The following is a 144,179-nucleotide window of genomic DNA, read 5'->3' as shown; positions in this document are numbered from 1 at the left end:
CATATCTTTTCTGATATGCCTCAATATTAATTGTTTGTAATCTGCCATGTGTGAACAATTTGCCTCGCTGTTGGTTTCAAATTTGAGATGTGATTCCACTCTTACCATAAGTATCAAATTTATAGTAAAAATTATTTATTAATTGTGAAATCTATCTCTGAATACAGGTTTCCTTTATTGTGAGACGCACTCTATAATATACAAATAATGCACGCAGCCGAGTGCGTTAGTGGAAATGCAGAGCACGCGAGGTTTCTTTAGATAGGTGCCGCACTGTGCACGAGCCGCTGGCAGCGAGTGCCCAGTGTGCATCATCTGAAGAAACCGAGCTTTCTCTGCATTTACTTTTACTCACGACAGAGCAAGTGCATTATTTGTTTTAATAAAATAGCAACACAGAAACAAATTCTTAAAATGTAACAGTAGGGGAAGGCGGGGTAAGTTGAGCCACCACCCCCAGGCTAATAATGAATGAGTCAGACATTGTGATGGTGTCATTTATTGATGACCCATTGCATAACCCTCAACCCCACCACATTGTTTTCAACTTTGAAACAAAAAGTACTTTGTTAGAGGGAAAAATACAAATTTCCGCCAAAAAAGTAAAAAAGGGTTTGAAATAGATAAGTGCTTTTTACCCACACACGTCTTTGAATATATTATAGAAATAAGAACAATATTGTTAGTCCAGGTATTGATTCTCACTCTTGTCATAGTCTTTTACATGATGGATGCATAAGAAATGTATGGATGTGAAAATATCGCAAAAAGTTCGGACGGGGCTAATTTCGGCCAACCAACATGGGGCAAGTTGAGCCATGGTAACTCTTATGGTAATATATAATGAAAAATTAAAAAAACATATTAAGCCATTGATATGCAGGCAGAGAGGAGCAAATTCACATGACAGTTCTTTTACTGTTAAAAGATGTTAGTATTTATAGAGAATTAGCAAGTGAAAAGACTTTAAATGAAAAATTGACATCTTGGTTCTCCCGCATACATTTTGTACATAGTTTTTGTGGCTCAACTTACCCCAGACGGTGGCACAACTTACCCCACAGATGGGGCAAGTTGAGCCATTTGACATCAGTTTTTTCAAAGGTCACAACGATTTTCAATATGGGGGTAGAAAGATATATAAAGGTGAAAAATATTTCCCAAGAATCAAATTTAAAGGCAAGGTACTTATTTCTACAATATTACTATTCATATCAATTCTAACATGCAAAATGCAAAAAGTGTCACAACTTACCCCACCTTCCCCTACAGTTTTGTTGGACTTCTCTCGGGACTTCTACCGCACTGGTCTGCTTGAGCGTGCAATGTCAATTTTCGTTGCGCACCTTTTGCACTGCCATGCATGCACAAAAGAAGTTGGATGTCATGTGACGCATAGTGGCCAATCCACGATGCTTGAAATAATACACGTATTTTATAAAATCCGTTAATATGAAGCGTTTGTGAGTGATCTCATGGCCATCAATGCATTGGAATATAAGTCTGATATACAACCTAGTGATGAGATCATTGTGACAAACCCACACATTTTCATATGTTCTGACCAAGAGAAAATATTTAAAAAGCCTTGAGGCACTCTTTATCCCACTGCAAAGAAATCTTTGGAGCAATAAATTCCTAAAGAATGGTATATAATTGTATACTTACAGATAAACATATTCTTCTTGTATGCATTGAATTTGCTTATATCCATACTGATTTTTATAATGTTCCTGAATTGAAACTTTGTTAAAAGGTGTTTCACATTTAAGTTTAATAGATTACTTAAAGAAATCAATATTTTCACTAGATTTTAAGTAAGAAACTCAGACTTACAATCATAACAGTTATGCCCTTGGGCAAGACATTTCACTCAAACTTTCGGAGAAGTCTTAAAGCTGTCTGTCCTGATTGGTCCTCTGTAAGGGAGAGCTGCACCATTTGCAAGTTAAAGGACAAGTCCACCCCAACAAAAAGTTGATTTGAATAAAAAGAGAAAAATCCAACAAGTATAACGCTGAAAATTTCATCAAAATCGGATGTAAAATAAGAAAGTTATGACATTTTAAAGTTTTGCTTAATTTCACAAAACAGTTATATGCACATCCTGGTCGGTATGCAAATGAGGAGACTGATGACGTCATCCACTCACTATTTCTTTTGTATTTTATTATATGAAATATTCTATTTTTCTTTTCATTGTCTAGTGAAACGATTAATTCCTCCCTGAACATGTGGAATGAGCATTGTTAAATACCTTATGATTCAGTCAAGTTGGTCCTTATTGTCAAATCTATGAAAAATGAAATATATTGTATAATTCAAACAATTAAAAACAAAAGAAATAGTGAGGGACATCATCGACTGTCTCATTTGAGTTGTGCATATCACTGTTTTGTGAAAAATAAGCCAAACCTTAAAATGTCATAACTTTCTTATTATATATCCCATATTGATGAAATTTTCATCGTTTTGCTAGTTTGATTTTTCTCCATTTATTCAAATAAACATTTTACTGGGGTGGACTTGACCTTTAAAGAACCTTTTCCTGGTAAAGTGGTTGATATTTTTCATTTGCTTTGTAATTCAATCCATATGAATAACATTGTGCAAACAAACCCTACCATTTAACATAACTGTACAGATTGATATTCAGATGCTTACAGACTCATTATTCAGACTCATTGTGTTGGTTGATTGTGTTGTCTTCCCTATCCAGCGCTGTGCAGTTTCAAAATAGCCCGGGCTATACAGGGTTAAACCTCAATCAATCCTAAAGGAAGATGATGTAGAATATACTTTGTGAAGTTGGACTCTGTTGATGTAAAACAAGCACTTGATTAATTCTGTTATCATTTATTTTAGATCGGATGATCAGGAACAGGGCGTGTGAGCTGAAGGACATGGCATATGCCATCATCGATGCTGAGATGGATTCAGACTTTGAAAAGGAATGTGAAGAGATTGAGGAGTCAAGATCTAGGAGACAGGAGAATCCCACTATGACGGCAGCAATGGCACCAAGCTTCTACAAGACCTTCCATCAACTTACCTTGGCACAGGCACAGGAGCAGGCCAGGGATCTAGCCAACCAGAAAATAACACCACATCAACTGGATTCAAGGGAAGAAGGAGGAAGATCAAGCAGGCCAAAGAAGGCCAAGAAGAAGGTTTCAAAGCGACGAAGTGCCTGGTCTAGAGGATTCTTGTCGAAGAAGAAGATGAAGAAGAAAGAAGCCATTGCTGACGAAGAAAGTGAAGAGGAGAATGATGAGGAAGAGGCCATGGAGGATGATGAGGTTGAGATCTTACATAATGGACCTCTGACAAACGGCGATATCTTTAATCACCAAGAAACCAGTAATCAATCTGCTGATACGTCCATCGCTCCCAGTACTCTCTCTCAGATCACAGATGATGCTCCCATGTCGCCTCGTCTTAGTGGCAACCTTGATCATCACAATAGTGATGACGAGAGTGTAAAGAGTGGCCCACGTACCCCGCAAACCGAACCAACCATGGGACGTCGGTCGCTACGTAGGAGCACTGATCACGTGGCCCCGTCCCATCAGCTCCAGAATGGCATCAATAGTGAAGAATCATCAGAGGTTGAACCTCCTACTCTTGAGAAGGTTGAGCCATTACAAAGAGTCAGAGAAGACAGGTCAAAGGGCAAAGAGATTGAGAGCAGAGAAGAGGAGAGAAGAAATGATGATGGAGACACACCTACCTCAGCTGATTCTACCAAACCAAAGGATACTGATGGAATTGGTATGATTAATCTCTTTCTTCTCTTTCTGATATACACCCATAATGACCCTCTGTCCCTATTTTGGTGAAAAACTGTCCATAGGGTTGTGTAGAAGATTTCGAATGTCCTTATTTTCTATTTTTTGTTCGATCCTTTGTCCCTGTTTGTGGACTAGCAGGGTTTGCAGACATGCTGTTATCATGATAAAGAAAGAACTGTAAATCATAATGAGAGTCAGTAGGAATGTGAAATGAGGTCCCTTCCACCAGCCAACCAAAGAGAAAGATTTTATATAATTCTGTATAATGATGTCTTAGTGGGTTGAGATCTCACTTATTACCCATTATGCCTCCATTTGCATGTTGGGCAGCAGCGAATGTCCTTCACTTCTGTTGGTCCTGGGCCAAGATCTGTATAGTTCCTTATGTGTGCCTTAGGTTTTGTAGTTCTCCCTCTACTGTTCTGTGCCATGCGGTCTTGGGCCACCCCCTCTTTTATCTCCCTTCAGGAGTCCAGTGGAGAGCTACACAAGAGATCTCATAATCTCTATTAAATTGTCTTGTGTTTTTAGCTGCCCTAAGACGATCTAGCCGTCGACTGACCATAAGTCTTCAGGATGATCCTGTGCCAAGGAATATCTTGGATGCACCTGAACCTGAACTTATTGTTGATCATGACAGACTTAAGGTTAGTGATCTCTTTCGTAACGGTTTTTGTCTCACCTGCATAGCAGAGTGAGACTATAGGCGCCGCTTTTCCGACGGCGGCGGCGACGGCGACGGCGGCGTCAACACCAAATCTTAACCTGAGGTTAAGTTTTTGAAATGACAGCATAACTTAGAAAGTATATGGACCTAGTTCATGAAACTTGGCCATAAGGTTAATCAAGTATTACTGAACATCCTGCCTGAGTTTCATGTCACATGACCAAGGTCAAAGGTCATTTAGGGTCAATGAACTTAGACCATGTTGGGGGAATCAACATCAAAATCTTAACCTAAGGTTAAGTTTTTGAAATGTCATCATAACTTAGAAAATATATGGACCTAGTTCATGAAACTTATACATAAGGTTAATCAAGTATCAATGAACATCATGCTTGAGTTTCACATCACATGACCAAGGTCAAAGGTCATTTAGGGTCAATGAACTTTGGCCGAATTGGGGGTATCTGTTGAATTACCATCATAACTTTGAAAGTTTATGGATCTGATTCATGAAACTTGGACATAATAGTAATCAAGTATTACTGAACATCCTGTGCAAGTTTCAGGTCACATGATCAAGGTCAAAGGTCATTTAGGGTCAATGAACTTTGGCCAAATTGGGGTATTTGTTGAATTACAGCCATAAATTTGAAAGTGTGTTGGTCTAGTTCATAAAACTTGGACATAATAGTAATCAAGTATCACTGAACATCCTGTGCAAGTTTCAGGTCACATGATCAAGGTCAAAGGTCATGTTAAGGTCAAAGAACTTTGGCCACGTTGGGGGTATTTGTTGAATTGCCATCATATCTCTATAAGTGTATTGGTCTAGTTCATAAAACGTGGAAATAAGAGTAACCAAGTATCACTGAACATCTTGTGCGAGTTATAGTAGTTTTCAAAATCAGCACTGCTGCTATATTGAATCGCGTGATGCAGGTGAGACGGCCAGAGGCATTCCACTTGTTGTAAATATTGAATAGAGATGATGACCTTCTTCAAGAAAAAGAAGAGTATATTTTAATATTTCATTCATCTTACAATCACCAAACATAATGTTCACAACAGACATGTTATGTGGTGAGAGAGATCTATGTGTCTGGTCATTGTGAGGGATTGTGCAAGCCCCAAACTGAGCATGACACTGCTTTCCCAGGCCGTTTCATAAAGCTGTTCGTAAGTTAAGGGTGACTTTAAGAACAACTGGTGATTCTTTCTCGTGGTAAATGGTATGCACCAAAGCGTTCATTGGCGAGGGTTTTGTGTGTAAAGAAGGAGCACCAGTCGTTCTTAAAGTCACTCTTAACTTAGGAACAGCTTTATGAAACACCCACCAGGCATAATATGTATATAACTATGGCACATACTTCCAACCAGATAGTTCAATAAGCATAACAAATTCTAGAAAAGTAAATTGTGTTATAGCTTTTTTTTTTCATTGTTTGTTGGTATTCTTTCCTAATCAGCGGCTGTTAGAGAGCGTGACCCTCGCGACTACAAACTTCAACATTGAGAAGTTAGAGCGATTGTATAGCATCATGAGTCACCATATCTATCAACACAGGATGGATTATGATAAGACAAACCTCATTCAGGTGAGTTCTCTGCTATTTCAATGCCTTATACTGATCAGGGCTTTGATGAAGGCTTCTCATTTTCAGGTTGGCTTGCATTCTCCTGAATACACAATTGATTATTTTTATCACTTCATTTCGAGAACAACTAAATGAAGACACATAATAATAATAATAATGGTGGCTACTTATATAGCGCACAGGTCCACCTTTCGGTGCTCATGGCGCTTTTGAAAAAGGCACTGCTTTTATTAAAATCAGATAATAGTGAGATGATACTTCTTATAGGTTTATGTACACTACTGGGAAAAAACAGGACATACGATCATATGTTGATCTTGGTGCTAGTTCCCACTTTGCTTTTGCCAAATTAAAGAAAATTAAATTGTATATTTCAAGATACGTACAAAGACTTACAGTTTTAAAAAAGTTTTTTATGACTCTGAGATTAATAATGTGAGAAGATTAGCTTAACGGTTTTCACAGTATTAGAATCAAGAAATGCATTGTAGTTCAGACCTGGTGATGACGGAGGTATACATTTTGACTGCTGTCTTGAATCCATCTACATTCATTTACACCTTAAGGGACACTGAAATAGCAAAAATATTCAAATCATTTAGATGAAATGATGAAGTATTTAATATATTTTATTACTTTTTTCCCTTAGGCAATGGAGCAGGAGGTTATGAAAATAACAGTTCAACCAGTGGTCTAGAAGAAACGAGGTGGTGTGTAGGACTTGAAGTTTGATATCCATTGGAATCACGGCAGATATGTCACGTTGCAGTTCATGTTTGTTTTTTGAATGATGTTGATTGGCACCAAGCAGCGTTTGTGAGAGTTTGATGTACTATGGGATGTGTCAAATGAACTCCACTAATGAATAATTGCTAAAACGGTATATAGATTTAAGAATCACCCAAGTCTTTGATAGTCGATTTTGAGTAAATCGAGAAAAATGAGCCAATATTTGGATTAGTCCAATGAGGATTGCGGTTAATATTTCATTACTGTGGGGCACTTTTGGGTGGGATTATAGGATATTAAAAACACATCAATAGGGTTGGTCTATAAGCAACAACTTCTCACATTTAAGTCAATTTATCTTTGTCGTTGGTTTTTTTTTTCCTCTTAAAATTCTGTGAGTTCTGGACAGTGTTTTACTTGGAATTATGTGATTTATTCTGTTTTGAGTATCATAGAGAACTTTGGACCTGAGAATTGCCTCTTCATTTTCAGAAAGGACTAACATTAGTTCACAACCTATTATTTCCTTTCAATTAATATTTGCAAATGTAAAAGTATTTACTATTCAACCCATTTGTATTTGCATTTTCATTTTTGATATAAGTTGTCAAGAACTCCAGTTCAGTTTAATTTTGTGATATGCAAAATCGATAGTTTCTTTCATATAACTTCAAACCTCATGGCATAATGATATGAACCTTTTCTAGATGAAATATGTAAATCTATGTGTTATGATAATAATAGTCACTCGACCAACATCAATGAAGGCCAATTGACAAAGAAATACATTAACTGCCATTACTTCAGACAATATTATCCAAGAAATACTTTTTACCTCTGAATTATAATTAGGGATAATCAAGATAAAGTACATTTGTGACCTGCCATTTCAAAACCAACAATAATTTGCCTGGGAAGGTTCTCTTTAAAGTAAGTAAAATGATAATTTTTTCCTCAGAAAGTAAACAAAAGGAAATTAGCTTATCTGAAAGAGTAAATCTTCTCCTTCTTACTGTCACAATATTAAGTTCTAAAGTGATATAAAAGAGATATTTTATGGACTGCTTGGAAGTTTCACTGAGATCACACAGTGTGCACATCTCATTCTTGAGAGCACCCCAAACTTCAAACCTTGTTTTCTCCTTATGTTTTCAAGCTCTCATTGAATTTCTTTTACATTCGAACAAGTACTTTTGTGGATTATTGTTGATCACTTTTTTCAATTTATATATCATTTTGAAGCTTAGGATGTTCTTTTTTCTTTCTTGCTCAATAAAAATCTCAAAAATAATTTTGGGTGATTTATAGTTGGTTTCCATGTGGCAGGTTACATGTATTTTGTGCAGCCAATTGAATTGACTAAAGGTGCAACCTCCAAATACAGTGTGTGTTATATTATTTATGTGCAGTTAAAGTATGCATGTAAATTCCAATGCAAATTTTGAATGAATGTTGTGTATGATATGTTCACACCCTTTTGTTTGTGTCTGAAACACTTGATTACCCAATTGCTGATTGAAGGGGGTTCCCCAACATGGTGCTTGGGCAATGGGGGATTTCCCTAACATTATTCTGGGGAATCCCCATTTGGCCGTAGTGTTGTACAGGGTATCGTGAGGTGTTGCATTTATGTTCTTATTTGTATTTTAGTTTGTTTTTCCTCTTTGTCACAAGTGCAACAAATAATTGTTTGTTTGATATTTATTGTATTCAATAATTTCAACAATATTCTCCTTTTATTGTACTGTTTGGTATTTGTCTGAATAAGAACCATTGGGTTTTTGCATTAAATGAATTAATTGATCCTTGTTTGAAGAATAGGAACCTTTGCATTTGAGCTGAGGATGACTCGCAGTCATGTGTTCTGCGTAAACTTTTGCTCTAATATGGTGAAAGTATATTGTGTTTTCAAGGTCTCGGCATAATAATATTCTAGATTTTTTCACTCTGTTCAAATCATATATTTCTCCCAGAAATATTATTAATGGTATTGCGTTCAGTAACATTGTGTTGGATATCCATTCAAGTCTCATGCAATATAGGCTTGTGTGTAGTGTTTGTGTACATGTTCAGTAATATGGAAGGACACATGATCTGGCTTGGGCATTTTTCATATGTAACAATATATTCTACACCATGCACACAGAGTAATTGTTGATACATATTCTCAATAGCCAACCACACATCTCTGCAACATACTGACAAAACATTTTTTGTGTGTATATCAAATCACATTCTACTTCTGATACAAGAAATCAAGGATATAAATCTACCTCAATATTGCTGCATTATCTCCTCATATCGCCTGATTTCTACAAGGGTTGTTCATTATGGGTCACTGTCACAGTGTACATATTAAATTGATAATGTGTCTTTAAACTCTTGGTCCGTATTCCACAGTCCGGTTTAACTTAGACCGTGGTCTTACTCTGTGCTGAAATTATGGAAAGCCAAAAATGTCAATTTTTTTTAATTTACATTGTATATTTATTATGATTATTGTGCTCTTACTCCTCATGGTGAAGAAAGCTATCTTATTCATCCTTCCAGAACAGTTAAGAATGATTTGAGAGAAAAATGAGCTGATATATTGAAATCATACTGTTTTAGATTTTTCTATTGGCTATCCATACTTAAACCACAACTTTAAACCCGAGTTTAAAGTAAACCCAACTTGAGAATATGGACCATGGTCCGTATTCTAAAGTCCGGTTTAACCCTAAATCTCCCAGGGTATATTGATTCTTGTCATTCCGGGGGGGGGGGGGGGGGGGGGGCATTATGCCCCCCTCCCCCTTAAGATCTCAGCCGCGGATTGCGCGATCACAACAAAAATTTGCATGATGGTAGAGAATGACGTAATCTACGCAGTTGCATTGGTAAATTTCACTGAATTCATATATTTTATATGAATTATTTATGCTATTTATTCATGAAATCATACTTTTTTCTCTGAATCACTAAATAAAGCTCCTAGAATGCTATTTTTGATTGAAAATATTCTTTATAGCATTCCTAACAATTGTGAATGAAAAAATTATGTTACCAAGACCGATTTCTTATGTATTTTATTGTTTTTTTAATTTCTTATGTATTTCTTTGTTTTTTTACTTTTTGTTTTTTTATTGTTTTTTCGATGGAAATCATTCCAGACTTAATTCTGATCATAAACAAGGCAAATTAAGTTTAATCAGTAAAAGTAGAAATAATGATACATTTATGAATTTTGGCTAAATACAAAATTTGCATTGGATTTGTATATGAAATCACGTTTATGAGCAATTTTGGGTCTGACATGCACTTACATAATGTTGCGTAATGTCGTAACCGCGTACCCGGGCGTCACAAATTTGGTCTCAAAATTTGCGTGAGACTTGAAAGTAAAAAAGTCAGTGAGCGGCGAGGTCAAAAAAATTTTGCGCAGCAGATATATTGCGAAAATTGTCGAGGGGGGCATTATGCCCCCCCCCCCCCCCCCCCCGGGAGAATTAGGGTTAACTTAGACCATGGTCTAACTCTTTGCTTAAACTATAGGAATCCAGAAGTGTCAAAATTTTGTTTACACTGAAGAAAACTAATTCAGTTATTATTCTCAGACAGATAGGAATGATTTGAGTGACAGATGAGCTGATACTAAGAACTTGTACTGTTCAATATTTGTGTCACAATTGGCTATCCATAGTTAAACCACAAGTTTAGACCAGAGTTTAAATTCAATCTTGAGTTTAGAATACGGGAAGTTCTCTCTTTGCTGCAGTGATAGGACATTCAGTTATGAGGCTGTCTGGCTTAGAATATGGTAAAGTTAGGGAGGAAGTGATGTTAACAGAAGTTAGTTTGTACAATCAAATAATACTTGATACAAACCTCTCAAATTTTCTGAATTTTGAGGAATGAATATCAATTTGTTACCAATCTGAGCTCTGAGTTTCCATACAAGTTTCCTATTTCATTGTATAATCCTATAGGAAATACTGTTTTGTTTTCCTTTTTTTAATAGCAAAATCATAGATACATGTATTGTACAGTTACATGGGATTGGATGTCTAGTGTGTGTTAGCTGTTTGTGAGTTAGGAATGAGTGGTGAGCCATTCTTGTAGTAAATGATAAAAGGATCACCAGTCATTCATAAAGTTGCTTTCAACTTGTAGCTTTATGAAACATTGACCTGGGCCCTGCTTTACAAAGAGTTATGATAGATCCAATCAACCTCAACTGTATGGAAATCCATCCATACCATATTTTTTTCTACAGGAAATTTGCACAATCTCCTTAGAAAACAAAGAGAATCACACTGAATCTTCAAGGAAATGATGAACGTATGATTTGTACATCATATCTAGAAAATATTTTGAACAAATTTGCATTTTAGATGCTGACGTTGCTGGCTGTCCATAGTTGTGATTGATCTGATCAATCGTAACTCATTGCAAGACGGGGGGCCTGGATGTCAATCAGGTTCAAACCCATGGTTACAGAGCCTACTGATGTAAATGATTAACCCATGTGCTTTTCGTTCATTCATTGATCAAACAATTTTGATTTTCAACAACAGTAAGTCACTCGAACAGTTTTTTATATACAAGTATAAAGGCCATAATAGTCTTGCAATTTAATTTACTGGTTAAAAAAAGGAATAAAAACTGTTTCCTAGTCCAAGGGCAGATGGAGAATAGTAGATATTTGATGAAGAAATGCATAGATACAGGATTGGTGTTTTAATTCAATTTAGGTTTAGAACACAGCTTGTTTTGTTTGATAATAGGTCCTATATTGAAGTTAAGTTTAATCAGTGAAAGAAGAAATAATGATACATTTATGAATTTTGGCTAAATGCTCAATTTGCATTGGATTTGTACATGAATTCATGTTTTGGGTCTTACATGCACTTACATAATGTTTCATAATTTCGTATCCGCGTACCCGAACATCGCAAATTTGGTCTCATAAGTTGTGAGATTTTAAAGTAAAAAGTCAGCGAGCGGCGCGATTGAAAAAAGTTCACGCAGCAGATTCATCATGAAAAATGTAGAGGAAATCTTTAGGGTTAAGAGCAAAAGAATGAAACTCGAGGGTCACTGGTTTGAATCCAAGTCATGTCTTGTTTTCCTTCAGCAAGGAATATCCCCACATTGTTCTGTACTCGACCCAGATTGGATGAATGGTAAACCGGCAGGATATCTTGAATGCACTCAGCGCTGGAGACTGTAGCTCAAGCTAAAGTTGAGATAATAATAGTAGTTTTCCTCGGAATAAATAATTTCTAGATTTATAAATGCCTATTAATTGGATAACTGATCTCAGTAGTTAATTAAGGTTTTCATGGTAGTTACAATAAGGCATTAAAAAGGAACCCCACCGACCCTTGTCAAATCTTCTGTTTTTTTTATTTGTTTCAAATTTGTTCCTCCTCCTCCCCCAAAAAGTGCTGACTGATCCTTATATTTATTGTTTTGCCTACTTTTTTACTGTCAAATGGCATGGTAGAACATCATTCATTACACGGGAAGGAAATAAAAACAAGCAACTGACACCCCCCTTTTTTTTAACCTCTGTTGCGACAAACATTTTTTTTTGGCCTAAGGGTGAATTACCATAAATGTAAGTTTTGGGACTCCAGGTGTTTTTCAATTGTTTATTTCAGAGTAGTTGAATTTATGAACATACATTCCATGTCCTAATCCTGATTGTGTAATGGTTACAGAATATTGATGTGGTGAATTTTATTTTTTATCAGAATTATTATCCCATCTCTTCATGTTTTACGCCCAAATCAAGTATTAGTTACATGTGTTCCTACTTTTGTGAATTTTCATACATTAATGAAGAAGTTGTTGATTGTTACAAATTCAAAGTTTAACTTCCATTTGTTCATTTTCAGGATTTTACAAGTAAATTTGTCATGATAAAGCAAATTTTATCAAATCTTTCATTTTTTGAGGAAAAAAATTGATTGAACAGTTGACTTCTAGTTTGATGAATTGATAGATTGACTAATCTGTTGATGAATTGACTAATCTGTGTTAGTTGATGAATCGTAGTGATGAATTTAGTGTTGTTTGAAATGTTACTTGTAAAATTTATGATTAGATTGACAAGTATTTTATATATCCAAACAAACTTTTCACATGACTTAATTTTTGTAAACTTTATTTTGGTAAAAATGGATATTTAATGCTATACGTCTAGTTGTCTAACATTATACTAACTTATATGATAGTAATATAAATGGAGCATAATTTATTGAGTACATGGGTACATTTTCCTTTTTTTTTAAATTGAATGTTTTGGTGATAGGAATGTAAGATAACTCTATGCCATGTGTTGATAGAGAATCAATGATTACCAGTTTGGAAAACAAATTTCACTTTACATTTTACATGGTTGTAATTTTACAAATGATTTGTATAGTGTGTTTTTTGTTTCACACATCTAAAACTGTTTAATTTAAGTTATTTTGTTTTCACTTGACCTTAAATTCATCAAATTGTTAAATACAGGGGTGTGAGAGTTCAGATTTTATTTGTTTTGATTTTCAGCTTAATTTCAGCTTATTTTTGGCCTTCCTCTGTACAAAAAGTATGGGAGCTCTTTCTATTTCAGACTTTTTCAACACTTCATCTTTTTTCAGATCTTTTTATTTGTGACCACTCACCCCCCTGTAAATAGTGCAAGAAAGTATTAAGTTGAATTGTTTTAATAAGGTCTTGGCTCTGTAACACAACAAGATAAATCAATATTTACAATAGAGATTATTTACAATCATAGAATGAATTGTTTTGATATATGTGACATCGTCATTATGTGACATAGAGATATATAGGGCTCATCCTTCGTCAAGAATGTAGAGGATTGAAACCAGATCTTTACTATGGAAAGCAAACAAGGACTTAATACATCATCTAGAACATGTGTTCACACATGACACTCTGTGTGTTCCTTTGTGTTTATAAATTTATCAAATAGGTTCTGTGTTAAAATGCACCCTAGGAAGACTGACCATCAAGCTGCATGCATGCTTGGTATAGGTTGCTCCGTCCAGATTGCATTTATAAATTCTCCCCCAGGGAGTGGAGATTGTGCATTCTATGTGTGGAACGCAAAGTGATTGGTCCAATTATCAGGGTAATAATAATTGTATGTTAAGCCCTTAAAAACCCAAATGGTTCATTGGATTTCACAACATCAAATAGTAGGTTTGATTGATGCAAGAATAGTACTACTATCTCATACCAAAGACGGTAGTGTATAGGCCTTGTAGATAATGAATTATGGTGTTCCTGGCTTTCCATAGTTCATTCATCCTCCCAGCTATACAGACACACTCAAATTAATCATCAACATACCTTCCATAATATAATGATCCAGTAATAATGGGTCAATTCATGCTGCAAACTTATGCAATTTTTAGTATTCATCACTTTTTCTCATGATTTAATGCAATGAGAAATGTTGTATTGTTTGAGTATTGATTTCATAAAAGACCCTGGCCCTGTTGTATAAAGGTTACCATTATGGTAACTTTGCCATCCAATGGTAACTTTCATGGAATCCTTGATTTTGATTGGCTGTTGATCAGTGTTACCATGTTAGTTACAATAAGCCAGTTCACGGTTAGCTCATGATCAACTTTTCTCAAATGACCTTTGTGATTTTTCATTAGGATAAGCACTATCATTTTCAAATGTAGATGTTCCGTAAGAACAAAAGGCATTGTATAGACCAGGTGACTAGAATAGTACATCAGGGATAAAGTTTGGAAATCTGTTTTATTGTCTGCCTTTGGCACATTTGACTATTGTTTAGGCTCCTGTCAAATACCAGTGATTATGAAGGCTCTATTTATTACTCTTCAGCTTGGATGTGATAAATATTTTGAAAGGAATACATGAATAATCATCAAATGCCTATGTCATTGAATTTGAAAGCCACCTTCATGGTTGTCTCTAATGACCTTTTTCTGCTCGTGCGCAGTTTACAACCGTGAACAGGCTTATTGGATGGCATGCATGCTATCTATTAGGAAGAGCACCATCATACCTGTAACAGTTAGTTCTTACTGCTGTGGCAAGTCAATACATCATTCTGTATTAAGATGAAATGAAACCAATGATCTGACTTTCAGTTTGTGGAGGAACATTACAAAATATCCATGTTGTCTATAATGTATAAATGATAGAACAAGTACTAGAAAAGAAAAAGACACATTTTCATCATGTAGGATTGGCTGGTAAAATACCATTGATGTAAGAATAAAGCAGTACCCTCTTCCAAACTTAAGTGATAAACCATATTTAATTTCAGCAATAATTGTTGAATGCATTATTTCTGTTGATGGGGGGGGGGGGGTCACTCCTCTGTCCTTTCAATGACATCCATTTAAGAATTTATTTTTTTTTAATGTAGTTTTCAGTCAAATAGAATTGATTGGTATTTAAGGTATTTCATGGAGGGGGGGGGAGTCCCTGATCCTTCAAAATTTGTGACCAGTCACCCAAAACCAGCAATAAGTCACCAGGGAATATTCTCTGAGGCTTAAAACAATCATTTGGTCTTTAAAAAGCAAAATATTAGATATGCGTATCTGATCAGTTAATTCTTCTTTATGTCGGCATTTGATGTATAAAGTGAAATAGAATATGAGATACACAAGAGTTTCTTTGACGACCTTTTTTCCGGTACAAGTTGAAAATTTGATTGAGATGGTACAGCGTAAACATCTATGCTTGAGTGAACTCCAAGCCTTGTCTTCTCCTTTGTTCTATGGAGCTCTCAGTTCATTTCTTGTACATTCAATCAAGTGCTTGGTGGATTGGCATTGTTGATCAGTTTTACAAGTACTTTAGGTTAGGATGTACCTTGTCAAGATCACTAGTAAGAAAAATCTCAGAATTCATTTTTGCGAGTTTTTGTTGGTTTGCGGTCGGCAGATCATCTTTGTACTGTAGAAAGAAGTAATCTAATTCCAAGGGTTTTCCCCTTTTTGTTTCATTGAAGTGACTACTGTGCATTAAGATTTCTTGATCAAATAGTGGATGTGAATCACTGTCTTTTGTATTATATGATTTTCATTTTAGTTTGTGTTATGTGAAAATTGATAACAAAGAATTTCTGTACATTGTGGGAACACAGTGATGTTGAGAAAAATACTGATATTTGAATTAATAAAAAGGTTTTTGCCTTGATATGAAATGTGCTTTATCTTGTTTTTCTTTGCATGTGTCTGTATGCCAGACAAAACACAAAATAAGTATGCCAAAATAAATTTTGAGTGTGAATAGGTCCTAAGCTGTTGACGGTCCAGACAACCACAACAAAACGTTGAATATAAATTAAAATCAGAACAAGAAAATGTCTAAATAAGAAACTTCTGCCACTTTAAAATTTTAATTTCACAAATCATGGTCTCTGTGCATTGTGTGTTCGCCGAGTCTTACCAGACATGTACCAAACAGATTAATGTAGCAGAATCAAGATCAATGTAAGTCACCTTCCAAAAGACATGACCAAGGCTTTAACCTCAAAACTCTGCATCAGTTTGTAACTTCCCCAATTTAACTTGGATTACAGGTGCATGCCACAAAGCCCAGTTGTAAAAAAAGACATTTTTTCTTCTGCAAAGCAGAGAAAGATGATACATATAGGTGCTGCTTCTCCTATGTCGTCGGCATTGAAATCTTAACCAAGGCTCAGTTTTAGAAATTTCATTATTTAAAAAGTATATGGACCTAGTTCATCATGAAACTTGGACACATGGGTCATCAAGTATCACTGATCGGTTTGCATGAGTTTCAGATTACATGACCAAGGTCAAAGGTCATTAAGGGTAAGTGAACTATGACCATGTTTTCGGTATCAACATCGAAATCTTAACCAAGGTTTTATTTTAACATTTTTGAAATGTCAAAACCGCTCAAGTCACAGGACCTAGTTGATGAAAATTGGAAATAAGGGTAATCAAGTATCACTGAATGTCTAAATTGTGTTGAAAATCACATGATTAAGGTCAAATGTCACGAGGGTTAATGAACTTATTAACACTGGAATGCTTATCAGGATTAAGTTTTTGAAATTTTTTAAAGTAAATGAATCTATTGCATGAAACTTGGACATAAGGGTAATCAAGTATCACTGATCATTTGCATGAGTTTCAGGTCACATGATAGAGATCAAAGATCATTTAGGGTCGATTAACTTCACATTTTATTGTATAATTTTTTTTTTTAAGCAATTCATGTAAGTTGTTTTTGAAGTGATCAGCACTTCTGCTATCGCGTAATGCAGGCGAGACTGCCAGTGGCATTCACTTACTTGTTTATATCAAGATCTTGCTTATATTGGGATTTGAACCCACAACCTTGCCACTGTACGCACAGGATCATCCCACTGGGTCATACCAGTTAAGACGAGTCAAACAATTCCCAATAAGACTTGTGCTTATAAGCACATTTATCATGCAGGTCTTAACAGTAATCATAGCAGTAAATAATCCATAAATAGGCCCACTACTTTTATTAAAATTATTCAGTGTAGGACATCGCATAGGAATTTAAAAGAAATTTATATTTCATTTGAAGTTAAATTTTTAGGTGCACAGACATGCCCCCCCCCCCCCTCATACAGATGAACCTGCTCAAGTGACTAAAGACCAGAAGTCAAATTTATTTGAACCATAGAAACCTGTTCAAGTCAGAAGAGGTATGAAACATATTGCTTGCGTAATCTGGTCCAGAAAAATTGGCTTTGACTTCAGGGAATAGGCGATTCAAATAAAAAATAGGCCGGGGGTCAATTCGTGCGACATTTTTGGTGTCCAATTTTGTATTTTGAGCTACTGCAGTCATAAAATATAACAATGAAAGAACATGTAGTTAGATTTCAGATGACTATCATAATAGTATGCCAAACATGTTCATTCAATGTATCTAAGGTGAGAATTGACAATAGTTTGGATGGAATATATAATAATTGATGTAAATGGGACACCCAAACTATCACAAACAAGCCCCCTGCTTCACATATTTATGGACATTAAAGGAGAATGAAACCCTTGAAACCAGCTGAATCCATATCAAAGAGAAAAATCAAAGAAACATATTGTTGAAAGTTTGAGGAAGATTGAATGAATAATAAGAAAGTTATAAGCATTTGAATATTGAAATCACTAATGCCATGTAGATCCTCCCATTGGCAATGCGACCAAGATCTGTGATGTCACACACGTACAACTCCCTCATTACTTTAGTACTTATTTCACTTATATTCTCACTTTTATCGAGTCTATCACAAGGTGAGATGTTCTTTTTATGAGAGGACAAGTACAGAGTTTTCACAACATTATATCATTGATGAATCGTTTGTCATATGATTAGAATGAGCAAAGAGAGATGTTTTGGGGTATATTTTCAGTGTCCAAAAGGGGAGAGTTGTTCATCTGTGACATCATAGATCTTGGTCGCATTGCCAATTGGAGGATCTCCATAGCATTAGTGATCTCGACATTCAAATGCTCATAACTCTTCTATTGCTAGTCCTCTTTTACTCAAACTTTTGTTGATCTTATTCTTTGATTTTTCTGCTTTTACAAAAGCTAACTTGCTCCAAGAGTTTAATTCTCCTTTAACCTGTAATGTGGATTCCTGTGACTAGTTTTCCCTATCTTAACATGTATTATTGTAACCTGTCTGTCTTATAAAGACCACTTCTTATATCATCCTTGGGTAGTCTTTATAAACAGTTTTGAAGAGACTGAACAGACGACAAACACTCCATGACAATTAACATACCAAGATGCTATTTGGTTTTTATTAGCCACAAAAAAGAACAACAAAACAAAGAGGGGTATCGATACAAAAATGGGACGTATAAATGATTTAACAACTGTTTTTAGAGTAACAAACAAATTAAGGGGAAACTTAAGACACATTTATAAGCTTAACATAATCTTGACACCTTTTTTTATTTCATAAACACACCAGGAAATTAAAACGGGTTGGTTTATGACAATGTAAACATCATGTAAAAAGGGTAGGCAATGTTTTACCAAGAATATTAGTAGACTTTAATTTTATTCCTTATTACAAGGAAAACCATTACCATCTGTTATAAAATACGTTCTATGACATTATCACTTTATAATCTTAAGAAAATCACACAAGTGAATTTTTGTTACTATATCTTTTAGTTTAAAACTTAAGCATGTTATTGTACTTTTCTTTGTTTTAAACAATGAAAACATTGAGATAAGGGATGCCAAAGATTTGAGCTGTTATATAGGACTTTGAGAGGGGTGTGTATGCTGTGTACGGTATCTTGTCAAAACTTCTAGCTTTATTTCCAAGCATACCTGCCAACCATGAGAGCCAAGCAATAGGCACAAATTACCAACCAATTTTCAAAAATAGAGCATTCTTAAGTAACCCGTTCATTACTCCAGAAGAGTGTTCACAGATATGGGAACACATGGTTAAAGTGGCAAGTTTCTTTTCCCCAAAATACAAATATTCTTTTATTTTAAGCAACAAAAGGTAGATGTGTTAAACATTCAAGAATACCTGTTGGCCTATAAAAGGACTTGACCACACCACTGATCTGTACCTCTTCATCCTAATCATAAGATTCTTCTTTCTTTCATGAAATTACATAAAATTATATCTAGAATGTTTACCCTTATTTCATTAGCAGGACCAGTCACTATGTAATGTGCTCTCATCTAATCTTGTCTTAATTATGATCCACTTTACTGATAATGATTTATATAACCTGCTACAAAACAATTCCTTGCCATTTCACTTCCAATTTGATTTTCTACCCACCAACATATCAGCAGCCCAATGTAACTCATAGAATGTAGTACTACTTGGCAGAAACTGCGGTGGGGGTGTATCATTATGGCCTTAATTCACAAAGGCTGTTTTGATTTGTGGTTTCAAACCACGGCTGATGCTGATTTCATCCTCCATTACGCTTCACTCAGCATGTGTATTTACAAAGTGTCCAATACTGATTGCATGCTTTTGCGAAAGGGAGCTAAATTGACGCTTGTTACTAAGGTAACTGAATTAATGAGTCCGCTATTAATGTAAATTACTCAAAAACAAACGGTGAACTCATTAATTATGTAACCTTAGTTACCAGAGTACATTTAGCGCATAGTGATAAAAGCATGCATTCATAACTGGACGTTGAATTAAGCCTAATCAATTCAAACAATCTACATAAACCTTGATTTGAAACCACGGTATCAAAATCACCTTTATGATCTCGGTCCTATGCTTCTCAAATATATATTAAGTCACATGCAATCTATTCAATGAACCACACTTCTTTTTTCTTTTTAAAATTAAATTCAAATCGATTGATAATAAGCACAATTTTTTAAAATTTCTACATGTATATAAAGCATAAGAAAACAAGATTTCTTAACAATTATTTCAGAACCAAAGTTCTTTGTCTATAAAGCGCTTGTAAAGATAAGATTAATTGATATAAGATGCAAGATTATTTACTAAGCAATCCAACACACTTGTTTAATGATTATTAAATGAAATTACTCTACAGTGCTATAAAACAATGGTCATCGTTGATCCTTTACCAAACATATATAATCTTCCACAAAACACATCAAACTATTGATCTTTAGAGATACACGCGATACTTCATTATGATATCTGATTTTTTTTTTTTGCAATAAACATAAAACCACACTTTACATTTTTATATTAACATTATTCTTACTTACTACATCTGATTACTTACTGATTAGCATATTTTCTTGCTACGAGTTGCGTGCATGCAAAAATTTGTTTAAATGCTTTCAATGAAGATTAGTATGGTAGGCATGAAGGTGATTTATAAACAAACATTAAATTGTTGTAAGAAAACTACATGAAATAGACACATTAAACACTTATCCCGTTACTTTATATCATGTGATTAATAAGCAGGTGATTTACACGGAAGCATATGAGTAGCCATCTACGTTTAATAAACAAACATTTCTTATATATATATTTTTTTGTTTTAAATGATCTTATGCAATTATATAATAAAGAATATATATCTACTGCTTTAGCTTAATCATTATGTCATCATCATGCATGATCAATATATCAGTTCAGCCTACTGCTTTGTCAAATATTATGTTAGTTTCTATTACATTTTTACATGTTTAAACAACAGTGCCACAAACAATATTGGATTTTTTACTACCATCAGCAATTACACACATTCCTATTTTATTCATAAGAAGCCAAGTTGTATTTAGAATAAAATTAACATCATGTCAAAACTCAGATCACTCTGTAGACCCAAAAGTATAAACTGTTCATTATCAATAGCAGGACTTATTATCAAGAAGATTGAAGAATTAAATTTTACATGGAAGAAAGTCATTTTGCAGAAATCTCCAAGCTTACCTGCATATTTGTTTTTCACAGAATATCACGTAGGAAAACCCTTTTTTTATTTCTCATTCTTCTCTGATTTTATTTTTAATATTAATCAATGCCGAAACATGTTACAGCTGGAAGTAAACCTGAAACACTTCTCTCATTTCTAAAGTACTGAGCAAACAAATTCTTATCCTACAAAGGCATTTCATCTCACTTTGATTCTTAACTTTGATTGCAACCCTTGTTAATTAAATGAAGAAAACCCTTTGAAGGCAAAGAAAAGAAACTGGGGAGAAAACATGTTGCCTTTAAGGCTAAGAACAAGTGGCAGTGACTATGCTCATATTGAGAATATTTTTGGTTTTGATTTCTGTACAAAAATAAACATGGAAAATGCTCTTTCACATCAATGAACAACACATTTAGACACAAGACTGCCCAACAAGATTGGGGGCAACATTCAACAAAAAGTAGAAAAATAGACTCTTTCTTCGCGATAGTTATGGCATTTTCTTTCTACTAACCTTTCATAAAATCTGTGAAGTACAAGTACAATAGCAAGTTTTTGTAATGGTGATGATTCTCCAACATAGTAAATCTATTGAAAATGCCTGTCAAATCACAAGCCTTTAATTGGTGGATCGGGACAGCTAATCGGTCTAAGATTCTCAGATGAAGAAAACTTGAAAATATGTCGTTGGTCCAGAGTCCAGGATGAAACTGCAGTTTTTTTTTTTTTAACAAATACTGCTTTGTCATTAAGGGCTATTGACAATAGATTTTCTATGTTGTAGAATCTGTCTCCGTCGCAATTGCAAAAGCTCCCGAATGATAACCAACAACAGTTCTCTCTAAGGGAACTCGGGTCAGAACTTCCATGGCTTTGAAGACAAAGAGGGTCTTTGTTTGATGTTCATCCAACTCTAATCCCATTTCATAAAATCTTGCACATTCATAAAGTGAATAATACAAATTATGAATATTTGTATTGTAAAATTATGAAATTGCATATTTCTACTTGTTTAATGTTTGTGTAAATAATTCATGCATCCAGTCTATTGACATTCATATAAATAGAAAAGTCAAGTCTCAGTGTAGCCTTGTTCCAAGGAACCATTAATCACTTTTTTGTATACAGAAAGGAGAAACCAGTCCTGTCACCCAAAGAATCAAGACAGATCCAATAGGTTGCAACCAAGGAATGAATAGTTGTGACAACTCAGCCCAAATATATCAAGGTAGTTTTGAATTCATGGTTAAAGATATATGCCACTTGTGGTTAACGATAAATGAGTTTGTAGAGAATCTGATGAAATAATCACCCAAGTGTCTATGTATGAATGAAATATATGTGTCAAAGGATTCTGCAAGAAACTGTCCAATTGCTGAGAAATTACTGTCGCAAAATAAGAACGACGTTCCCGCCATTTGTCTTTTTCCAAGCAATTAAAACACACCGTCCCACATGTGGTAATCTGTGTTGGAAACCTTCAGGGTGATTCAGAGTTAGGTTTATGTAAGGTACCAGATCTAAATCTACAATGACATGACCATTAAAATTGATTTTTACATATTTTTCATGAAACCTTAGTTTACTGCAAATATTATGCATTTTTCATGCATTAATTCTGCTTAATTCAGCACATATACTGAGAAAATTGATGTCTGCTAAATTCAGCACATATACTGAGAAAGTTGATGTCTGCTTAATTCAGCACATATACTGAGAAAGTTGATTTGTTACTGCATGAATGAGCCAAATGCTTATATAGAAATTTGTTAACACGCAGCTCTTGACTCGGTATAACTTAAAAAAAAAAGGGCCTAGTATTAAGCATCTTTTCACGTGATGTGAAAAAGCGTACATTCACTATTATTATTTGTTTTCCGTAACCTGTGCCTGGGAGGCGAAAAGCAAACTGAATCACTGTGACCTGCAGGTCTCTCCTCCCGATATAACTGATTTGGTGGAGTGCCGGTGGACCACTACACCGGGGTTTCCCCCTACTCTTATACGAATAGTGCAGTGGGTTCTTAACGTGCAAAGGTGGCGACTCTCCTCTAGACGAAGCCTCCATTTAACGTCCTATCCGAGGGATGCTTTCTTAATAAATAGATGTACACTGAGTTAAGCATAATCGATGTATGAAATATGCATAAACCATGGTTTCAAAACTACCTTGTAAATTTGTGCCAATTTGTTGGTTACTGATCAACAATGTTGACTGATAGCGCATTCCATCGCGAGTGGTGACATCATCTACATGTAAATCTAAATTCAACATTAATTGACAATTGCTTTCCATACAACTGCTTTCCATATTTGATATTGGTTAGATGAATTTTGTCTCTTTAAAAACAGGGCTCTAATTATTACATTTATTTCCATGTTACTTTTCAAGATGCAGGTAACATTAAACACTGAATAATATTGTATGTAACATATTGGATTTCTTAATAAAACTGACCCATATGAGATGAGTGCAACAGGCACGACATCGAACACAAACATAGACTTTCTAAATCACAGAAAAGCCCACTTATAATTGGCATAGTATATCTGGTTGAAGAAAACATGGAATGGCTTACAGGACAGATATTTTTAAAAACATTTTTTTGACAAGACTTCCTTCCCCTGATTTGTATTTCACGTATCTTAACATTCTAGTGGATTTTTCAAAGCCTCAGTGAAACCAACCCCTCACATACAAAGATACCATATAGCTATATCTGTGGGGTCAGTTTCACTGCCAAATGACTGGTGCGTGAATTCTGCAACATGTAAGTTTAGGAGGGGATGAAAATATAAAACACAATTTTTTTTTCTCGGGTCCCTTTGATAAAATTGTTCGTTTGTCGACACAACATTTGCTCCTGCGACAATTGCTCCGGGCTTAATTTTGTCCAAGATGTAGGGTTAGGGTTGCAATTGGGATTTATGTATAGGTTTAGGGTAGGGTATAGTGTTAAACCCAGGGTTGAAGTTGGTCATTTGATTACTGTGTGGAATTTAGAGCAGAGCAATTGTCGCCGGAGCAAGTATCATGGAACCCATTATTCACCCAAACTGATGGTAAAGTGAGGCGAAGAAGACGACAACAAGCAAAAATACAAATGGATACAAAACACATAAAAATAAAAAAAGGATTTAGAAAAAGATATCTAGAAAAGGGGTATAAGGAGATATAGTGACAGAGGGAGGGAGAGAGAAAGAGAGCAACAGGAGAAAGAATGAGAGAAGGGGGTTGTCTCTTATAAGCCTAGCTCACACCTTAGTGTTTTAAGCTGCGTATTGTTGCATTAGCCGGAAAGAGCAATACACAGCCAACGCAGCATACTACACAGCAAAATATTCAGTTGCAATCACATTTCTGCTTACAAGCTCGTTGGAGCTTTTACAAAATTGCACGTGGTAAAGTGACGTGATGCGAGCTAAAGCGAGGTAATTCGAGGTAAATCAAGCACTAAATTTGCGTTTAGGCCTACCTCCGTGGCTGTTGCTCGCTCTTGCTTATCCTCACTCCCATTTGCTCATTTTCACTTGTCTTTGCTCATATGAAATTTGGTTGCTTTCAGCTACACACGTTTGTAAAATTGTTTTAACCAACGAGCTACAGGTAGAACACATCTGCATTAGTTGTGTATTGACCTTGTTTGACTGTGATTTGTCTGCATTCAGGCCATCCATAGGAGAACGCAAGCCCATTAAACACAAATGAGTGAGCCAGGCTTTATCATACATGTTCATATCACAAATTTCCACCATGCTGGAGAATGTAGCAACCTATACTGTAGACAAACCCAATAAACACTTTTCTGATGGAAGAATAAGATGTGTTGGAAGAAAACTGTCAATAAAAAAAAAATAGTATCCTAAATTTCAACGTAGAATATCGCCATCTCTCTCTCATCATCTTTCTTTCTATTTCTCTTTCACCGTTCTCTCTCTCTCTCTCATTTTCACTTTTTCTTTCACTCCCTCTCTTTCTCTCTCTCTCACAACCCCCCCCCCCCCCCCCTCTTCACATTCTTTGTTAAAGAATTGGGACTACAAATCATTTGTGCTCTTTTCAAGACAGACACTAGACATGAACACTACATTCTAGGAGGAAAACGAAAGGAGGGGACAAAATAAATAGACAAACACGGGAGATGGGAGCTGAAATTAACAATGTGAAATGGGAACATGCATTCCATTGTGGCAAGTGTAATACATCTGGTAAGAGCTCCATAAAATACTGTTATTTCTCACGCATCTAATCCCCCAAACCTGGCGTTGGCTTTGGTATCCTATAAAGTGTTTTGACCAAAGGACTTTCATGATGCACACCATACGTTCAGGAACCATACGTTTTCTTTCAAACAAAATCCCGCAATCTTCGGGGGTTGACACGAGTTGCATACGTTTCCGGTTGTTGGAGAGAGAAAACATGAAGTTAGTACCGGTTGTATGGGTGTGTGCGTATTGTCTCTTTTTGGTGCATAGCTGATGGGTACTTGAGTCGCATTTGTGTGCCCTCGCTTGACCACGTTGACTCAGTCTCTGAAGCCCCTCCTGAAAGGAAAGAAAGCAAGGGAAAAAAGGCGATTCTTCAAGAGATTATCAAACATTCTATATTAAAATTTCTCAATTTTTTCAATTTATCAGCAAATACACTTTTTCCTTTTCAATAAACTCAAGTTTTATTAACAATATAATTCAGAACAAACCCCTAACCTAAGCATGAAAACAATTTAACGAATGAAAATGACAGAGAATATAAAAATCACAACCCTGTTCCCACTTGAGTTCTCCTGATACAAGAATGCATCTGATATCAAAATTAATTTTAATCTTACATTTGCATCCTACATGTCAAATAATCACAGAACTTGGGGTTATAATTAACACATTCTCTCTGGTACCGTTCGTTGTAATTCACTATCACAACATGGAAAAAAACAACTAGATTGAGAAAAATAAAATGAAAATAAATTATAATTAAACAAATGTTCCACAAATATGAAAATTGAGGAAAATAAATAAAATAGGTCATATTGCTTCATCATCTAAGATCAAACATAGAATTGCTAAAAAATGAATTGGAACGTTACTACTGTACTGTGTATGCCACTGAGATGAGACTTTACAAAACATGATAGGGAATCTTCCTGTATGCAGACCAACGAACAATATATGAATCAGCCCAGTCACATACATGTAACCCTTGAGCACATGTGGGAATGCTACTGTACTCTGAATGCTTTTCATGATATTCTCACAAAATAGCGTTGTTACAGGACAAGGCAATGTAATACATATACAATCCATAGTGGATTCCATTGTTACAAGACTTGCTGTCTGGAAGAGAAAGATTCCTGTGCTGTTTTGTAAATTCCCTGACTGTGTCCTCTGAGTTGCGTTGGTCAACCAAGGCTGTTTAATAAGTTGACTCTCAAGGTTCTACATCAGCTGATGAATAGATGCAGCCAAGAATAGTTTCAGGCAGCAGAGGGGTTAAACGAGCCTTCTCTACAAGACCAACACTGAATACAAACATGACATTACATGGAGTCGCACACGGTTAAGAGACAGCAAGAAAAGATAATATTTGGAGAGACTGGGGAATATCTCATTCCAAATAAATCAGAGAAAGGAGAGAAAGAGAAAGAAATAAAGAAACAAGAACTTCTTTTAAGCTAGCTTGCATTTATAGAATTTAGTTATGAATTGTGTTTAGATTTAATTTAATACTTAGCATATTTTTATATAAATTAGATTTTTTTCCTTCAATGAATAACCTATTCAGTTTTAGTTTTCTATTTTCTTAAAGACTAAGCAGTTTTATGGGTTTTTATTAGGGAAGGAAATTCCTTGATGATGCAGATTTTCATGTTATTTATATTATATATTATCAGTCTTATTTCTATTGAAAGCCAGCATTGGTCAAAGTCACAGATTTCATCATAAAAAGTTGAGACTTTCTTGGACTTCCTGAAAACTTTCTTTATGATGAAATGAAAGCATTTCAGTTGTGTTCTTCATGAGATATCTCAAGTTCAAGCAAGAATTGAACCACTAGTACACATAAGAGGGTTTGTTTCACCTTGGAGCACATTTATAAAAAAAAAAAAAAAAAAAAAGTAGTCTTGTCAAAATGATTACTTTGACCAATGCAGGCTTCCTCAGAATATCAAAATAAAATGATTAACCCTATATGTTACATTTATTTACGATTTTTATTTTCAACTATTTACATATCAGTATTTTATCTTTTAAACATAATCTGATGATAATAAAGTTTATATATTTTCATTCCTAGGTTTAAATGAATTTAAAACTTAATATTAAAATTGTTAGAACCATTTTGAAGGATTGTTAATATGTATGCAAGGTATGACAGGTAGCAGAGGTATAACCCATTGAGGTACAGTGTTAGGAAACACTTTAGCTTACTTTAATTCGTCTCCTGATTGCTCTAAATTTCATATGGAGTATCAATATGAGTAAAATTGAAATTCTTCTCATTTCACTTTAAATAAATATACTTTTACCTTATGACGTATGTAATAACCAATTAGGAACATCATGAAAACAATGAATCCACTGTTTAAAATGCAAATTGGCAATGTTTTCTCCATTTTGAATTGTGTAAAATCCAAATTTGATTTTTTTTTCTTTTCAAACTATATAGCCAGGTGAATTGCCAATTTGAAGAGTGAAATCATTAAAACTTTTGTAAAGCTATGTACCTCTATGGGTTATTAAACAAATGACAAATGAACAAAGCTGAGAACACATTGCTTTATGGGAGTGAACGTGTTAGAAAACAAAACAATACAATGAATCAGAGAGGATGTTTAGGGTTAGGTTAGAGGGGCGGGGTATCGCTGTATGGGTCCAGTTCTGGAGTGACATACCATAGCTTTGTTCTGAATACCCTTCGCCTGTAGCGCTGAATTCTTGAACACTTGTAGCTCCACCGCTGTGTATATAGGGAGAAGTAGAGGAGAGGGCAACTAAGGACAAAATTTAATCCTAATCTTTAGATTTTATCCTAATATTTAGATTTAACTTTATTTACCATTCTAAGATTTTAGTAGTAGTATTCTTCTAATTTCATATTAAAGGATTTTATAAAGGGAATATTATTTTACATATAGATAAAATTATGTTTATACATGTATTCTTTATAACTATTATTTACAGATCAATATCAGATTTACATGTATACTAGTAGCTAGATTTCTATCAATTTTTAAGTTTTGTGATCATAATCATTTATATTCATATTTAAGTTCATCTTTATATTTTACATTTATTTATATCATAAGCATGTTATTCAAAATAAATCAAACACATATAAATCCAATATATTTATTATTACATAATATATTTTAGGTTAAATAGTTTAGAAAACATGAATTATAAGAAATTAATTGATCAATAATTTCATATGTTTACATGTATATCATCAAACTTACCATTTTATGATAAATTGATTTACCTCACTTCATATTAACAGAAGAAAAAATCAAATTAGTTAAAAGCTTTAAATCATTTTTGTAAAACCATAAACAACATCTACGATATGTTTCGCTTACATTTTTATGAAATAATAATAATATAGTTTAGATTTACATAATTTATCTTAAATAGTAAATTAATAGAATTAGTTAGTTGTAGAATAATATAATCAGACATCTTCAACACAAAAAAAGATTGGACTTTTTCACTTTACATGTGCAGATGAAGTGAGCTCATAAAGGTGTAACTATAAAAAAAAAAAGAACAGAAATGTTTTTCAAATTCAAACTTAAATGAAGCCACAAAAGACTCCAAGAGAGAGAAAAAATCTATTCTCAAGTAACCTGAGTTTATCAATGGAACATGATCTTCATAAGAATGATTAATAACATGAAACAATTCATTACATTTAATCAATTTATATAAGTATACTTTCTGATGTCACTTTCCTACTGTTTACATGTAATTACTGTCAATTTGAAACATTATCATTTACTGTTAACTTTTTTTTCAAATAAATGAAGCGATTACAATTTCAAGGGCTGACATGTGTTAATGATGTGTGGAGGTTTCCAGTCAATAATTCTGTGAAATATTTGATATTATTTTATAGTTAGTGTGTTAGTTATCTTCTCAAACCAACAGGAAAACTTACTGGAATCATTAAGATATTAGTTTTAATCCCAAATATATATAAATTGTTTTAAAAAAATTGATAAGGCAGGCAAATAAAAACAAGATTATTTCATCATGTAATTTATGTGATATGTTAAGATTAGATACAATTAGTAAAACTTGATATTCAACTGAAGGCTTCTGTTAAGAACTTGCTTTATGTTTAGCCATTGATACATGTTTTATGGAAGTGAAATCATATGCAATGTAATAAGGCTTGGATTATAGTATGTTTATTACCCATTTCAATATTTGTTTTCATGGTCATAATGAATAATTTAATACTTTAAACATCATACTTAAACCATTTGTTGAGAAGAAAATAAATTATGGTGTTTACAATTTATGGCTTTAAAAAGAAGAAAGTTGATTTTCAATTTAAATTCAAAGAGTGCTGTATTTTAAAGAAAGAAAGATCAGGCATCACTGCAAAACGAGAGATAATTGAAATAGGAGAAATAAAGGAAGATGCAGTAGAAAAGAGATGTGTCCCATTGGTGTCAAACGTGACCTAAATGAATGCAAAACAATGCTTTGGAATCTAGGAAAAATAAACATTTCAAAAAATTGAAACAAAAATATTATTTTTCTACATCATCTCTGTAAGGTAACTGACACACAATATGAATACACCTTTAGATTCAAGTAGTCTGCATGAAACAGATCCTTCAAGACCAACAATGGCAGCATATGATGAACAAAGATTCTCTTCTTTATCAGTCTTGCCACATGAGGGATGTTTGAGACCAATTAGAGCCTCTTCTCATGACAGATTCTTAACCCTGGACTGTCCTTAACCCAATACTAAATTTTGTCCTGTTCGCACAGACAAAATTCTAGTCTATCCCGGGTAAGGAAGTACTTGTTATTTTCACATAAAGTCTCGGACTAGGGGTAGCTATTCATGAGTGCTTATCTCTGATTCAACAAGAGCACTTATGTGGATATATTGCCCCTAGGGCATACTTGGAGCACATCCTTGGCTTTATAGCCACGCTTCTGTTTTCTGCATTTGCCAGGCTAACCCATTTCGCAGAGACCGGTAGTCTCGTACTCTAGGTGCGGTTAGCCGACTTTGCAAAAACGTTCTGAAAAAAGAAAGTGAACTAAACTACCCCAGGGCTATCTTGCCATTAAGCCCCACTTACGGCACAGGGTTAAAGAAAATTTTGCCCATGAGAAAAGTGTATTTGTGGACTGCTATATAGTGATGTAATTCCAAGGTTCTGAGCACGTCTGAGGTTTTGCCCTTCACCTTCACCATCCAAATCAATAAAAACATAAACCATGATTCTCATTTCATACTACATCTACCATGGCATGCTTATATATGACTCATCTAAAGCTAATATCCTGTGGCGTCGAGAGCAATCTAAAATACCCACAGCCATCGGATGAGCTTGACCACATTCATTGACACATACATGTATGTAACCAGGAGAATGTTCTCGCCGTGTCAGACAAAGGAATTTCTTTTATTGGCCCTCTATAAAATATGATTATCATACAGACAATGAGAGAGCACCAATAGCACAAGAATACTACCAGAAAGGTCTTTACCTAAAATGTAATTCAATTACCAGAACAATTAATGATTATTCAAAGCAAATGCTTTTCAGATTTTATCTTCCAAGAGTTGGGATTGACAAATTTATTTTTGACCAGTAACCTGTATCCAAATGGAACACACAACTCGATCGATTGACTCTTGCCGGAATCCTCTGGAAAAAAATCTTGAAGAAACCCTTCAGTCCTTCTAATACATACAGTACATGATAGAAAACAAAGAGTATAGAGCCCTTTTCAAATCCAAGATAAAAGTGAAGTAGGATTAATGACAATCCTTTTCAGGACTTTACAAGATATTAATTCAAAATCAATTGATAATAATAATAATAGTCAGTTCTTGTATAGCACATAACACATTATGAATAACGTCTCTATGCGCTTCCAAAGGACTTGAATATTATTAACCCCGCTGTAGCTCAAGCAGCTAGCTTCCAGCGCTCGGCATTTCAAGGAATAAATTCCTGCCGGGTACCCACTCACCTCACCTGGGTTGAGTGCAGCACAATGTGGGTAATTTCTTGCTGAAGAAAACTACGCCATGGCTGGGATTTGAACCCACGACCCTCTGTTTCAATTTCCAGAGACTAATCCACTGGGCCACAACGCTCCACATGTTGATGATAATAGGTTTTGATGATATGGAGTCACGTTCGCCGGCGTGACTGTACACAGCATGAGGACACTACATTATTGAGACTTCGATCTATATTTCCCATGCTTGGAACACAAAGATGAAAGGTTGAATGCAGGAATACCATATTTATCAAAGTCAGTGAACAATCTTAGAATGCCAGGATCACATAATCAGACGGACATCAAATCAATTCCAATCCAATATACTTCAATCCAATCCAATTCAGTCCAGTTATACAACAGTGTCAATAGATTGAAACACTTCTATAAACAATCAAATCTGGAGATTAGATAACACAGTTCCCATTGAGTAAATGTTCATTGACTATGTGTACGAATAGCCTGACAAGACAGACAGGAGATAATGAGAACTATATGATAATCAACATAATCTGCTTCTTACATGATCCAACTCAATACAAAAAATATATATACCATGCAAACAATACACAGTATACACATCACTCAATAACCATCTCATCTTGCACAAATCCTTTCATCATACTACTCTCTGTAAAAAAAAATATGATAAAAAAAATTGTTAATATTAAATCACCCGGAAATAAAATAAAGATCATCAAATGTTCCTGAAGCTGACACACACTATCACAATGCAATAAAGTGGCTCGTGGTGAAATAGAATATATGTGATAAAGCATACCCATGCCTTAAATCACTTCAGAAGGGGAGGATTGTTGCGTTAACATAATGATAACTTACGTATTTGTGTCCTCATAGCCTTGAGCGTATGATTGGTCATAGCTTCTATCATACTGCAAAAAAAAATACAATGAATTGAGCTTTTAAATAATAAAATGTATATTAGTAATAGCTTCTATCTTACTGCAAAAAAAATAACAAAACATAATGAATTTGGGTTGTTAAATGAAACAGATGAATGATTTTTGTGTCTAATGATTTGACATAGAATTGAGAATCCTTCTTAAAATTTGACTACTAAAAACATAAATAACTGCACCCCATAACAATATAGATTACAAACAAGTGGAGCGCCTCTGGCAGTCTCACCTGCATTACGCAATTCAATATAGCAGCAGTGCTGATATTGAAAAGATTTAAAGATTTCAATGTTTACAACATCGGCGCCGTTGCTGTCGGAAAAAAGCGACGCCTGCATAGCAGAGCGAGACTTTAGGCGCCGCTTTTCCGACGGCGACCTTGAAGGTATATGTTCCTGGGATGCAAGAGGGCCCTGTTGGACATACCTACGCGCTGCGGACTGCGCTAGCTGCCCAATGACACCAACGTTTGACGCTTAATATGCAGACGCCATGTTGTGAATGCCTGAATTTTGACGATTCTCCGTTCGCATATGCTTCGATTGCTGTTCGTAGATCTTAGCACGTTGACTACATCTTCTTCTGCTTTGTAACATGTCAGCAGCTGTTTGGACCAGTGCCAATGTAGCAAAAAGCAGCGCAGCATGTGTTCTGTGCTTGTGTGCATGTGCTGCACAACTAGCTGATAATTGACGGCTGCACGCACATAATGTTGATGATCTTTGCAATGAAGATGGAGGCAAGTATATGAGAACCATCTAGCAGCATCTTCTTAAAGGAGAAATATATTGATTATGAATATGGCCTTATTATATATCAGTGGAGAGGTAATGATGTGAGGATTACCATTAGGTCATTCAAAAATAACGAAAATAATACATAAGGTGGAAATCGCGAATTAAAAAGCGCTAAAATGCCTCTCCGAAATATGCCTCGCATCGGTCTCTGAATTGGCTCGAATTTGATGACGTCACTGTCTGTACGAGAGGCGTGATTGGCTCTCCCACGTCAAGCTCCACTTGCATGCAAAACCTGATGCGAGGGTACGTTTTCTCCACACTGACACTGAATACTTCGATCATGAAATGAAAGAAAACCCAGAAGTTTATCTAGATTTGGATTTTCAAATTGATGATTATGCAGATGAAGAGAATGATGATAAAGTTTCTAACTCTAGAAAAACAAAGTGACGTGGATGGTGGTAAATTAAGGGAATTACGCTGGTGATGATGAGTAGGACAATTCAACTTGCAAGCCGATTCGCTACCAACGCATGCAGCTGCTAGCTGCACCGCGGGTCAAATCCATGAAAATGAATTCCATGCAGCATGACCACATCCAGACAGAGTCTCTTTCCTCTATCAACAACATAATGAGAAGGAAAATAATAAAATAACTGTACTTACAAATAAGTGAATATATCCGAACCTAGGCTGAAGGTAAATCAACTCAAGGAATAGCAGCAGACGATATGCACCGACGATGAATTTCACGTGGCTGGAATAGATTGTCACTCGTTCTGTTTATAGATAAAATGTATATCTCATTATTTTGACTAAATTACGAAACTCGGAGAATTAGTATTCTACATAAAAATTAAGTAACACCTGGTACTATTTTTTGAATTACGATAAAATATTTTTGAAGCAAAGAAATTGAGGTAAATTAAAATAAGATATAAAGGATCATCCACTTAGCCGCATGCGATTGTAAACAAACAATCAAAAGCACATGGCCAGCTTGCTCCACTGAACTGAAAATACGTATTTTCAGTTCAGTGGCTTGCTCGCCCATAGAGTTGGATAAAGCGTAGCTTTATCCAACTCTATGTGCTCGCCTTGCTGATTGTTTACAATCGAATGCGAGCTAGGCGGATGATCTTTTATATCTAATTTTAATTCACCTCATTTTCTTTGCTTCAAAAAGGTTTCATCGTAATTCAAAAAAATATAGTACCAGGTGTTACTTAATTTTTATGTAGAATACTAATTCTCCGAGTTTCGTAATTTAGTCAAAATAATGAGATAGAAATTTTATCTAACAGAACGAGTGACAATCTCCAAGCCACGTGAAATTCATCGTCGGTGCATATCGTCTGCTGTTATTCCTTGAGTTGATTTACCTTCAGCCTAGGTTCGGATATATTCACTTGTTTGTAAGTACAGTTATATCATTATTGTCATTCTCATTATGTTGTTGATAGAAGAAAGAGACTCTGTCTGGATGTGGTCGTGATGGAATTCATTTTCATGGATTTGACCCACGGTGCAGCTATCAGCTGCATGTGTTGGTAGCGAATCGGCATGCAAGTTGAATTGTCCGACTCATAATCACCGGCGTAATCCCCCTAATGTATACCTCTATCCACGTCACTTTGTTTTTCTAGAGCTAGAAATTTCATCATCATTCTCTTCATCTTCATAATTATCCATTTGAAAATCCAAATCTAGATAAAATTCTGGGTTTTCTTTCATTTCGGGATCGAAGTATTCAGTGACAATGTAAAGAAAACGTACCCTCGCAACAGGCTTTGCATGCAAGTGGAGCTTCACGTTGGAGAGCCAATCACGCCTCTCGTACAGAAAGTGACGTCATAAAAAATCCCCAATTTCGCGGACGTAATTCTGCGTGTTTGAAGCATTCAGAGAGAGAACTTTAAACTATCAATTAACTGAGTTCCATCGGTCTCCATGATAAATGATTTACACCATCGTGTTCTCCTTATTTTCTCCTTTAATTTGATATATGATTCTCCATTTTTACGATTTTCAATATAGTTCTACTTTAAATCCCAAGAGCCTTTAACATAAATATATATTTTGCAAAAAAAGGACCTATTTTACAACTAATAGGGCGGCATGTGACATGGCTAGAAGTACAGCGCCCCCCCCCCCCCAAAGAAAAAAAAATACCGACCCTCTGATATACTGCTGAATTAATTCAAAATTAAATATTCTGAATTAAATGTGCAAAGCTGGGAAGCTCATTCCATGTTCTAACTTCTAATAGAATTTAATTGGTCAGACTTCAGCGTTCAACATGAACTGCCAGAAGTACGTCGTATTTTCTGAGGTCACTCCCAACACCAGCCTGGGGAGCGTTTCATCAACAGTTTTGTAGGACAGTTTTCCTTGATTCTGATTGGCCGAGGAGCACAGTTACTATGGTTACTGTCGGATAAAACATCTGACAAGTCCTTTCATGAAATGCTCCCCTGATATCAATTACGGTATTGTGGCTGGTGTTGTCACAACACCAACACCAGATTTCATCACCATACTTGAAATCACCCAATGAATAATAATAATATTTCGCATTTATATAGCGCTTAATACATCGGAACGACGTCTCTAAGCGCTTTACAGACATATTATGAACAGCCATACCATGTACATACGAAATGCAGCGTGTAATAGCTGCTTGTTATTGAATTGCAAATAATTTGCTTGAAGACTAAAAAAATTACTTGATACAACTATTGTTATCTTGTCTGACAGTTAACATATAACCTGATGAAAACCCCTAGTAGATGAGAGTAAGATGAATACTCACATAGTTATCACCTCCTTCAACCGGCGATGATCCGTACTGAGGCACACTCATTCTATGTCCACTAGCTCCTCCTCTAAATCCCCCTCTTGCTAATCCTCTTGAGTTACCTCTTGTTGGTGCCCCCCTGGGGGTCATGCCTCCACCTCTAGGCATACCTCTGCCTGGTGGGCTACCCATTCTGACAAAACAAAACATGAAAATTGGAATATATTAATAATATACCAATAATGATGACGAAGATGATGATTATGATGATAATAATTACAACAAAAATAATACAGTCCATCCTCTCTTATCCAGCCTCACCTTACCCAGATCTTTCTATTATCCGGACATACACTTTCCAAGATTTTTTTTTAATCAATCTAGTACGTTGGAAATGAGATTTCAATATAAACTCAAAATTCTTACGCAAACTCACTTTGATAACATAATTTCCAAAAGTCTACTTACAACCATATTACTTTTTATGAAAATATCTTACCTGATTTACCAAAAGAAATTAGACAGGATAATTTTACAGGAAATCAGGGCAAAGTGCAATTTTTTAAATATTTTTTTAATTTTTTTTGGGGGGAAGCAGCAACACAGGTCTCGCTAAGGCCTCGTCTTGCATTACGAACAGCGCCATCTATCATGTTTGAGCCTACAGTCAGTATAACAATGGCTGACTTTGCGAAGCTGCAATGATCCAATTTTCAAATTTAGTTTCATCGAGTCATTCTCTTTCTTTTAAAGTATGCTTGATGTATTCTTCAATCATTTCAGCAGGTAAATTATCCCAGAGTTTTTGCAACCAATCGATTTCATTTCCATAAAACATCCGCCTATAATTTGCATTAACAGCACTGTGTACGCCCACTACAATAGATTATCTGTAGCTACCATTTGGGAGGCAGCTGCGTGTATTTAGTATTGGATCTACCAGATCCGGATTGGTGCTGGTCCCAATGTATCTAGATAAGAGAGGTCGGACTGTAATAATTATAACAAAAATGATAATAATAAGACAGTTTTTATATAGCACATCTCTGTATGCTCTTCAGAATATAAAGAAAAGAAAGATATGTGTTACTGAGTGCCAAACAAAATATCATTTTTTTTTTTCAGGGGCTATTTTTCACAATCCGATTGCCTAAATCTGAAAAATTAGATAGGCCTTAACAGTGGAGCTAATGGGGGATTTCAGGGGCTCTTTTAGGCATTTTGGGGGTGTCACCCGCAACCCACCTGTAATATTTCCCTGCCCAGTGCTCTTTGTTGAATTGAGATACATGTACATTTTAAATTAGAGCCTCTGGTCTGTATTCTGAATTCTAGTTTTAAGTCAGCTAGAAATATAGAAACCTGAAAATTTCAAAATTTGTTTACTCTGTATAGTCAATGCTGCATAAAGTCAACCTTTTATATTTCAAATAATCCCAAAGATAAAGCAATTTCGGAGACCATCGTCGTGTCGGTGCAGTAACGCCCTTAGCACCATACTACTGCTCACCCCATCGGTGCAGAAATGCCCTCACACAATGCCCTAATGCGCGCTACCATGGGCGTTACTGCGCACATGTAATGCCCGTAAATGTGGTGCTAAGGGCATTTCTTCACCTACACGATGATATGTATTATATATCTTCTGCAAGTTGAATTGAAAGTCAAACACATTTATGTGGTATCAAGAGATTCATCAGTGATTATCCCCCGACATTTGTTAATGAATTGAGCATCAAATGTGCTTTAAATGGAACCTCTATTGTTTGAGATCGGCATACATGTACTTGATACTTAATACTTGATGGAGTAATCCCTTTGGCAGCTCATACAGAAGCTAAACTGGGATGATGAATAAAGTGAGCCACTGGAAGGAGTGTCATGAAGTGCAGAAATGGTGATGGGTCGACATAGCAATTTGTCTTTTTAAGACAGATTTTTCCACAATTCAATATAATAATTAGATTGCCTTTTTATCTTAAAGCAAAAGTGTTTTATGTGGTCCCACACACTAATTATTATGTATTCACCTGGCTGGACTGTGCATGGGTCCAACATGTGGATGAGGTCCTCTCATTGGTGGAGGGCAACCACCCCAACCTGGTCCTGGTCCTCTTGGTCTAACTCTAGAGCCAGGTGCATTGGGAGGAGGACCTGTGAATGATCCACTGATCACGGCAAGTTCTCTCAGCTGCTCTTGACGAATGGTGTCATTGGGATCCTTCCATCAAACAGATATTATAATAATGATTATTTTAATAATAATAAAAATGAACGTATCCATAATAATCATCGTCATCATCATTAATATCATGAAGGGTCGATATCCATTTCTTAGAGTTCAAATTCCAAGGCCCGGAGGAAAAGACAAAGAAGAGGAAGACAAAGAAAGCGAAAGTAGCAAAGAAGAAAGAGAAGGAGAAGAATCAAATTGAGAAGAACAAGATGAGAGGGAAAGAGGGATGAGAAGAGTACATGTAAGAAAGAGAAATAGACCGGGGAAGAAAAAAGGAAGAATTTTAAGAAAGACGTAGAGGGACATGGAGGTAAAGAGAAAGAGTGAGAGGAATAGGAAGAAAAGATGAAGGCAAAGAAAAGAATGATGATGCAGGGAAGAGGAGAGGAAGAGGAAGAGGGAGAAAAACAGGGACAAAATTAATTTGTGAATCCGTAAAATGTGGTTCTTAAATACGCACATAAAGTGCATGTCAGACCCACAGTTGCTCAAAAACATGTTTCCATGAATAAATTCAATGCAAATTAATAACAAACTACCTGTAATACATGAATAGGGATGAGGTACTTACTGGAACAAGATATTTCTGTACTTCTGCAATACTGTGTGCTAATCTATAATAGGCTTCATGAGGTGATCCAATCAAATCAATCTGGACGTGAAGATCTTCATTGAGATGTGCATATTTCTGATTGTTTTCTTCTCTTAGTTTATCTTCCTACACAAATCAAAGAGATGTTTTACAATAATCAATGCATAAGTAGCAATTAGTAGATGCAATTTACAGTGTTTATTATCCAGCATAGTTGATACATGAGAGCAACAGGCAATTTAACCCTCATCACGACATGTTTCAGGGTGATCATCGTTTCTAAAATTGCCCCAAAGATATGGCAAAAAAATATTCAAAAATTTTTAAGAATTCAGTAACTAACCCAGGATGAAGAAAAATAAAAGCCCCTAACAAATGAAATATTTCCTACCCTGGCTCAATAATATCATTGATGAATTCTCAGTAGAGCTTGGTCCATGAGCATGATCTATTAAACCAATATCAGGCATAACTGTTATTTGTAGTCATCTTTGTGAAAACACCCAAACATCTATTAAAGGTATTGTTTAACTTTGTGAGCAGCCGATTTAAAAAATTCTCAAACCAAGATGAAACATGTGTACAAGTGCATGTATTAGAACTAATAAACCCTGAAAACAACCATTATTGAGAATGAAAAGCTAAAACTACAAGGCAAACCCCGATTTTGTAAATAGGCGTCTTATAGACGCCTAAATAGTACACATAAGTGTATGGGATGAAATTAAGATAGTGATTTCGGTCACTTTATATTTCAATTTTTGAAGCACTAAATAATTATTTTCGAACGCAATTTTTTCTGGGCTTCATTTTTGTAACATATCACAGACACAGGTGACAAGTGTGACCTTCTAGCTCAGATTTTTTAAAAGTCAAACCAATGTTAACCAATCACTTTAAAAGGCTTTAGGCTAACAATAGAAAGGTCTCATTTAAGACGAGAAATTTGACGCCCCCACTTAACGCGATCAGAAATTCATTCAATATATCGTGCAGAAACCAGACCGTTGAACCAACTTGCATATATAATGAGCTTTGACCTGCGGACTCCGAATTCGAACTTAGTCTGTATTTTGGTGTCATCTACCTACACACCCAAATTTTTTTTAAATCTGTTTAATATTTTGTAAGTTATCATGCGGAAACCAACTCGCATATTTAATGAGCTGTGACCTTTGACCTGCAGACTTCGAATTCAAACTTAGCCTGTATTTTGGTGTCATCTACCTACACACCAAAATCTTTTTTAATCCATTAAATATTTTTCGAGTTATTACACGGAAACAAAGTGCGGGGACGGACGGACAGGGGCAACGCTTAATGCCCCCTCCGGACTTCGTCTGCAGGGGCATAAGAATACTAAACTTTGATTCATGTCGTAATAATTCTTATGGATAACAAAACAATTCATGCTGGCACTCTCAAGATATCTACACTTATATAATATTGACTGGCCTTGAGGGGAACATCAAATATATTGCCAGCAAAAGAATCATATTGGCCCGAGTCTTTAGACGAGGGCAATATGGGTCATTTAAGGGCAATATATTTGATGTTCCCCGAAAGAAGAGCTAGTCAATATTTTTATTATCATCCAAATCAGATATCTAGAGCAAAAATCATGATAATGGGGATATTTCTTTTAAAAATAGAGTTCTATTGTGTCATGTTAATATCGGTCTAGGCTCTGCACTTTACCATTATGACGTACTTGCAAGTGCTCGGATCCAGCGTTGTCTTTATTATGACGTATATTGTTGGTGCGCGGATCCTTATGAAGCGTATCTCTTTATACGCATCCACAAATGGCCGGATGTGAGACCAGGGAAAATACAAAGGTATATTTTGCGTCGTCTCTGCATGCAAAGTAAATACGCGCATTGAGACCGAGGAAAATACAAACAATATACCTACCCTTCCCGATATTCAGAAAATGTAGGGCAATACGGTTTTGTAAATGACCAGCTCAGATGTCTGATACGGGTGATAATTTAACACACAGGTGACAAGTGGGACCTTGCAACTCAGATTATTTAAAGTCAAATCAATGTTAACCAACGCCTTTAAACTGAAGAGAATGGATGTGAAAAAGTGCATTTCTAATTGGTTGAGACCTCTGTAAGAATTTTGATAGATACCGATTATAAAACGATGGCCAAAGTAAACATGATATCACATTAGTACATGTAGGTCAATGTACAGGCTGCCATCCGTGGTAATTTTGAATTTCGAACTGTAAGCACAAATTTTTTTTTTTTTTAAAGAAATATAGGCCCTCATAATCATGCAGTACCTAGATTGCCCTACAAAGAGTGTTAAAAAATGAATCATTAACAACCTCCAATCAAGTCAAGTACATGTACATCATTTATCCACAGCATTCGTGGACAATCCTGTTTATTGATTATACCTTCTTTTTTATTGCCAACGTAAACATATCGCACAAGTACATGTACATGTAGGTCTATATTTTTCTTAAAGGACAAGTCCACCCCAACAAAAAGTTGATTTGAATAAAAATAGAAAAATCCAACAAGCATAACACTGAAAATTTCATCAAAATCGGATGTAAAATAAGAAATGTATGAATTTTTCAAAGTTTCGCTTAATTTCACGAACAGTTATATGCTTATCCTGGTCGGTATGCAAATGAGGAGACTGATGATGTCATCCACTCACTATTTCTTTTGTACTTTATTATATGAAATATTCTAATTTTCTCCTCATTGTCAGGTGAAGCAACGATTAATTCCTCCCTGAACATGTGGAATTAGCATTGTTTGATACTATATGCTTCAGTCAAGTTGGTCCTTATTGTCAAATCTGTAAAAAATGAAATATTGTAATACTATATTGTATACTGGTAATTCAAATAATAAAAAAACAGAAAAAAATAGTGAGTGAAGGACATCATTGTCTGTCTCATTTGCATGTCACTGAATTGTGCATATTACTGTTTTGTGAAATATAAGCGCAATTTTAAAATGTCATAACTTTCTTATTTTACATCCGATATTGATGAAATTTTCAGTGTTATGCTAGTTCAATTTTTCTCTATTTATTCAAGTCAAATTTTTCTGGGGTGGACTTGACCTTTAATAATAATTTCTTATCATTAATAACAATAATAAATATCGCACTTAATACAATGTTTCTATTAAAGCACTGAAGACTTTTACCCTGGCTATATCATACCTACCCTGATCAATCGTTCAACGACTACCTTCCTAGCAAGGTACCCATTTGCCACACCTACATGTAGGTGGAAAGTAGCAAGGGTACATAAATGCCTTGCCAAAGGATGGATGGATTTGAACCTCGGACCTTGTGGTTCTTATCCATTCATCCACAGCACCTTATTATTCTTCTCTTTTTTTCAGATTTTTCAATTTTTTATTCCTCTTACCTTTTGTTTATCTCTCATAGATCCTTTGCCTAAGATGGCAATCTTTGTTCCTGTGATCTCCTGTAATCTCTTCAATGAGTTCCCTCTTGGTCCAAGTAATTTACCTACAAAATTAAACTGACAAAACACAAACACCATATGCTAAATTTATGATTACCGCAATTGTTTAGTATGAACAACACAAACAAGATCACAATATGACTTTAGAAAGAATATATCAGTAAGATATGAATTGGTCTATTCAGTAATAATTTAATATACCGGTAATATTTTCTTGTGATAAAAGGACTAATAGATTCATTACTAGGACTGTATGATATTACATACTTATCTCCAGTTGTAAACTGCAATCATCCACATGAATAATTCTCAATTTAAAGCAAAGTTCATGTCACTTTTTTTTTCAGTTAACAACAGATCAAAACAGTTTGTTTGGGATAAAATTTCATGACTCTGTCCCTAGAACCCCCAGTAAGGGGTATTGGGATAATCATATGATAATAGGGATAAAAATTGGTGTAAAGCATTTTGAATTACTTGTCTGAAACATATTAAATCTCAATCGTCAAAAATATTGTGTAAGGTGATATATCACGGATACAACAATGTCTATTCATTGAAATTTCTATTAATTGTCACAAAATTGTTATAATCGTGTAGCCCTATTCATACATTGTTTCGTTGTTTTTGTTGTTGTTTTTTTACTTTTTCCATATTCACAGGAGACATACAACCATGTTGAATTATTACCCCTCGAGCTTTCAATAAAAACAAAATTGATTGTGTTTCTGATTATAAAAAGACGAATGCTTTGAAGGACCAACCTTTGGATGTTCTTTGACAGGAATAAGAATTTTGACACAGAGTTTAATTGGTGTTGTTGAGCTGACATCAATCACTAATGGATTTATCTTCCCTCTTTCTCCACCGCTGTCTCCGCTGTTTTCCTTCTGTAAGATATCTCCACCATTCTCCACTCGTTTGATTTCTAGAGATAGACCGATGACAAGTGAATGAACTTTCTTAAACAGAGCTGCCAAACTTAATTGTGAAAAAATCATATTCTTTATTTCTTTTTATCCCTTTTTTCAGGCCTAAAATCCTATTTTTATTTTAAATATACTTATGAAATAATATTCAAAGTCATTATCCTAACAAGTTTCAAAAATTCTAATTTCTAAAGGAAAATCCTATTAAGTATCCTTTTCCCCTCAAAAGCCTACAAAATAGGATAAAATCCTTGTAACTGGTAGCTAGATTTTTTTGTTCTCTTCTTGTCGGGTCACTACACAAGACCGTCCAGTGGAGGGTACAAGATCTGGCTTTGGGGTTAAAGGACTCCAGATATTTGGCAGTGCACGGCTCTGGTAGGAGGGGGCAGACCAGAAGGTGTTGCATTGTCTGATCCTTCCCACACTCGCAAGCAGTGTCCCCAACTATGTTGTAGCCCCATTTCTGCATAAGGACTTTGTACCGCCCTGTTCCAGACTGTAGCGAACACAGAACATTTTTGTAAGGGTGTCAAAAAAAAGCTTGCGCCAAGTGGCAGAAAATGAGAAAGTATTGACGATAAGACATTTGCTAATCATCAGACTTCTTCTTAACCTTGTCATTATCTTTGTCATAATTTTTTAATTATGATTTCAAAATGCATTTACAAAGCATTAATTTACTTGAATTGCTTTGCATGTTATTTGAATATGTTATCTTTTAGCATTGAATATTCCTTCATAAGTAAAAAGAAAAAATTGTTGGCAACCCAACCAGGGAGATTTCAACTAATATTTGGGAGAGGACAGGACGTCATGAGCTATCAAAAATGTGATTGGGTATCGTTCTTCTGAACCCAGCTCGGTGTTGGAGCTTGATTCAACGGCCTTTTCATGCTCTCAACACCAACACAGAACACTGAAATTGAAATCACCCGAATTATTTTCACTCTCTACTAAAACTTACACTCTAGCCTTTATAGATTGGGATCGTTTCGCATTTTTGAAATCTGCGGTTTCCGCGAATGCGCGATTTGCGTTGTTTCGGAATCGGCAGTGAATTAACACGTGTGAGGAACCCGATACTGGCTCTAAATCACCAATTTTGAGACTAACCAGAGGATGGATATGGAGTGAAATTAAAATAAAAAGTAGGAAGTTTTTTATTCTTTTCAAAATCGTGTTGGTGCACGAGTTTTATATTTCCCCCCATAAAATCCCACCTTTATCACTCAGAGTATCAGAGCGAGTTCACCACCTGGAAGTTCGGGTAGGTGGAGCGTAGTGTTGGGGTAGTGAAGTGGAGTGGAGCCTACACGAACATCACTTGAGGTATAAACCATAAGCTAGCTAACTCATGAAGGATTTTGCATTGGCATCTCTGGATTCATTCATTTGAAGTTGTGCCTTACCTACAGGTCTGGACTCTAAAGCAAGTCAAAATTTAGATCTACATCCCTGCAAATAAATAACTACTGATTATCCAAGCATTTTTTTTTAGCTGCACTTGGTAACTTTTTAGAATATTTTAAAATGGCGCTGTACATACTCCACACCAGACCTGCCTACCAAATTAGTCGGTGGACTGTAGACCTATCGTAAGTAATGGACTATAAACCGCACCCGTGGATTAACTGCACCCCCAACTTTGGACTTATCACAAAAAAAAAAAAAAATCACACTCACTTCCTAAATCCTCACATTTACATGCATATTTGAGTAACCAAGAAACAAAAATTAAGTTAAAGATTTTAAAGTATCAAAAGAGATTACCGGTATACAGAAATCTGCTGTTCTTGATCAATTCATCTATAGGTTCCGACATTACACTCACCTCACAGTGTTACACACACACACACACAGCACTACCTTTCTTGTACATTGCAAAGTACGATACAATACATCACTAACTTCACTTTATAGGCTACCCAGTCTGTTTTGGTCGCCATCTTGAAGTCTTTGTTATCGATACCTAGATACCACACGCATAAAATACTTGCATCAGTCGATAAATATCATAAAGCAATGTTTATGATATTTATCGACCGATGCAAGTATTTTACGATTCATAATATTTTCGGCCAATGCAAGTATTTTTTAAATCTAAGTTGGCAGCTATACACGCGTGTGGTATCTAGGTATCGATAACAAAGACATCAAGATGGCGACCAAAACAGACTGGGTAAGTGAACTCTCGTGCTCTTAAATTTCTTTAAATTTCTTACTATTTATTGAAAAAAATTAATAAAAAATATCAAATTCGGGGGGGGGGGGGGGAATATTGTTTTGGCCCATTAACGTTAGTTTGGGCTCAAAACGATTTATACAATCTGTGATTTAGATCTACTTTAACCGTGGGAAATCCTAGCCTCTACAGAGAGGAATGATCTCCCGGCCCAGGCTTCACGGGGAGTAAGCCTACGTATATAGTAGATGACTTTTACTCCCCAGAAGCCTCCAGGCTAGGTTGCAGTGAACAAGTGGAAAATACAAACGAACTTTGCTCTGTCATCTGCTTGTGCAACGCTCACCCGGCCTGCGTATACCGTCAGTGCTTGCATGCAGTGCATGCATAGCGCATCCACGGCCGGAGCAAAAAAAATTGACTGAATTTTCCCCGCTTTCAAAATAGGGTGTCTGGAGAAAAAAATAATTTTTCCTATTTCAAGAAAATATCACATTTTCTTTGTGAATTTGAAGAGAAATGACCTTCAGACTGACAGAAATGTAACATTTTTGAAAAAAATCAAATTATTGGCTGCAAAAAAGAAGAATGAAATTAGGTAAATTTTCAGCATTTCTCTGCCATAGTCATAGACTGTGTAATTAAGAAATGGACACACACAAATCCAAATTTTTAGCTTCCGAGAGCTGTTATAAATTTATTATTAATGCCAAAAACTTGTCCATAAAGAGTCCAATAGGATTTTTTATGCTCTATCTGATGGTATGATTTTTATAAAGATTTGGAAACCAGATCACAATGAAAAATTGCGACAAAGTGAAAAAAATTGTGCAAAACAGAAATTTCATTTTCCCATAGAAAACGCATGGAGAAATGGCAAACTCAACACACACAAAAATAAGGGTTTGCAATTTATCTCTAAATCCTTATTTAAAATGATCATATAAACTTGTCCTTACTGTCAAAAGAAGCCCCTGAATTTTCTCTTTCCATACATGCCAAACACAAGTTAATAATCAATTCAGATCACATTTTTCTAGTAGCCTGAACTTCCCCGAAAAAATGTGCCATATTTTCCCCTAAATTAGCCTGTTTTATGCTGACACTTTTCAGTGTGGCTTCAGACACCCTATTCAAAATTCGATGCATCGATGTTCGATGTTGTTGTTGTTGTTCGTTTTGGGCCTGTTTCACGCCCTAGTAGTCTCCTCGGTAGACACTTAGTGTTGAGAACTCAAAGGTGTTCGATCGAATTAACATGATTAAAGCTGTCTAACACTGGTTTTCAAAATAATCGATATGACTCACATGACTCAGGCTTAATCCTTACAGCATAAATATGGACATTCAGGTATCAAATTTAGGAAAATATACTCTTTCCAGCCATATTTAATGATTGTGCATTCATGACATATCTTCCCTAAGTTAAAGGTTGGATTCGTTAGGTGTCAAGGTATTTAACCCTTTGCGTGCGACGGGCTTCCACAGAAGCCCAGCGAGTCGTTCACTTAGCTACGACGGGCTTCTACAGAAGCCGAGATTTGTTTGGTTTAATTCGATGAAGTTTTTCAGCTTTTTCGTAATTGTTATGTACTAAAACCTTTCCCACTATTTCCTTTATAAACCTATTTCGACAATCAAATGAAAAAAATACACAGCTACGTGGAGAAAAATCCCTAAAATAGGAAATCATTTCAACTTTACCCGAATTTTTCGTTGGAGTCAGACGGGGAGGATAAATTTTGTGACGTGCACGTACGCGCGCGCACACTAGGCCTGATCACGTGATTTGTTCTGATCACGTGATTTGTTTTGATCACGTGATTTGATCCATATCGTTGTTTTGAAAGATAAGCTAAAATCATTTCTGGAAGATCGTCACGTAATAACCTACGCGTTTATTCACGATTTTCGTCTTATTTGTTTCATCAAGACGATATCACTCTAGATAGAATGATATCTCCTTGGTTTCATCGATCGATTGTATTTTCAGAAAAACAAAAAGCTTGTAATGTCTTTTTAGTACTTTGAGCTGATCGCGGTGCACTTTTGAACTTTTTCCCTCCCCATCATCCCTCATTATTTTTCTCTACTTTTCTAAAAAAAGAAGAGAAAAGAAAGCAGTTTAGCACACCATTTATCTTATGCTCTTTTCAAAAGGGAAACGTCCATGTAGTTCATGATATCGGCACTACCGAAACAAAAGAATGTCTGGGCGGCAACTCAAACAAATTCCTTCCGAAAAGAGCAGGATACAGATGGTCAACGCCCCGAACAAAAGGAAGATTAGCATTTATCGGCAAGATTACCTATTGAATGCCCTTCGTACTTAGCAATACAACAAGTTTTTATGAATACTTTTCCGACCAACATACTTTATCTAAAAAAAAGAAAACAAAATTGTCTCAATTACCAACAAAACAGGTGCTTATGACATCGGTCAGTGATCCATTTTGCATAAAAGCGCTTCCCCTGGGTGATGATGCATATGAGGATGAAAGAAGAATCATTTAGGGAAATTATAGAAAAAAAATGTTTATATGTCACGGTGAACGAGAGAGAATGAGAGACAGAGACGGCTAATAAAAATATATTATTTAATTCATGTCAATATACAGAATGAATTTATAATAGGTTAGGTTCTAAAAGCTCTTTATCTTATTCTCCTTTTTTCTCCCAGATGATTTTTTTTGCATTGAAAAGTTGACGGAAACATTATCACTTCAAATTATAAAACCAACAATGAACTAAGTTTCCTCGCCTGAAATGGAGGAAATAGAATGATATATGATGAGAAATTACGTTAAGGCACCCACTATAAAGAAAACGCGTTTGTCAGGCGTGTCACCAGACAGAACCCGCTCAATCCTACAAACTTTTATTCATGTGTGACCTACACCCCCCCCCCCAAAAAAAAGGTTGATACCGACCCAAATTTTATTTATTTTCCTACTTTTTCGCGAATTTCTTTTTTTTACCGGCGAATTGCGTGGTAGAAAAGATTTCATATAGAAAAAAATTGTTTCCTTTACTGCAAACATTTGGGGCGCTTACCCTGGTTAGCATATAAACCAAAATATCTGATTTTTAAAATAAAAAACAGGGGCCGCTGAGCGCTTTGATAATGGAGGGGTTGAGCTGAATGTGGGAGGGAGTGGACTTGCCAAAAAATCAAAAATTTATATAGACTTCGGATTTTTTTGTACATGTTTGCTGAAAGGGGTGAGGACTGAAACTTCCTACCAACTCCGCAGCCTCTGTACTATTAGATAGAGACAAAAATGAATTCTAACTATTAGGAATGTTTTTTTTTATTTATTACTTTGTTTTCGGTTGTGAAACCAATGAGACAAATTGAAAATAGAACAAAACGAAAGAACAAATAAAAAAAAACCTTTTATTGCGTAGGCTATAATTTATTCAAGAAAAAAATACTTTCTCTTAATTTCAGTAATTGCTAGCATGGCTCTTTTTGAGGGAATAGTAAGATAAAGAAAGAAACGTAGAAAGTGACAAGAAGAGAGTTGGGAGGTATGATTTTTGACTCATAATTTTAGTCACTTTTATTCGATTTAACTCTTTGAAATAATTTCAGGATATTACAAATCGAATACCGGTGCGCAAAGCTCAGGAACAAAATTATTTTATTACTATAATAGCTGCGTGGAAAATCGAATTAAATGAGACATTTGATTTATGAAAAAAATATAAAAAAAGAAAATTACTTTTAGTGAAAGATTGAGGTCTCGTCTTGCCATAACCCTAAGCCCCAAGTTCACAAAAAATAGTTTAGTTGTGCATTTTCATACGATGATGATCATCATCGTATTGTCTTTTGCGAAGATATCTACCCACGTTATCAATATAGAAAATGGAAGATGATACAGAATTTATTATGAAATGACAGTAACAATAGTAATTTTAAAAGGTTTTCGGGACATTATTTGAGAAACTGGGGGAAAACCCCAAAAAAATTTCGACATAATGACCACGATGCAATAGGACGAGAGGCCCATCTCCGATACAAGTTGGTAAAAACGAGGCATTCTCTCGGAAGCGTTTCCGATGAAGAGAGAGGGAGAGAGAGGGGAGGGAGACGTTAGATGTAATGTAAAATGACAGGTACTGAGAAGGAAAAATCAGAGAGAAAGGATTGGGGGGACGGGGGCGGGTATATACCTCGTAATCCAAATCGGGAAGACGGAAGACGATATGTACAGATATAATTTAAATGAGAAGAACTCAGAGAAAAAAGGTGTAGAAGGGAGGGGCATAGAAAGACGATAGATATAAGGGAATGAAAGCGGTAGATAATACATTCAGTTTATAGGTTAGAAACCAGAGAAAGGGAAAACGAAGAAATCCCTCATTGGTACCGTTTTATAAATACATTATACATGTACATTTTATATTGACAAATGCGCAAAAATTAAACACATTTACCATCCGCCAGTCAAATAGGAGGATTTCAGTAGCTTTTAAGTGTTATTGAAAATTGGTAAACAAATTTTATATAAAACGGGCCCCTGGTAATTTTTTGAACCCCCACCCCCTCCCGCTTTCCCTCGTTCTCTCATCCGATATTGCTCTTATTTTTGTCTTCTATTTCAAAGGAAACAAACAGAAAATAAAGGAATTTAGAACACCGTCTATCCTCCGCTCTTTTGAAAATGAAAACGTCCATGCAGTTCTTGGTAAATAGTTTCGGACTTTCGTTGCGCAGCATCATCATCGTACTTGCAAGGGAATATTCACCCTTTTTTATTCATTCTGGAAAATGAGGTATTTGGTATGCTGTGATTTTACCCAAAACGGATTATCGTCGTAATTATACACTTTGCAAATGATCTGTATACAAGGGGGTAAAGAGACCATTCATGAGTAGCGTGACAATAGACAATGAAAAAAGCACCAGAGCAGACAACAAAGCGGTATCGATCGAACCCGACTCGTCCGCGCGTGCTGATTGCCCTTACGCATTTTTGTACACACTGCCTATTGACTTGGGAAAAAGCGAAGATTTCACCAAAAAAACACGACTTTTTCCTCATAAATTTCTTAACTATTCTGTTGATTTGAGAAGCGAGACCTTTAATTCTAGAAAGAAAAATGTCTGACCTTTCATCTTTACATTTACTAAAAATCCTGAAAATACTTCAGTTTGTCGCAATTAGCAATAGATTAGGAAAACACCGCCACAGATCCATATACCAGCAATGTACAAAAACAGCTCCGCCGCAGGGAGAGGTATCCGGTTTCGCGGGCCCGCACGCAAAGGGTTAAGGAGATCAACAAACCAGAGAGCAAAATATTATCAGCTTGGTCCATGGACGGGAGGATTATTGTAACTGTACGATGTACAAACAACAAAACTATGAAAAAGCAAATCAACTCAAAGGAAGACCTTGTCAAACTTATATGAATAATTTTGCCTTAAAGGATGATAATCCTTCTACTCTTTTCACCATAGCATGAACACTCACTTTATAATATAAAGTGAAATGACTTCCAGGCCAGTGACTTACACTGCAAATCACAGTTATCATCGAAACATTTGTTATCAATCTCTTCAGTTTTTGTATTCTGTTCTATTACATTGTCTTTTTACTTTTTACATCCTAATTTGTGTACTACTACGAAATTTGCCTGTTTTACTCATATTTTGTCACCTCTTGTTTCAATTTTGCATAGTATACCGTTCGCTAGTTTTAAGCATTTTGTTCAATTCAACTTTTCTATTCTAAGTGTTTATTTGTAAAATGTTTGTAAATCCCTTACCTATTGATACTGACACAATGTTACATTTACAGTATGCTGACGACAGCAACAATTCCTCTGAATCTTGTTACTATACTCCAAACCAGTTTAATAATTGTAATATCCTTAAAAATGAAGATCCTAAGAATATGTTTTCTCTTTTACACATTAATTGTCAGAGTGTTCCAAAGAACTTTGAAAATTTGATTATTAGTATTTCTCAATAGTATTGACCTTGAATTTACAATCATTGGCCTTTCTGAGACATGGCTCAAACCTAATTCACATATACCTCTTTATTACTTGGAGAATTATGATATGTTAACGAATAATCGAATATGTAAACAGGGAGGTGGAGTTGCAGTAGGTCCTCCTATAATATATTAATAAATCTCTAGCATATAAACAGAGACCAGACTTAACGTACATCACTACATGTTTGAATCTCTAGAAACCATATTTATAGAGGTTAAACCAAACAATAACTCACGCTCTTGGTATGTTATTGGTATAATTTATAGACCTCCCTCAGGAAATGTAGGCTAGATGATTTTATTTGTAAAATGAATTGTATTCTGACAATCATGTCCGAGTATTGTCAATAACGAGCACAAAAAATGTTATTTGCTTGGTGATTACAACATACACTATTTACGGCCAAATTCGCTATTGTGCCCAAGCGCCATTAAAACTGCTCAGCCCAGTGAAAATTCTTATCGCTAGACGTGCGTAAGAGCATGTGCGACCGGTGTCACACATGACCGCACAATAACAAAGCTCAGTCAGCGGGATATCGGCGTTCAGTGAAGTGGCGTGTTAATGGGTATTTCAGCTGTGCGAGAGAGGGGCGGGGATTAGGGATTGGGGGGGGGGGGGTGAAGGGGCACTAAAATATATGAAATCGGCGGGTTTTCAATAAAATACTATGTGCATCGTATTTTCGTTTTCTTTTTGTGTGATACATGGTGGGTGGATTTATTCCTCATTCATTCATTCCATCCAATTTATTCATCATACTGTACATTTCATTTCATATCATATTACATAACACTGTTTTACTAACCTTATTTTTTCTGTCCTTGATGGGAATCGAACTCGAACCTTTTGATCTGCAGTCCAGCATCGTAGTCAGCACGCCACATGAGATGAGCTGACAGCCGAAACTGGTTTAGCGCTCAAGTCGTACGGAGGTTTCCCCGGCGGCAGTTAGCAGGCCAGGGAATCAACGATCCGTGATTTAATTAATTAGAAAATATATATATTTAAGGATCCAGGGGCTATAGATAATGGTACCAATAATTCCAAACAGGATTTTGTTATTTTTTTCACTTTGTTTATATTATCGCTATGTATTTTAACACGATGTGCGTTTACTATTGAGTATATTGAGTCACCTGAAATAACACCCGGAACTTTTCTCTGTTTAGGCAACAGGGGGCCTAAACATGGAACAAAAAACTCACGCAACTAGTTTGCACTTGATGTTCGTAGTCGGCGTGTACATGTAGGCCTAAAACTTTATTTTAACATATATATAGCTTCCTTTTTTTCATTCTAAACTCCCAAGTTATCCCCTCTACAGCAAACATCATGTCGCTATCGGTCCGCCAATATACGATCTTCTCTGATATTTTCAAATAAATGTGGCATTTTGGTAGGCACGGCAAAATTGAAAAAAAAAGTATGCACAAGAAATTGTAAATAATTTCATATACTCACTTTTGCGTTATCCTTCTTGGTTATATATAAATGCCCCGTTATATTGAATTTTAACCTCCTTCACTCCTTCCGCCAAAATATTCCAAGTCAACAAATTTCCTCATTTTGTTTTCGCCCGGCAAGCTCATCAATCATCTCTCTCATTAAACCTTTCTTTCTTCACTCTAATCCTCTCAAACAATCCTCACTCTAATCCTCTGCGAAAAGTTGCGCCCTCCATGTCAATCGTGCCCCACTGACATCAAGATGTGTCTTGCCGCATCTCGCACATAATGCATAAACTTTTATGCATGATTTTATATATTCATGAACTTTCACTTTATGCTGTATTTTTATGTTGTTTCTCAATTTTCCTCCTTCGCGTTATTGCTTTATTCCGTAATTGTTAAATTCTATATAGGGCATTTTATTATGTCCAACATTTTTGCGTATCTTTTAATTCTACTCTTCCATCGTCACCCTATCATAAATGGATTTTGTCAATGTTAGCTTATTTTTATTTTCCGCAAGAAAGAGCAAGACGGACTATTAATGATACAGATGTATATTCCAAAGGTGATTAGCTACAAATACGGAATAAAGGAAAAACATATGTTAAAACGCAATTTGATTTTTTTGATGGGCAAATTGATTAAGGTGTTAGTATAGTGACAAACTTCACTAAATACGGGATAAAGCTTATAGAGAAAACTTGGTGAGCATAGCGACGAATCAACCGAGATTCTAATAATTACTATTGACCGGAGGGCGGGAAAAGTGGTGTTCTGGGTTTGAAATGTCTGTCTGGGCGGGGGGTAGAGCGAAGGAAAAGTATATAAGGCAACAAAAATGGGAGGCATATTCGGGTGAGAGTATAAAATCTTCAACAAAATACGTAAAAACCGATATAGTAAAGTTGAAACGCAATAATAGATTATTTTATTTTTTTGGGGGGGGGGGGGCATAATTATTTAGGCGCTAATAAAGAGTGACAATTAAGCTTCACCAAAACACGGAATAAAGTAATAAAGAAAAGTTTGTGGGCATAAAGTACTAATGAATGATCGAGCCAAGATTCTTAATTCTCTATTGCTTTAGTCCGTATCAATTTGATGCAGTATAGAGTGACTGCATAACAAATATACAGAATAAAGCAATACAGAAATGTTGGCATATGAAGGTGCTGGTATAAAGTGACAAACTTATCAAAATACGGAATAAAGCGATATAGAAAATTTTGAACACAATTTAATTTTCTGTGGGTATATTAAGGTGCTAGTATAGAGTGACAAACTTCATAAATATACGGAATAAAGCAATATAGAAAAGTTGGTGGGCATATTAAGTTGCTAGTATACAGGCCCAAATCTCTTGAAATATGGAATAAAGCAAGAGAGAAATGTTCTCATTTAATTGATTCCTCAAAAATTGAATATGTTATTTTTATACAATTGTTTTACTAGTGATGATTCTGATTTTAATGTTATTGATATGGAATTTATTCACTATTTGTATATAGAACCTAAGTTACACTTTTATCTTTTTGTATATATTGTTATTTCATTTTAACAGGACCATGTTTAAAAACAGTGAATCTGAGCTTGTTATCCTGTATAAAGATATTTAAATAAATAAATAAATTTGTTATATTTGTTTATAGTCTTCATTCTTTATGGTGTATATTGCTTTATTACGTGTCTCTGTGTCTTTTTTTTCTTCTTTTTTTCATCTGTTCATGATTTTATTTATTCATGAACTTTCACTTTATGCTGTATTTTTATGTTGTTTCTCAATTTTCCTCCTTCGCAATATTGCTTTATTCCGTAATTGTTAAACTCTATATAGGGCACTTTATTATGTCCAACATTTTTGCGTATCTTTTCTACTCTTCCATCGTCACCCTATCATAAATGGATTTTGTCAATGTTAGCTTATTTTTATTTTCCTCAAGAAAGAGCAAGACGAACTTTTAATGGTACAGATGTATATTTCAAAGGTGATTAGCTGCAAATATACGGAATAAAGGAAAAACACATGTTAAAACGCAATTTGATTTTTTTGATGGGCAAATTGATTAAGGTGCTAGTATAGTGACAAACTTCACTAAATACGGGATAAAGCTTATAGAGAAAACTTGGTGAGCATAAGGACGAATCAACCGAGATTCTAATAATTACTATTGACCGGAGGGCGGGAAAAGTCAGTGTTCTGGGTTTGAAATGTCTGGCTGGGCGGGGGGTAGAGCGAAGGAAAAGTAAGGCAACAAAAATGGGAGGCATATTAGGGTGTTAGTAAAAAAACTTCAACAAAATACGTAAAAACCGATATAGTAAAGTTGAAACGCAATAATATATATATATATTTTTTTTTTGGGGGGGGGGCATAATTATTAAGGTGCTAATAAAGAGTGACAAGCTTTACCAAAATACGGAATAAAGAAAAGTTTGTGGGCATAAAGTACTAAGTGATGATCGAGCCAAGATTCTTAATTCTCTATTGCTTTAGTCCGTATTAATTTGATGCAGTATAGAGTGACTGCATACAAAATATACAGAATAAAGCAATACAGAAATGTTGGCATATTAAGGTGCTGGTATAAAGTGACAAACTTATCAAAATACAGAATAAAGCGATATATAAAATTTTGAACACAATTTAATATTCTGTGGGTATATTAAGGTGCTAGTATAGAGTGACAAACTTCATAAATACACGGAATAAAGCAATATAGAAAAGTTGTTGGCCATATTAAGGTGATAGTATAGAGTGACAAGCTTCATGAAAATACGGAATAAAGCAATATTGAAGAGTTGTTGGGCATATTAAGGTGCTAGTATAGAGTGATGAACAAGCCAAGATTCTAATAATTCGTGTTGGCCCGGAGGGCGAGAAAAGGGGTTTTCTTTTGGGGGTATATAAGCAGCGGACAGGGGGATTGAAATGTCTGAGGGGGGATAGAGCGAAAATAGAGAAGTAGGAAAGCATATTTTAATCAAAATTCTTTTGGGCATATTAAGGTGCTAGTATAGAGTGACAAATTTCATGAAAATACGGAATAAAGCAATATATAAAAGTTGTTGGGCATATTAAGGTGCTAGTATAGAGTAACAAGCTTCATGAAAATACGGAATAAAGCAATATTGAAAAGTTGTTGGGCATATTAAGGTGCTAGTATAGAGTGATGAACAAGCCAAGATTCTAATAATTCGTGTTGGCCCAGAGGGCGAGAAAAGGGGTTTTCTTTTGGGGGTATATAAGCAGCGGACAGGGGGATTGAAATGTCTGAGGGGGGATAGAGCGAAAGAGAAAAGTAGGAAAAGCAAATTTTATTCAAAATTCTTTTGGGCATATTAAGGTGCTAGTATAGAGTGACAAGCTTCATGAAAATACGGAATAAAGCAATATTGAAGAGTTGTTGGGCATATTAAGGTGCTAGTATAGAGTGATGAACAAGCCAAGATTCTAATAATTCGTGTTGGCCCGGAGGGCGAGAAAAGGGGTTTTCTTTGGGGGGTATATAAGCAGCGGACAGGGGGATTGAAATGTCTGAGGGGGGATAGAGCGAAAGAGAAAAGTAGGAAAAGCAAATTTTATTCAAAATTCTTTTGGGCATATTAAGGTGCTAGTATAGAGTGACAAGCTTCATGAAAATACGGAATAAAGCAATATTGAAGAGTTGTTGGGCATATTAAGGTGCTAGTATAGAGTGATGAACAAGCCAAGATTCTAATAATTCGTGTTGGCCCGGAGGGCGAGAAAAGGGGTTTTCTTTTGGGGGTATATAAGCAGCGGACAGGGGGATTGAAATGTCTGAGGGGGGATAGAGCGAAAGAGAAAAGTAGGAAAAGCAAATTTTATTCAAAATTCTTTTGGGCATATTAAGGTGCTAGTATAGAGTGACAAGCTTCATGAAAATACGGAATAAAGCAATATTGAAGAGTTGTTGGGCATATTAAGGTGCTAGTATAGAGTGATGAACAAGCCAAGATTCTAATAATTCGTGTTGGCCCGGAGGGCGAGAAAAGGGGTTTTCTTTTGGGGGTATATAAGCAGCGGACAGGGGGATTGAAATGTCTGAGGGGGGATAGAGCGAAAAGAGAAAAGTAGGAAAGGCATATTTTATTCAAAATTCTTTTGGGCATATTAAGGTGCTAGTATAGAGTGACAAATTTCATGAAAATACGGAATAAAGCAATATATAAAAGTTGTTTGGCATATTAAGGTGCTAGTATAGAGTGACAAGCTTCATGAAAATACGGAATAAAGCAATATTGAAAAGTTGTTGGGCATATTAAGGTGCTAGTATAGAGTGATGAACAAGCCAAGATTCTCATAATTCGTGTTGGCCCGGAGGGCGAGAAAAGGTGTTTTCTTTTGGGGGTATATAAGCAGCGGACAGGGGGATTGAAATGTCTGAGGGGGGATAGAGCGAAAGAGAAAAGTAGGAAAAGCAAATTTTATTCAAAATTCTTTTGGGCATATTAAGGTGTTAGTATAAAGTGACAAATTTCATGAAAATACGGAATAAAGCAATATATAAAAGTTGTTGGGCATATTAAGGTGCTAGTATAGAGTGATGAACAAGTCAAGATTCTCATAATTCGTGTTGGCCCGGAGGGCGAGAAAAGGGGTTTTCTTTTGGGGGTATATAAGCAGCGGACAGGGGGATTGAAATGTCTGAGGGGGGATAGAGCGAAAAGAGAAAAGTAGGAAAGGCATATTTTAATCTAAATTCTTTTGGGCATATTAAGGTGCTAGTATAGAGTGACAAATTTCATGAAAATACGGAATAAAGCAATATTTAAAAATTGTTGGGCATATTAAGGTGCTAGTATAGAGTTACAAATTTCCTGAAAATACGGATTTAAGCAATATAGAAAAGTTGTTGGGCATATTAACGTGCTAGTATAGAGTGACAAATTTCCTGAAAATACGGATTTAAGCAATATAGAAAAGTTGTTGAAGTTCATGAAATACGCAATAAAAACGATCGAATGTCGACCTTTAGAAATAGCACCGAAATACTTCACATCCCCGATCCCCTAAAAAAAAAAAGAACCATGTTGAGGTTCGAACCACAAACGCTTAGATTCCTACGTATTATGCACTGCGCCACACTCACCTATTCACTAGTTATAGTGAAATTAAGATTTATATATACCGCGTAAAGCTTTACCAACAAAAAAAAATCCGGGACGGGCGCAAAACGCACACATATGAACACACACAGTGCTTCGCTTCGCGAAGCACTGTACCCGTGTGTTCATATGTGTGCGTTTTGCGCCCGTCCCGGATTTTTTACTTAGATGAGCGGTATTAATGGCGGCTGGGCATATTAGCTAATATGGCCCTATTTACTGTATTATCACTTTTGTTATTTTGTTTTGTTCTTGCCATTATGTATTTCTTCTTTACCTGTATGTATGTATGTTATTTTTATCGAGTGAAATAAATGAATTGAATTGAAAAAAAAATTCATGGTAAACATTGTATTGGAGGAATAACCGGGAGTCCCGACCACAGCCAGGCAGATGTGTGGATTGACGTTACAAAAAAAGTTTACCTTCCGTTAAAAGTCGTGTGGCATGCACAAATGACGCATCTAAACAGTCCTTCTCTTCCATTAGTTCCTTTAGAGTTTCATTTTCGTCAGCTTTGATATCCATGCCTTCCATTTTGAGAGAAAAAGGTGGTGAATAAAGTGAGTTTTCGCGGTTGTCACTCGTAAGTACCCTGGGCGGTAGGCTCGACCCACAGTTCTTATGAAAAAATTATTGACCATTCTTTGCCCATCAAAATTAAGCCTATTGTGTCGAATAGAATATAAATATTTCAATAAATAATTAATCACATAATATTTTTTATATTTTATAATTTTAAAACAATAAAATACTCATGTATAATTATGCGAATCACTGATTCACGAGGCGTTCTCTCGTACATGTACGTACGTACACACTGGAGAGATCAGTGTACAGTAAACGCGCGTCGGTATACGACGATCAGCCATCAATATCAGCAGAAAAAGTTCACTGTTTCAAAACTCTGCATGCTCCGTGTTTTTCTAACCCCGCATAGTCATAGTGCCATCAATGTTTTTCACAAACAAAAAGTTGATTTAAATAACTTAAAAAGAAAATCAAACGAGCATAACACTAAAAATTTCATAAAAAAATAAGATGTAAAATAACAAAGTTGTGACATTTTAAAGTTTCGCTTGATTTCCCAAAGCAGTTATAATATATTGCACGTCTGTCAGTATGCACAGTGGATACTGATTAAATCATCCATGCACTCACTATTTTTTATGAAATATTATTCTAATTTTCTTTTCATTGTCCTGTGAAACGAAGTGTTATTTCTCCATGAACATGTGTATTACCTGATTGTTTAAACATTTTATGGTTCAGCAAAGTTTGTCTATAATGTCAATCTGTCAACGAAAAAAAATGGCAAAAAGAAGCTGCTGAAACGAAAAAAAATGAAATATTTTATAAATCAAACAATGAGAACAAAAGAAATAGTGAGTGATGGACATCATCGACTCCCCGGGGGCCCAGTCAAATGTATTGCTGTACTCATGCGTGACCAAATTATTTCCAAACACCCCCTAAACAAGTTGTCACCAGAATATGACCTCGGGGAAAAAGCTTGGGGAAAAAACATACCCTACACACGTTTGGCTAGTCTTTAAAAAAAAGCTTTGGAAAAAAAATACCCTAAATTAAATACATTTGACCCCGCGATTGATCATTGACCAGTTTTTCAAAACCACCCTTTTTCTTGAAAATCGTGTTTTCGATACCCTTAATGAGTGCACGCGCAGCCCTCGTCCAAAACGGAAAAACACCCCTATAAACGCGTTTTTTTTTTGGTCACGCATGACTGTGTACAGCAATATATTTGACTGCCCCCCCCCCCCGGCCCGGATCGACTCTCACAATTTCATGCCATAAGTTGTACATACAACTGTTTTCTGAAAAATAAACAAAACTTTAAACTGTCATAACTTTATTATATTACATCTGAAAATTTCAGCGATGTGCATGTGCTTGTTTGATTTTTTCTTTTGATTTAAATCAACATTTTATGGGGTAGACTTGGCCTTTAAATCACATTTCTTCCATAACAATCTAATGAATATTTCATTTATGGATTTTGCACAAAATTTTGAATGTTGCATCATCTTCCAATATAATCTTAAATACGATTTACATTACCTTTTTTCTGCAATATTTTCATTTTTTTCATGTCATAAAGCACCCTTATTCCCGATAATCATGATCTCATTTTTTTTAATCATTCTCATCTCACCTTTAACCAGTGAGTAAATGAGTTTTCATTGAACAAAATCTGTATTGCTTAATACTCATTTGCTCTTTATATTTCTTCTCTTCTATATAATATTTTTCTCTATAGTTTACGTTATTGATAATTTACCAGTATATCATCCTCGGTAATATGTAACATTATTTTAAACGACCAAAGTACAAAGTATAACAACGTTTTCAAGGCTCAGTCGCCCATTACGATCACTCGCTGCATGTTTCTAATAATTACACACCTTGAAAGACGATTTGGGTCATAATTCTGTCTTCCAATTATTAAAAATTTGCTCGCTCGTTTCGTCGCTCGCATAGTGATATAATTCATTACTTAATATCCCAAAATACAATACAATATAGCCATCGAAAAAATCGCGAAAGACCTCTAACTGAAAGATGGTAGTATTATAATTATGTACACATTTAAAGTATATACTTATTTATACATTGCCTGTGATGTGCACCACTTGAAACAGGGTTTCGAACACCATTCTGTTTTTAAAGTTTCAACTACAGAAAATTTTCTCGCTGGCTCACTCACATACTGTAATTCATTACTTTAATCACAACCAATCCATTGAGCCATTGAAAAAAATCGTTATAGGCCTTTAAAGGACAAGTCCATCCCAAATAAAAGTTGATTTGAATAAAAGGGGAAAAATCCAACAAGCATAACACTGAAGATTTCATAAGAATCGGATGTTAAATACCAAAGTTATGACATTTTAAAGTTACGCTTAATTTCACAAAACACTTATGTACATCCTGGTCGGTATGCAAATGAGGAGACTGCATGATGACGTCTCCCTCTCACTTATTTTGTATTTTATTATATAAAATACAAATGTGCTAATTTTCTCCTCATTGTTCTGTGAAACAAAGTTTTTTTTTATTCCCTGAACATGCGGTATTTCCATTTTAACATTTTATGGCTCAGTAATGTGAGGTAAAACAAAAATAGTGAGTGTTGGACATCATCGACTCTCTAATTTGCATGTCACTGAGTTTGGCATATTACTGTTTTGTGAAAAATAAGCGGAACTTTAAAATATAACCTTTTTACCTTTTGAAAATTTCCAACATTTTCTGAAAATTCCCAACCTTTCTTAAAATTCCCGGAAATTCCCACAAAATTCCTGTTTATTCCCGTGAAAAGTTTCCACCGCGAAAATTCCCAGGAGCTATGCAATCCTATATTCACGATACAAAGCTGCTCGCATAAGACGCCTCAAATCATCAAGTAATCTTTGATGGATATAAGTAACTCGTCTAAAGTATATACATTTTAAGATAACAGTCAATAATACAGATAATTTATTATCCTAAATTCGTTTTTAAAAACAACTGTTTTTGAGTAGAAAGTATATAGTTGCTTATTGGTATATAACATAATTCATAAAAATGATAATGATCTATTATTAACGGACAAGTCCACTCAAACATAAAGTTTATTTAAAAGAGAAAATCCACAAGCATAAACACTCTAAATTTAATAAAAATCGGATGTAAACTGAGATATCTATGATATACATGACTTTCGATAAAAACAAACAAAAGAAATAGTGAGTGACATCACCGACTCTCTCAAGTGCATATCATCACTGAGTTGTGCATAAATGAAAAATAAGCGAAACTTTAAATAAAATGTCAATACTTTCTTATTTTACAATTACATCCGATTCTGAAGAATTTTTTATTGATCTGCTTGTTCGATTTTCTGTATCGATTCAAATGAAGATTTTCCTGGATGGACTTGAAGTTTAATGACCGTTTTCAAGTCTGAATGTAAATAAATTCAGCTCGAGCATAGCTCTCGCATTAGTAGTCTGATATACATCTAAGCCTAAGGGGTAAATGATTAAAGGCCTATATGCAGAACATTTTGATGATTGGCATCTCATCTTGATGCCCTCAAGGCCTGCAGCAAATTAGGCCAATGCAACACTGATAACATCCCCTATATTCGAATAAGTAATGACATTTATCTAGTAAAATGTTCCTGTTGTTTAATTGAATTGTACCAGGGGCGGATCCAGGATATTTCGAAAGAGGGGGGCACATTTTCCCGAAGAAAAATTTGACAAGCAAAAAAAAAAAAAAAAAGGTTTTAACCAAAAATTAAGGGGATTTCGTCCACCAAAAAAATTGACAAGCAAAAAAAAAAAAGTCTTCACTTTAAAAAGGGGGGGGGGGGCACGTTTCTGTTTTAACGGCATTTTTGCATTGCAAATTTGAAATGTGCCTCTCAAAGGGGGGGGGACACGGGCCGGCTGTGCCCCCCCCCCCCCTCCCTGTATCCGCCACTGATTTGTACCTGAACTGAAATAATTAAAACATACCTATAATATTTAGACATTCGATCGTCACTGATGGTGACTTTCTTTTATTTTTCGCTCCTGACGAGGGACGAGGCATGCACGTCGTAGAATAAAGAGAATGATTAATTAAAGAGGGGCATTTGGTCTCTTACCTTACACTCCGTCCCTCGGGGTGGCAAAAATGATACCTTAATATCCTTTTATAACATGGCCCTATTATGTTTTCTTCAAATGTTGCCTATGGTGAGGGAATTTTTCTGACGGTCACTTTCACAAACATATAATCACTTGAAGGATAAGAATGCTCCCGTTCTGTTCGAACTTTCATTAGATTGTTTGATTTACGGATTTAAATATTCAGTTCATGTTTAAAAAAAGTTTGCTGTACAATTAATGTCCTGTTTTCAGTAATTTCAGATTTGAATATAAAACAATATTCAAGATCAGCCGATGTTCACGCTGCATACGCGCACGCATTCCCTTTCAAACTGTCATTTTAATGTTTTCTTTTCAGATCAGTATCATTATACGCAATTAAAGGTCTTATCAATTTATAGGTCTTATGAAATCACTCGGGATTTTTTTCGTGCTCCCATTATTCATTTGGGCATTGTACATGTCAGTTTGCTTTTTGTTTTTGCAAAAATAAAGCTGAAATGTATTAAAACTTACCCTATCCACCCCACCCCCTTCTCCCCATCAGTTTTTAGCCCTTCGAGTGCGAGCGGCCGCGATTAGGGAAAGTATTGGGTGAACCCCCCCCCCCCTCTATTGTCAAAAGTTGGATCCTCTCTCTTGCTTTTTAACACACTACGAAGATTCAGAGTTGTAATTAGGGCCAACACTATAAAAATAATTCCCAACATTTCCCGAACCGCTCGCTCGCTCGCGGAGTATGCAATCAATATTATAGATTTTTATAAGTTCCATCCTGTTGCTCGACTTACATTATCACTGAACACATGTACTTCAGGTATGAACGTAATTCTGATGATAATGATGAAAATAGGCCTATATTTTGGCACCCAGTGTCTCTTATACCGTGCGAGCGCGAAGCGCGAACTCAAATTTTTTGCTATTTTATATATTTGGACCTGAAAATTGAAAATATTGAGCAGCTTTTGTAATCATGAACAATCCATGCTAGCTCGACTGAGCTGATGATTTTAATATATTGGCCTGCAAATAGACATGTTAAAGTTCGTAGTGATCGATCCATGAATAGAATACATATCTCACCAATCCAAGAATGCGAGCGCAAAGCGCGAGCTGAAAAAAAAAAAATTTAGACCTGAAAACTCGATTGTAATCATGAAGAGGATGAATATATTAACTAAACAATAATTTTATGCGAGCTGAAAATTTTAAAACTAGACATTCTAGAAATTTTACATGAGTATAACAGGAAATCATAATTTATGTTTACCAATTCCAACTTTCTTAACAAAATATTACTCATTCTTCTTCCAGCTAAACTTCTGACGCACACACATTTTATGGGTTTCTTTCACTACATTTCATGTTCTCCCTTAAAGGTCAACTCCCCCAATTCAGAGTAAAGTTATGACGTTACAGATTGTTTTGGTCAAGCGTCCAAGGTTGACCAACACCTGTTTGGCTGTAGCATACCATGGACCTATGAGCAGACCAATATAAAAGGGGTTCACTTCTGAACCCAAATCAGAAAAATTGAGATTGCAGATTGGTTGCAGAATAGAGTTTTACAGAATAGAGAATAGATTTGAGAATGCATGGTTTAGAGATAGAGCTACAGAATAGTTAATATTTTATACTGCAGAGTATACATAGTCACCATTAGACTTACTCATGTATTTGTCATCATCATCATCATCAAGTTATCATCTTTAATGAATATATATGAACTCTACATATTAATCTTGCTTTGATTTTTCTCATTTAAGTCTGGTTGAAAATAAAAGCGCAATATCGATCCAGCGACAACACAACAATAATAATGTATATAACCAGGGACCTATATAGGTCCATGATATAAGTATTAAAGTCTGCAAGCGCGAGCTGACACCTTTAATTAAAACAGGACATTCGAAGCACTGTACCCAGGGGAAGGGTATAAAAATACTTAGAACTAAGCAACTGTTGCGAGCGCGAAGCACGAGCTGAATTTTTTTTTACAAATTTTACAAATTGAAAATTTGACATTCTGAACAGTTTTTGCAATCGTAAAAAATACAGGGGGGGGGGAGAAACGCTGGAAAAGAAGAAATTATTGCACATTATAATATGTTATTTCATATTACATATACTATGTTATATTACATAAGAAATATTTTTTCATAACTTTATGTTACATAATTTGCTTAGGGCCTATGTGTTCATCATTTTCGGTGCTCGCATCATCTGTTTAATGAGATATATAATCCTGTCTCATCCCGTTTTCAAGTCAATATATACACCAAATATATTTCCTCGCACTTCGATTTATTATTTTATGAAGTGACATATTTCACAGTTACTTGAATACTATGTAAACGGATCAATATAGTTATGTACCCAAATACAAGATACAATATTGAAACGAGTTATCATTTTACTTGAAACATTATCCTCATTTTTTCACAGTATTACCTACACAAGACTCACTACTCCTCCTGATGAACAGAATCCCAAGTTAATTTCAATGCCGGTAAATACCTTGTCCTTTCACACACTTAAGTTTCCCAATCGTTTCTATTGTATTCCACCATCTCGTTCAAGTCATTACCCCCTCTGTTGTTATTTTTTGTTATCTTACTATAATCCTTCTGTTCTGTACTCAACCCCCTCTGTTGTTAATTTCTGTTATTTTTGTTATCTTAGTGTAACCCTTCTGTTCTGTACCCTTTGTTACACATTTACTTTGTTATTTCGACCTTATTTGTATGGTTTGTTCTGTTTGTTTCAATGCATTATAGGCCTGATGAAGGCCCCATTGGCCGAAAGCTTGTAATAAAGAGATACATGGAAGCTACGTCTTGCGTTGATGCTGAATTATTTACAAGTGTACATAGAACATGACGCGCTGTAATACACGTTATGCAAAGGGCCCTCTTCTTTATATATATATATATATATATATATATATATATATATATATATATATATATATATATAAATATATATTTCGCTAGGAAAGCTAGTATGTTTCATTGGAGTTAGTTTTACTCAATTTACAGGTTAACAAGCCTTGAAAGACAAATTCAATCTATATACTATACAAATAAAAATCAAGTAATAATTGCAAAGAATAAATTCTATTATAGGCTCCTACATTATTAAGTGGTAAATAAAATTTTACAGTATCTTCTTTCATATCGAATGCTGACAATGTGAATTGAATTTATTAATAAACTTCGTTCACTTGACATGAACATTTTGTTTTCCGATAATACAGTGATAACATATAAAGACATAATTATAAGTTTATAACAATATATCGAATACATGGTATATCAGTAATACATCAATAATCGCATAATACACTTTCCATGGATTTCCAATTATTAATTGAAGGAAAAATATGAATACATCTATCTATTAAGGAGGCATCCACATGCTCTTCATTCAAAAGTCGCCTCAAAACTTATTTGTTTAATGATTGAGACAGTCTACATAATAGCTTTAATCCTCTCTCTTCTTTGTCTACTTTCTAGCTATTAAGCGCATAGAGACGCCCATGGGTAGTGATCGATGTGAGCTATACAAGTAACGTCGTATTATTATTATTATTATTACAAAGAGAATTACAGGGGCCGCAGAACGATTCTTAAAGTGGGGGCCGGGGGGGGGGCTGAGCCCCCTGAGCCAAAAGTGGGGGACTATAGGCTGACCATGCAAAAGATCACAATCGTATGGTAATTTTTATGTTTTTGGTTTTTTAAAAAGGTGGCCCCTGAATTAGTAAAATATTGAAATTTAACATAATTGATAATTGCTGCTGTTCATATAATGAAATTAACATATAAATAATAATGCATATATACAGTGCAAATTCTGAAATAGATTCTTACCTCTGTCAGAAACTGGGGATGTCCAAACGGTTTTAGTCAATTCCTAGAAAAATTTAACCAAAAATAAAATCAACTTCAGTTATTGTAGTGACTCCCCCCCCCCCCATTTTTTTTTTTTTTGCTTTTGATTTTTTTTTCCTGCATGAACCAATTAGCCTATAGCTATCACTTTTTTTGCCTATATATTAAATTTTTCTTCCAAAGCAGCACCCACTATATTAACAAATCGTTCCCAGTGCCGATTTATTTGACAGCAGGATAAAAGATTGTAGATTGCAGCATTGTAGATTAAATGCCTTGCTCATGGGCATAAGTGCCGCGGCCGGGGATCGAACCCTGGATTTCCATATAGCCGGGCGCCTTGGACCACTCGGCCCGGGCACTCGGCCACGGCACCTCGCCTCGCGATCATGATATCGATACGGGTCTAGTCTCTCTAAGGGTCAAAGGTCACCATGTCCATGGCGTACGTGAAGATTCTGAATTAGTCTTTGTCGGTCGGAGCTGAGAAAAGAACGGAAAACAATGATTTGCTTTCGAAGCCTAATTCTAACAGGTATCTTTCATCTCTTTTCCACATCGTTTATTATCTAATATGATAATGTTATCAGATTGCAATATTACTCTTCTTGAGACGAGTATTTTTTAAGATGTTTATATTCCCATTTTCTCCCAACGCCAACACGCCAACGGGTCTTTCCTTGCTCTGCCTGCCGTACCTTGGGCCTAGAGATTGGTCGGCGGAGCGCCAGCTTGTTGTAGTTGTAGTTTTATGATCGTGGTCCCCCAGGCCAAGGCCAAGCTCTGCTCTGCGCACCTAACAAGTAACAATAAGATTTAACATGAATTTCTTTCTATTTCACAAAATCTTTCAGATAATGATATTCCTTATATAATTATGAGTAAGTGGACCAAATATATCATAAAAAATTGAAAGAAATATAGGATTTTCTTGGAAAAAACCTCGGGCGTTCATTATTTTCAGATTGAAAAAAAAGTGGTAGGACCTATACCGTAAGGGCACTAGTATTCAACCCGTTTGGTGAGTGTCCTCAAATATATAGAAATATAGAATTTACCTGAATTTCAGACCCGTCTTATTTCCAAGAGCAAATGCTGGTTATTCTTTTTCCGTTATTTTTTTCTTCAACCAGTTGACTGTGTGCGCGGGCGATCGAATTATACGGCGACGGATTTTGGTACTAGTATTCAACCCGTCGGTACTAGTATTCAACCTAGCGATGAAAGATGGCCCTGTCTCTCAATCTGCCCTTGTCCCATCCGACTATGGACTAGACCATTTGAGATGAGACCAAACAGGGAATTAATCAAAGCCAGAGACTTACATAGATCTAGGTCTAATTTAGCAATCTAAACCCTTTTGAGATTTGCTATCAATCCTCACTAGGTTGAATACTAGTACCATTCAGTGCAAAAGGCCATCGCCGCATAATTCGATCCTCCGCGCATACAGTCGACAGATTGACAAAGAAAATATTGACAACAGATTACCCTGGAAATAACAAAGGTATGAAATTAAGATAAATTCCCTATTTCTAAATATTTTGGGGAATATGTCAAAATCTTTGAATTATGCCGGGTTGAATACTAGTACCCATACGGTACCCAGTTGTTGTGTGTCCGGACAGGTTGTGTGTCTGGACGATCAATTTTAGAAAGTCATTTGGAAAAATTTGAAAGCAAAGTTTCATAAATTTTTAGTACAAAATGTTAGGAAATATTATTAAGAACAAAATAGAAGATGATTACAAGTATTGAATTCATATTTTTAGTGTAATCCAAAGACAAAAAAGAAGGCTTCAAAAATATAAAGTGTCCGGACACCCGATCCCCCATCTACCGTACCCCATGTCTGCGCACCCATTCACTTTGCACACGATTCAGGGATTTTGATGAGAAATGCTGCATTTTGAGGCTGTCACAAGAAATGCCCAAAATTTATTATTTTTCCACCATTTTGAGTAGGATTTTTAAATGAAAATCTGTCTATGTATTGCATGTGAAAAGTGTGTGTTCGTTGCATATTTTCTTTTAGTTTTACTATAATCGCGCAGATACACGTGTGCGCAGACAAGGGGGACTGCGCAGACTTGGGGGAACTTGCCATAGTATGGTAGTTCTAGTGTCATGTGACCTCAAATTAATTCGCGCGTTACCTTATTTTGCGCACGGTCGAATATCTCAATATCTTATTAATATCTTTAAAAACTGATTTCACCAGCAGAAAGAGCGACTTCAAATTATACAGTTTGTTAATTTACTTGAAGGCAAGGTCTCTATTTGTGAAAATATTATTAGACGGATTGGTAGACTTTTCAACAATCAAAAATTGGTATTCGATTTGTTGAATCTTTTCAAAGAAAATATGACTTGGAGAACAGCCACGTGTATTTTTAGCACAGTAGTGCACAAGCATAAGCGTCAAGGGCGCAAAGGTAATTATGCCTCATGCCAACATTGCGTTGAATTATTTTTCAGAGGAAACGATTCTATTGGTTGACCTAAGCATATAAAAAGTTTAATGATTGGTTGATGATAATTATTGGGCGTGTCAGAGATAAAAAAGGGGACGTCCTTACAGAGATTAGACAATTTTCAGAATACCAATTTAAGAGAATTTTAGCGAGCTGTTATCTTGCTGAGTTACACGATAAGTTAAGACAATTTTCAGAATACCACCCCTGGTATGTTATGTATGAACACTTGAAAACTAACTTCATTGTCTTTGTCTTTTGATTTTCAGACCATTAACCCACATTGATTTGGAAGCCAACATGGGCTCCTTAGATAAGCTTGTTGTGACATGTCAAGGGCATTACAATGATCCTGATCTTCATTTCAAGTTACACTGGCTCATTAAACAACTTTCTACCATAACAGAAACAGGTAAGACTCTATATTAATATGATACATGCATGTATAGGCTCAACTCAAGTTCACCAAAAAAAAGGTGGTACAAAACCTTGGACTATGCAGATTTCATGTATAATTGCATTAATTCTTCGTGTCTTTAGCATCCTTAGCAAAAAGTGTGCAGAGCGAGACTATACATTGTAGGCGCTGCTTTTCTGATGGTGGCGGCGTCGACATTGAAATCTTTAAGGTTAGAAAGTATATGGACCTAGTTCATGAAACTTGGACACAAGGGTAATCAAGTATTACAGAATATCCTGCCTAATTTCAGGTCATATGACCTACATGTAGGTCAAAATTACGCCATTACACTTTTGGCCTTTGGCTTTTGAGGGAGAATAGGTTCGTATACACATTTAAACATTTAGTGATACATTGCGCAGTGGCGACATTTACTTGCTGACTAGGCAAGCTAGTGCTTCACAATAGTTATGTAGCTCCCTGGATAAATAAGTCTGTTCCTGACAACCATCCTGTACATGTAGGGTTGGCAAAACTTTGGCATGTTTTGCACATTGTGCATATGATATATTTCCTCTTCTAAGAAATTTATCATACATGTACCACATGGGATATATGATATCATTACTTTTTTCTCAGAATTATGACTTTTTAGCTTCTGGATTACTACTTTCAATTTTACATGTAAAGGTTGGCAGCTCTGAACTTAGACCATGTTGGTGGAATCAACATCGAAATATTAACCAATGGTTAAGGTTTTTAATGTCATACTTAAAAAAGTATTTGGACCTAGTCCATAAAACTTAGACATAAGGATAATCAAGCATTACTGAACATTCTGCTTCAGGTCACATGACCAAGGTCAAAGGTCATTTAGGGTCAATGAACTTTGGCCATGTTGCGGGTATTTGTTGATTTCCATCATAACTTTAAAAGTGTATGGATCTTGTTCATGAAACTTTGATATGAGAGTGATCAAGTATCAGTAAACATCCTGTGTGAGTTTCAGGTCACATGACCAAGGTCAATGGTCATTTAGGGTCAATGAACTTGATTATGTTTTGGGAATCAAAACAAAATCTTAACCATGGTTAAGTTTTTGAAATGTCATAACTTTGAGAGTATATGGATATCATTCATAATACTTGGACATTATAAGAGTAATCAAGTATAAGTGAACATCTTTCATGAGTTTCAGGCCACATGACCGAGGTCAATGAATCTCGTTCATGAAATGTGGACATATGGGTAATCAAGTATCACTGATCATCATGCACAAGTCTTCAGTCACATGATCAAATGAGTATCAATGAACATATTCTTTAGCCGTTTTCAAAGTCAGCACTACTGCTACATGAAGTGTATATTTAATCGCGTTAATACGGGCTAAACTGCCAGTGGAAATTCACTTGTTTTTTGGATATGTCTCAGTGCATGTGCACTGAATCAAGCACAATATAGTCTGCATGGTCCATTATCATGTACCCCTCCTGGTTTAAACAAGTAAATTTTATAGTACTTTGAGTTGATACATGTCATGCTCTAGATTGGAAATGGTCAAGGAATAATTGTCATTGTATTGCAATTTGCTTTCCTTTTTTGTCTTTACTATTAAAATCTATTTTGTATCTTTACATAATCTTGAGTGTACGTAATGAGAGTGTAATATTTTGTCCAGTAACCAAACTGTTAAAATCAAATTTGAAACGTAGAATTATTCCTGTCAAGTGTCAGTATCCATAGATTTAGAAAATCTTGAGTGCATTTATATGTTACTGAAGCTGTAGGTCGAGGTGAGACATAATTCATGAGAGATAGTCAATATATGTATGAATGAATTGTATGTTTTACATAATATATATTGTTTAGACCATAGCCCCATAACACAAAGGTTAGCGATTAATTGCTAATTTGAAAGAGCAATTCTGATTGGTTCCTAGTCAGTCTACTGAGCAAAATGCACATGCAACCATAATCTTGATAATCCATTTCAATTAGTGATTAATCGCTAATCTTTGTTTTATGGGGCCCAGACTACCCATTGCAGTCAGAGTGTGCAATCATTATTGATATTTCACAATGCCAGTCCAAAATTATTTGCAAAGCAGGTGAAAATTGCTTGCTGAAACCTCAAGGGGGAGGGGGGGGGGCATCAACCACCTCCTCCCCCCCCCCTGAGAACTGCCAAAAAAGCAAAGCCTGGGACCCATTGCACAAAGCTTAGCAATGATCGTAGGACATTTTCATACGCCCGTCCTAGACCGGACGTAGTATGGTATCACGCACGGTGTCTGTCCGTCTGTCTTTCCGTTAACTTTTCCTTGTAAACGCGATAACTTCAGTTTGACTTAACCTAGGCTCATATAATTTGGTGTGTACGATACTAGCATGGATCCCAGGAAGCCTATCAATTTGAGGTCAGAAGGTCAAAGGTCAAGGTCACAGTGACATATTTTCATCTTACCCTTCTGCAGTCCTTGTAAACGCGATAACTTCAGTTTAATTTAACCTAGGTTTATATAATTTGATTTGTATGATACTAGCATTGATCCAAGGAAGCCTATCGATTTTGAGGTCAAAAGGTCAAGGTCACAGTGACATTTTTATCTTACCATTCTGCAGTCCTTTTAAACACAATAACTTCAGTTTAACATGACCTAGGCTCATATAATTTGTGTATATGATACTAGCATGGATCCCAGGAAGCCTCTTGATTTTTAGGTCAAAAGGTCAAAGGTCAAGGTCACACTGACATGTTTTCATCTTACCCTTTTGCAGTCCTTGTAAACACGATAACTTCAGTTTAACTTAACCTAGTCTCATATGATTTGGTGTGTATGATATTAGTATGGATCCCAGGAAGCCTATTGATTTTGCGGTCAAAAGGCCAAAGGTCAAGGTCACAGTGACATATTTTTATCTTACCCTTCTGCAGTCCTTGTAAATGCGATAATAACTTAACCTAGGTTCATATAGTTTGGTGTGTATGATACTAGCATAGATATCAGCAATTCTATTGATTTTGAAGTCAGAAGGTCAAAGGTAAAGTCACCACCTTCCACTTATCTTGCTTGACCAATAACTCCATTTTCTGCATTACAGGCGGGCGTATTATGTTCATCTTAGCGACACTCTTGTTCTACAATTGATTGCATTGACTACAATGTACAATCAAATCATCAAATTCAAGCGTACAACTAATCGCTAACCTTTGTTTTACGGAACCCTGGTTGGGGTTAAAGTGGCCAGTGCTTTAGAACCCTTTCAGATACATGTATAGAAAGTATTTTTCACTTTATCTGCAGAACACTCAAATTTGATGATTGGACCCTAGACCAACTAATTTAAAGGTTTGGATTAGCTGCGTTTCTACACATGTATGTACCTCCTTCAGTGAAAAACCAGTTCAAGTATTGTCAACAAATTTTGCCCTTCCTTTTTGGACAGAATTATTATTTTTTGATAATAAATATGGAAATTAATAATGATTTCTACCAAAACTTCAAACTCTGGACTATAGTCTCTTAGCTTGACCAATACTCAAATTAATGTAGATAGAAAGGACTTTCCTTAATATTAATTAATTTGCATGTTTTGTTTGTTTGTATTCTGTAGAAACATTATCTGTTCATAAAGTGGAGCCATGGAACAGCATCAAGGTGACATTCAACATTCCACGCCATGCTGCCACTCACCTACGTTCACTTGCTCAAAATGGAGATCCATCTCTAAGAAACCTTGGAATTCTTTCTGTTCAACTGGAAAATGGAAATGTTATTGACTTGAATACAGGACCGCCACCTCCACCACCACCACCTGCACCAGTTACCCATCAGCTACAACAACAACAGCCACAACATGTTCAACAGGCTCAGCAAGCACCGCCACAGCAACAGCAAATTCAGCAGCAGCATCAGCAGCAGCAACAGGTACAGCCACAGCAGTTTCAGCATCCACAAATCCAGCAGCAGCAGCAACAACAACAAGTAGCACAGGTTCAATTGAATCAGAATGGAGCTTTTCCATCCATTCTTGGGCAAAATCAAGGAATAGGCATGAATGTAAATGCCTCCCCTCAGGCAATGGCTTCCAGAATGGGCATGACACCTTCTCCTGGACCAATGGTTATGCAGGGGAATTCTGTTGTACCTCCTTCTCAATCTCCTGTACCTCAGGGCATGAATAGAGGATATAGTCACAGCACAAACCAATACCATCAAAGAGGGGGCTTTCCGCCAAGAGCAAGTACCCCAACAGCTCAGTCAATGTCTCCCAATCCAATGAGTTCAATGGCAACTTTGGCGCAAGGACATAACATACCTCCTAATACCCATCTCACCCAAAGCAGTATGATGCAGGATAATAACCAGCAAGGAAATATGTTCCCTTGGGGTCTAACTGGTTTTCCGCAGAGAGGACAGCAACATCAACAACAGCAGCAACAACAACAGCAACAGCAGCAGTGGAATCAAATGCCATTCCAGCCTCAGCAGACCGCACAGCAGCAGCAACAACAGCAGCAGCAGCAGCAGCAGCACTTGCCATTTTCCATGCATCAAGGAATGGGCCTTGGAATGGACATAACTGCAAATCAAACCCTACCTAGCTCAATGGGCAACATTCAGCAGCCTGGGATTCCGACACGGCCTCCTCCACCTCCAGCTCAAGTGAAAAAGCCAGCCCCAAAGAAGAAACGCAAGAGCAAGAAAAAGCAGAATCATCCTCAAATTCCACTGCCTCCTCCACTCATGCCACCAGACCCACAAACTATGAATAATCCCCCTCCGCCCCTTCCATCTCAAGATCCGCTTCAGCAAAGTAAGCCATCCAATCTAGCTTTGCCACCAAGTCTCATGAATAACCCACTCAGTCCAGATACACCTGTGCAGTCTAGATTAATGCAACCTTCTCTGCAATCAAGTGCAATGCATATATCAACATCAATCTCAACATCAGCTGGAACAGTTCCAGAATCTCTTCCCTTTTCTCAATCGCAAGTAACAACTGCAATGTCAACATTCCCTTTCTCTGATGCTACTGGTTCCAAATTGTCAATTCCACAAGGAACAACAATCCAACAGAGCCAGGCAGGACAGGCTCAGGTTGGACAGTCTGAATTATTGTTTACTCAAAACCAGCAACTCCAATTGCCTTCGTCACATGGACAGCAAACCCAAGTTACCAACACGCAGCAAAACTTTGTTCCAGGACATCACTTATTAGGACATCATGGCAAGAAGCCTGCAACTGCCTCTTTGACAAGCCCTTTGCTTGTGAATCTCCTACAGAGTGATATTACGGCCACACAGTTCTCATTTGCTTCAGAAGAGATAAAGAATACTAATGCTTTAACAGTAACCTCAGGAGGTTCAGCAACTTCAAGAAACGATCATACGTTACAGCAGTTGCAGCAACATTTGCAACAGCAACAAATTCAACAACAACAATTACAGCAGCAGGTGCATCACCAACTTCAACAGCAGCAACAGCAACAACAATTACAACAAATCCAGAATCAGCACCCTCAGTTACAAAACTTGAATCCTCAGCAACAACAGCAACTACAGCAACTCTTCTCTAATTCAGGACAACCACAGGCAACCAATGTTCCTGGTCAATCACCATTTCCTCAACAGGCCCATGCCAATGTATCAAACCAGAGTAATGCCCCCTACTCAATGTCCTACCCTCAGCCAATTTTCAGCACACCACCTATCCAGATGGGTTCTGCAGGTCCTACATCTACTAGTAGTTTACCTGTTTCAACATCAACCGAGAAGATAACGTTATCAACCACAGCAGGATTCCCTGTATCATTGCCAAACAAGATAGGACCTAGTTTACCAAGCTATCCTCCTGCTAGACCAGAGTTAAGAGCTGTTCCTCGTGGACCAAGTCCTAGAATGACCAATCCTGTGCCATCCTTACACTTTGATCCAAGTAGGACACAGTCACCACAGGTACCTCCGTCAGTTGCTGCTCTTATAGCAGGAAGGTCACAATCCTCATCTCCTCCAGGAGTAGGACCTAGACAGCAGACACCTCCTATTGGAGGAAGAATGGCATCAGGATTTTTGCCGACAACCATCGCAACACCCAATATTACTCCGGATATTTCCAAAACGACTGCATTTCAACATCCAACTCCCATTACAGTATCTGGTAGTACATTATCTGCAGCAAGCACCACTGCTCCTCCATCAACTGCATCACAGGTCCAGAGCACAGCAGGTAGCATCATACAGAGCTCTATTCCCAAACCAGGAAATGACTCAATTAAACCAGCTGCTGGAGAGGAAAAGATGGAAGAAGATCACTCTTTTGATGAAGAATCTGCAATGGCATCCATGACAGAAGCAGAGAGAGATACGTATGCAATGGCAGCAAGGATTGTTCAAGAAGTGAAAGAAGAAGAGGAGCAAAAGTTCAAAATGATTACTCCAACTGTAAAAACAACAGCTCTCTCAAAGAAGAAACAGAAAACTAAAACTCATCTGCTTTCTCAAGCTTCAGAAAAAATAACTTCCCCAATGAGCCCTAATCCTCCAGCTCCTCCACCTCCTCCAAGTACCAGAGAACTGTTGGGTAACATCTCTCATCCCATTAGTGGAGGACAAGTTCATAAAGGAGAGACTCATACTTCTAGTTATCAAAATATTCCCTATTCCAGAGGATTCCTTGGAGGAACAAATTTTCCCCCGAGTGGAGCACCACCAACAAGCAGTACATCATCTCAAGGGCTGGTTCAACGATTTGCAGGAAGCCCCAGAGGCAATATGACTGCCCCTCCTCCGCGCATGGCAGCTCCACCCACAGTCACTTCTACTCAACAAATTACTGGGCAGAATGTGAATGTACCTGTAACATCCATGCATGCTGGTGGGAGCGTGGTAAATCCGGTCATTGGGCAAGAGAGTGATCTGAATTTTAGTCTGTCTTCTTCAGCCAAAAGTCTACCACAACCTGCAACAATGACTTTGACATCCACCCCAGCATCGACCGATGGTATTCAGACAATCGATAGAATGGTAGACTTAAGTAGGCAAATGGGATTTGGTTCCATGAGTGTTGCTGATCAAGTGCTTGGTGCTCAGTTACAACAGATGGCGAAAACAGAATCACTTTCATTTCCTCCTGGAAATCAGCTGTACCCTTCTCAGGGTACACCTCATCAAATGAATCCTGCAGTGGCTAGTCCATCCACAACTCAAAGCATGTTACCTCCATCTCAAGCACAAGCACAATCAGACTTCTCTGGCAATCAACCTCTCAACTGGCCCCTTGGCTTGCCACCTTCATCATCAACAAGTATGACATCTGAAGGGCTTCGTTTCATGGAAAAACTGGCCAATAATCCAAGAGAAAGCCAGTTGATGAGGACATCATCAAATCCTCCTTTGTATGGCGCACAAGGGAGTGAACCAGGAGGGATTGAAAAGAAAGATGATAAATCTCATCTGAAGGCTTTGCTGAGTGAAATCAATGTACTCCCTCAAGTACAGAGTGCTGCAACTACATCAATAGCTGCACAACAACCTGTAACATGTGTAACAGCTTATTCATCGGTACAAGGGCAGAGCATGCAGCCTGTAATCTCAAGGGTAGGAGCCCCCATGCAAAGACCAACAGAAAGTCAACATAAAGCTGAGAGCAGATCTGAAGTTAAACAGTTATTACAAGAAGACATAATGATGAATATTGGACACACAGTAGCACCAACCCAAGTAGATTCTGCAAATACCACAGGAAGTGCTGTTGAAGAACCATCCATTAGTAGATCATGTGATTTGGGAAGTGTAGTTGTTAAAAAAGAAGGTCATGAGCAAACTCTCAAACAAGATGAAATGCCTATCCTAAAGCCTTATGGAGACTTGTCAAGTCAAATGCAGAATACCATACAGATGCCTAAATTAGCAGGAACAGGAACAGCAACTGGGTCTTCTGATCCAAACCAAGCAATAACACAAGGTGTTCAACAAATAGCATCTCAACAAAATGTGCCTGCAACAATATCAGGTTCTATCCCCTTACAATCTCCTGTTACCAATCAGCAAATGAGGAAAACACCCCCAGCAACAATTGCATTGACCCCTTCAGATAGCCTTCACATTTCTACTGCTGAGCAGCCAAAAATGCAGGGGCAAGATATTCACCCTGTTCCAGGGGTGTCACCAACCAACCAAAGTGGGCTTCCAACAATCCCTGGTGTGTCACATGTGGGAGATCCTTCTATGGAACAGGTTTCAAAAGTGCAATCCTCAGAGGCAAAGTCCCCTGGGGCATCAGCTGAGCGAAGTGTAAGACGTCAAAGAAGTATCAGCCCCCAGAGTGATCGACCCTTCAGCAGTGCAAGCGCATTATTGAGTTCTATTGCAAAGTCTGCCAGTGGTAGAACAGTTTCTGGAAGTACAGAAAAACTCTCTTCCTCAGGAAGCAGCGTAGGAAGTGGTGGTGGGAAACAATCACCTGTTATTTCAGAGCCACTCAGTATTTCTTCATCTCCAACTCAAGCACCATCAGTGTCCTCGCCTATGCCAGTTTTGCAGCCTCAACTTGCTGAAGCTCTTGGAAGTATACCTGACTCAGCTGACTTAACTAAACTTGCCACATCTGCCATTCGTGGTTTGAGTCCACCCCGCATTCATGAGGAAGAAATCAAACCACCCCCTCAACACACATTGGACTTTCCTGCTCTGAAGCAGCGTAGGAGGCGCTCATCCAGTGGTAGATCATTGACCCCACCTAGATCAGGAACACCTCCTTCAAGCTACAGACAAGGGATAATGGGTAGTTCCACTCTGATGAGAGGGGGTACACCTCCTGCACAGACTGATAGGAGACACTCACCTACAGTTTTAGGAGAAGTCATGGGTGGTCCTGCGCATGGTATGAGGTCTTTGATGCCAGTATCTCAGAGAATGATGTCCCCTGTTAATGAATATGGCCCTTATGGCGGACATATGATGAAGAATATCCATCAACATCATTCATTTCAAGAACAATTTGCTGGGCAGATGCATGGTTCTTCAAATCTTCCACCTGGCTTAATGGAATTACAAGGACAGCATCCCATGTCTCCACATTTCATGGGAGGTGGATTACCTGGAACTAATGTTCAGCACTCCTCTCAGCCTGTTACAACCTCACTGCAGCAAGGGCAAGCTGCTCCACATCAGCTTGCATCAAATGTGACAGAGCCTGCTACAATGATTCATCCAAGTGTGACCACACAAGGAATGATGCAAAGCCACCCTTCAAATGTACACCAGTCATATGCTAGAGGACCTGCAGGCAGTCCGAGATCAGTCCAGTTCGATCCATCGTCAGTACCTCCGGGGGGATCTCACACTTCACAGCAGCTTCCAGGAAATATTGAGAGTGGAGCCATGCATTTACAAAGTCAAAATGAGGCACTGGCAAGTAAAATCGGTCAACAGCAGAGTGTTATGCAACAGGACTGGTCCCAGCAAAGTGATTCCAGTAGAAGCCTTGGTGTTCAAGGCCAACTACCCACACAAAGCCAGGTTCATATGCCAAGATCTTTGCCTGTAGCAAATTCAACGCTTATGTCAACTCAATCAAATCAGCAAGGACCAGCTATTAATGTTGCGCCTGTTGCAACATCAGGTTCAGCAATTCAGTCATCTATGAATCCTGTACAAAGTACAGTTCCAGAAGCTGCAGTTACTTCTTCTCAAGTTACTGCATTTTCTGTGAAAAATACTAAGAACATTACAGTACATCCTTCTGCTTTGCCTCCAAATCCTAATGTGTCTTCTGTTCAACAAAACTTTGCAACAGCAAGACAAGATACCAAACCTTCTATTCCAAGTAGTACATCAGCCCCTGCTCAGCATCATCAGACTTCAGGAACTCTCAGTTCTGCAAGTACTGTTCTAGATGCCATCAACAAAGCCCAGGTCACTCCAGAACTCTTTCCACCAACTTCGCTAACCACAACCACCACCATATGTCCTGAAACTCAAGTGACGAGTACACCAATTTCTGAAGCAGCAATACAACCTGTGCTTCCAGTGCTACAGTCAGATGGGCCACCAACCCCTGTCCATATGGAATTAGGAAAGGACCAGCCTGCCATCACAAATGTCAGTAAATGTGAAGAAGAGCCAACTTTACCAGTATTGACAAGAGAGATGAGTGACCCTAGTGAGTATTAACTTGAAGTATACACCTTCGCCCTTTGATATCAATTGATTTCTACATCTTTTTTTCAAAGTCAGCCCTATGATTTCTAAGGTTTCTATTGGGTAGGATTCTAGTTTGAACATATAATTACAAACTTTTACATTGCTTTTAGATTTATTGATACTCTTGTTCACTTTTGTATTTTATCGTAAGAAAAAAAAAAACCAACGGAATATCATGATTCATGATATATTACAGGCCTAGAGTGTGATTGAGATGTTAGTATTGATCTAGTATAGTGCAGTGATTTTTTTTAATGAAGAAAATTTTCACATTACTCAGTCAGTCGGCAAGCCCTGAAAAGGTAGCTTCTTTTATCCAAGTGATATTCATGACGAGTGTTTTTGCATTGTTAATGAGCTTAGTGCGGACCAAAACACCTCTTTTTATTCTGCCATTGCTGCTCTAAATATTGGCAAAATTTCATGTTTTTGGTATCGTTATAAAGAAAAAAATAATTCATTTTGGTCATGTGTTTGGATTTTTAAAAAAATGTTGTAATATAGGGGAATCTTTTGATCTAAAACATGAAACAAAATAATTATTTTCATGCAACAAAAGTTGTTGTTTTTACACTTAATTTCTGTTTGAGCCCAAATGATTTTTAGATTATGATAAAGCTGAAGATCTAAGCTTTAATATGATATAATTTTTATAACAAGAGATATTTTAGATGGGCCAGCAGCCAGCATTGCATAGGCCAAGTACATTTAGCAGCTCAAAAACAAAAATACTGCGCTCTGATTGGTCATAGATCCCACACCCATGCAAATTCCAATGTTCCCCACACTGGGCCTCAGCGAGGTCACACTCGCCTTGTGGTAATCTCTTCAAATTACCCGCGCCTGTTGTTTTGAAAACCTTATTCAGCCAATCAGAACTCTAGATTTTATGCTACTTAAAAATTTCAGAAATCTCTTGCATCTTGATGGAAAAAGCTGGCTGCTGACCCATCTAAGGTGTCACATATCAAGAGTCACATTGTATGAAAGTAGAGAGTTTGAGCTTTCTGATGATATAAATAATGTTTGTGCCTATAACACAAAATTTTGCACAAGTTGCCAGAGAAAACAGAGGAAGAAAACTCTGTTTGAGGCGTCTTTTCTGGCCTGAAATTCACTTATTTATCATAATATTTCATTCAAAAGAAATAAGCAATACGAAAGAGTAACGTTTACTCTTTCGTATTGCTTTTACTCTTTCCCATGGTACAAGAATAATCAATTTTACTCAAAGAGAAAATGGTTAAATTGTTTGAGAAAAAAGTCTCACAATTCACAAGATTTTGCAGGAATATGAATTCAGCTACAAGAGGACTTGGATGAATCTTGCTCATTTGCTCATTAACACAGGGGCTTGCAGACTGACTGTACTTAGTGAACCAACTTGTATTGATTATACTCAATATTTTTTCCATTTGTGAGTCATTGTCACTGAATTTTGTGAACATATGATTTGCTATTCATAGAGTTTACAGGAATTTATAGTGCCTGAAAGCCTAATCCAAAATTTTGACTGAGTTTTCATTATTTTTTTCTCATTAGATTTGTATTTGATCATGTTTATGGACATTCTTTACTTTATGAAGGTTCCAGTGCTGATAAAGAGAGCACTCTATCCAAAGCGCCCACCTCTGTGCAAGGTAGTGGAACCCCTGAAATACCTACTCTATCATCAGAAAGCAAAGACAAAGATGATTCAAAGACACCATTTGACACTCCAAAACATACATCCCTTGAGATGTCTGAGGAATCTGCCAAAGCACCAGAGATACAGCTTCCTGGAGCCAAAGAGACAGCATCATCCAGTGAGGGTTTACTACTTAAAGATGTGTCACTTCCAGACCATGAGGACACGGATTCTACAAGCTCCCGTTCAGAAACGCCTAAATCATACCTGTCTGAACCAACTACCGAGGATACTTCTCCAAGCATTAGGACACGTCGGTCTGGTCGCAAGTCTCCAGGGGCGGCCACCACACCAGGTGTAGAAGGTGGTCCAATGGGAACTAGAACCAGAAGCTCAAGTGGATCTTTAGTTTCTCCTTCTGATAAAGATGGTGATGGGATGTCTGATCAGGATGGTGTGACTACACGGAAAAGGAGTATGAGACACAATGCAAAGGGTAATTTTACTTTCATTGGTTTAAGATAAAGTTCTATTTTGCAGTGTTAAAATTACTTTTTGTCTCGCCTGAACAAAGTTTGGTAGAGACCTAGTAATCACTTTTCCTGTTCTGTTTATAGTCTGTTCCAAAATTTTAAAGTTTTTGTGAAACTTGCTCTAATTTCTTTATTTCTGCATTATTTGATTTCATACTTGGTACATATGATCCTTTAGTATTAATACCACATGTGTGTCCATGAGGGTAAGTAATGGGGTCAAATGTCATCTAGGAGTCAAAAGGTCAAATGATATGAGCATATATGTTGGTTATTGTTCAACTTGCTCTCATTTCTTTATTTCTGCATCAAATATGTTGACACAAGGTACATATTATCCTAGGGTAACACCACTTGTGTGTCCATGAGGGAGATGGGGTCAAAGGTCTTCTAGGGGTCAAAAGGTCAAATGATTATGTGAAATTTTTGTTCAACTTGCTCTTATTTCTTTATTTCTGGATTATATGGACACTTGGTTCACATGATCCTTGGGGAATATAACATATGTGTCCATGAGGGTGATGGGGTCAATGGTCATCTAGGGGTCAAAAGGTCAAGTTATTGTTCAAATGCTCTTAACGTTTCTTATTTCTGCATAAGTTGTACATACTTTTGTACAAATAATCATTGGGTAATACCACACATGTGTTCATGTGGATGATAAGGTCTAAAGATCATATTGCATATTTCATCAGTCGTGATATTAGATAAGACTCATGGTTCGTGATAGGTCTGGGTAAAAACATATAAATAAAAACATATAAATACCAGAATAGGTCCGATGTGTGCGGGTTCTGGTTTTGTTTTTTCCATTCCGGTATTCCAATAAAAAAAGGTAATACATAACAAATAGTTTGACATTTTCTTCTTCTGAATATCTTATATAATTATCGAGTACCTGTTTTATTCAGTCTTACCAATCAAAACCCAGGTTTCTCTTTTACATTTCGGGTGACCACCGAGAGAAATATGATGAAAAGATGGGGATTGTGACAGACGCAACACCAGCGGATTCCGGAACAAAAACATTCCGACACGACTCAGGCCTAGGGTGAACCACCCTTTTTTTCAGGGAGTCATTTTGAAAAAAAAAATTTTAGAGCCATTTTTCATTTTGCCAGAGTCATTTTCAGTTTTCCGGAGCCATTCTTTTTTTTTCATGACTCAGCGCATTGTTTATTTTTCTTCATTGTTGATAAATGATTATTTCATTTATTGTTGTTCGTTTAATGTTTATTGTTTTTATCTTTTTTATTAAATTAACTGGACGTTCTAACTTACAATTTTTGTACATCAAATTGAATAGCTAATTAAAAGGAAGGATGAAGAATATCAAATTTGAACAGATTTTGTACTAAGAGGAATCCTTTTCATAAGTTTTAATTTCTTATAAAAGAAACTCGCTTGAAAATTGTTTTATGAAATATTGAATGCATCACAGCCTGACAGCTAAACACATCCTTGCTTTTATACATGACATTATTTCTATTAACATGAAAAAAAGGGGAACAACACAATTTTTTTCATATGGTAATTTGTGATGGAATATTGTGCAGAATATGTAGGTACAGAAAAACTTTTTTCTTAAAAAGGTTGTTCATTATAAAGCTTTTGCTATTCATTGATATGTTTCTCTATAATTTCAGCAAATTAACAGTCATGGCCTAATTCTATTAGTATGAGGTACGATTTAGCATTTCAGTGTCTATAGTTTTGCAAACAATTATTTCATGAGTAAGTCTTTGAATCAAAATTTTTGTAACCATATCATGGTTGGTCTAGACCTGGGGGCCGTTTCATAAACTGTTCGTAAGTAAAGAGCGACTTTAAGAACGGCTGGTGAACCTTTGTTACGCGCTAAACCATCGCCAATGGTGTATACCATTTACAATAAGAAAGGATCACCAGTCGTTCTTAAAGTCGCTCTTATCTTACGAACAGCTTTATGAAACACCCACCCGGTTTGTAAACCTAATCCTGTGAAACTGTGGAATAAAGCTGATAAAATGACCACACTGCAGATCACCAACACAAATAAACACATGTGGGACAGTATACCATTTGCTTGAAAAAACAATATCAGGCTGGAATGCCACGCTTGTTTTTTTTTTCTAATTCGCTGTTGTTGCACATTTACTCTAAGAATAATTTGGCACACGTTTTATGAAATAGATATGAACAGTTTGGTGGACATTTGATTGAATTATTTTCGAACCCAGTTTTAGCTTGTTACTTCAACTGGCATTTATTTGTGTTTAACCCGTCAATTTTTTTTTCTTTATAACAGCGGAGATGTACTATGGGCCTATCCCTGCTTACAAGAGAAGAAAGACCAATCAGAAATGAATACAAGTTTCAAGATGAGGCTGAATTAGCTGAGGATTCAGAACGTTCACACCTTTTCCACAATACAGTTTTAAAGACTTAATTCATTCACATCCCTTAGAAATGCATTTTGATTTTATAGCACACCTTTTGTGGGTTGTAAGACTTCATTTTTGTGAAACCAGTCCCAAGGTGTTTTTGTGAGGATGAAGTGCAGAGGTCAAGGCACTTTTAGCTGATGTGGAATCTTTTCAAAAGAAATTTCCCGCAAATGTGATGGATTGAATTTGAGATGCAAAGTTACGATATTGCCTAAAAGCTTATCTAGACAATTAATTAGAATATTATGAAACTGCAGGGGTGGCACCAGTGGTGACGGGCAACCACCCCCCCCCCCATGATTTTTCAAGTAGTAAAAAAAAAAATCTTATAAAAAAAAGAGTGGAAGAAGTAAGCAGAATATACAGGTCCGGGCCATGTAACTCTAATTTTGAGGGCATCTTACCTCCTCCCCTCTCATCAAAACATCCTGGCACTGCCCCTGTGTAAGTTATTATGATTTGCTACTTACATGTACCATGGCAAAGTAAATAGATGGTCTTGAATTAATGATGGCAAACTTACATGTATCTTAATAACCATATACTGGTATATGATAAAGCATGATACATGTACATCATGGTCAATATCATTTGGGCGTTAGTGTATGGGAAACTTTCATCAGAGAATTTGTTTCCATTTGGAAGTTTATCTGCCCAGAGGACCATAGCTATGCATGGTTTTATGTATGACTTGTGACCCTCTCTTATACTGGATGCCATATCAGGGAATAATTTTGCTTTATAAATTTGAATAGCATTTTTGGTCATAAATGAAACACTCTCAACTAAGCAATGTACAGTCCTATGTAAAAATATGTTATACAAAAGACTTTATGCATAGCAGTCTTTCAAAAATGTGGAGCAAATTGTGATGCGATACCAGGAAAATGATTCCCTGTAAGTTCATACATCGCTGACTTTCATGAACGGCTTGATTTACATTTCCCATGACAGAAAACACATGTTATGCACTGTACAATGTATATACCACACATCATATCAGTCTTCAAGAGACTGAGGATGAGGTGATGAATGTCTTTCACTTGGACAGCTACTTCAGCTGACACACCTCTTATGTAATGTTATTGCACTTATTTTCAGCTTTTTTTATTCAAAATTCTGGTGTCAGAAAATTGCAACACTTTTTCCATGAAAGCTGGATGTTCCCCAAATCAAAGCACGTCATGAAAGTCATGAAAGTCCCAACTAATGAGACATTGGTTGATATCATTTTTTTTTTTTGGTTCTGGTGTTGGCATTGGCAGCATAGTTCAGATTGCTTTCCTTTGCTTTTATGCCTAATGATAGTGTACAGAAATGGTCCAAATTACATGAGCTCAATATCTTGAGGTTTTTTCCAAGACCGGCTTCATTTCAAATTTTGTGCAGTGCTGAAAATTTATCACAACACCAACACTGAAAGGTCGACACCAAACGTTGTACGGCCTTTGTATACTGAAAAAACTGTCTTAAGTCTTGGGATTTAAGATACTGTATTGGAAATTGATAAGAGGTTGAATTAAATCTCTTCTTTGGACCACAAATATCTGTTCAACTTCAAGGGGGAAAGCTGAACATTTGAATAGGCTATTATTTGTCTTATCAATGGATGATGTAAAAGAAGCGGTGACATTGTTGTATTTGATTATTTTTTTATCACCTTGATGAAAGTTATTCTTATTGCATCAGAAATAGCCCCTGTATTAAGACTATTGGATTTCAGAATTCATGTGTCAAATTATAAAATAACATGATTTGCATGCCCTTGTGATTTGCTATTAAATGTATACCCAAAACTTGGTCCAATTATTTTTTAAATGTGTACAGGCAGTGTTAATAGCTCCATGTTTATACATACAAATAGACTATTTGGATTTCTTGACCAAATCCGTTTCTAGACATTGTTAACAAAATGGTGCCAAGTAGTAACAGGGATATTGAAACTTATCATCCCCCATTGTAGAATTGGTTAATAATTTTGTCGGCGGTCGTCCAAACCGTCGTATCACACATATGACGGTGCAAACCCATTTCAGAGAAAATCGACTTCAAAGTTTACTATAATTTTGGAAAGACCAAGACAATTGCTTGACATTGCTATCCTTATTTTTACATAAAACCAATGATCTGAGAAAATATCACAAAAGAGCTACATGCTTGTAATTTTGGTTTGAGCAGCTTAGATTTTCCCTGTACAAAAGCGTCATAGGGAAAAAGCGATCAGTCAAAACGCTTTTTGACTGAAATCGCGATCAGTCAAAACGTATCACTCTGTTGCTCTGATACAGTACACATTTCCAATGGGATTTGCGCATTTGCAAATTCCCTCATATCTCAGAAACTAAAATTACTGCCTAGAAATTTAGTTATGAATTAGAATAGAATAGGACTTGTACTTTCCATTTTCTGCAAAAATCCCAAAATCAATTTTTTTTTTAACCAAAATTGACTGATACGATGGTTAGGATGAACGCTGATGGTTTGTATCCATTTATATGTTTATGGTATTCTTAAGTCTGTATACTTACATAACTAGAATGGATATAAAATCCTTATGAATCTATTTTTATTTGTGCATACATAATGTTTGATAACATATCAGATTGTGAAGAGAAAGAGATAGAATGCCTACAAAGGTGTATTGTAAATATTTTGTGTTGGCCATGAAATCATGAAATTCTGATTCGAATGCTAGATAAGCAAATAGAATATTAAATCATTTTTGCATTTGTTTTCATTTTGTATTATTGAGTTTTTTTTATCCAACAAAACAGTAATAAAATGGGCTCAATGAATAGGGAAGGTTGATAAAGCTTTTGAATTAAAGGAATCATGAAACTTTCTTGTCAAAAAAAAAGGAGAAGAAAATTGAGAAGAGTATTCAAAGGAAGAAAATCAAGCTAAAATTTAGTAGAATATAATTGATATATGTATGTATTATTATATGTGTGGTCTTTCTAGATTTGAATGTTTTTTGTTTCATGCTATGTCCTCACTGAAATGTTATTTTCTCTTTAATAATACATTGATATTATTATTATAATTAGCACAGTGTTTTATATTTGTGGTGCATGTTAATAATCTGTGAATTGTATTTGCCATTTAAATCATTCACTCTGTAAAGAGTGAAAAGATTATTATTCGTAAGGAAGCACAAAAAGTGCTAGTTATTTTGTCAATGTGAAATATTTTTTTTCAATAAAATGTTTCTATAAAAGTATGAAATGTTCTGTTTTCTTATAAACTTTTAATTCCAAAGAAGTTTTAAACTTAGGTTACATGTAGTTCAGATGTGGCAATACGAGGTTTGAAAATGATTGGAAATATTTGAAATGAATTGTAACTGGCGGTGGGCACCATCATTACAATATGGATATTATGCTCATACATGAACTATCAATATGTACCCTAACAAAGTAATGATCATTTGATCTCAAGGTCTGACTTCCCCTCCCTGAATAATGCCTCAAATATCTCATCTTATGATGGGATGAAAGTATACCGTTCCCCCATGACTTTGGCAATTTATTTTCTTTGTACATGTATGTGCATACATCACCTTGCCATGGAAAAAAGTACTTTGGTGCATTGGCGGATCCAGTGAGAGAGGCACAATTAAAATATGTAATGTAAAAATGCTGTTAAAACAAGAAAGAAGTGAAGGCCTTTTTTTTTTAAACTTGTCAAATTATGTCGTGGATGACAGTATGTCCTTATTTCTGGGTCGAAAACTTTTTTTTTGCTTGTCAAATGTGCCCTCTCCCTTTTGGAAAATCCTGGATCCGCTCCTGCTTTGGTGTATGAGCATGGTGTTGATCTTGTAGTGCCCCCCCCCCCCATGGTGCAAAGTAAGACAAGAGATGAGAGACAGAGTAAGACGAGATGTGAGACAAAGTAAGACAAGAGAGGAGAGACAGAGTAAGACAAGAGATGAGAGACAGAATAAGACGAGATGAGAGACATAGTAATACAAAAGATGAGAGACAGAGTAAGACGAGATGACAGACAGTATTATGAGATGTGAGATAAGTAAGACAAGAGATGAGAGACAGAGTAAGACAAGAGGTGAGAGACAAAGTAAGACGAGATGAGCGACAAAGTAAGACGAGATGAGAGACAGAGTAAGACAGAGATGAGAGACAGAGTAAGACAAGAGATGAGAGACAGAGTAAGACAAGAGATGAGAGACAAAGTAATACAGAGATGAGAGACAGAGTAAGAAAGAGATGAGACAAAGTAAGACGAGATGAGAGACAAAGCAAGAAAGAGATGAGAGACAGAGTAAGACAAGAGGTGAGAGACAGAGTAAGAAAGAGATGAGAGACAAAGTAAGACGAGATGAGAGACAAAGTAAGACGAGATGAGAGACAGAGTAAGACGAGAGATGAGAGACATAGTAAGACAGAGTAAGACAAGAGATGAGAGACATAGTAAGACAAGAGATGAGAGACAGAGTAAGACAAGAGATGAGAGACAAAGTAAGACAGAGATGAAAGACAAAGACGAGATGAGAGACAAAGTAGGACGAGATGAGAGACAGAGTAAGACAAGAGATGAGAGACAGAGTAAGAAAGAGATGAGAGACAAAGACGATATGAGAGACAAAATAAGACGAGATGAGAGACAGAGTAAGACAGGAGATGAGAGACAGAGTAAGACAAGAGATGAGAGACAGAGTAAGACAAGAGATGAGAGACAGCCCAGGTCAAGAGATGAGAGACAGAGTAAGAGAAGAGAGACAGAGTAAGACAAGAGATGAGAGACAGAGTAATACAGAGATGAGAGACAGAGTAAAACAGAGAAGAGAGACAGAGTAAGACAAGAGATGAGAGACAGAGTAAGACAGAGATGAGAGACAGAGTAATACAGAGATGAGAGACAGAGTAAAACAGAGATGAGAGACAGAGTAAGACAGAGATGAGAGACAGAGTAAGACAGAGATGAGAGACAGAGTAAGACAGAGATGAGAGACAGAGTAAGACAAGAGATGAGAGACAGAGTAAACAGAGATGAGAGACAGAGTAAGACAAGAGATGAGAGACAGAGTAAAACAGATATGAGAGACAGAGTAAGACAGAGATGAGAGACATAGTAAGACAAGAGATGAGAGACAGAGTAAGACAAGATGAGAGACAGAGTAAGACAAGAGATGAGAGACATAGTAAGACAAGAGATGAGAGACAGAGTAAGACAAGAGGTGAGAGACAGAGTAAGAAAGAGATGAGAGACAAAGTAAGACAAGATGAGAGACAGAGTAAGACAAGAGATGAGAGACAGAGTAAGACAGAGGTGAGAGACAGAGTAAGAGATGAGAGACAGAGTAAGACAAGAGATGAGAGACAGAGTAAGACAAGAGATGAGAGACAGAGTAAGACAAGATGAGAGACAGAGTAAGACAAAAGATGAGAGACAGAGTATTACGAGATGTGAGATAAGTAAGACAAGAGATGAGAGACAGAGTAGAGATAGAGACGGAGGGAGTGAAGAATGGAAGAAAAGGGTAAAGAGAAGGACTTTTAATGTAATGACTGACTTCGACAACTTTAAAAAAAAAAAAATCAAACAAGCATAACGCTGAAAATCTCATCAATATCGGATGTTATATAAAAAAAGTTTTGAAAAATTAAACTAAAGCTGAAGAATCCAAACTCGATATCAAAAATTACAAAGATCATATCTCAACTTTAGCTGCTGGAAATTAAAATGACTAAGGGTCTGATTTAGCACCCACAAACATGTGCTAGCTCTTTGTCGTGTGTCATTTTATGATAAACAGCTTTATGAAACATTACCAAGTACTCTGACAATATTTATTTTAATAATGCCAAGGAAAATATAAATTCATATAAGAAACACATGAACTCAAACAAACAATTCCAGTTAGAATTATATTTTGATGTTAGATGACTGAATTTAATATCCCTCCTTTTCATTTTTACCAATGCACAAACATAGAATTTTTGACTGTTTGACAGTTAATTTACTATTACCAATTCACTTCTTGTTTATACAAAATCAATGCATAGAAAATTCTGACGTTAAAGATAAGAGATTAATAAAAACAGACTCTCATAAACCCTAGAATGAAATACATGTATAGAAAAATAATGTATAAAGAGTATAAAAGAGATTTTTTGGTGCACCAATGGGTTTCACAAAACATGATGAAAATGAATTTCAAATATACAATTTGCACGAATTCTAGAATATCTGGATTGCATAAAATGAGAAAAATAATTTCTTTGAGTTGTTAAGGCAAGATTCAATTATAAATATTTGCAGGACATTTCTATTTTTTAACATATAAATCAATTACACTCAGAAATTTGAATTATTTTTGAAAGGCATTAGAGAAAAAGGTAATATCTAAAGGTTTGATGGGGGGGGGGGGCCTACGAAGTAATTTATCTCTATTACACTAAGGCAGTATCACACAGTATTACCTTCTTCTTGATAATACAAATCAAATTTATACAAATAAATGAGGAAACATTGGTTAAAAACAAGCTTTCATAATCACTAAGAAGAATAATAGAAAATTGACAGACATATCTATTATAAAGATCTATAACAGATATGAAAAGATTACTTTAGGCAAACAATTCTCACTTTAAGCCTATCTCTAGTTTTGGTAAATGCCCAAAATATCAGTGTCACTGATCTTATTCATTTCTAGATTAATATTGAATGTGCTTGCACTAAAACAAGCTATGATACAAAGGATATCAGATAAAAGTGTTATGGGGATTAAAATTACCAGCAATTTTACATCAAAACTGAATTCAATCAAGTACATGATCTCTGCATGTTTATATCTTGTTTACATAAAACCCCACTCAAACATTGAATGTCAGTAGCTTTCTGATAGAAGTGTGACATCAGTTGCCATGGTGTCATGGTGGGCTGGTTCTAAACATAGTCACAGCTGACGATCGTCCGTACACATTTGTATGAATTTGGCTCATCTGAAAAAGAGGTTGCAAGCGATCAAATTCCGATAGCAGCCATTTTCTCCTAAGAAACACACGCTTTCATTCTGGGTTCATTTGTTTAGAACCAGCCTGCCATGACACCATGGTAACTTTGGTACTCTATACCCAATTACTAAATTGGTAAAGTACTAGTAAGTGTTCAAAGGGCTATTTAAAAAAAAAGAAAAACATTATCAAGAGAGGGCGCTAGATGCCACATTCAAACTCTCGAAGATGAAAAATTGCAAAATTTAAATTCTTATTGCTGTTGAAACACATTCCATGCCTTCAACACTTTTGTAATATGGGAATGTTAAATGATACTTGAGTCTAATTCACATAAATGACCCTTTACCAACAATGTAGACAGGCTTTACATAAGAATATGTTACTTTGGAAGAAAATAATTATTTCACACACTATTTGTTACATCAATTACAATCAATTGTGTATCCCATACATTACATACCAAATAGTATCGTAAGGAGAGTTAATGACTCCTTCTCTGGACTGGACACATATGAGATACTATCTAAACATATAGCAGCAGATGCAGAATTTTTCAATAATGTATGTCTTACAGAAAACAAAGTCAATACCAACTTTTGCTTTGATCTAGCTATAACTCAAATGACTAATTTAATACATCATATGGATATTTGACCCTCATTTCACATATAGATGTTACCTTCTTTAGAATTAAAATTGCACTATACAGTTTAATAATCAATTATATCAAGTATAATAATTGAGAGGATTGATCTATTAATTTTATTTAATTTCCACGAATGCAATCATGACAATAAAAAAGATCGGTTCAAATATCGATAAAATAAATGATCGATAAAACTGATTGTGAATATTTGTAATTGTCTCAATATCAAAATACAGTAATCAAATATTGTTTTAAGAGATTCAAATTAATGGCAAACTTACACATCATATCAAAAAAGAAACTCACACAAAATTCTTAAATGCTTTGCTTATAACAATGAGCATACAAACAATGGGAAAGGAAAAAAAAATGTTTAGTCCATAATTCATTTCAATTAATTCATACAAAACGAATACTAATTGCATATACATATACATATAATCTACAAAATCTTCTGAACATATATCCACCACACTGCAACAAACAATTCTCTATGCCAATTGCAGGTATATCTACCATCAGACATGATTTATACTGGAAACATTTTATGGACAGTTCAAAGATAACACAAAGTGAAGAAAATGAGTACATTAACCATTACCAATGAACAAAATATACGAATGATTTGTACAATTTCTGCATCAAGAGTTATATGGCCAAACCAATAAATGGGCGGCAAGCTGGAATGCAAGCACTATGATGAGATCTAAACATAGCGATTGACAAGCGATTCATATTTCTCCTGTTGACCCGAGGTCACTGAGGGCTCTCCAGCTTTCTTGATGAATGCCTAGAAAAGGAAGAAAAAAGAGGGATTAAAAATATACTCAAGTTGTAGTATTATAATAGGCCACAAGGATTGGAAAGCAAGACCTTCTAAATAAAGTTATTTTTTTCCTTTCCTGGCATCCATCTGACTCTCCTTATCACAATGCTTGAATTCGTTCTTTAAAGGTTTTCGTTTTAGTTGGAATAAGATAATAATAATACATCTAATCAATTATAGAATCAAACAAAATTACTATTAAAGAGTTGGTATGTATAAATAAATATCATGAGTCTTATGATTCTGGTATCAAATATTAAGTAATTGCTCAGTAATAAAAGCATTCTGTGATGAAACATGTCTTTTTGATGATTGAGCTACAAATCGTATTGTGACACATCCATATCTTTTGTATAACATGAGCTATTTAAACTTTGATAGGTCACAACTTTCTTATTTCAAAACCCATTTCGGTGAAACTTCCCATGTTTTTCTTGTTTATTTCTCAAACTAACATTTACCTGGGGTGGATTTGACATTAAATTTGTTTAGAATTTTCAGTGTGTTCTCTTTTACCTTCATTCTTAACAAAAATAATTTTTCCAAAATATCACTTCATATAAATCAAATAAAAAACATACCCACATCAAAAAAATAGTAATAAATGGCCCAAACCAAAAGGTATAAAAAAAGGCACCCAGTAAAGGTCAGACCGCAGGTCCCTATGCTAATGAGCAAATGGGCCAAATTCATCCAAATCATCTCGTGGCTGAATCCTCCTCCCTGCAAAATCTTGTGAATCATGAGATTTCCTTTCTCTAAGGATTTACCTACTTTATCCTCAAGTCAAATTAAATATCTTTGCGCAATTGGACAGAGTATAATGTTTCTCTTTCATAGTGGTCATTTATTTTGTATAAATTATTTTGATAAAGAAGTGAATTTCAGGCTTGAATATGTGAATCAAACCTAAATTTTCTACCTGATTTCTTTTGCAAATTATGCAAAACGTTTTATTTTCAGCCTCGAAGATCACCACAAAGGTGAATTTTTGTACTTTCTCACAATGTCACTCTTAATATGCGGCACCTTTTAATCAGGTCAAGATCCAATTTTCCCACCAAGGTACAAGACAAGATTTCTAAAATTTTGGAGTACCGTAGCATGAAATCTAGAGTTCTGGATATGGCTTTAAATCAACAAGCACAGGCAATTTGAGATTACCACATGGGGAGTGTGACCTTGCCGTGACCCCAGCACTGGAGCCGTTGAGTGTGTTGTCTCTTTGACCAATCAGAATGCAGTATTCTTGTTTTCAAGCTGCTTAATGTACTTGGCAAACAAAAAGTGTGATCTTGACCCAACTAAACCAATTCTTGTTTGGAAACCTATACCATTTTAAAGCACAGATATGCAGCTTTATCATGATCTAAAAATCATTTGGGCCCAAACAATAATACAGTGTAAAAATAACAACTTGACCTGAAAGAATGATTCTTCTTCTTTACAATGATACCAAAATCATGAAATTTCATGAATATTTAGAGCAGCAATGACTGAATTAAAAGAGGTGTTTAAGGCCACATCAAGCTCATCAAATATGCAAAACCTCTCTAGTCATGAATATCACTTGGCTGAAAAAAGCCATTTTTGGGGGACCTGCCGATTGACTGTGTAGAATGAGTGACTGTTTTTGCCCATTTACAATGATCACCCCTGTTCTATATTCAATCTCTTTCTGTTTCTTCTCCTTTTTCTCCTTTTCCTCCTCCCGTATTTTCTTGCTCTTGAAAATTTAGGGAGTTTGATCAACCTGGCTACAACCTCTCTAGTCATGAATATCACTTGGATATAAGCCACTTTTTGGGACCTGCCTACTGACTGGTAACTTGTCGACCATCATGTTCTTTAGAAATTTACAATATCAAGTAACAATTAAGGCAACAAAATATGAGCAGATTGGCCCATATTCTGAACTTGGGTTTGATTTAACTCTGGTCTAAAGTTATGATTTGACTAAAGATTGTAATACAAATCTCTCACAGTAAATGTTGAATTATTGGCTCATTCATTGGACACTCAACTGTCTGGGAATAATAGTTTTCAGCATCAAATTAAAAAACGTGAGAAAAGAGAAAGGTAAACATGTAATGCTAACAAATTGTTGACTTTTGTGGCTTCCCAAAAGTTTGGACTGGACTATAGTATTACATGCAATGATGTTTCAAGTCGTATCCTACCTCACATTCCTGAAGAGTAGCCGTTCCTTCTGCAATTTTCAGTCCAATGCCATGAGTAAAGCTGGAATAACGATCCTAAATATCATATGAAAACAAGTTTTCATAAGTCCTAAACTTAAGAAGTTTTTTTTTTATAACTTGAGACAAGTTATTTACCTCGCCATAATACATGTACGTCTAATTACGATGATAAGACCTTTTGTATTTTCCTTTGTTTACTTTTAGTATTATCTAATAATTATCTTCCTTGTTCCTTTCTTTGTAAAGATTATTCTCTGTTTGATTCTGAAATGTGTGCGTGTCTTGATGTATACTATGTTGCTTGTTGAAATGGACACAGTATTGTCTGGGATAAAGTCTTGAACCCTTTCCACGTGTACTTCGCACCAATGCACTCTCAGTGCCGCACGAACTTTTCATTTCATGCTAAAACAAACAATCCATCGTTTCCCTCCCTGAAAATAATTCAGCACAGAGGGGATCATGGCCCAGCGCACAAAGAGTTAATATTTATAATGATAATTCAAGAAAGTGCTACAACTAATGGTTTTGATCTTTGTCACTCCTGACAATATTATCCAGGTATGCCACTGTCAAGGACCTTAATGTAAAATGAGAAAAGAAGTTTTCTTCTTTCATTAATGAATTTAAAGGCAAATTAGAATATATCTTCTGAAGAATATTCCTCAGAATCCATGCCCCTCACCTCTACCATCTTTTGAAGATGTCCATCGCTGATGAGCTTAGCAGCGATTCGTAGCCCTCTAGCAAAGGAATCCATTGCTCCAATGTGAGCATAGAACATATCTGCTAAGTCTGTTGATTCGCGACGTACCTTAGCATCAAAGTTTAAACCACCAGGAGCTAAACCACCCTGATCTATGATGCACTGTAGGGAGTCCAATAAAATACAATTCACTCAGCAATAATTTTATATCAACATCAAAATAAAACCAACAGTCTACTTAAAGCCATTCTCCTCTTCATTTTAATCTCTATAAAAATCATCACCATCATCCCAATCATCTCTTCTCATTAGAACTCATCAAAATGATAATCACCATCACCATCACTAGCACCATGACTAACATCATCACCATCATCACCGTGATCATCAACATCATCACTGTCACCATCATCATCGTCATTATCATCATGACCATCATTACCCTTCATCATTGCCCATATCCATAATCATCATATATTCACAGTAATGGTTACAGGAAGCAGGGCAAGGGGTGCAGCCCTCTCTATACATTGAGATTTGCCCATATCAACATCACTAAATCTAAGAAACTGTCCCCCTATATTATCAAATATGCAGTTCTTGCCCCTTTTTTCAAATACTGGATCTGAAACTGTATTCATATATCTATTCATTCTTTTTTTTTCTTTCAAGCTATACACAACTTCAATGGCCCAAGCTTTCTACTCAAGGGCATAATAGGTTTGTAATATTTTTGATATATCAGTGATTTACAGTGTAAGTTGTTGATGTATTAAAGACTAATAAACATGTTTCTATCTATCTAGATTAGAAGGGGCCAGACTTGACTAGCATTCATGCTATTTTCTGGTTCCTATTATCCTTGCTTTTCTATGTATTCATAACTGATTGTCTGTAAACTTGTAAATTTGTATTATCATTGCATTGGATAATAAATAAATTCATTCATTAATAAATTCATTCACTCATTCATTTTCATTCATTCATCCATCCATCCATTCATTCATTCATTCATTCATTCATTCATTCATTCATTCATTCATTCATTCATTCATTCATTCATTCATTCATTCATTCATTCATTCATTCATTCATTCATTCATTCATTCATTCATTCATTCATTCATTCATTCATTCATTCATTCATTCATTCATTCATTCATTCATTCATTCATTCATCCATCCATTCATTCATTCATTCATTCATTCATTCATTCATTCATTCATTCATTCATTCATTCATTCATTCATTCATCTATTCATTCATTCATAATTGTCTGGTACTTACCTTGCATATAGCAGCAGCTCCTCTGATATCCATAGGAAACTGATCAGTATCCCAACCAAGATCAGGTGATCCAGTATTAGCATCAATAGATCCAAGCATACGAAGACTACAAGAAAATCAGGGTACAGACATAAAACAGTTGGTAATAACATACAACTAGAAATTTTGGACGTGTCCAAAGGACACAGATGCCCCCGCTTAACGCTATCAGAAATTCATTCAATATAATTGAACTTAATATCGTGCAGAAACCAATATGTATATATATAATGAACAAATTTAGACCTTTGAACCAACTCGCATATATAATGAGCTTTAAACTGCGGACTCTGAATTCAAACTTAGCCTGTATTTTGGTGTCATTTACCCACACACCCAATTTTTTTTTAATCTGTTGAATATTTCATAAGTTATTAAGCGGAAACCAACTCGCATATTTAATGAGCTGTGACCTTTGACCTGCGGACTCCGAATTCAAACTTAGCCTGTATTTTGGTGTCATCTACCAACACACCAAACATTTTTAAAAATCCATTAAATATTTCTCGAGTTAATGCGCGGGAACCAAGTGGGGGGCGGACAGACGGAAGGACGGACTGACAGGGGCAATGCTTAATGCCCCCTCCGGACTTCGTCTGCGGGGGCATAAAAACACTTGACAGTAGTTAAAAATATTATTTGGGACCAAAGATATCTGTTGGAATTTATCAGGAAAAAGAAGAAGAGGTACATTAAATGTTTTGCAAGATCTGGGTCCTATTTTATCAAGATTTGTTAACAAATAGACAGCTTCTATACTAAGTTTACTAACAGCCAATCAAATTGAAGGATTTCAGTAGCTTTAAATGGGCCCCTAACTTGAGCCAATATTCATCCTGTGGTTCAGGTCGACTAATGAAAGGTGACCTGTATTTTCACAATCATTACAAGTCATTACTAATGACAACATCTCAGAAATAATATAACCAAACACATGCCAAATTTTCCATCTGATCAAAGAAACATTTATGCTTGGATGCAATGACTTTTAGAGTGAAATCTACATCGATTCAAAGAATATTAATTGTGGCGAAGTAGTAGTGGATGTATACAGCTTGGGCAGAATGGGATGGTGTAATGTCATGAATAGGACAATGAATATGATAGTTTTGAAGTCTAAGATTAAGATTCGGAGTGAAGTTAAAATAATATTGGATGGACATCTAAGCCTTGAAGTCAGTCTATATGGATGAGTGTGGGTCTAGTATTATATCTCTAATAATCAAGAAGTCTTATTTATATCATTAGTTTTGGGGGTGTAACAATTTAAGGTGGGAGTGATCTGAACTTGTTCTGATTGGTCTACAGGTAACAGTCTATCAAACTTTCTCTGGTATAAGAGGTGTGGTGATGCTCTGTGCAAGTGACTCAGGCTGGAAGTGTGAGTCATACTTCTTAGAACTTATGTTCCTTGAAGTTAGCTGACGTCACTGAGGGTTGGTCTGTTACGGTCAGTGTTTAGGAGTTACATGGTATTGGGATTTTTGGAATTCTTAGATGACATTGGGGAGTTTGTAAACAAGTGAAGGTGAATGACTGAAAGGATAACAGGAAGTTAAATACATACTACATAACATTAGAAATCAATGGTAGAGGCAATGTTTGCACCTGAATGAAGATTTGACCGGGGGTGAGATTTCTAAAACTAGAATACTGGGAAGAAACATTAAAGAAGCATACTTACGCAGAAGCCATAACAATATCATGTTCATAGGCATGTCCTGCTAACATGGTATGGTTTGGTTCAATGTTCAGTTTGAAATCATTCTCAAGATCAAAGTGCTGCAAGAAACCGATCACAGTCATTGCATCTAAAAAAAATAACAAAAATTAATCATCTCACTATCAATGACTGAATATATAATATCATGATAATATCATGAAGACTTAAAATTTGAGAGTGAACCAGCACCTCCATCCAAATCTGACCTCCATTGATAGACATCGCTGTATTTATTAGTACATGTCTAAACATAAACTGAATCTCTATTAAAGGTAAATATGATGAAATGGGTACAAAAAACAGTATATTTAATCCATTATAGACATATGAACAATTATCTAAATGATATTAAAATATATGGATAATAAACATATCACAAAAATGTCATAAAATATGATGAAGGCATCATGGAAATATATTGAAATACAGGAGTATGGACAAACTAGCTTTGAATCCCACTTAGGCTTTAGACAAAGGTTTCCTAAAGAAGGACAATAATTCTAACACTTAAAAACTCTAAAACAAGATATAAAGCATATTTACCATAATCATATTGGTGTCTGGTAGGTTCTTTAGGTTTGGGTTCAATCAATAGCTGACCAGTAAATCCAATCTCATTCTTGTATTCTGTTAAAAAGGAAAACAATATCCCACAAACTCTCAATAAAAGTCAGTGATGTCACAAAAATGCACACCATAGGTCAATTTTCTACAATAAAGATCAATGAAACAACATATTTAAAGGACACGTCCACCCCCCAAATAAAGTGTATTTGACTAAAAAGAGAAAAATCCAACAATCATAACACTGAAAATTTCATCAAAATCGGATGTAAAAAGTTACGACATTTTTAAGTTCCGCTTATTTCACAAAACAGTTATATTCACATCCTGGTTGGTATGCAAATGAGGAGACTGATGACATCACACACTCACTATTACTTTTGTATTTTATCATATGAAATATTCCAAGTTTCCAAGTTTTATTCCTCCCTGAACATGTGTTATTACCATTGTTTTAACATTTTGTGGTTCAGTCAAGTTGGTCCTTATTTGAAAAAAAATTGATATATTGTATAATTTGAACAATAAACAAGTGGAATGCCTCTGGCCGTCTCACCTGCATCACGCGATTCAATATAGCAGCAGTGCTGATTTTGAAAACTACTATAACTCGCACAAGATGTTCAGTGATACTTGGTTACTCTTATTTCCACGTTTTATGAACTAGACCAATTCACTTATAGAGATATGATGGCAATTCAACAATACCCCCAACGTGGCCAAAGTTCTTTGACCTTACATGACCTTGATCATGTGACCTGAAACTCGCACAGGATGTTCAGTGATACTTGATTACTCTTATGTCCAAGTTTTATGAACTAGACCAACACACTTTCAAATTTATGGCTGTAATTCACCAAATACCCCAATTTGGCCAAAGTTCATTGACCCTAAATGACCTTTGACCTTGATCATGTGACCTGAAACTTGCACAGGATGTTCAGTAATACTTGATTACTATTATGTCCAAGTTTCATGAATCAGATCCATAAACTTTCAAAGTTATGATGGTAATTCAACAGATACCCCCAATTCGGCCAAAGTTCATTGACCCTAAATGACCTTTGACCTTGGTCATGTGATGTGAAACTCATGCAGGATGTTCAGTGATACTTGATTAACCTTATGTATAAGTTTCATGAATCAGATCCATAAACTTTCAAAGTTATGATGGTAATTCAACAGATACCCCCAATTCGGCCAAAGTTCATTGACCCTAAATGACCTATGACATTGGTCATGTGACGTGAAACTCATGCAGGATGTTCAGTGATACTTGATTAACCTTATGTATAAGTTTCATGAACTAGGTCCATATATTTTTTAAGTTATGATGACATTTCAAAAACTTAACCTTAGGTTAAGATTTTGATGTTGATTCCCCCAACATGGTCTAAGTTCATTGACCCTAAATGACCTTTGACCTTGATCATGTGACATGAAACTCAGGCAGGATGTTCAGTAATACTTGATTAACCTTATGGCCAAGTTTCATGAACTAGGTCCATATACTTTCTAAGTTATGCTGTCATTTCAAAAACTTAACCTCAGGTTAAGATTTGGTGTTGACGCCGCCGCCGCCGTCGGAAAAGCGGCGCCTATAGTCTCACTCTGCTATGCAGGTGAGACAAAAACGAAAGAAATAGTGAGTGAGGGGCATCATCAACTCTCTCATTTGCATGTCACTGAATTAAAGTGAAACTTTCCATTGTTGTAACTTTCTTTTTTTACATTCGATTTTGAAGAAATTTTCAACGTTATGTTACTTTGATTTTTCTCTACATGTATTTATTAAAATAAACATTTTTCTGGGTTGAACTTGACCTTTAAATGATGACTTGAGAATGATATTCTCTCTGCTAGCTAGTGCATGCCATGAGATTTGTTTTCAAGACAGACAAATCACATTTGACCTTTAAAGCTCTTCAGAGTTCAATGACCTCAAAATACTGACGTCAAACATCATATATTAAAGACAAAATATTAAAACTCTATACAAAACATGGATCGTGTGTTCCATTCAAATTAACTTCATAACCCACAGAGCATTAAAAAAGAATTTGATAACATTTGACATTTTAATGAGATCTGTTAAACTTCAGGGTGAGACAATTTACATTCTCTCAATAGTCTGGTCTGTTAGCGGAATTATGTGGACACGGTGGACAAAAGCATGATTTTTTCTCCAGACCTTTGTTTATGTATGAGAATTAAAAATGGGGTATGCTCCAAAAAATCTGGCTGCAGGAACAGTGAAAAAATGGGTGAAAATGTCAGAATTTATGAGTTTAGATTGGTCTGATATATAGACTAGCGCTAGTGCAAAACTCAATAGCAGTGCATTATTTTGCATTGGTTTAGTTCTTGAATTCAGACCCTTTTTGAACAGATATTCTGTTTGTCCTCACATCTCAATGCACTAAATATCTGAATGCAGATGCTAAACAAGCCGAAGGGTGGTGATGGAGGGGGTTGAATGTTGGTGTGTATGTACATATTTTGGTCTTGGGGTAAAGATGTGCAAGACACATTTTTTTGCATGTGTTGGAAATTGTGTTGCCATGGTAACAGTGTATTATGGCAAAAATAAGGTACAAATCTTGCAGTTAGAACTACTTCCTCTGTTGTCACCCGATTCTCATGAAATTTGGCACACACATTGGTCTTGAGGTGAAGATGTCTAAGACACATTTTGTGTGTCTTTCAAAAATCTTGTTACCATGGTAACAACATATTATTTGGTGAAAATTGGGGAAAAAATTACAATTCAAACTGCTTCATCAGTTTTAAATCAATTCTCATGAAATTTGACACACACATTGGTATTAGAGTAAAGATGTACAAGGCACTTTTTGTATGTGTTTCATAAATTGTGTTGCCATGGTAACAACATATTATATGACAAAATTTAGGTAAAAACCTTGCAATTTGAACAACTTCATCAGTTTTGAACCATTTCTCATGAAATTTGGCTCATACATTTGCTTTGAGGTAAAGATGTGCAAGAACCATTTTATGTGTGCATTTGTCAGAGTATATTGCCATGGTAACCTCATATGATAGCCAGAAATGCAGGAAAACTCATTGTGGATCAAACAACTTCCCCTTTTTTTTGTCAGTGCTCATAAAAGTTGGAAGAAATATTCATCTTTGGGTAAAGATTCATATTAAATTCTAAACTGCATTAAAATATATGAGTGTGGGGGTATTAATCACCTTCAGTAATATTTCTAGGTTTTGGGGGAGGAGCGGGATTGGTCCTTAAAATCTGACCTCAAAATAAAGGTTAAAGGCGGTGTCCATTAACACTCTTGAAATAAGCATCCCCTCAAGGGCATAGGCTGGGGGTACACTGGGTGAATGTGAAACCTTCCGCTCTGGCAAAGGAGTTCCAACACTGGCAAGCAAAACAAAATGTGTACCCCTTCTACTTTCAACGGCTGATTTTCCAAACCTTAGTTCCACCTTCCCAAGATGTGCACCCCTCCCCATACCACTTCTATCTCCCTATGCTCAACCAGTCTACGCCTTTGCCCCTCAGGGGTCTTTGTATTTTAAAGCGAGACATTACTCCCTTTTTTTTTTGGGGGGGGGGGTCTTTAGAAAATGACCTCATAAAAGTAAAAGTTAAAGGATTATGACTAAGAACTTAACCCCCCCCCCGCAAACAAATGGGGCTGATATATTTTTTGAGCAGAAAAATGCCCCCCCCCCCATTAAAAGGTAAGAAGATTCATTTGCACTTCAGAGTTCAGACCATTCATTTGATGTTTAATGCATTCTGCTTTGGTAAAAAATTGTTTACAGTAGCCAATTAATCATTGTTTATTTATATTCTCATACTCAGTCTTTTATTCATATTCCATTCCTACTCTTTCTTTTTAACTATATCACATCACTCTTGATTTTGAGCTTCACCATACCATCTTATGTTTCCTCTCTCCTTTTTTTACCCTCTCTTCTCTCCAAGTATATTTTTTCTGACATATTATAAAGTGAACCTTTAATCATGCAACTAATTATAGAAATAATTTTAGATTCAGCCCCCTGTCGCCCATGGATTTGGTGGCGTTACATAGACGACATTTTTTTCATCTGGACCAGGGATGAAGACAGCCTCCATACATTCATTGACCACATCAATTCCTTCCACAGGACCATCAAATTCACTTCTGATTTCTCCCAACAGGAAACCCACTTCCTTGATGTTACAGTCCAGAAAAAGTCTAATGGTATCACCACTACCCTATACTCTAAACCCACAGATACCCACCAGTACCTCCACTCATCCAGCTGCCACCCCCGTCACTGCAAAACCGGCATCGCTTACAGTCAAGCCCTCAGACTTCGCCGTATCTGCTCCGAGGACCCTGATTTTTCCTTCCATGCCAGGAATCTGCAGAAACATCTCTGTGCTAGGGGCCACAGGGCCAGGGCAGTCCAACTGGCAATTAACAAAGTTCGTTCTCTCCCCAGATCTGAAGTTCTCAAACCAAAAAGTGACAAGGAGACCACCGACAGAATACCGCTTGTTACCACCTTCCATCCCAATCTACCCCCTCTCCGCAAAATCCTGTTTGATAACCACCACATTTTACACACTTCTGATCGTCTCCAACAGGCCGTTCCCGATACTCCCCTTCTAGCATACCGACGCCCACCGAATCTCAGGGACCTCATTGTTCGTGCTGAAGTGCCCTCCCTCACTAACCATTCTTCTCCCATACAGCATGGCACCTTCAAATGCACCAGCAACAGGTGCATCATATGTGAAATACACCTTCACGAGGGCGATACTTTCACCAGCAACTCTACCAGCCTGTCTCACCAAATCAAGGGCAACATCACATGCACTACCACTAATGTTGTATATCTCATCACTTGCAGAGTTTGTAGGGTACAATACATAGGGGAAACCAAGACCACACTCAAGAAACGATTCTACGGGCACAGATCCACCGTCAACACAGCAAAGCTAGACACTCCAGTTGGCCGCCATTTTAACCTCCCCAACCACTCCATCACTGACATGATGCTACAGGGCATCGAATCTTTAGGTACCCGTCCTGACTCAGTCCGTACTAGCAGGGAGAAGCTTTGGATGAGACGACTTCGCACCACCCAACCTCATGGCCTGAACATCCAAGAGGGGAACGACTGATTTTTCTTTCCTATCCACTTTCAATTTATATATACATATAATATTTCCCCTCAGCTCTTTTGAATAGTTACATTATAGTTTCTTACTCTACTTTCCTCCCATATAATATCTCATACAAGCTCAGCTCCAATTTTTCCTTCCTTATTCAGGCGATATAATAATTATTATATATATATATATATATTTGTTTTTTCTCCACTCACCTCTTTTAGATTTACCACATTTGCTTATTTACATGTATACTATGGTTTCTTCATAATACACCCCCTCTCTTCTATATTTGCTTTTACCTTTTTAGGCAATTTGCTTCCTCTTTTTCACATATACAGGTTTTTTTTCTTTCCTGCTATATAGTCTTATGGTTTTTCCCGTCACACCTAGCGAATTACCATATCAGTTACACCATATGTGTATATATTTATATATTTTTTCATATACATTTCTTTTTTGGATATATTTATATACATATCACTTATAAATACATATTTACACTTACCTTCTTCTCTTAGTTTGTTTAATGCTTTATCATATATACTTATATGTCTTTTGCACATTATCAGTTGTTCCCCATTCTTTTTCTCCCTTTTTTTTCCCCCACTCTTATGCACCAGTTTATTAAGCCTTTCTTTGTAACCTGTTTGACCCACCTCTCACTAATTCTCTAGTTATTCATCCCTCTATCACTGTTTTGTTCCAGATCCTGTTTGATGTTGCCTGCCTCATTATCTTAATCCCTCTTGGCCTTACTTACACTAACTTCCCTTTGTGTCTCTGCCCACTCCTTTTCTTTCATCCCCTTCACTAACCTGATTGGTCTTCTCTACTCACTAATGCCCCTTTTGTCTCCTTGTTTCTAGTGTTGCTGTAGCTTGTTTGTGGTCTATATTATGGTTGTTCCACTTTATATGTTTGTCATTTTGCCTCCGACGAAGATTCTGCTAGGATCGAAAGCTTAGGCCCCTTTTTGACTTTATAAATATATATATATATATACAAAAATCTCTGCACTTGTTTTAGAAATTCACTTGCAAATCCATGACTCAATAGCATACCATATCAAAAATATGCATATGTGCACAATAATTTTTTGCCTTCAATTTTATTTCATTTAATTTTTTCAGTATAATTGTCAAAAAATGAATATTATGTTTCAGTATATAGCAAAATTGTTGGATGCAAGATCTGACTGTCACAAAAAATGCAAATAATTTTGCATTGGAGTAAGGACGAACGTATTCACTGTTCATTGAGCAAATGATGACTTTTATTTCTCTACATATATTCTAGTCATATCCCTTTCAGATGGTGGTAACTGCAGGAATGGGAAAACTCAGTGATATAACTAAAATTTTCACGGAGGATTTTCGGAAAACAACTAAATCCATTTTTTTTCAAGCAACAGTAATTCCATTCTGAATGCTGCAACTATGAATTTGATGCACCTTTACCGAAATATAATATCATGACAGCCATTTCTTCAATTCTTTAAACTAGACATTAAATATAGCTAATAGTATTATTTAGGACAGAGTGTAGCCAAAATAGAGTTTAGAAGATTATGAAGAAAATAATAAATGTCATGGTATTATATTTCAGTGTAGGTGTAAGCATTCAAAATGGAATAATTGTTGCTAGATAATAATGAATTAAAATAGCAAAAAAAATGTACTTAGAGAGGGAGAAAAAGAGGGGGGGGGGAGGAAACAAAACAAGAAGGTATGGTAAAGCTCTAAAGTGCAAAAAGTGCAAAAAGTGATGTAAGAAAGTCAGAGTAAACACTGAAATGAACAAAGACTGAGTAGAAGGAGATAAATAAAACGTTGATTAATTGGGCACCGGAAATTATCTTTTATCAAACCAGAATGTTTTAGGCTTTAAATTAATACGCTGAAGTGTAAAGGAATTTTCTTCCCCCCCCTTTTTTTTTTTTTTTGGGGGGGGGGGTCAGTTCCTAGTTGTAATTATTTCCTTTTACTCTTTATGTGGCAATTTTCTAAAGGCCCCCCCCCCCAAAAAAAAAAAAAAAAAAAAAAAATGGAAGGGGTGCTTTCTTTAAGAGTGTTTAAGTTCCCAATGGCCATGTCCTTTAACCTTCTATATTTTTATGTTGTCAGTTTTTAAGGACCTCCTCCGCCCCCCCCCCCCAAAAAAAAGAACCTATATATATTATTGAAGGTGATTAATACCATGAATACCCTGCGCTATTTTATGATGTTAAAGGGGAATCCAAACCAAATAAACACTTGTTTTTATGAGGAAAAGAAAAAATCAGACAATAGGTCAAAGTTTGAACAATATCGGACAAACCATAAGAAAGTTGTGAATATATAAAAGTTGTAAACATTGGTAATCACTATATACCCATGAAGACTTCAAATTGGCCGCACATGTGATGTCATAATGATGTAAGGGAAGGACCACTCTTCCGTGTACAGAAATAATTAATTGACTAAAATGCCTTTTTCAAAAGTTTTACTTCAAATTGTATCTTTCTTTCATGAGGACATAAAGCATTATTCTAACCTGCTAACAGGTTTATATTACGGCCCCAATGAAATTTAGGAGAAAACCAAAAATCAAAGTACAAGGCCAATGGGAAAGTTGTCCTTGCGGCCTCACCCCTTGTCATAATTTACTTACCCATTATCAATTTGAAATCTACATACTAGTAGCCTTAGGGATCTTAATTTTAAAGCAGCCATAACTTTATTTTGCTTGTCCGATTGCTTTAAAACTTTCACCATTCTTATTTTTCTCCTTTTCCACACAACATTTTATGACCAAGGCTGGATTCCCCTTTAACACTGAATGTGAATCTTTACCCAAAATGAATATTTGTGTAAACTTTTCTGAGCACAGGCTGAAAACTGAGAAGTAGTTTGATCCACAATTGACGAGTTTTCCCTGCATTTCTGGCTATATGTGGTTATCAAGGCAATGCACTCTCTGACAAATGAAAAAAAAAAGGTTCTTGCACATCTTTATCTCAAGGCCAATGTGTGAGCCATATCGTGCATGAGAATTGGTTTGAAACTGATGAAGTAGTTCAAATTGCAAGGTTTTTACCTAAATTTTGCCATATAATATGCTGTTACCATGGCAACACAATTTCTGAAACAATCACAAAAAGTGCCTTGTACATCTTTACTTTAATACCAATGTGTGTGCCAAATTTCATGAGAATTGATTTAAAACTGATGAAGCAGTTTGAATTGTAAGGTTTTTTCCCCAATTTTCACAAAATGTTATGTTGTTACCATGGCAACGAAATTTCCGAAAGACACACAAAGTGTGTCTTAGACATCTTCACCTCAAGACCAATGTGTGTGCCAAATTTCATGAGAATCGGATGAAAACAGAGGAAGTAGTTCTAACTGCAAGATTTGTAACCTTATTTTGCCATAATACACTGTTACCATGGCAACACATGCAAAAAATGTGTCTTGCACATCTTTACACCAAGACCAAAATATGTACATACACACCAACATTTAACCCCCTCCTCCGCCACCCTTCGGCTTGTTTAGCATCTGCATTCAGATATTTAGTGCATTGAGATGTGAGGACAAACAAAATATCTGTTCAAAAAGGGTCTGAATTCAAGAACTAAATCAATGCAAAATAATGCACTGCTATTGAGTTTTGCACTAGCGCTAGTCTATATATCAGACCAATCTAAACTCATAAATTCTGACATTTTCACCCATTTTTTCACTGTTCCTGCAGCCAGATTTTTTGGAGCATACCCCATTTTTAATTCTTATACATAAACAAAGGTCTGGAGAAAAAATCATGCTTTTGTCCACTGTGTCCACAAGTAGGGTGTTTTTTACGCTAACAGACCGGACTACAATAATCTATCAAGGTATTATGATGTACATCAAATAATCTCCCTATTGCTATCATTATCATAAATCTACCTAGTAAGTAGCAAAACAATACAAATAATGATTTAAAAAAAACATATTGTCTCTTTCTATCAATGCATTCAGCTATCTACTTACTACTTCTGTCTCCTATTTAATACCTGCATTCATGTTCATCTAATATGACGATTTCCATTCTTGTTTTTGACTCCTCTTTTTTTACACATAACTACATAAGAATCTTTATCTTAAAGAAAAAAATGCAATATTGATAAATGTTTCCAAAATGATTGGTACATATTCATTTATTATATTCTGGCTTGATCTAGTGAATATATACTTACTAACAGCCATCTTAAAGAAGTTAGCCATGTGAGAGAGCTCTCCCTGTAGGTCAGTATTGAGCAGGCTTTGGTAGCCCTCTCGTCCTCCCCAGAAAACTACAAATAAAACCAAAAGAAAATGTGAACAACTCCTCCTTCTTCATTAGTATATTATACAAATAATGCACATATCCGGTAAGCGCGTGCATGCAGGGCCAAATAATTATACCGCACTGAGGTCCGCAGGACCGAGTGCGGTATATCCATTTGGCGAGTCGAGCAAAAAGTTCATTATTTAGGTTGTAGTATTTTCCAAATTTCATCCTTTTTCATTTCTCAACTTTGCCTTCTATTACTCATCATCTTCGAGAGGACATTACCCTTGGATACCAGTTACTTCCACTCCTTAGCAATAAACATGCCAACAAGTGGTCAATAATGACCCTCACACAGCACACTCACCTGTGACTCACTATAAATTCTCTGAATTGGTACCTCTCTCTCCCCTCTCTCTTTGTTTACATCCTACATCACATTTGGGATGAAAACTACTACTTTCTTTTCTGAACACACTTCTCAAAGTTTTCTACTTTAGTAAACACGTGTTTTGAGAACGTCGTCAAATACTTGATACATTTTGTGGATTCCATCATCTCACTTGGAGCAAATTTATCCATTGCATCTTCCACAGCATATCATTTCTAATTTGCGTACTACCCTTTTTTCTCCGTCATTTTCACTAAGAGAAAATCCAAATACCGCTTGAGCTAGCCAAGTGATTTGTTGTGATATAATCTTGTGTGATTCTGTGTCATTGGGATTGTGCAATAATTGGAACACTTTGTTATATTAGAGGATTGTCTGTCGGATCTCTACACGCATAAAGTCGGTAAGTGGAGATTGGCTTATTACCACTTCATCTTATAACCAGCCCCCGCTTCACTGGTGACCCCGACGTGATTTAAACCCGACCAACGTGCTGAGAACAGTCATCCTTTTTCAAATTGTTTTAATTGTTGTCTCCCTTTCTTCATTCATTTATACTTATCATCATGTCGACTGACGATCAATTTTCTTCCGACTCGACAGCTAGCTCTTCTATTTCCAATGTTCAACTTAAGCTTCCTCCCTTCTGGCCAAATGATCCTACCATTTGGTTCGTCCAAGTTGAAGCTCAATTTCTAACAAAGGGCATCAGCAAACAATCAACAAAATTTGCATATATCGTTGCATCACTTGAACCCGAATATGCTCAGGAAATCAGAGATCTCCTCATTTCTCCCCCAAAGGAGAACCCATATGATGTTTTGAAATATCAGCTCATCCAACGAACATCAGCATCCGAACAAAAACGGCTCCACCAACTACTGATTTTGGAGGAGCTGGGAGATCGAAAACCCTCTCAGCTGCTCCGAAAAATGAAACAGTTGTTGGGAACCAACACTCTTGAGGAGAACATTCTGAAACAACTATTCCTGCAGAGGCTGCCAACCAATATTCAAGTTATATTGGCTTCAACCCGAGATTCCATGGAAATCGAGAAGCTTGCCGACTTAGCCGACAAGATTCTCGAAACCCATTCCCCAATTCATCACTCTCGGGTAGCACATCTGTCTCCCTCTTCTTCTTCCACCACACCCTCTTCAAATCCTGAAATGGCAGAGATGAAAGCTCAGATCGCACAGCTTTCCCTTCTTGTCCAAAATGTGTCGGCGCAACAATCCGATCGGAGCCGAGGTCGCAGCCGTGAGCGAGGCTCTCGCCAGAAAGAAAGCCGTCAGCGTAGCAAGAGTCCTCAATCACATGTCGGAGGAGACTGCTACTACCATTGGCGTTTTGGAAAGGGGGCAAAGAAGTGCACTCCCCCTTGCACTTTCAACCAGACCAACCAGGGAAACGACAAAGCCAGCGACTAGCGGCGACAAGTCCAACTGGCAGCAAACAACAAAGTCGCCTTTTCTACATCACTGATAGGAAAACTGGAATTCGTTTTTTGGTCGACACAGGAGCTGAAGTTAGCGTTCTTCCTCCATCAAAAGCCGAAAAACATCATCCTTCATCAAAATTCTATCTACAAGCAGTAAATCGCTCAAGCATTACGACTTATGGAGAGCGAAGCCTGACTCTCGACGTCGGCCTGCGTCGAGCTTGCAGATGGATTTTCATCATTGCTGATATTCCCATTCCTATCATCGGGGCAGACTTCCTTCATCACTTTGGTTTACTTGTGGATGTACGCAATCTCAAGCTCATCGACTCTTCTACAAATCTATCTATTACTGGCATCCTTTCTTCATCTCCTTCTATTAGCCCTATGTTTCTGAAGCCAGAAAATCAAGCTGCCTACAAAACTATCCTCGACAAATTTCCTGACATTACACGCCCTGTGTATAAGGAGGCTGAGATCAAGCACTCCGTCACCCATCACATTGTGACGAAAGGCCCTCCTGTTTCATCCCGTCCTCGTCGCCTAGCAACCGACAGGTACAATATCGCGAAGGCGGAATTCGATCACATGCTGGAACTAGGCATCATTCAACCGTCTAGCAGCAACTGGGCATCCCCACTTCATATGGTGCCCAAGAAAACACCCGGAGACTGGAGACCGTGTGGAGACTATCGTGCACTAAATAGGAATACAGTGCCCGACAAATATCCCATTCCCCATCTTCAAGACTTTACATCTGCCCTAGCAGGCAAGCGAATTTTCTCAAAACTCGATCTCGTACGAGCATATCACCAGATTCCTGTCGATCAAGCAGATGTACACAAAACAGCCATCACCACACCCTTTGGGTTATTTGAGTTTGTACGCATGCCTTTTGGGCTACGTAATGCCGCACAAACTTTTCAACGATTCATTGATGAAGTAACCCGTGGTCTTCCATTTGTGTACGCCTACATCGACGATCTGCTCATCGCTAGCGAAAATGAAGAGGAGCACAAGCAACATCTCCAGCTACTTTTCGCTCGACTCTCAAAATATGGCGTCGTCATCAACCCAGCCAAGTGTGAATTCGGCGCATCTTCTCTCACCTTTCTCGGACACATTGTTGATGAGAACGGCATCCGCCCTCTGCTCGAGAAAGTCAAAGTCATCAACGATTTCCCTGTTCCTGATTCTCTTCGCAAACTCAGAGAATTTCTAGGACTAGTCAATTTCTATCGTCGCTTCATTCCTGATTGTGCAACTCTCACTCAACCACTCACCGATCTATTGGCATGCAAGCAGAAAAACAAAGCAATCCATCTCGATGATACAGCCCTCAATGCATTCAACTCAGTGAAAACAGCTCTCGCTCAAGCTACTCTCCTTTCACACCCAAAACCTAATGCCCCACTCTGCATTATGGTGGATGCATCAGATGTTGCTGTTGGAGGTGTGTTGCAGCAACACATTGACGATGACTGGCAACCCATCGCCTTCTTCTCAAAACGCCTGCAGCCAGCTGAGACAAGATATAGCACATTCGGACGTGAACTTCTCTCTGTGTATCTCACTATTCGTCACTTCAGACATGCCCTTGAAGGACGACAATTCTTCATCTATACTGATCACAAACCTCTCACTCATGCCTTTAATGCTAGACCTGACAGGTATTCACCACGCGAAGTCAGACACCTAGACTACATATCTCAATTCAGCACAGATATAAGGCATATTAGTGGAAAACACAATGTAGTGGCAGACGCTCTATCTCGCATGGAAATCAACTCCCTCACTTCAACTCCTACCATTGATTTCAATGCCATCGCCGCTGCCCAGGAGGTTGACGAGGAACTCAAACAACTCACTTCAACCTCGCTCAAACTCGAACCTCTACCTCTTCCTATCTCTGACTCTACTATCCTATGCGATACTTCAACTACCAATCCTCGACCTTACATCCCATCTAAATTCAGACGAGTTGTATTTGATGCTCTTCACAACCTATCTCACCCTGGCATCAATGCTACCCAAAAACTCATCACAGACAGATTTGTTTGGCCTGGAATCAACAAAGATGTTCGAAATTGGACCAAAACTTGCATACAGTGTCAACGTTGTAAAGTACACCGTCACACCAAGACACCGATAGGTACTTTTTCAACAACTGATGCTAGATTCGATCACATTCATATCGATCTCGTGGGACCACTTCCTCCTTCAAATGGCAATGCATATCTTCTCACATGTGTTGACCGTTTCACCCGATGGCCTGAGGCAATGCCTATTCCCGACATATCAGCTGAGACAGTTGCCCGAGCATTCATTTCACACTGGGTATCTCGTTTCGGTGCTCCCTCAATAATCACTACCGATAGAGGTCGACAATTCGAATCTTCACTCTTTCAAGCTCTAACTCATCTTCTTGGTAGCTCTAGAATTCGAACTACATCTTATCATCCTGCATCAAATGGACTGGTTGAGCGCTTTCATCGGCAACTTAAAGCGTCACTCAAAACTACCTCTTCTCCACGATGGACTGAAACTCTCCCTCTCGTCATGCTTGGAATTCGAACTGCAGTCAAATCTGATTTGGGATGTTGCGCTGCTGAGCTGGTATATGGAACAACTTTAAGATTGCCAGGTCAGTTTGTAGCACCTAATCAGAAAGATTGTGATTTGGACCCTAGCAACTATATCCATCGACTGAGAAAACAAATGGAGAACCTCAAACCTCAGCCCACTCGTATTCAGCATCGCAAACCACAGGTCCACCCTGATCTCACATCATGCACCCATGTCTTTGTGCGTCATGATGCTGTCAAGAAACCCCTTCAACCACCCTATGATGGCCCATATCAAGTCATCAAGCGAGCTGATAAGTTTTTCACCATCCTACTCAAAGGAAAACATGAAACTATCAGTCTCGACCGTCTGAAACCAGCATATTTGGAACCACCCATTTCAACAACCGTTCCAACCACTGTTCAACCTAGCTTATCTACTCCTGAAAACCCTAAACCTTCTCAAGTGACTACTACACCAACCACTAAGCCTACGCCTCCCTCCATCACTCCTTCTTCATCATCTACCGAGCCTGAAATCAGACAAACTCGTTCAGGTCGAAAAGTGCATTTTCCAAAGCGCTTTGTTCAAGTCCTTCATTTTAATTGAGAAATTATTTTCTTCATTTAGACTATTACTATTTTCTTTGTTATCGACCGTTTCATTTTATTCAACGATCTAGGAGGGGGCTGATGTAGTATTTTCCAAATTTCATCCTTTTTCATTTCTCAACTTTGCCTTCTATTACTCATCATCTTCGAGAGGACATTACCCTTGGATACCAGTTACTTCCACTCCTTAGCAATAAACATGCCAACAAGTGGTCAATAATGACCCTCACACAGCACACTCACCTGTGACTCACTATAAATTCTCTGAATTGGTACCTCTCTCTCCCCTCTCTCTTTGTTTACATCCTACATCACATTTGGGATGAAAACTACTACTTTCTTTTCTGAACACACTTCTCAAAGTTTTCTACTTTAGTAAACACGTGTTTTGAGAACGTCGTCAAATACTTGATACATTTTGTGGATTCCATCATCTCACTTGGAGCAAATTTATCCATTGCATCTTCCACAGCATATCATTTCTAATTTGCGTACTACCCTTTTTTCTCCGTCATTTTCACTAAGAGAAAATCCAAATACCGCTTGAGCTAGCCAAGTGATTTGTTGTGATATAATCTTGTGTGATTCTGTGTCATTGGGATTGTGCAATAATTGGAACACTTTGTTATATTAGAGGATTGTCTGTCGGATCTCTACACGCATAAAGTCGGTAAGTGGAGATTGGCTTATTACCACTTCATCTTATAACCAGCCCCCGCTTCAAGGTCCTCTATGCACAAAAATGCGTGTATTGTTTGTTTTATACAACCCCCCCCCCCCACCCATGTTACTGAGTTGCCCCGAATGCTATATTTGATCTAAATTCTAGATAATTCCAGACCTTGCACTATCCTGCACTCTGCAGTCAGACTGCAGGTCCCAAGAAAGTGGCTTCTTTCATCCAAGTGATATTCATGACTTGAGATGTTTTGCATATTTAATGAGCTTGATGCGGACCAAAACACCTCTTTTCATTCGGTCATTGCTGCTCTAATTATGCATCGAATTTCATGAATTTGGTACCATTGTAAAGAAGAAGAATCATTCTTTCAGGTCATGTGTTTGGATTTATTCAAAGATTTTGTAATATAGGTTAAAATTTTGATCTAAAATATGCTACAAAATGAATATTTTCACCTGACAAAAGCTGCTATTTTCACACTTTATTTTTGTTTGAGCCCAAATGATTTTTATATCATGATAAAGCTGAATATGTATGCTTTGAAATGATATAGGTTTCAAAATAAGAATTGGTTTAATCGGGTCAAGATCACACTTTTCATTTGCCAAGTACATAAAGCAGCTTGAAAACAAGTATACTGCACTCTGATTGGTCAAAAAGACCACACAATGGCAAATTCCAACGGTTCCAGTGCCTTGGTTCGTGGGAAGGTCACACTTCCCATGTGGTAATCTCCTCAAATACCCCGCGCCTGTTGTTCTGTGAACCTTATCCAGCCAATCAGAACTCTGGATTTCATGCAAGTAAAAAATTTCAGAAATCTCGTCTTGTACCTTGGTGGGAACAGTGTGATCTTGACCCGATTAAAAGGTGCCGCATATCAAGAGTGGCATTGTGAGAAAGTACAGAAGTTAAGCTTTATGGTGATATAGATATCATTGAGGCTCAAAATAAAAAGTTTTGCACAATTTGCAAAAGAAAACAGAGGAAGAAAATTCAGTTTTGAGGCACAATTTCAGGCCAGAAATTTACTTATTTAACAAAATATTGTATACAAAATAAATGACCAATATGAAAGAGTAACTTTTACTCTATCTGATGGTGCAATAATATTTCATTTAACTTGAGGTTAAAACAGGTAAATTCTTAGAGAAAGAAAATCTCACGAATCACGAGATTTTGCAAGGAGGAGGATTCAGCCACGAGATGATTTGGATGAATCTGGCCTTTTTGCTTATTAGCATAGGGACCTGCAGTCTGACTGTCTGATGCCAGAGTACAGGAAATTGTATCTTGGATGCAATCGTGCATTTTGCTATATCATGTAATCTGATTTGGACAAATCAGATTGCAGAACATTCTTGGGAGTTGTTTAATCTAATATTCTGTTATTTTTTCATTCTATTCTTATACTCTTATAATATATTCTTTATATTCTTATTTTCATTCTTATTCTAATACATTATCATTATTACTTTTCTCATTCTTTATTATTCTTATCATGATAATCAACATTGTCCTGTTTGGTATTTCTTCTCTTTTTTACTCCTCTTCTTCCTTTTCTCTTTCCTTCTCATTTCCCCTCTCTTTCAAACAAATTATACAAAGTTTGCTAAACAGTACCGGTATTAAGAACTCACCAAAGTTTTCTCCGCCAAGTTTCTTCCCAATCTCAAGTCCTTTCTTGACAGCTGCTGCAGCGTATGCTACAACATGAGCATCTGGGTTGGTGGCTGCTCCATTCATGTATCTATAGTCAAATTACAAAGATTAATAGGTTTTCTTGAGGTTTTGTTAATAAAAATATTTACTAGCTGCAGCTCAAAATAAAATAGTATCACATTTCATTATTAATTTGCTTTTAAGTATTTCTTTAAATAATCTACAGGGTTCTCAATAGTTATTGAACCCGACCTGAACATGAACATATGTAAAGTGTTCAAGTTTTGCCAGATTAAGAGTGAATTCAGGGTGATTGAATTTTACATTCAATAAAGATTGTTTCTCTGGGCTCGCCTATATTGTAGTGTTAATTGTTGTCTACATTCAACACTCAGCATGAAGGAGTGCATTTTGTGATGGGATTCACTAACTTTCTTTTGAGCACAACTGTACATTAGGAACACATTCTATGAAGTATTCACATTATGTCATTGATATTTTATTTTTTTCATTTAAAGAGAGCGAGAGCTTTAGTAGTCCTTATATGAAAGGGTGAAATATACAAAAAGCTTGATTTACAACGGGGTAGAAAATAATTAAATCTTTTAAATAAGGTGAGAACAATTTTTTGGAAGGTGACATTCATGTGTAGGAAAATGGTCAAGAACATGTTAACTTAAAAATTGAGGGATACTTATACAGCAGGGGAATAAAAATAAATTGGGATTATATTGTACTTATTCTATGTCAGACTTTGAGTTTAAAATTTGTGTGTACACGCCCAGCAGGCTAGATGACCAAGCATTCATCATAAACAGCTGATGGCCTCTATACAGACCAGGGCCCCGTTGTACAAAGAGTTACGATTGATCCGATCAATCGCAACTATGGAAAGCCAGCAAAGTCAACATATGAAATGCATGTTTGTTCAAAAAAAATTCTAGATATGAATGCATATCCATAAATTCATCTATTTCTTGACAATTTGGGGTGTTCTCCTTTGATTACAAAGGACATTTTGCAAATTTCCTGTAGAAAAAATTATGACAATAATGGATTTCCATAGAGTTATGATTGATCGGATCAATCGTAACTATTTGTACAACGGGGCCCTGGGATGCTCTCATGCCAATGTGTTTTCAGAGCAATTGATTCCACAATAATTCAATTATGGACACATTCATGAATTCAATGTAGAATTAAAACTCACCCTAATAGCACAGGAAAATGCACTCAAATATGACTCGCTTTCATCAATCATGAAATTTAAATTCAGGAAAAACAACAAAAACCTGCTAGATAAACCACCGGATGAACACAGCTAATTCAATTACAGTGTATTTATATTGCGCTACTACACAACTGTTATGCAATCATACATGAAGCCTGTACACATAGCAACTGAGGCTATCAGGGGTTTTACATCTGTTACATATAATTTGAAAAATGATCTATATATTTTTTTCCAAGCAAATATACTTCATTGGTTTAACGCCAGTACATTTACAATATATAACCTAGGATACCTTCTGTGTAAGCAGATAGGTACAAGGTATACATACATGTAAATAAGGGAATACATGTAGAGGAGAAATACATAATTCAACAAAAGAGCAAAACAAACAAGGAGCCTACATGCATTCGAAGAAAAACTTCCAGTATATAACAATTAATGAATAGATTATAAAGCCTAGTATTGTTTGATAATGATCATTTTTCTTACATAGTGAGTCACTTGAATATACATGTATTACAAAAATGATTTCATCACATATATTACCTTTTGTGTGAGAATAGATTACAAGTGTTCCAGAGTAGCTTCACTCCTGTTTTATTCTGGAGTTCCAGAGCAAGATTAACAATCTCATCAAGATTGTGATTTGATTCTTCTATTGTAGCACCCTCTGGTGCTATATCTCTGCCAATTAGGAAGAAAACAACATCTTTACAATAACCAATAAAATATGGCTAAAAAATCAATAACAAATTCTGAAAGTTTTAGGTACCGTAACACAAAAATAACATATTTGTCTAGTCCATTATTCTCCACTTTGTCTTCTTTTTTTATCAAGTTTTCATTCATTTCAATTTTTATATCAAAAGAACTTATTGCAGCATATCAGCAAGCTTCTGCATTTTTGAGTGCACCTAATCATTTAAACTTTATTTTCAATAATTGTGCATTCAGGTATGTTGATCTTTAAATGATTAAATAAAATGAATTGAATTGAATAAAAATAACATAATTATTTAGTATTTGGTATTCACAAAAATCTATGATTTTTTTTTGGATACAGTTAAAGAATGCTCTAGTACAAGTTAAGATAAATGAAAAGTATCATTACAGTAGATGTAAGTATATGTCATCTATTTCTCTATACAATAAGATAACCAAGTGTAGACAGGGAAGAGAACCTTTTTGCTGTGCTAATACACTATACTTGCTGAGCTACTTGGAGTGTACATGTACAAAGCATAGTATAAATCTGTGTTAGACAATGCAAACATACCTCTGTGATATTAATCCAGTAGGATTAGCATAATCAAATAGAGGGTAGAAATAAATTAATAGAATTACTTTTTACAAGATACATGAATAAAGTCTACTCTTAAAAACTTAGACGTAATTGTATAAATCTTAGATTTTCAAAGCCTAAGATACTGTTATGATTGCTTATGAGGGAAGGGGGGGGGTATTTATATCTAAGCTAACATTTTAAAGTGCTTTTATTTTTACTAGTTTCATGTACCTGTATATGCAATGTACTAGTCTTGCCATTGGAGCACATGTAAATGATACCACGAACCGGTAATCTTAGCATTTTATAGGTCTGGTATTTATATGTGATTACATTAATCATGATTTCCTTTCAATTTTAAAGACTTAAAGAGAGTATGATCAATCAATATGAATCATGGTAAGCAACCACAGTAACATGGCTCAACAACCAATAAAAATCAAGATTTTAACAAAATTTACCATTATTGGCAGGATTATCATAAAATTAAATTGTTATGCAAGACCGGTCATGAGCCAAGTAGAAAAGGGAATATATTTGAAAATCATTGATGTCTTTAGATGTCAGACTGATTCCTTTAAATAGTGTTACATATAAAGCTCTTTTTGCTCAATGAGATATACCCCAATTGTTTTTATTTTTACATAGTGGGAATGAATTCCCTTTAATTATAAGCTTGCATGAAGAAGAATTTTAATCACATTCAAAGTTAATCTTAACACATTTGTATTGTCATCATATGGCATATAACATTTCCCTACCCCCTCCTTCTCTGTAATAATTCCCTCTGTTCACTCTGAATAGGAAACAAGATTAGAAGGTGCACTTTAAATGCTATATATTATTATTATCATTATATTAATCTATAAGATGTAAATTTCAGCTGATGGGAATCAAAATGATTGGGTAATTTAGCAGCCAAGAAAAGAAGACCAGACAAGCAGAACTTACAAAGAGTTTTAAGAAACAGCTCCCTTTGGCTAGTAATTTGTGATTTCCAAAGAATAATTTTCAGTGCATTTCTAAAACAATCATGTTTATCTAACATAATTTTAAACAAAACAGTGCAAATGTCTTAACTTTTTCCCACATACTCTACTGCAGTGAGTAGTATTCCAGTATATCTGTGGGGATATACACTGTTCAATGCATTATTTAAGTTGACAGTAAATTTGATAAAATTATTTCAACTAACCTGTCATGAAATGACCAGTATCTGATACCTAGTTTGGTGAAGAACTCAAAAGCTACCCTTAATCGTCTCTTGGCATTCTCTAAGCTTTCACTTCCTACAAACACAGAATGATAGATACACCAAACATATAGATATCGAGGGGAGGAGGGGTTGAGAGCTCAATGATACAAAATAAATCAGACCATAGTATATTAATTCAAGTAAATGATATTTTGAAATTCATCACGATTTTCACATTTAAAATCCTAACAAGATCATTAATAGTTTTGAAAGATTACCATGATTCGATCCCCATAAAGGAATAGCGAACAGTTTGTATTTCTAACTAATGAGGTCTTTATGGCAAACTCATGTGCGTGGCATTATCAACTAAGCCTGAGTCATATCGATTATTTTGAAAACCGGTGTTCGACAGCTTTAATTCGATCGAACATCGATGAATCGAATTTTGAAGGCGCGGCGGGGAAAATCGAGTCAATATTTTTTTTGCTCCGGCCGTCGCGTCGATGCACTATGCACGCATTGCATGCACTGACGGTATGCGCTGGCTGGGTGAGCGTTGCACAAGCAGATGACAGAGCAAAGTTCGTTTGTATTTTCCATGATCACAAAACACAAAAAAGCCGGGACCAATGCAGAATTCTTCCCAAAATATCATCAACAATGATATTTGCAGATGACAATATATAAGTTTAAAATGAAACAATATCAAAGACATGAATCACGCAGAGTCGATCCGAACGATTCTCGGTCAACTAGCATTCGCGGTCCAGACTCGCACACACCACCCCCGCCCGCAGCCCCGGCCATCGCCAGCAAAAAAGTGCAACCAGCGGGAGCACTGTAACTTGCCTGAGATTGTGTAGTTAGATCCAAAATGAGCTCCAAATTGACGGGAATAAATACGTAATTTTCTCTGGATGGTCATTTGAATTGGTATTCAATGCTGATATAACGATTGTGAGGAAAGATTGTGGAATATGAGTAATGACGATGTTCGAGAATTAATCCTGATATGATAATCCATATTTTTTTAATTTTAGACACGTCAAGACAAGAGCATGCAATCGAAATAAATATGTCTCGGATCGAGCACTAAATTCATATGAATTATTATTGGATGTTAAGTAATTACGATTTAATAAGATTTTATGGCCATATTAAAGATAATGACAATGTCAGCAAAGCATGTCATGTTCATATGGAAGTATTTATAGTATTTAATATACTGGCATTATTTTTTATTTTAATTCCATCTCTGGCCTGGACCGGACGTCTCCGGAGCTAGCTAGCTAGCTCCGAGAAAAAGAAGCACAATGCGCATGCGCGTTCGTTGACGTAGGACATATTTTCCATTAATGAAAATCAGAGCTCGAAGTTGGGCACAAATTAGCTTCAAATTGATGGAAAAAAAATATCACGCAATTTACTCTGTTTTGTCATGTTACATGATGTAAAATGTTATTATATGGAGATATTACGATCTTGAAAAAGTTTCTGCATGTTGACAATTATGTTCGAGAATCAATCCTGACGTGATAATTTTTTTTTTTTGACAAGTGTTCTCGCTCAAGTCGATCGTCATGTGATGTCCGTCATTGAAAATTGAAACGAAATACAAACGTTTCACATCAAGCTCTAAATTCATATTAATGATTATCATATGCAAATTATTGTCAAATATTACGATTAAATAATGTTCTATGGTCATGATATTAATATTGTTCATGATAGCAAGGTTTATTTTACGTTGATTGCGTCAATTTTCCGGCCATTTTCTGTTTTGATTAAAGCACAGTACAGCGCATGCGCTGCACAATCGATGATTTCCATTCATGAATTCATCGTGCATAAATTATCTCGGCACGAGCAGACGAGTAAGACTCGAACTATGATCGAAATAAACTTCAAATTAATGGTGAATAGGCATCATAATTACACAATCGGTTTCATTTTGGGGGGAATACAAATCAAGTAAGTAGTACTAGTAGTCAAGTTGGACATTTCTGTTTATTTTGATGATTGATTGTGTGAATCAAACGAATCTGCCGGCCGATGTATTTTTTTTTTTTTTTTTTTCGATGCACCGATTTTGCAAAATCTGCACCGGCGCTCGATGACATCGATCGAACACCGATTTTAAAATCGATTCGACTCAGGCTTATTATCAACTCATGTTAAAGGTCTCGGTCAGGGCATAGGGTGGAATATTTACCATCATCCCAATGTCTGCTAATAGTTGGTCCTCCAAAGGGGTCCAGACCTACACCCCTGAATGTGTGCCAATAACACACAGAGAACCGAAGCCACTCTGCCATGCTCTTTCCAAGGACCTCCTGATAAGAACAAAACAATGTATCATGTATTATGACAACTTTAAAACTCTAACAATTGCTTGCATGAAAAATCAGAAAAAGAATCGATGGCAGCATGGAAGAGAGGAACACAGGCAGACAAGAATAATTTGATAAGACAAGGGTTATGATGATGTAAGATGATTGTAGGGATAAGCAAATGGATTGTAGCCGGGATAAGCAAATGAGTTGTAGGGATATATGTCAATTAAAAGATAAGATGGGCAAACCACTTGAAGGTTTGGAGAGGCAAGCAGCAAGCCAAACAATTTTAGGGACAATTCTAGGCAAGTCAATAAAATGACTGATCAAGGACAAAGCCAAAGGATTGTAGTGTTCAAAATCTTAAAGGACAAGTCCACCCAAACAAAAAGTTGATTTAAAAAAACATTAGAAAATCCAACAAGCAAAACACTGAAAATTTCATCAAAATCGGATGTAAAATAAGAAAGTTATGACATTTAAAAGTTTCGCTTAATTTCACAAAACAGTTATATGCACATCCTGGTCGGTATGCAAATTGGCAGACTGATGACGTCACCCACTCACTATTTCTTTTGTATTTTATTATATGAAATATGAAATATTCTAATTTTCTCCTCCTTGTCAAGTGAAACAAAGTTTTATTTCTCCCTGAACATGGGGAATTACTATTATTATAACAGTTTATGGTTAAGTTAAATTGAAATATTGTATTATTCAAACAATAAAAAACAAAAGAAATAGTGAGTGATGGACATCATCGACTCTCTCATTTGCATATCGCTGAGTTGTGCACTGAACTGTTTTGTGAAAAATAAGCGAAATTTAAAAATGTCATAACTTTCTTATTTTACATCCGATTTCGATAAAATTTGCAGCGTTATGTTTGTTTGATTTTTCTCTATCGATTGAAATCAACAATTTCCTGGGGTGGACTTGACCTTTAAAGCATGGTTGTTACACAACTACTTTAAAATGGACATAGTAAACAGTGTTGTACAAAATTTAAAATCAGCATAATTGCTGTGCATTATTGGTAAAACCAAAGTAATCTTTTCATATTGAGAAATATTGGGTACACTTTTCTGCCAAAATATTACAATGAATATATAGTACAAGTTTGTGATTGTGACTTTAGCTGCAAGCAATATCCTACACTAAAGTCACAGATAGAGAGAAGAGGGGGAAGGGAAGAGAGAGGAAGAGGAAAAATCAACAAATAAAAGAGAGACAAGATAGACAGAGAAAGAGAGAGAAAGATCAAGAACAAAAGATAGATGAGTATTGGGAAAAGAATAACATTTGTTCCTAGATCTAATGAACAGTTCTAAAATTAAGTCAATATAAGATATCTCCTGCTCACACAACCATTGTCTTTATACCTCATCTGCATTGTAATGTTTATAGCACAGCAAATCAGTTGGTTTGGCATCTGGCTTGTACTTTATCTGGTTAATACCTGAAAATGAAGGAAGGGAGAGAAAGAGAAAGAATTAATTACTGATGACTCTGTTGAAGTTGAATCTTTTAAGACTGCAAGAATCAGTTTGATTTTTTTTAAATTTTGACTACCGTAATAGAAACTGTCAATATCATAATCTGCTTTTGTCATTTTCTGAGAACAGAACTGTTTCGATAAACAGTGACACAACACTAGCTCCTACGACAATCGCTCCGGGCTTTATTTACTCTAAGATGTAGGTTTAGGGCTGCAATAGGGTTTTATGTTTAAGGTTTAGAGTATTGTTTAGGACAGTGTAGGGTTGAAGTCAGTCATTTGATTAGTATGTGGAAATTTATTTTCACCGGAGCAAGTGCCATGGAACCCAAAAAAACATTAAGACATTTGGAAATAAAAACCTTTTAGCCTATATTTGCCTTTTCTCTGTGATGTAATTTTTTTACTATTAAAATATTGTGATGGTCAGAGAAATCATCACAACACATACCTATCAAGGTATCTTTTAAATCATTTATTGGAAATAATATAGTTTCTATTGTCAATAAACAGATCATGCACAATTAAAAGACTTTACTCCCCATCAAACCTCCCAAAGAATATAGGCCCTACTTTCATATAAATAAATAATAAAGAATTTAGAAACGTATACTACTACTATTACTACTAATAATAATAATTACAACAATAACAATCATAATGATAATAGTAATAACAACAACAATAATAATATCAATAAAGTTCAACAACAACAATAATAACACTAATACAATAATAAATGATGAAACAAAATTTGATAAAGGTAAACTATTCCTCAAATGAGTGTCTGCAAATCATTTCCTGTCATTATCCTCATGTACTTGTTTCACAGACTTTACAAATGACTCAAGGATATTGACCATTTCCCCTCACATGAGGTGCAGGCTGAATGAGAGTTCATCAGTAATCAATGACCATTCAAGAAAAGCTTGAAGACTGTTGGCGCATGGAAGGAGGGGGGGGGGGGGGTAACGAAGTCAACACTATATGCTTGTCTGTTGCCTTTCAAAAGGAACCTTTTAATAATCTGGCTTCCATCTTGATCGCAGTACCCTTAACAGTATTTTGTTGCATTTCCCCAACCTAATACATATCATATTTCTGAAGATTCAAAACACTGCAATCGCAAGCATGCACATCCGCCGGTCACTGGACATCATGATTGCGAATGTGACGTTATCAAATCGGCAGTGAATTTTTATCGCATGAAGAAATACAAGTTTTAATTGATTTTGAGACTGAGAGAACCAAGGAAAAGAAGTGAACTGGTTGCCTATTGTTTTATAGTATAATTATTATTGATGCCTTGAACATATATTTCAATTACTGTTAGCAAATATAATTTTTAGCATCAATTATATTTATTTAAAAAAAACAACAATTTGTAAATCAACAATTCAACTCTATATGCAAGGCTCCACACTAACTTTTCTTCTTGGTGACCCGATCGGTCCACCAAAATCATCAATTTCAAATTCTTGGTGGCCCGCAAAGCAAATTTTGATGGCCCTTAAATAATAGAAAACATTACGATTTATAATGTCTTTGGTAGCCCAATCGGGCCACTAAATGTGGGCTTTTACAGAATTTTGGTGGCCCGACTCTCATTTTTGGTTGCCCTGGGCCACCTGGCCACTGCTAATGTTGAGCCCTGCTATATGGGGGGGGGGGGGGGGTGGCCAGAAGCCACCGCACAGCCCCTGCCCCTCCCCCCCCCCCAATTCTGGTACGTTCCATCCATGCTTATATTATGTAGTGTTGTGTTAGGCTAACAAGATAAACTATTCACAGCACAGCAACTAAAATATCATTACAGCGCTATATACTACTACTCTCAAGAATGGACTGGATATGTATTGGAGATGTGAACCAGTGAAGTACAAGTTTGACGCTGACCCACCATGACATGATCTTGCCAACCTAAAGAGGAGACAGAATTTGGAGCTGAATACAGAGGCTTACAAATTTAAGCCTGTGTTCAGAAGCATAAGATTAATAAAGACTAAGGGGGGTGTAGCAAGAAAGTATTTGCAATCAATTGCAAATATTCTGTTGCAATTTTGCAATTGAAAGATCAATATCAACTGTAGCAAATCAGATAATGAGATTGAACTGCTTGTTTCAAGGAGCAGATTACAAATAAATCTTAATTTCGTTTTTAATTTCAAAATTTATTATTGATTTATGGACTGAAAATAGACTTGCACTTGATCGCAAGTTTCTTACAATGCCCTATAAGACTTTAAAAACAAGCACATGCCGTAGCCAGGGGGTTGATCAAACTACCTAAATTTTCAAAAGCAAGAAAATACGGGAGGAAAAGGAGAAGAAACAGAAAGAGAAGGAATATAGAACAGGGGTGATCATTGTAAACGGGCAAGAACAGTCACACATTCTACACACACTAACTGCACAGTCAATCGGCAGGTCCCCAAAAATGGCTTCTTTCAGCCAAGTGATTCATGACTAGAGAGGTTTTGCATATTTAATGAGCTGGATGCGGACCAAAACACCTCTTTCCATTCAGTCATTGCTGCTCTAATTGTTAATCAAATTTCATGATTTCAGTATCATTGTTAAGAAGGAGAATGATTCTTTTAGGTCGTGTGTTTGAATTTATTAAAAGATTTTGTAATGTAGGTAAAACTTTTGATCTAAAATATGCTACAAAATAATTATTTTCACCTGAAAAAATCTGCTATTTTTACACTTTATTTTTGTTTGAGCCCAAATGATTTTTGGATAATGATTAAGCTGAATATGTATGCTTTAAAATGGTATAGGTCTCAAAATGAGAATTGGTTTAATCGGGTCAAGATCACACTGAACTGAAGAGTGACATTGTGAGAAAGTACGGTACACGAGTTGTGGTGATTATAGAGATATCTTTGAGGCTCAAAATAAAAAGTTTTGCACAATTTGCAAATGAAAACAGAGGAAGAAAATTCAGTTTTGAGGCACTAATTCAGGCCTAAAATTCACTTATTTATCAAAATATTGTATACAAAATAAATGACCAATATGAAAGCTGAAGAAAGAGTAATGTTTACCATGTTTACTCTATCTGAGGGTGCAATGATATTTAATTTTACTTCAGGTTAAAGTAGGTAGATTCTAAGTTAGATAAAGAAATTCTTATGATTCACAAGATTTTGCAAGGAGGAGGATTTTTCGGCCACGAGAGGATTTTGATGAATTAGGCCTATTTGCTCATTAGCATATAGGGACCTGCGGTCTGACTGCCGCAAATTTCATTCTCTTCCGTAATTGGCGTTTTACTGCATGTACCGTACACAGCAAACACATTACGGTGCGATCGGTCCGTGTACAGGGTAAACAGCTGAAACTTACCTGGGAAGAATTCATTTGACCCGTTGTTTTCATCTTTTCTCGCTCTTTTTGACTTGTGTTGAGACATGACCACGTTGTGAAGATTCTTTTTAAAGTAATTGAGGTTCGAACCTGTGGTAGATCCTGAAGAATAGCACAGCTAATTTACGGACGAGGAACAGGAGAAGAGTTAGGTTTTTCCGGGCTAACTTTAGCTGTTGCGGTTCTCGGCGGCGTCGTCGGCGCTCTTATCTAACGTACCCCGGCCGGCCACAGAAGTACCATATTACGTGGTAGAGGGGCGTGGCTTTATTACCCCCCAAAATCGAGTTTGAGCTTTGTGATACCGTGTTTACGTAAGAGCACTCAGCGCTCGGGAGGTTGGGGTATAGGCTCAGTCACGGATCCCAAAGGAAGGAAGGAAGGAAGGAAGGAAGGAAGGAAGGAAGGAAGGAAGAAAGAAAGAAAGAAAGAAAGAAAGAAAGAAAGAAAGAAAGAAAGAAAGAAAGAAAGAAAGAAAGAAAGAAAGAAAGAAAGAAAGAAAGAAAGAAAGAAAGAAAGAAAGAAAGAAAGAAAGAAAGAAAGAAAGAAAGAAAGAAAGAAAGGAAGGAAGGAAGGAAGGAAGGAAGGAAGAAAGAAAGAAAGAAAGAAAGAAAGAAAGAAAGAAAGGAAGGAAGGAAGGAATAGAAAGGAAGGCAGGAAGGAAAGGAAGGAAGGAAGGAAAGAAAGGAATGAAGGAAGAAAGGAAAGAAAGAAAGAGGACGAAATAAAGAAACAAACAATCAAAGAGAAATAAAGAAAAAAGAAAGGAAGAAAAAAGAAAGGAAGGAAAGAGAGAAAGAAAGAAAGAAGTAAAAGAAAGAAAGAAAGTTCAATTGGCTCGTCATATCACTGTCATAAAAAATGCCCCAAGTTTTTTCAGGGAAACGTAGCATAGGCGGATCCAGGGGACGAGGGTCCCGCCCCCCTCCCCATTGGTGGAGCAAAAAAAAAAGAGAAAAGAAAAAAAGAAGGGAAAAGAGAGGAGAAAAAAGAAGGGGAAACATAAGAGGAGGTAGACGAGTGAATGAAATAAGATAATGGGAAGACTTGGAAATAATTTTTTAAAACTTTCATGTCACTATGTAAATTCGCTCGCGCTTCGCGCTCGCATTGACTTTTCGGCGGTTTGCATTATGTTACTCAATATGGAGCTTAAAAATATCGAATTTTGAAGTCAATATACAAATCATATTTCAACTCGGAAATCGAATTTTCATTATTTTGTTTGATTTACAAATTGATAAAAGTGTTCAGTAAAAATTTCTACTTTATGGTCTGAATCTCGACATTTTCTGCCCGCGCTGCGCGCTCGCAAATTTGATTTGTCAGGTACCTATTATTTTCCTGTATTCCATAAATTTATCAAAATATCCCTATTCGGGTCAGATTGTCAAAACGTATCAGCTATAGCGATGCACGCTCAACTTTATCATGTGGATCTCAGCAATGTGTTCAGGGGAGTCGTGAGAATAGGGACTCCCTATTCTCCTGACTTTCATGATTACATTGCTTAGATCCACATCAGAAAGTCAAAATGCTGCACTAAAAATTGCAATTCATGATCACTCATGCATTAAATTTCAAGTTAATACTACATGAAATTTTCTCAAACAACAAACTGATCACAACTGATCAATAATTCATCACAAAACCCTCAACTTTGCAAGTACCAAACAACAAAATCTGATAGAAATTGGAAGCTAGCTAATTCCAGCCCAGCCTAATTTTTATATACCCTTTGTTTCAGTGAGCAGTACTCGCTCAAGCATGAATAGTTCTCCAACTTTTTGGTGTCATTTTAAAGTTGACTCTATTGGCTTTCCATATATAATAAGTCTTTCCCCCAAAAGTGATATATTTTTTTATTTGGCAGCCATTTCAAAAGTGTATAGTTTTTTGGGGGACGCACTGTATAACAACTACTTAAAATCCCCATTTCATGACAGTTTATCAAAAATTTTGGCTCGCGATTCGAGCAGCTCGCATTGATTGTTGAAAATATATTAACTCATGCATCTTATTCATAATTACAAAAGTGCTGTAAATGTCCAGTTTTCAGTCCATAATATCAACAGATCTTGCGCTCTCATTAGACTTATTAGATTGATATAATATAAAATACTAATAATCAAATTGTCCCTTTTTTCAGAATGGAATATTAACAAGTTTCATCTCGCGCTTAGGACGAGAAGTAGGAAGACAGTCATCATTTTTACATGATGACAGAATGTTCTTAGAATGTCCCGGTCATTTGTAAAAACTCAAAGTAATGATAATGAAACATATCAGCTCTTTTTTAAATGTTATCCATATCCGCCTCAAAATTTTTCTACAAAGTCCTTGAAATACAGAGCTTGAATTAAATTGAATATCAAATATTTTAAGCTCGCGCTTCGCACTCGCTTTATTGATTTTCATGATAAAAAAGGTATTCAGAACGCCCAGATTCTAGGTCGAAATCTGAACGTGCGTGCATGTTTATTCAGATACGCACCAACGAACGTAGAGGGCAGCAACACACAAGCGTCAAGGCCCTATATAAACAAGGTTGCGACACCGGAAGTAGCCGTCATTTGCTCATGGAGCTTTTGAATAGTTCCAAACTCACCGAAGTTTGTGTACAAAGCCAATGGGGGAGATTTTTCGACAGCAAATTTCAGGTAATTGAAATTGTTATTAATAAAAACAAAATGATAGTTTTTAAAGAGAATTTTATGTGCTTCATTTTGATATGATTGGTTTGCAATAGTTTTGAATTTTAACATGTTTTTTTACTAATTTTTAATAGTTCCAAGGCGTAAACATGACAGTAAAGATACGGTATGGGACTGGCAACTGTAGCCGGCAGTGCGGCTGGCTCAGTAGCCCGATATACGTTGTGGTTGTGTTTCCTGACGGGTTGGGTGTCCGGACTCATGACATCTCCTTTAATTTTGAAAAGTTTACAAAAAATACAAGCAATGTCTTTGATTTTTTTTTTAGCTCAGAATGTAAGAAAATATTATAAAGAACAAATAATGATGGTGATAATAAGCATTATCCAAGCTATATTTTTTGCTTTATTTTGCTGAGAAGTGAGATAAAAAAAAAAAAAAAAAACAAGTCAGTGAGATAAACAACAGCAAGCCTAAACTTCTACAAATACAAGGCTTCATTTTTCAGTGTTCGGACACCAAACCCCTCATCGATGTTCCACAGATCCAAAACAAATTTCCTGAAAATGAATCCCAAATTTTCTGAAATTCATAGACAATTCCTGGAATTTTCCATTTTGATTTTTAATGAAAATCTGGCAATAATAATTAATACAGTGAGCCTAAATTTGGTCCAAGAAGTGACCAAAATCAAGAAATAAAACATTTTTGTTCATCATGTACTCTTGAAAAATAGGAACAAAATTACGAAATGACGAGCGCAGAAAATTTTGAGCTCCGACGACGGAGCCTATGTCTGGATCCGGAGGAAGATCTAATGCTAGATCTAAATCTTTGTAAAATATTACATGAATATTTTAAAGTAGCTACGGTAAATTGTCATTTAATTGTAATCATGGGTGGATCCAGGATTTTCCAAAAGGGGAGGCACATTTTCCTGAGGAAAAAATTGACATGCAAAAATAAAAGGGACTTCACGTTCAAAGGGGGGGGGGCACACTTCTGCATTTCTACATTACAATTTTAAATTTTGCTTCTCTTCTATAAATTTTGCCCCCCTTGTAATTTTTGGATTTCCCTGAATTTCCTGGAAAAAGTAAAAGTTTCTTGAATTGCGGGAAGAGTGGAAGCACCCCATCCTCTTGCACTCTCCAACCACTCTTTCTGTCTTGAGTCTATGCAACATTCATGTACAATGCACACTCAAAAAGACAGATCCATTCAGTTATTTGTTTTCATTCTAGACTTAGAAATCTTTTTTTTTATTCACAAGAGCGCTCAAAAACTTTTAATTTTGAGCATATTTTTGTGAGGCCCTCTGTGACTGATGCAGATCTTCATCTCCACGGACTCTATTTTTAATGTCTTTTTAATTAGAAAAAAATATATAAATTTCAAGAATTCAATTTAGTTTTGTGCCAAGGCATTTTTTTATGATGATGAATTCACTGTATGGTCAAAATTGACTGTTCCAAAATATCAAGTATTCATCCAGTCTAGATCAAGAGAAAATTGACAATGTTGTTGACAATCTTGTTCACCACACAGGTTACTAACTGTGGACAAGGTTATCACTACCTTGTGATAAAAGTGGTGTTAGCTTAGCACTGCATTTTTAAAAAGTGGTTTAAGACCACATGGATGTTATCACAACCTTGTAGTATTGGACAAGTGCCCCTATCATACCACTAGTTGCATGTCCGGACAGGTTGGGTATCTAGACCAAAAATTTCTTCGACTAGGCCAAGTAATTTGAAATGGTTTGGAATTAAAATCAATTCTTTGTAGTTTTTCAAAGAAACTTTAAAGGCCTAATTTAGCATACATGCACATGTAGACCTCTACTCTGTTGATATGTATGGTGTGATAACTAAGTAATTACAAAAGCCAATGATAATACGTGCTTAGTTGACAAGATAATCATTGATGCACCAAACTTATCTAAGTTAGATCTAAATGTAGATTTTTTTTTCAATTTGATTGTCGAAAATAAAATAGGCCCTACATGTAATTGCTGCCGATTGATCTGTTTTGGATGAGAGGAACTACTGGATAAGCCAGTAAGCTGTGTAAGTATGATTGTTTGATTTTCATCATGATTGTAATAAGATGTGATTATATTACATACATGTAGGGCTACATTGTGCAGTCAATCTTTCTTATTTCCTTGAAATGTTCTCCTTTAAATCTTTCATCATGTATCATTCCGCCTGTCTTCTGACCGCATTTTGTGCAATGTTGGATGAGTTCGACTCTCGTGAAGTTCCAAATTTAAATTAAGAACTTTCATTGGTGGCAACAGCATAATATGAGGGTCAATCTCTCACTCTCTACTTATTGTTTCTTTTATTTCATATTTAGTGTACATGTAATGATAATATAGTTGGATCATGCATTAATTTAGATAGTTGTAAAGAGGTTGTTTTATTAAGCAAATACATTTTAATGCCAATATGAACTTTATATGGCATTGGATGGGTGAGGAGGTGCCATGGCCACATTAGTTTAGTCTGCAGGCACAGACCGAATGAAACTTGTTCTAAGTGTGGCTCCACGTAAGGACTAGCACATACAATACTTGCTGTCTGAGCGAGAGGGCTTTCAGTACACAAGGCATGAGTAGGACGACAAGAACACACTTGTCGCAACGTCAAGATTGGGTGGTCCTTTTCAGGACCAACATTTGCCCAAGAAAGATACATGATGACCATGAAACCTACTACACTATCTCAGATGTTTTTTGCTACACTATTCTTTTTTGCTATGGAAACTTCCAGAACAACATCTGAGATGGTACAGAGATTGAAGATTTTTGGTCTAGAAAATGTGCAAAGTATTGGCAGTGCAGAAATGAAAGTAATATTAAAAAAAAAAAGGAAGCTACATGCAAACCAACTGGATTACTAAACTCATTTGTCCATGTACTGACACCATGAAAGCATTTAGGGTTATCATAGACTTGGTGGTCAATGATGTTCGAATATGCCTCGTGAGAATTGAACTCACCCAGTACACAACAAAGAGTTTATAGCCAAATTGGTACTAGGCTAGACAGGAATAACAATTTCTAGGGATTTATTTAACAATTTCTGACATTTTACTAAGTGAGAGAAGCCAACACAGTTCAGCAAAACAACCAAATACAGATACTAAAGCTTTTGGTCTAGTACTGTACTAGGCCTACTTGGGTATTTCACTTTCCTTCGGAATAGTTTTACATCACGGTGGCAACTATAAGGATAACCCTGGCCTGTATCATATATGAAAATAAAATAAAGCATGTTGATCTCGAGAGCAACGAGGTACATGTATGTAAGGCATTGAAATGGTATAAAATCCAAAGAACACCATGGTATGTTTTTACAGGGCATAAAGGGTAGAAATATTAAGAACGCTATGAAAAATTCTGTAGCGATAGGAATATAAGGGGAAACTAGCACTAGCCTTATTCTGATGACAACTGACAAGACCACTTATCCAATGTAAAATTTTATGATATAATAAGTAACCTAACGTTATCCTCATTTAGTAAACCTTGTGCTGTGTGGTGATTGAAATGAATAAATATTTATTTACTTTCTTTTTTTTTATGTTCTTTTGATCTAAACTGGATAAAGCACTTCACTATTTGGTACAGTCCTGGTTGTAAATTCACTTTATGCATTGGCCCCAAGCCCCCAAAATAAATTGAATTCTTGAAATTAATTTTGTTCTTAATAAAAATAAGGTTAGTAGAATTGAATATCTGCATTCTGCACAGCACTTATCTCTCTTTCCATCAATTAATAGGCAATATATGTTTCATCTTCAAAATCTAAATTCACAGGTTTGATTCAAATTGTCATAGTTGATTTTAATATTAAATGAACATAATTCCCAATTAAGGATACCAATCATCTTTCCTATAACATGTTCGCATACATTTTTTGCCTACATTTTGTCATGTTTATTTTAACTCACTGCAGCTGCATGTAGATCTAGATCTAACGTTAGATCTATTTGGTATTAATAATAGATCTAGTCACATTTTTTGCTGTACTTTTTTGTTAATAGGGCCACATGGAAAACCACCAAGTTGATGATATGTGCCGCCCTGTGGCCTATTTAAATATCAGAAATCAAAAATAAATAAAAAAAAAAAAAATAATAAATAAATAAATAATTAATTAATGATTAAGGAATAAGGGCCCACTCAGTCAATCTCAAACTAAAGTAAAGACAGGCACAAAGATATGCTCAAATCATTCATGTTTTTGAGTGCTCTGGTAAAAAAAATCAAATTCAGCTAAATTTACTACGGCAAAAAATCTACAATAAGAATTTAGGACATGAAACTAGTATTTATGGCACCACATGACATTCCGGTACATACTCACCTCTCGCTCTCCAAACGACCCGTGGGGGCCAGCAGAACCTTACATCCAGCCCGACAGTTCCGGGGAAAATTAGTGCAGCGTCCCGCTCGCTACCAGCAGCAGTGAGCATTTGCTGCTTGCGACGAACTCGGTTGCCATTTTTCAAATCAACGATATTTCACGATTTTTGTTATAAGATTGTACAAATTTGATAAATTTAGGTGGCCGCTAATATATTGATATGGATGTGCAGTGTGAAAATAAATTTCTAACGTCGATTTTCGATATAATTATAAAAAATTATTCAAAATTTTACACGCATTTCCAATGGTAGCAGTCGACAAAAAGGCCCGGTTGGAACTATTCGAGATCCTTCAAATTTGACCTTTGACCCCTGTTGTCGCAACCTTGTTTATATAGGGCCTTGACAAGCGTGTTGCTCTAAGGAAGGTCAACTCCGCTCGAATTTTGTGACCACTTTAAAAAATAAGGTGGGGTTTTGGGAAATTTGTCGAGTTGATTTTTTTTCATTTGTTAATTTCAAATATTTTTTAATTAACAATTATTAGATCGGTTATTCTGGGTATAAATATTAAAAATATTATTTTCATTTTTAAAGAAAATATTTAGCTTAAATAATCATGATTTTGACATTTTTCCTCATTTTGGAATATTAAGCCTGTGACGAGGATACCTCATATCTCTTATTTTCTTCTGCTGAATTTCGCTGCACCACTAATAAATGCATAGACAACCACCGTAATAATCGAGGTCATTTTTCTGGCCTGGGTGCGCCGAGTCTGGGCCGGTCGCGCAGCTAGCTAGTGACGTTGATGATGCGCTGGGGCTTCAGGCGACTCGTCATAGATCTAGCAACTTAGACAATGACGTCTAATTTGCCTGGCCTGATCTGAAGTGTAATGGCTTCAGGGCTGATGTTTATCAACGATGATTGTTCAAGGTTAGATTTCAAATTTTAAATGTCATTTGACTTTTAAGTCTACAAATCTTAAATAAAGGCGCTGTATCCCCGAAATCCGGGTCTAAATTTCAACTCTGAGTCCGAGACCATGGCATGGACGGCGAAAAAACAACCCATGCATCGGATGCATTGCATTGGCTGCGCGCTGCGCTGCAGCTGCACTGTGATGATGGGTTCAGCGAAGAGCTCAGAGAAAATAAGGTGGTTATATTCAATCCCGAAATGCTTTGCGAGTGGTCACAAAATCGTCTCGACGCAAATCACCTAATACAGCCGTCTGGTGAAATCGCTGATAACAACAATCACCGATTTGGTAATGATTTTAGTTTCCTGAAACTTATATTTGTAAAGTTTTAAATATCAAAGTATGCTTTTTTATGTATGTATATTCCTTAACATATTTTTTAATGTTATCTTTGATATTGTTGTAGTCATATTCTTTCATATTCGTTTTTTGATCGCTACTAATTTGTTGTTGTATTTGATCGGCATTTGATTTCGTTGGCATGAACAATAAAATACGCGCGCAGCTCAGCTGCATGCGCGTATCGAGTTGACCTTCCTTATAGCAACACGCTTGTGTGTTGCTGCCCTCTACGTTCGTTGATACGCACGTAATATATTATAAGGTCTTTGGATACGCAGCTAGCTTGTTCTCTATTATCCAGTTTCAGATCACATTATCAAAAATTTTCTGCTCGCGCTTTGCGCTCGCATTATTGATATAGGAAGACAGTGGCGTATAATAACAGGCGGGGGGCAAGCTGCCTCCCTGGCGGATTTCACCGGGAAAATAAAAGAAAAACGGGAAAAAGAAAAAAAATGAGGGAGAAAAAAAAGGGAAAGGGGAAGGAAAGGGGAAAAGGAAAGGAGGAAAAGGAAAGGGAAAAGTGAAAAGAAAACGAAGAAAAAACTTTTTTTTTTAAATGGAAAAGGAAGGAAAGTGGGAAAATGTATACGAAAGAAGAACATTTGAGAAAGAACAAATCATTCCGAAATAGGACTATGTCATGCAATAGCACGATGGGAATTAAATAAATTAAAAGATGAAAAATGGCAAAAAATAGCGGGAAACGAAGATAGAATGTAATTAGTCAAAAGCTAAATTGGCCGAAAACAAAGAAAAGGGACAAGAAAAAAAATAACAACACGACCGGGCTGCCGATGATTGAAATTAAAGAGCGGGAAGAAAGATGGACTGCATACAACACTGTGCTATAGGCTTGCTAAATTTTATGCAAATAAGCTACCGGGGCTTTGCCCAGACCCCACGCAGTAGGGGCTCTTCATTATTTTATAACCTTCAAATGGTATAACGCCCCCCGTTCAATCACGTTCAGTCACTGGCATACAGCCCAGGACCAAAATCCAATTGAAACCAGTTGGATTTCCAACTGGTTTCAATTGGTTTCAATTGGTTTCAACTGGTTTCAATTGGTTTTAACTGGAATATAACAATTCCAGTTGAAACCAATTGAAACCAGTTGGGCAACTGGAAATCCTAATTGGAACCCGTTGGGCAACTGGAAATCCTAACTGGAACCAGTTGGGTAACTGGACTTCCAACTGGAAATTATTTCTAACTGGAACCAGTTGGGTAACAGGAAATCCTAACTGGAACCAGTTGGGTAACTGGAAATCCTAACTCGAACCAGTTGGGTAACTGGAAATCCTAACTGGAACCACTGAGTTGGGTAACTGGAGATGACTTCTAACTGGAAAGGTGATTATAACTGGAAATTAATTATAATGAACCCGTTGGGTAACTGGAAATCCTAACTGGATCCATTTGGGTAACTGGAAATGACTTCCAATTGGAAATTTTCCAGTTACCCAACTGGTTCCAATTGAAACCAGTTAATTTGCATATTGTCTGCCAGTGTGCACAAATTAATGTTTTATGTGATTCATCATAATTTAAAATGTATCTATTTAATTCTTTTCTATTTCAAGTAGCAAACTTGTTTCAGATAAGTGTTTAGAATGCTTAGCAGTGAAAACCATGTTTATAAATGTTATAGATTATAATTAAAACATATTATAAGATAATTAGTACACCACTAACTGTTACCAAATTACATCAAATACAAATACATATATATGAAAATCTTTCATATAACTGGGCGTTGTGGCGTGCGCCTGTAATCCAAGCTATGTGGGGAAGTTACAAATTGATGCAGAGGTTCGAGGTTCGAGCCCCGGTCACGTCTTTCGGATGGTGACGTTAAAGGTCGGTCCCAGACGTAAATAATCATATCTGATTGATCCACGTCTGACAAAACTCAAATACACACATATAAATATATATACATTATGAAAGTCTATTTTATCAATGCCCTTTACATTGGTATTATAGACATATAGCACTGCTTCTTTGTTGGCATGAGCAATAGTTAGTGCAAAATCTAATTAATTTGTAACTAATTAAGTCATTCCAACTGGAAGTTCCAATTGGATCCAGTTGGAAACCAATTAGTTTCAACTGGTTCCAGTTGAAACCAGTTGCCTCCAATTGGTTTCAACTGGAACCAATTGAAACCAGTTGCCTCCGATTGGATTCAACTGGTTTTAATAGGGAAATTGGAACAACTGGAACCAATTGAAACAATTTGCCAACTGGTTGCTTAATTGGTTTCAACTGGAACTAATTGAAACCAGTTGCCAACTGGTTGCTTAATTGGTTTCAACGGGAACCAATTGAAACCAATTGCCAACTGGTTCCAGTTGCCCAATTGGTTTTAACTGGAACCAGTTGGCAACTGGTTTCAATTGGTTCCAGTTGTTCCAATTTCCCTATTGAAACCAGTTGGCCAACTGGTTTCAATTGCTCTTATTGGTTTCAACTGGATTTTGGTCCTGGGAGGCGCGCGGGGGGGGGGGGGTTCTTGGTTCCACATCTAAGAGGAAATAAAACAAGTGATATGAAACAACGTAGGCCTATAACGAAATGAATGGAAACAATGAAATGTGTTATTTGCTGAATATAATGGAAAAAATCTATCACATAATTAGAATTTAATTTCAATTGGCAATTTTTTTTTCCAGCTCGCTTTGCACGCTCGCGACTTTTTACAAATTTTTCCCACATTGCTATGTTTTGCCCCCTCAAAATATTTGGTTTATTACGCAACTGGGTTGAATAAATGTGTTATGTAAAAGCTATATTCTGTATATGCCTGCGATTTGATTAAAATAGCGGCAATCTGCGAGGTTTAAATGGCTTTGATATCAAGAAGTTCCGGGGGCTCTGCCCCGGACCCGACCGCACAGCACTGCGTATGGAATTAAGGGTTGGGACATGGCCCCAAAAAGTTCTACAAACAAGAACAACAAAAAAAGAAAGAAAGAAAAGCAAAGGAAAAGTGTAAGATATGATTTTATTTACTGAATGTAATTTTAAAAAATAGCTCAAAGTTAGATTCTCATGAAAAGGTGATTTTTTTCTCGCTCGCTCGCTCGGGACTTATATAAAGCAGCTTTAGCACATGTGCTATACTGCGCCACTTGTTTTTTTTTTTCCTCTTCACGCTACACATCGGCGGATCCAGGGGGTGGCGCAGGGGGCGCGCGCCCCCCCCCCCTAATATTTGAGCGGCGCCGCTCAAAAAAAAAGTAAAAAAAATAAAAGGCGTGCGTCGCTTGAAAAAATAAAAATAAAGGAAAGAAAACTACCTTTTTCTCAACAACTTCGCCGGTAGCAGTGCGCTGCCTGCATATAACTGGTGCCAATTAAGAATAATCAGCGCCACCTTAATCTAAATCGGCGCCGGGCAAGAATAATCAGCGCTATATTTGGTTATAAATCGGCGCCAGTCAAGAAAAATCGGCACTGCCAGAGTCTTAACCGGCGCCAATCAAGGATAATCAGCGCCACCTAAATCTAAATCGGCGCCATCTGGTTATAAATCGGCGCCGGTAAAGACAAATCGACGCTGCCTGAGTTCTTAACCGGCGCCGATCAAGGATAATCGGCGCCAGTCAAGAATAATAGGCGCCTCCTGGTTCTAAATCGGCGCCAGTCGATTATGAATTGCCGCTGCCTGAATCTTACGTGACGTCTGTAAAAATAATCAGCACTACTTGTTTAAATCGGCGCCGGTCAAGACAAATCGGCGCTGCCTTTGTCTTAACCGGCGCCACCTAAATTTAAATCGGCGCCGGTCAAGAATGATCAGCGTCCCCTGGTTCCAATAAATAGGCGCCGGTAGAATAATGAAGAAGGGCCTATATTGCCAACCAAATCTTGATCGGCGCCGGTAAAGAATGATCAGCGGCACCTAGCTGGTTATACATTTGATTGTTGAATGGTCATAACGAATAACAAAGCTTATCGCATGCCCTTACAGAGTGGACTGGGGCGGGACAGTTGCCCCCAGATGTCATGAAATATTTAATTTGTTGTTTTAAGAAATCCCAGAATCATACAAAAAAAAGGTCAGTCACTTTTCTTCTTTACACATTCCACATTGTGCCACCTCTATGGCCTTTAGTGCAAGAGAGCTACTCTAGTGTTTTATGAAGATGATTTGATATTTTAGTCCAAAACTTTGCTAAAACCCGTTGCTAATACCGGGAGTGTATAATTACGCAACCATGCAGACGTATATTCGTTAGACCTTAAACCACTAAATATCATTTTCAATGTATTATTAATACAGTTTGTCAATACCTTTGTTTTAACGTTTAAATGTTAACGCCACAAAATTTGATTTATTTTCATCTTCCATTAAGTTAAATATTATTCATCTGATCACTCAGGAAGAAGTTTAAAACAAAGATAACGATACCTATAAAACTGGAAAACTTTTTCCAAAGCTCTGTCTTGAAAGATCTCTTTCTGAATTCAGCTCATAAGCATTATATCCAGTTTCATCAAAGTAATTAGATAAAAATTACTCATCATTACAAATTGCATTAGATTTAGTGAAAACCATCACAATATATAATTCTGTATATAGGCCTAAACATCATGTACATGAAAATTGAATGATGATATATAAACCTGGATTGGTGATGTATTACAAATGATTCATCATGACTTGTAGTATCATTGTATATGCAGTGGCGTCGATCCGGGGGGGGGGGGGCAGGGGGCGATCGCCACACCAATGAAAATATTGGGTTTGGGGGCAAACATATCGTTTTGCCCTCCCCCAATAGTTCCGCATGTGCAAAAATAAAATAAGATGGTAATGTTACACAGAAATCAGCAAGTGAGATAGAGCTACACAACTCGTTCTTTATTTAAAGTCGTGCAAATTGTCCGCTTTTCAGATTGGAATATAAAAATTTTCAGCTCGCGCTTCGCGCTCGCATCATTTCTGTAGCAAAACCCCATACTTTTCATGATTAAATATATGTGAATAGAATGTCCCGTTTTCAGTTCTAATCAAAAGAACTCCCGCTTCGATTTGCAATAATCTTTTGTTGGATATAATCTTGTTCTCTGTTAAAAACGTCCATTAAACTGTCATTTTTCAGCTCGAAATATCAAAATTTTAAGCTCGCGCTTCGCGCTCGCATCTATTGTTTTTTTTTAGATACCCATCTTAATCATTGGTACCAAAATGCTTAGAATATAAACCTTTCTGGTCAGAATATAAAGAAATTTTAGCTCGCCCTCGGCACTCGCATTATCTGTGTAGTGAGATATGTATACTCCTCATGAGTTACTACAAACAGTCCTAAACAGGCACCTTTTTTCAGGTCAGTATACTATAAAAATTTCAGCTCGCGCTTCGCACTCGCATTAATTTGTTGGTGAGATATGTGTCTCTATCTCATGAGTCATATCTATATGTATATATATATATATATATATATATATATATTATATATACATATACACCTTTTTCAACATTTTCTTTTATGGCGCCAGTGAAGTGCAAAAATTTGTGCGCCGCTCGGCAGTGCGCCCCCCCCTTTCGCAAAAAGCTGGATCCGCCTATGCTACAACCGCAAAGAATCCTGTTCACAGTGGCGTACAGACCACAAAAAAAGGAATCTAAAGAGAAAAGAGTGAAATGTATTATTCTTGGATTTTTGAATTAAAAAGGTCAAAATTTTTGCTCGCTCGCAACTTTTTTTTAAAGATAAATTCTGCCTGATAATATCTGATGGCCTTCTCAAAATAGTCGCCTCGTTACACCATTACGCCTGTTCATACCATGATAATTATGACCGGGAAATTTTTGGTTCTTGTCCCCCACCCCCCCCCCCCCCCTGGCCACCGACCCCTGTTACGCCGCTGAAGGAAGATTTCCAATTACTCATCCTTTTCATGACTTACAAAACATGAATAGAGTGTCCCATTTTTTGTCCGCTCGCGCTTCGCGCTCGCTTCAATTATTTAGTTATTTACTTATCCTTTTAATTTCAAGATTACAAAAAGTGCTTAGAATTTCCATTCTTCAGGTAGAAATATCAAAATTTTTATATAATTAAGTAATGTCTTCATGGCTAACTTTAAGCAGCCGTAAACAGATTTTCTTTTGGATCAGATCAAAACGTATATTGAAAATTTCTGCTCGCGCTCGCAGTAATTATTTAGTTGGATACACATCTCGTTAAGGATCACAAACATTATGCCCTGAATGTTGAATTTTATGACAAAATACATGAAATGAAAAAAATAGTTCGCGCACGCACTATTTAAATAAGGCTTATGAGATTATTATATATTTATGTTGATTTATAAGAATAAAGCTTGGAATTAAGTGACTATTAGCAGTACCCCTCCAAAGAAAAAAATCAACTTCAAACGGCCGATCGGGGAAAATGTGGCTGAAAAAAAATCCGCCCCTCCCCTATTGGCGACTGAAGGCTGGATCGCAGGATAGGATTTGGTATCTTGATCGAAGCATTGTACCTGCACATGAAGGTCATCAACATAAGGAGTTATACATTTGCGCAAATGCATTATTCAATCAATTATTGATTATATTATTATACCATATGTTTCCATTAAAGTACTTTTCGCATCAACAACTTTTTAAGTAAAATAAATAGGCCTGTATATAGTCATCGTCTTAATCAGGTTTCATGTTCATTGTAAGATTTCATCACGGTGCCCAATCCACATTATATCTTCATCTTACCTATATTAAATGAATATGCCATATAGATTTAATTGTTTTGGCACATTTCGTGCTGTAATCTGCAAACAAGAGCGAGCCTTTGTCAGGAGCATTTCTAATCCCCGAGACCAAAGTCCTTATTTTATCCCACAATGACCTTCTGAATTTAACATGCGCCAGGGACCCCCACACCCTCCCGTGGACCCCAACCGAAACATACACAAAGTTATTATAGTTATACATCACTCAATACATTGCTCTATTACAAAATCATCCGAAATCCCAAGAGTCCCAAGAGTGGAAATGGCAAGTTCTCCCGGGGCCCACTTAATTCCATTGACGAATGGATACCATCATGCGCGACCATGCATGGGATCTCGAAAAGCACCATAAACAATTATTTTCCATATTCTGAAAATGCATGCACCCCTAAGTATTAGCGTGTGAAACCCAACAAGTATTGGAACAAAACGATACTCTTGGCAAGTATTCCCTGAATCGAACCCCTAAACAAGTACAGCGATATTTCAATTGTTATGTCACGGACGTCAGTTTTACCTTCATACCTACATCATTGGGTTTAGTACGGCACCCACCTCCCACACCTCGCGCAAATCGTACTCTAAACACGTACATAGGCCTATAGTGTTGACTGTTATAAAACATTTTAGTCTTTATGTTAATACCCTCAATTCAATTTCAATTCAATTCAATTCGCAAATTTGACCCTAAACACGTACATCTTTCCTAGCAAAATAGATTTTATTTTAGTGTTTTTGATGACACCCTTATTTACGTTACGTACGTAACGTGCCCTATCTTGAAAAACACATCATTTTTATGGAACGCGGAAAGGCTAAAATTTGATCACTGTCACTTTTGATTTGATGGACCTCCGTACCAGCCATCATCAAATCAAGTGCAGCCATCAGTAAATCAAAAGTGGCCATCATCATATCAATTTTCAGCATCATATCCCTCTGTACCAGCCATCATCAAATCAGTTTCTAACATCAAATCAATGTTGTCCTTTCGGCGTTCCTGATGTGCGCCCCAAAAGGACACCTGTAAGTTGATGGCAGCCACTTTTTATTTGATGACGGTTACTTTTGACTTGATGACGGCCACTTTTTATTTGATGACGGTTACTTTTGACTTGATGACGGCCACTTTTTACTTGCTTTTTATTTGATGACGGTTACTTTTGACTTCATGACGGCCACTTTTGACTTGATGGCGGCTGCTTTTGATTCGATGATGGCTGCTTTTGATTTGATGATGGCTGCTTTTGATTCGATAGTGGCCACTTTTGATTTGATGATGGCTGCTTCTGATTTGATGATGGTTGCTTTTGATTCGATAGGGGCCACTTTTGAACTGATGATGGCCACTTTAGATTTGATGATGGTCACTTTCAATTTTTTTATCGCTTTTCATTTGATGGTCACTTTTTGTTTGATGGTCACTTTTTATTTGATCACTTAATTTGATGGTCACTTTTTATTTGATGGTCACTTTTTATTTGATGGTCACTTTTCATTTGATGGTCACTTTTCATTTGATGGTCGCTTTTAATTTGATGGGCACCTTTTATTTGATGATCACTTATTTGATGGTCACTTTTAATTTGATGGTCACTTTTAATTTGATGGTCACTTTTAATTTGATCATCAATTCTTATTTGATGGTCACTTTTAATTTGATGGTCGCTTTTTATTTAATGGTCACTTTTTATTTGATGGTCACTTTAAATTTGATGGTCACTTTTTATTTGATGGTCATTTTTAATTTGATGCTCAGTTTTTATTTGATGGTCACTTTTAATTTGATGGTCGCTTTTTTGTTGCTCACTTTTTATTTGATGGTCACTTTTAATTTGATGGTCACTTTTTATTTGATCATCACTTTTTATCTGATCATCACTTCTTTGACGGTCACTTTTTATTTGATGGTCACTTTTTATTTGATGCTCACTTTTCATTTTATGCTCATTTTTCATTTGATGCTCACTTTTAATTTGATGATAGATTTTTATTTGATGGTCACTTTTTATTTGATGGTCAATTTTTACTTGATGGTCGCTTTTAATTTGATGGGCACCTTTTATTTGATGATCACTTATTTGATGGTCACTTTTTATTTGATGGTCACTTTTTATTTGATCATCACTTTTTATCTGATCATCACTTCTTTGACAGTCACTTTTTATTTGATGGTCACTTTTTATTTGATGCTCACTTTTCATTTGATGCTCACTTTTTATTTGATGGTCGCTTTTTATTTGATGGTCACTTTTTATTTG

General features: G+C 36.3%; 4 protein-coding genes across 7 annotated transcripts in view; 2 read left to right on the top strand and 2 right to left on the bottom strand.

Annotated features, from left to right (window-relative positions):
* LOC129280844 (ATPase family AAA domain-containing protein 2-like) overlaps positions 1 to 8,487 on the top strand; it is a 36,736-nt gene extending 28,249 nt beyond the window's left edge. For all 3 annotated transcript variants that reach the window (XM_064111757.1, XM_064111758.1, XM_064111759.1), the window contains exons 20-23: positions 2,866 to 3,771; positions 4,323 to 4,438; positions 5,925 to 6,053; positions 6,703 to 8,487. In XM_064111757.1, the coding sequence (XP_063967827.1) occupies positions 2,866 to 3,771; positions 4,323 to 4,438; positions 5,925 to 6,053; positions 6,703 to 6,750 (1,199 nt within the window). In that variant the 3' untranslated portion in view covers positions 6,751 to 8,487. The remainder of the gene's footprint in view (positions 1 to 2,865; positions 3,772 to 4,322; positions 4,439 to 5,924; positions 6,054 to 6,702) is intronic.
* A 12,754-nt stretch (positions 8,488 to 21,241) lies between these two features.
* Positions 21,242 to 46,763, bottom strand: LOC129280845 (KH domain-containing, RNA-binding, signal transduction-associated protein 2-like). Of its 2 annotated transcripts, XM_064112514.1 has the most exons (9): positions 46,585 to 46,763; positions 42,956 to 45,092; positions 42,132 to 42,248; positions 38,705 to 38,851; positions 37,928 to 38,118; positions 35,913 to 36,090; positions 32,281 to 32,333; positions 28,077 to 28,141; positions 21,242 to 25,731 (listed from the first exon to the last, which is right to left on the bottom strand). In XM_064112514.1, exons 2-9 carry the CDS (start codon positions 43,190 to 43,192, stop codon positions 25,613 to 25,615), a joined length of 1,107 nt encoding a protein of 368 aa, XP_063968584.1. In that variant the 5' UTR covers positions 43,193 to 45,092; positions 46,585 to 46,763; the 3' UTR covers positions 21,242 to 25,612. The 2 variants fall into 2 exon arrangements, with proteins under 2 accessions (XP_063968584.1, XP_063968585.1); XM_064112515.1 differs by lacking the exon at positions 46,585 to 46,763 and having other exon boundaries at positions 42,956 to 45,145.
* A 20,109-nt stretch (positions 46,764 to 66,872) lies between these two features.
* Positions 66,873 to 87,345, top strand: LOC129280590 (nuclear receptor coactivator 6-like). Its single transcript, XM_054916593.2, has 5 exons — positions 66,873 to 66,987; positions 69,196 to 69,338; positions 72,942 to 79,493; positions 81,121 to 81,657; positions 83,982 to 87,345. The coding sequence occupies exons 2-5, from the start codon at positions 69,227 to 69,229 to the stop codon at positions 84,038 to 84,040; spliced, it is 7,260 nt and encodes a 2,419-aa protein (XP_054772568.2). The 5' UTR covers positions 66,873 to 66,987; positions 69,196 to 69,226; the 3' UTR covers positions 84,041 to 87,345.
* A 2,649-nt stretch (positions 87,346 to 89,994) lies between these two features.
* Positions 89,995 to 127,126, bottom strand: LOC129280820 (uncharacterized). Its single transcript, XM_064111858.1, has 13 exons — positions 126,790 to 127,126; positions 123,323 to 123,399; positions 121,820 to 121,940; positions 119,605 to 119,698; positions 117,671 to 117,808; positions 115,869 to 115,978; positions 108,465 to 108,560; positions 99,073 to 99,156; positions 98,491 to 98,617; positions 96,768 to 96,873; positions 95,459 to 95,641; positions 94,753 to 94,827; positions 89,995 to 92,536 (listed from the first exon to the last, which is right to left on the bottom strand). The coding sequence occupies exons 1-13, from the start codon at positions 126,854 to 126,856 to the stop codon at positions 92,453 to 92,455; spliced, it is 1,362 nt and encodes a 453-aa protein (XP_063967928.1). The 5' UTR covers positions 126,857 to 127,126; the 3' UTR covers positions 89,995 to 92,452.
* Between the last annotated feature and the right edge of the window lie 17,053 nt (positions 127,127 to 144,179).

This window comes from Lytechinus pictus, chromosome 17 (assembly GCF_037042905.1).
Source record: "Lytechinus pictus isolate F3 Inbred chromosome 17, Lp3.0, whole genome shotgun sequence".
NCBI classification, from domain to species: domain Eukaryota; kingdom Metazoa; phylum Echinodermata; class Echinoidea; order Temnopleuroida; family Toxopneustidae; genus Lytechinus; species Lytechinus pictus.
This window is presented reverse-complemented; position numbering and strand designations above follow the sequence as displayed.

Excerpts from the sequence above, each read along its gene's own strand:
- LOC129280590 (XM_054916593.2), top strand. The coding sequence starts at position 69,227 with ATGGGCTCCTTAGATAAGCTTGTTGTGACATGTCAAGGGCATTACAAT. Across the intron at positions 69,339-72,941 it reads TTCTACCATAACAGAAACAG|AAACATTATCTGTTCATAAA; the intron begins GTAAGACTCTAT and ends TGTATTCTGTAG. Across the intron at positions 81,658-83,981 it reads TATGAGACACAATGCAAAGG|CGGAGATGTACTATGGGCCT; the intron begins GTAATTTTACTT and ends TCTTTATAACAG.
- LOC129280820 (XM_064111858.1), bottom strand. The coding sequence starts at position 126,856 with ATGTCTCAACACAAGTCAAAAAGAGCGAGAAAAGATGAAAACAACGGG. Across the intron at positions 123,400-126,789 it reads GTCAAATGAATTCTTCCCAG|GTATTAACCAGATAAAGTAC; the intron begins GTAAGTTTCAGC and ends CTTCATTTTCAG. Across the intron at positions 96,874-98,490 it reads GATATTGTTATGGCTTCTGC|TCTTCGTATGCTTGGATCTA; the intron begins GTAAGTATGCTT and ends ATTTTCTTGTAG.
- LOC129280845 (XM_064112514.1), bottom strand. The coding sequence starts at position 43,192 with ATGATTTTTTCACAATTAAGTTTGGCAGCTCTGTTTAAGAAAGTTCAT. Across the intron at positions 42,249-42,955 it reads CTGTCAAAGAACATCCAAAG|TTTAATTTTGTAGGTAAATT; the intron begins GTTGGTCCTTCA and ends GTGTTTTGTCAG. Across the intron at positions 32,334-35,912 it reads TTGAAGGAGGTGATAACTAT|TATGATAGAAGCTATGACCA; the intron begins GTGAGTATTCAT and ends TTTTTTTTGCAG.